Source organism: Zeugodacus cucurbitae, chromosome 4, assembly GCF_028554725.1.
Source record: "Zeugodacus cucurbitae isolate PBARC_wt_2022May chromosome 4, idZeuCucr1.2, whole genome shotgun sequence".
Taxonomy (NCBI): domain Eukaryota; kingdom Metazoa; phylum Arthropoda; class Insecta; order Diptera; family Tephritidae; genus Zeugodacus; species Zeugodacus cucurbitae.
Window position 1 is genome coordinate 48,133,784 of NC_071669.1, and position 121,896 is coordinate 48,255,679.

The 121,896-nt window shown below is 36.2% G+C and overlaps 1 protein-coding gene across 2 annotated transcripts; it reads right to left on the minus strand.

Annotated features, from left to right (window-relative positions):
• Positions 1-19,826: 19,826 nt before the first annotated feature.
• On the minus strand, positions 19,827-110,787 carry LOC105220977 (uncharacterized). 2 transcript variants are annotated; one of them, XM_011197575.3, is made up of 4 exons: positions 110,395-110,787; positions 107,615-108,711; positions 52,348-52,412; positions 19,827-24,632 (listed from the first exon to the last, which is right to left on the minus strand). In XM_011197575.3, exon 4 carries the CDS (start codon positions 24,467-24,469, stop codon positions 22,106-22,108), a length of 2,364 nt encoding a protein of 787 aa, XP_011195877.2. In that variant the 5' UTR covers positions 24,470-24,632; positions 52,348-52,412; positions 107,615-108,711; positions 110,395-110,787; the 3' UTR covers positions 19,827-22,105. The 2 variants fall into 2 exon arrangements, with proteins under 2 accessions (XP_011195877.2, XP_054084859.1); XM_054228884.1 differs by having other exon boundaries at positions 107,615-108,984.
• Between the last annotated feature and the right edge of the window lie 11,109 nt (positions 110,788-121,896).

Consider the following 121,896-nt stretch of genomic DNA (forward strand, 5'->3'; position numbering starts at 1 on the left):
AATATGAACGATGATTAATCAAGCGCACTTGAAGCATTCGAGAGAACTGTTCTCTGCAAATCTTTGGAGTCGTCCGCGTAAGCGAGGAGTCCCAAAGAAGATGGAACCATGAACTGTATGAGTTCTACGGCGAATGCTCTGGTTGGGTCATGTCGTACGCATGGAAGTCGATTCTCTAGTGTAAAGCTTCTTCGTTGCGAGACCCTTGGGTGGATAACGGAAGCAAGAGCGCCTTCAATGAAAGAATCAAAAACCAATAGGGACCTATCTACACTTGGAATGTATAACTGACCACTAGTTGGTCAGCCAAAGAAATCACAAGAAACATCCAATTATTCTGTTCAGCTGAAACCACGTTCATTATTTTAAATATTTAAACTTCTTTAGTGGTATGTTTGAAATGTTCTTCAGCATACAATATACTACTCGGAATTTCTTTAAATATAATTTCATTTTATAACTCAATTAATGTAATGATCGTAAACGTTGCCAATTAGTTGGTTGGCTTCATCATAGTGAAAGAACACCTGAAATGAAGCGATCGGAAAGTCATTGAGATCAATGTGGTTCCAAGTTCCATTCAACAACTTGTCTTAAACAAAATATAAGTTTGATTGTTATTGTTGTAAATGCATAATTTGGTTTAGATTGGAGAATCCGTGTTTCAGTATACCGAAGGCTAGACATTTGCTAAGGTGATATTCTCATCATCCTCCCTTAGCACTACCAAATATCTGGAGGTAAGATCTCAAGGAAAAGACTCTGTAATAACATCTAATATATTAATCAAATCCTTCTCTTCTAATTCCTTCATTTCTGACCACATTAAAGTAGTCCAACTCGTCCGTTTTTCGGTTTTTTCTATATTATTAATGACTATTCGTAAATCCTTCGGCTGTTTGGTTTATAAATTGAGCTTTTCGTGGCTTTTAATCCTATACCACATGATTGTTTTACAGATCTATAAGTAAGTTCTGAATAGGTCCTTCTTCCATGCTAAATATTTGTGTAATACTTTTAGGTTTTGGATCAGTCGAACTATGACAAACACAATGACAAGCCTGTTTTTCGAAGTTCCGGTCTAAAGGAGTTTCATTTTTATTACGTATGCTGAAATTGACGATATATTTTCATTGTTGGTAGAGAATATTATTCGATAATACTCGGGTCTGTAGCTTGAACTGAGTTCCCATGAAGCGTTTCTGTATTTCATAGCCATGAATAAGTACACCACTCACACCGTCGTACAAACTTCTTTGAGTTCGCACAGCCCTTTCTGTAAATCATGGCACCATATTAGTTAACAGAGATCTGTGATCCAACTGAGGAATCTGACAGTCAAAATTGTTTTGTAAATTAGTAATTCTCCTTCAACTTCATTTAAATTAAATAATGTTGAGATAATTATAATTTGACTAATCCATATCTTATTTTACATCAATTAACCTAACTCGTGTTTTTCTAATGGTCACCGCCTCACCTTCATTTCATCTGAAAGTGAAAAAAAACGCTTCTCTAAAAAACTTGCCACAAGTAGCTGGCAACAAGTGGCAAACTGTTGTACTTATTTTTACTGCACACAGTGGATAACCTTGAGTGACCTCCACAGCAGCTACTAACGCCTGCAACTAACGATAAGCGCTAAACAGCAATCGCCGATGGCTGCCACAACCACCGGAATGGCGATTATAAGATTTCATTCATAAAATTATCAGCGGGCAGCATGAAAAAATAACATGACCCAAACAACAACAACAAAAATAACGCAAGCAAGAAGATCACAAGAAACAAAAACAATAAGAACTCATTTAACAACTACAACAACAATCGAAATAACTAACATTCAATCGAGCTGCAACAAGCAACAACAACAACAACAAGAAAAAAATATCGAATTTCTGCCGATCGGCAAGCACTTTACGAACATGCAGTCGCCGCCGAGCACAGATCACAGATTGCAGATTGCATGTTTGCAGGCCGTTCATTTGAACCGCCCGCGCGCCGCGCCATTTGCTCCATTTTTTCCTGCCGCTGCTGCTGCTGTTGCCTCCTTGCTGCTGAGGGTAACGTGCCGCTGATGAGCCTGTGGACACACTGTTGCAAGTTGCCAACACATGCAACATGCCTCCTGCCGCTACTGCAATGCCGCAAAACAATTTAAAATTACCGCTGTTGTTGTTGTTGTTGCTGCTTTTATTATTACTTGTTTTTTGTTGTTGCATGTCGACGGTGGCAGCGGGTGGCGCATCTGCGCACATTTATTGTGCTGCATCTGTGCATCTCGCCAGATCTGGAGCTGTGCAATTATAACGATCAGATGTGGAATGCGGCGAAGATGCCAGCCGAGGCAAGTGGTGCGTCTGTAGCGCTTGTGCTGCATGTGGCAGCGTCGGTGGCGAAGACCCTTTTGGCCGACACGCACACTTTCTCCTTGAAAACGTGGCAGACATGGCTGGCGAACTGGCGGCTGGTAAATGGCTACTGCCACAGGTCGCTTGGTCGACAGGTAGCTGGCAGTTTTTCTGCTGCTGCCTCGTAATTTTAGTGCAATCATCATTATCGCTGCAACTTGCAACAGGCAATAAGCGAACGCACACACACACTCAGAGTTAACGAAAAAAGCGCCAAATCAAAATCGTAGCGGGCGCACACTTGCCGCTGATCGACTGCCAGCGTGACATGAAGTAGCTGCAACGAAAAACAGCACTTTTGTATGGTTGTTGCAACAACACAGCTTACAATCGGAGCACGCCCGCGCTCATCTTCTGCTGTCAGTTTTTCACTTCATACAAATTTTTACTGCTTGCCGCGCGCATTGCACACATGTTGAGACCAAGAACAACAACAGCACATTTTGTTGTAGCTGCAAGTGCAGCAGTAGCAAAAAGCAGCGGCAAGGTTGCAATCACTGCCGCAATATTAACAGCAATTTAGCAAAGTTGGAAAAAAAACGCAAATTGCCAGCATGGCATCCATGTTGATCCGTGTTGTGCCGGTCAACTGTAGGGGGGAATTACGCCTGTGGCATTCTCCATTCGCGTTCGCGTTCACTTTTCTTGTTCTTTGCTGCCATCTAAATAGAATTTGCTATATAATTTGAGGCGATTGTAATGTTTATACTTAATTCGGTGGCGTCCAAGTGCTGCGCTCCCCAATTCATTTGGAGCACTTTGCTTTAGGACTTCGTTGGTGTAATTATAGGTTTAAGAAACTTACACGCATACCTAGGAGCTGTGTTTGAGACTTGAGCAAGTGTCTTGCATTCACTGGGAGTAAAAATCTACAAACGGATGTTCTCTGCTAATGGTTGTTAAAAGACTTCTTTCCAAATTCTTCCCATAATCCCTAAAGAATTATCCATCGAACCATTTTCTCTGCGACTTTTAGGACGCTTGTTGTAACCCTATCAAGTGACCAATACATCCAATCCAATATATCAAGAATCCAGCAAGTCTCAAGTGGAAGCTGATATTGTTAATCCGTTTGGGCTCGGTCTGATCCTTTGACTCTATGGGCAGCAGCGAAGTAAAAGAAATAAAACAAAAATAAAAAAACCTCTAGGGATGCTTTGTAGTTCCATGATCAGAAGCAATAGCCATCCTGAAGTTACCATGAGCGAACGAGGTACACTAACTGGCGCGAACAGATTGAGTAGATCAGATTGCCTTCCATTATCGACAGTACAAGGCATCCTGGGGTCATCAGGATGGTGACCTCTACGTGTTTTTCGTCTTCCTCTAAACTTTTGCATATTTCATTCTAATTCGATTGTAGCTGAATTTGGTTCCGAGCTCGGAACCAATTCTGGAGCTGTTTGAACGAATTTGTTTTATTTTTGTAAAGTCCTTTTCACCGGTTCACCAAAAAAAAACGAGTACACAATAAGATATTTGAAAACCGATAACAAAACATGTTATGATGATTTTTTAACCACCCAGCCAGATTTGCCGATAAGTAGCTTTGCTATATTTTGACAGCAGCACCCCCTACCACGTAAATTTTTAATCTAACTATTTCATATGGTACATACATATGTGGCTAACTCAATTCAAAATACTATTGAACACAAGGTCTTTATTTAATATAAATAATAGGTCGAAATTAAAAAATGATACAGGAAATGCAACGATTTGTTAAGGGGTTATATACAGATAGGAGGTCGAAAAAGGGCATTTTTCAAAAAAATTTTCTTAGCTAACTATTTGGTTTACTGATTTGAAACTTGGCAGGTATATTATGACAACCTTAAACTATATTCACATATTTTTTATTGCCAAAATAATTATCGGGAACGTTGATATTGCCAATTTTGAAGAGGTCCGCAAAAAAGGCCTCTTGCGGTGAACACGATATCTTTGGACTGGATCATCTAAAATGCAAAAACCAAATAAATTTCATTAATATAATAAATAATCAAGTGATTGATCGAAGGAATTAGCAAAAAAAAAAATTGTTGTCAAAATGGCGGCTACTCAAAGCAAAAGGTTAGATTTTCGACCAAAATTCGGGTCTTTAAATGTTTGTGAAAATTATAAGTTTTGATCAGATGGGGTAATCCTTCGATTAACTACTAAAGAATATAGTTAAGAAGCTTGTGTAAAAATTTCAGACCGATTGGTTCAGCCGTTCCTGAGAAATGTTGCTCACCGACTTTGAAAACTTCGTTTCGAGAAATGTGTTTAAAACGAGTTTAATGTGTCTATAACTTCAAAAATATTCGTCGGATCGACTTGAAATTTTGTGTGTGTATGCTCAGATATACATATATATTAAGAAAATGTAAAAAAAAAATCGATTCTTTGAAAATCCTAACTGTATATAACCGCTTAATTGTTTACTAAAGTCCGTATAGATTATAACAGCACTTGAAACTAAGAATGGATCACAATAATCACAAAATGGTTTTGAATAATCATCAAATAACAATGATCGAAATAGCCGATAATCTCAAGATACCGAAGGAACAGGAGAAGTTGCTGCCCGCGAACACAAAATGTACCAAAACAACAAAGAATTGACTATTATATATGCTTACGCTGATTTATATTTTCGACTATTCGATAGTAATAAAGCCTAAATTTTACCTTGATATGTGGCAATCGATGAAATATATTTCCCTCATTTCACTCCGTAGTCCTATCGACAGTCGGCTGTCAAAGTTATGGCGTCTCAATTTCGGGATGCGCATGGAATAATTTTTAGAGACTATCCTGAATTAGTCAGAAGAACTCAGAATCAAATGACTGATACTGTTTGTCTTAAAAAATCGAAATTTGTTCATGCAAATTTATTTATTTTACTTTACCTCCTTCTGGAACTTCAGTTCTCTAGTTTTTATTGACAAAATCCAATCTATCACTTAAATTTTTACATTTATATAGTAAGTGTAACTCTGCCAAAACCTAATTAATAATAAATATAATATTTTTTTGAAATTTGTTCCGAACCTAACCTTACTCCTGACCAGCATTAGGTCATGGTAAATCACTGTAACAAATGAAACCACATATTATTTATTTATATTATTTTAAATAATTTTATTTAGCCTTATTTATTTTCATAGCGTCATTTATAATTTTTCACATTATCTACTATTATTTAATGCTTTATTAATAATATCATTTATTTATTATTATTTCTTGGGATTAATGCTATGAATTCATTTAATAACCTGGAAAATGTATAAGGAAGAACGTTATCGTTTAAATTATTTTAGAGTATATACATAATACTAGATTAGATAAAATTTTGTTTAATTTATTACAAGATTTTAATATATTTCGTTTTCTTTGATTTCATTATCTATTAGATTATCATATTGCTTAGCATTTGATTGGAAGGATGAAATTCAATTTTATTCGTAATTTTTTACAGTATTTTTTTTATACTAATTAAGTAGTTTGAAATGTTTTTTTTCCAGCGCTAACTACGGCTGCAGTAATATGGGAAGTAATCAATAGGTGAAATTATTGTGATTTTACTAATTGTTACTCACTGAACAATTGAAATTGTCTTTAAAGAATTTTTTTATGTTTTTCTGCTCTGAGACGCGATTCTAACTTATATTCAATAACAAGAGATACCAACAAAATATTAATTTAATACAATTCTATCTAGTTCGCTGAATTCGAAAAAACTAGGTTTGAGCTGGCATTGCTCTTTTTCATATATTTTGATATTTAAGCGGGTGTTCTTTTGGTACTCGCTTACAAGAAAAAGTTAAGGGGCTATACCAGTGTGACATTTTCAAAAATTCGATTTTTTTATAGTTTATGTATACTTTCAAAAATATTCTGTGAGTCGTATCTTGAGTAGTATTTGAATGGCAGTCGAAATGTTTTTCTCGAAACGACATTTCTTAATATTGCTGACATCATAACTCAAAGAGAAATTGACCGATGATCGACTTCAAATATTAACTAAGTATTCTTGAAAATATTTACTATACAATGACCTACGATCTTTTTGATTTGTTGAAAATGGTCAATTTGGCATTAGAAAAACAACAATGTTTTTACCTAAAAAATGAAATTTTTTTCAGAACTTCTCAATTTTATTAATTTTTTATATTTTTCTTTTCTTCTTCTTTTTGCATTTTTTGTTTCAGCTACTCTTTCGGCCGAAATCATGTCAGCAGTTGGGGAGCTTTTTGGCATCTCATAAGCACATAACTCCACTCCGTTATTTTTCAATATTTTTGTAAAAAAAAATCTTAAAATATAGCTGAAAATATACCGTATTATGTCCAAAAAAACTTCGAAACATTGGACCGAGTACTTTCTTAAAAAAAATCACGAAAATCGCCTTATATTTTATGGGTTAAACTGGTATAGCCCCTAAATACTGTCAAAACGACGCAATGTTTTAAGTGAAGCTATCCTATTACATTAAACTCATCCTGCTACAGGTTTTTTATGTGTTCAAAAATAGTACTATAAATATTAACATAATAGGTAATTTATCTAAATAAAATTTTCTATAAAATCAATTCATGATTGTACTTAGAGCAAACGGTAATAAAATAAATTGCATTCCATTCAAAATTCATACTATATCTAGTATTACAACAAACATATTCTATATATAACAATAACGTGCTTAAAAATTAAAAAAAAAGTATATTATGTATGTACAAAGAATTATTACAATATATATATTTCCAACAAAGTGCTAAACTAAATTTTCATAATTAATATCACATTTTAAATTGCTTAAATTAGTTTTTTTAATTATTTTATTATTATAAAAAATATTTTTTTCTTAGTTTTATTTGAATATTGCTTGCCGCTGGCTTTATTATTGTTTCTATTGCTTGTTTTCTATTTGGGTTTATTGCTTTAATTAATTTTATAAATATTGTTTAAAACTCTAAAAGGCAAAGTTCAGCATTTAAATATTTTATGGCTTATGCGTATATATGTACATATTTTTTTGTTAAAGTCAAAAACCTTTAAAGGCAAATATATATTTACAACATATTTATTTAATATTTTTTTTTTGTTAAAATTTTATTTTTTATCTATTTATTTATTAATAATACAATATTTGAATTGTAGAAAAGCGTTATAAAAATATTTTTGATTTTATTCTGGAAGCGATATTTTGCGAGTAGTTTGAGATTGTAAAAGTTCATGCCTCAGCACAACAACACCTTCGACTTATTTTAATATTTAATTATTTTCAATCATTTATAGCACAAATGGCATATTTCATATATATATCTAATATATTTTAAAAGCGTAAGTTTGAAAATTTTTAGTAGTAAGTAGTAAAAAAGTTTTTTATTTCATTTTAATAACATTTTTCTGTTTCTTTCTAGTGTATTTACAATAAGTCTTGCGATTGCTGAAGTAAAGTGTTGCCATAATTATTATAATACTTGCTATAATATTAATTGGCCAAATTAAAAATTGACTTTTCTTTATGCACATTTGATGTTGCATTCTTAAAATTATTTAAGGCACTTCCGTGTGACGGAAATTTAATTGGCTTTTGCTTTTTAGCTTCTCATCCATCCATTTGAGTGTTTCTATAATTAAATTTTATGAGACACTTGACAATTAACGCTGATTAACGCTTTAAAAACTTTATCACTTCGATCAGAATTCAACAATATCATCAATTCAAATTCTTCAAGCGCATTGTGAGAAAGTAGCTAAGTCGTGAAGAAAGTCGTAAAAATTTAATCCAAATGGTTTTCTGCGCCTCGTCTCGTTTTAAAATAAACCCTTACTAATTATGTCATGTTTTTTAAGAATAAATAAATAAATAATTTAAGATAAAATATATTTGAGTATTCGTTTGAAATTTTATTGACATATGTGACATAGGTTCGAGCCTTTACTCAATTTACCCAATATATTCTTTCAGAATATTTTTCGTGTGGCTTTTTTAATAGATTTATATTTATGGCATATATTTTGTTATAGTCGATGAAATGATTTTATTAAATTAAGTTCGGTATGTGAAAACAAAATCTTTTTGTAGCTACAAGAGGAATATTTAGTTTATAGTTTTAAATATACTATAATTCCACCGAGGGATTAAACCTTTAGTCTTTAAAGAAATAAAATTCAGTAATGTATCCAACCTGGTTAAATATTTTCCAATTTGAAGAACGGAAAACAAAAGAGATCATTATATGATGGATTGTACTAAAGTTCAAGTGTTCTGAAGTGAGTACTAGTCACAGGGCCCTAACATAGATTATTCAACCAAAACAGTAAGCAACTTTCAAACTTTTTATCACTCCTCGCTTTTAAAAGCAATAACAGAGAGTATATGTATTAAGAGAAAGGGCAAAGAACACTTGGTTAGAAAGAAATCAAGACCGAAACAGAAAGAAAAATTCGGACGCAACCGGAACGCTTATGGTCAACATTCGATGAAAATATTAGAATACAAAGCTCTGTTCTGCATGCAGTATGGATAATTATGTTGAGACTAGTCGGAACAGAATGACTTCCATCGTCTATTTATGGACTTCAGCACATATGCCTTGGATATTTTTATTCAGTATACTTGTAAATTACCTTGAATGAACTTAAACCAGATTAACCCTGAAATTTTCGGGAATTGGTTTCAAAAATTCTAGTTTCCGGCGACAAACGAATATTGCATCTTATTTATTCAGCAAATCCTAAATAGGCACTACAGGCTTGGATGAATACTCGATAATAAGAATTAGAGGATTTAATAAGCTGATGTTAGACTCAGCGCGACCTAAGTGTGAACCAAGGTCTATTTATTTTAGGTCAAGGAATGAGTGAATTGACTGACATGACTCATGAATAATTTTGGCATAAATATGTAAGATCTTTGGTCTTTGCTGGCAAATCAGCTCCGATAACCAGTTAATAAAGAAAATGCAGTAGAACTTCTCTAACTCGAATTAAAAATCTTCGTGTTAGAGAGACTTCGAGTTATAGAATTTTCATTAAAACATAATTTTTTCAAAAAGCTGTAAAATATAGATATAGAAAAAAGATTTATTTAAATGCATTAAAACATGTATTCTGTAATTTTTCTTGTTGCACTTTGCTATTGTTTGGCTCTTGACATCTGTATCTCATTCCTTTGTTACACGATTTATGAAATCGAAAAGTGTAAACCGATCGACTTCAAATTTAAACTGAATGTTTTTGATTGGTTGAAAATTGTCAATTTGACATTTAAAAAAAGACAATTTTTTACCTAAAAAAAACGATTTTTTTTCAGAACTAGTCCATTTTCTCAATTTTTAATATTTTTCAAAAATCGTAGGTCATTGTATAGGAAATACATATATCTAACTTTAATATCCCTTTTGAATTTTTTTGTTTCAGGAACTCATTCGGCCGGAATCATGTCAGCAGTTGGGGAACTTTTGGCACCTACGAAGATAGCATATAACTCCGTTATTTTTCAATATTTTTGTAAAAAGAAATTTGAAGCAAAAAACTTCGAAACAATCGATCGAATACTTTTTTTTTTTTAATTCACCATCATTGCATGATGATTTAAGGCTGGCTACGGTGGAATAGATGGTGCGAAATTCGACCTCTAGGATGAATGCATACGGAGTTAACCAACGACTATACCATGCTTCAGATGGAGTTGTTGACTGGGAAAAACCATAAAATTCCCCAACTCAAGCCAAAAAATCGGCCTATTCATTTTTATTTCATACCTCTTAAAAGGCACCCTTTCTAATCTCATCAAATTTTCCGTATTCAATCAAATATTTAATTTAAAAGTTCTTATCAGCAACAAGCAAATAAGCTTCCAAAGAGCTGTCAGCATCTCCATCTAAAGCATTTCAATCTAAATTCAACATTAAGCGAATATGCTAAATAACGGACACTCATTCACCATGCAATAGAAACTGAAAGCATAAAAATCCAATAAAGCGGACAATCCGCCATAGAAAAAATAAGAATGAAAATAATAATAACCGTAAACAACAACACTCTAAAAGCTAAACTTCAGCACAGCAAAAAATCCGACCGGCGTATGAGACTTTCGACGTCGGGTGATAAAAATCTACAGCGTTCATACGCCCGAAATGACCAAGAAGGATCTAAACATGCCGTTAACTAAACATCCTGTTAGACAGCGTGTTGCACGTAGTGTCTTAAAGCAGCAAGGGATTTATGGCCGCACACACACTCAAACAACTAACGCGCTCCGTGCATGCACCTGTCTGCAATGGTGGCAGCGCATGATTGCGTCGACGTGCCACACGGTGTAACAATAACCACTTTGCCACATGCATTTCATGATACTCACACTCTTATGCTCAACTTTTGTTATTGTTTGGCTTTTGGTGTTTGGCCCTTTCAAAAATAACAACAACAACTGGTCCTTGACTTCCGCAGACAGTCATAGTGGAAGTTTTATGCCTTGTCCAATTTGCTGTCCATTGAAATTGCCAACTTGAGTGGATTTTGGAGACATAAACACACAGCTCATACTCACTCGAACACTCTCTCACACAAACATGAGTGTAAGATTTCTATTGCGAAAAAAGCGTAGTCGAGTTTTACGACGACACGACGATGACACGCCGCGTACAAATTGCGTTTGTTGCCACACCTCTCAGCTCTCTTAGCCACACTTGTCTTCATACTCAGCAGTTCGCTCCAACATTCACACGAGTTTCATCGAGCGAGCATCCGTGTTGCAATTTGCCAGGAAGCTGTGTAGTTTCCCATTTCATCTTCGCTGAAACCTCTTACCTCTTGCAATATGAACAACTCAGAGTTTGGCTTGTAGGTCCAGTGCACGGGCTTGCATGCCAAGCGTGGTCGCTTTAGTTAAAGAAAATTCCTCAGGAAATGTCTCTAATAAAGTGGATGTGATGAATTTGCTGGAATTTCCGGTTTTATTCTAACAACATATAATTTTTTATCTTCAGCCTAAGTGTCTTCATTTTGAGCGTATGACTAATTTGTTTAACGACGTTGTAAACAGGAGTGTTAGTGGAAGCAATAAGAAAGGTATTACTCCTTCATTTACGAACTTCTAATGTTTAAATATTTAAAAAAATTTACAACAATATCATTTGGAGTTGATTGAGAGAACTATGATATCAGTTGAGTTAGTTTCGTAGGCTCAGTTTACCAGCTGACTATGGAAAACAAGTTCTATAGGCTCTGTCATAGTTATCTTAGTGAAATTAAATTTAAAGTATAGCTTAAGATCTGCTCGAAACTGTCCAACGACTACTCTACATCTCTCTACGTCCATTTTCAACCAACGAAGATCTGCATGGTAATTAGGGAGATAGATGATAGATAATTGGACGATGTATCGTTCTTGAAAGTTTATGCTATTGAGTCATCGTCTCCCTAATCCAATCTCTCTGAAGGTAACGATTTTGAAAATACTGAGTATTATTGCTCACACAATTGAGTAAAAATCTGACCCAATCCGACAAAAGCAGATCTCAGTAATCTGTGATCAGTGTGCCTAGTTATCTCTTCCAATCTGCAAGCCAGTTCTGCACATTGTTAACCACTCTCTATGAGTGTTGCTCGTTGACTCTTTATAAACAGTATCATGGGCAGTTACAATGGTTGGGCATCTCATTTCTGTTTAGCGAGTTGTGCTATCTATGAGTGCACGTTCTCAGCAATAAGTGGGATAGTATTCCGAAAACATTATCTGAATGACTTCAATTAACGACTCTAAGCAATCAAGCGATATCACATACTAAGAATACTAGCTATGGAAGTACATCTTATCAATTTTTAGTAACACACCATAACTCTGATTTTTTTGCCCATCTCTACATGTCTCTAAGTATAAATTGTTGAAAAGAAATATTCCCCAAATTGTGGTGAAGACTATAATGTGGATCGACCTGTATTATATCTATTTTGAATGAATGATATTATATAATAGATCATAATTATATCACAGAGCCTTTCAAACTTTCCTGTTCAAATGTTGTACATATAATGAATATATATACGAACGAAGAGATCAGCATTTCCATTTGCAAATAGTCTGACAGCAGGAAGGAAGGAAAAGATAGTAGGATGAAAGGTGGAACCATAATTTGTCTTTAAAAACAATACCACTACTATAATACGATTAGTCAAAACGCCTTTTGTTGTCTGATACGACAACATCTCATAGCTTAATATGTGACAACCCACTCCGAACAAGACGAGACAAAAACGCATATTCGCTTGGTTTGGGTTAGAACAAAATACGTTTTTGACTAACACGGTGTGGGTTGAGCCTTAAGGGCTTATCTGACTATATGTACAATATATCCAAGTACCCAGACCCACACTTAATATACCAATCGTATATTACAACAAATAAAGGGTGATTTTTTAAGAGCTTGATAACTTTTTTTAAAAAAAAAACGCATAAAATTCGGAAAGTCCAATTTTGGGCAACTTTTTCGAGCATTTCGGCCGGAATAGCCCGAATTTCTTCGGAAATGTTGTCTTCCAAAGCTGGAATAGTTGCTGGCTTATTTCTGTAGACTTTAGACTTGACGTAGCCCCACAAAAAATAGTCTAAAGGCGTTAAATCGCATGATCTTGGTGGCCAACTTACGGGTCCATTTCTTGAGATGAATTGTTCTCCGAAGTTTTCCCTCAAAATGGCCATAGAATCGCGAGCTGTGTGGCATGTAGCGCCATCTTGTTGAAACCACATGTCAACCAAGTTCAGTTCTTCCATTTTTGGCAACAAAAAGTTTGTTAGCATCGAACGATAGCGATCGCCATTCACCGTAACGTTGCGTCCAACAGCATCTTTGAAAAAATACGGTCCAATGATTCCACCAGCGTACAAACCACACCAAACAGTGCATTTTTCGGGATGCATGGGCAGTTCTTGAACGGCTTCTGGTTGCTCTTCACCCCAAATGCGGCAATTTTGCTTATTTACGTAGCCATTCAACCAGAAATGAGCCTCATCGCTGAACAAAATTTGTCGATAAAAAAGCGGATTTTCTGCCAACTTTTCTAGGGCCCATTCACTGAAAATTCGACGTTGTGGCAGATCGTTCGGCTTCAGTTCTTGCACGAGCTGTATTTTATACGGTTTTACACCAAGATCTTTGCGTAAAATCTTCCATGTGGTCGAATAACACAAACCCAATTGCTGCGAACGGCGACGAATCGACATTTCACGGTCTTCAGCCACACTCTCAGAAACAGACGCAATAGTACGCACTGTACGCATTCGTGTGGTTGGTTTAATGTCCAATAAAGTAAACTGAGTGCGAAACTTGGTCACAATCGCATTAATTGTTTGCTCACTTGGTCGATTATGTAGACCATAAATCGGACGTAAAGCGCGAAACACATTTCGAACCGAACACTGATTTTGGTAATAAAATTCAATGATTTGCAAGCGTTGCTCGTTAGTAAGTCTATTCATGATGAAATGTCGAAGCATACTGAGCATCTTTCTCTTTGACACCATGTCTGAAATCCCACGTGATCTGTCAAATACTAATGCATGAAAATCCTAACCTCAAAAAAATCACCCGTTACATTCTGTAGATCTTTCCGATAAGAGTGTATACCTTCAAGTTGAACACTTTAAAAACATGCACTGAGAAGATTTATACCCTACCTTCTTTCAAGTTTTGGCAGCAACATTGCATGTTTCACCGAAAGAAAACGACTAAAACTCAGGAACAAACAGATGTATGCCAACTTTGAAATAATCCAAAGTCGCGCAACAAACACGAACAATTACAGCGAACTAATAATGCTTACAACTAACTGCCTTCGAGACTTGCAATTGTGGCACAAGCAGGCGCCCCCAAAGGCTTAAAGAAACTTACCCACCTTTAAGGAGAGTGAGTAAGTAAGCAAGTGCAATGGAAGAGAGTAAGCAGCGTATTGAGGCAGGAAATCGTTAAGCAACGACAAGTGACTGCGGCAAATGGTGAAAAGCGAAAGTAAATTCCCACGCCTGAGCCCAAGAGCCCACACACACACACACAAACATACGCATCGGTGTACGTTGGAATGCAGCGGCAACAATGCGGCACTGTGAGGCTTTGGACTTTCAGTTTGGTTTGGTGGGTGGGTGGTTGACTGGTTAGTTAAGTCGACGAGCTTGATGGCAGCGGCGTTGGCGCATATGCGAGGCAAAGTTGAGGGTGAATCCTTAATTACGCTGTGACACGGCATGCGCGATTGCGGTCGCCTACTTAGTTGATGGCGGTGACGACTGCCACTGCCACTGTTTGTGTTTATAATTACTTGTTGGCCTGTGGGGGCGGGTGCGGGTTGACATGGCGTAAAAGCTGCATTGCAGAGATTTGCGGTACATTTTTGACCCTGTTCACGAACTTGATGCATTAAATGAGCTAATTTGAGTATGAGTGTTTGTGTAACGGGTTTAATGTAAATTAATGTTTTCAAAGTTTAGGAATACAAAGAAGGAAATACGGAAGCAATGCTTTGTAGGTAGGGGAAGTATTGTTTATTTTTTAAATTCATGCAAACTGAACTCAACTTTTAGAAATAAATTTAAGAGGGCGCTATAAGCTTTTGCAAATGCTAAGGAGTGCAGTTTACATAGGTCGGACCGGTATCCCGGATGAGTAAAAGAAATAATTATGATGTTAAAATGGCACATATGGCTATTTTCCATGGTTGACCCAAACATTTTTTCTTGGAAAGATCTTCAGATCCCAAAATTTTAAATGGGCGTAGTTCCGCCCAGTTATGTGTCAAAAACCATATCTCCGAAACTACTCGACCCATTTCAATGAAATTCGGTTAATAATATCTTCCTAGCTTCCCAATGATATGATGTGAAAATAGTCTAAATCGGTTCACAACCACGCCTACTTCCCATATACCAGAACTTTGAAGTCGATCTGAATCGTTTACTTTACAATATATAAAGTAAGCACTGGTGAAGATATCGGAACAGAATCTTGAAAAAACTGCATTTAAAGATTGGCATCGCCCTTCTAAAAATCGCAGACATCGGTCCATAAGTTTTCAAGACCCTATATATCGAATATGAGGACCTCAGTGCTTCTAACAAATTTTTTACCGAAAATATAGGTAAGTCTCTCAGATATTTTGAAGAAATTCAGAGGGAATATGTTTCTTCTAATAATAAGTCTCCGTGCCAAAAATAAGTGAGTTATAACTTCCCCTATCTCCCATATACTTAATATTAGGGTTTTAAATTTTTCAATGGTCTTTATACTATATATATGCCGAATATGTGGGTCAAATTGTGTGTTATATTAATAAAATTAAATAAAAAAATTGGAAGAGTATAAAATGTTGTTTCTAGTTAGTTTCCTCGGATCTCACTTTTAAATAGAAAGTCGAAAAGAGACAACAGGTCTCTTCCCAACATTAATATTTTATGAATAAATACAATATTAGATTTATTTAGATCGAGGTTCAGTCGGAATGTCGAAATCTCTTCGGTATCATTAAGCATTCTTAACTTTCGAAAAACTAACTAACTAACTGAGGCTCATTATATAGTCCAAAAAGCCTATATTTACTTAACAGAACTGCAAGTGTTCCATCATATCTATATTTATATAAGACCTGATTGGTTGGTTAAAAACGGACGACGCGAGAACACCTGACCGTAAGATTATCGCACATAAGCCATCACTAGGCTGATTGTGAATCTACTATAAGTATCAAACTTGAGAGAACTGTAGGTAAGCTGGATATCATTTAAAGACGACGGTAGATATCGAAGGAGTTATTATGACGAATGAGCTCTCTTTTACATCAACAAAAACATAGTGTTGACTATAATTGCTAAAAGTGGTGAATTTATAGATGAAGACATTTAAAATACAAGAACCTATCCGCTAAGACACTGAAGAATGTAAGATTGGTTTTCGAAAATAAGTTTTTATAAGGATATGACCGATTGTCTTCTTCAGTAAGCTTCTAAAAAAGACAAAAATCTAATTTTATAAATATATTATAATTAATGTTCAACATAGGAGAACCTAGTATTCACATCAAGCAGGACTACCCTGTTAAAAGTGACTCAATCAAGATGTCTGTTTCTATATACTCTTATATAGTACATACATGTCCATGAATGTAAACCAATTTAGTACTCTTCCCATCATTATGCGATAATGAATGCTCTCCAACCAACGAACGTTTAGCCGCCTAACCGGGTGACCGAGCAAACAAACTGCCGCAGCACTTGTTTAGGGCATTTGGGAACAGGGCTTTTAGGCGCTTAAGCGCGAAATTAGTCAATTGTGTAGTACAATGATTGAATGCCGTTAGAACACACACATACACGTGGAATAAGCCACATAAAATCAAAACAATAAAGTGGGATGCATTTGCAACACGCGTAGCGCAACGCTATAGCTCTACCATCTATTGTGTCTAAAACTAAAACTTCCATATGCTTTTTGTTGTTTTTAGCAAATGCAGTTGCAGATTGTCGCGTGTCCGCGAGTGTCTATTGCGACTAAAGTGTTGTTGCAACGTCCACAGTAGTATAACTCTTGCTTTTGCTCCACACATATCTATCATTTGTTGCAACTGCGCACAATGGCGCGTCGCGGCAACACATGCATCATTCTGAGTGCCATATCAACACCAGCTACAACCACAAGCCAACAACATGCGTTATGTGACTTCCTAGCAACATAAAGTACCGGTATCATAGCGTCTAGTTGGCTTCGCCACCATCGCCTCTCGGCTGTTGCAAGGTTTACTGTTGCAGCGTCGACAATTTGACATAAATCTAAACGCATGCTACGTCCGCTATGCTTATGCACCTTATCACTTTTCGCTTTTTCTGCATAGAACTCGTCCTTCTCGTCCTTTTAATAATGGGTATTATTTTTGAACTTGTTTGTCGTTATTTATTTGAGTTTATCTTTTTGTTGTCGAAATTGGGTTCTGTCGAAGGGCGTAACTAGATAAATTCTAGATCAGCAATTGATAGATTTCTACGAAACCTTGCCTTTTGCGTCTGATAAACAGACTTAGATCAGCTTCCTAAGCAGAATAAACACTATTTATACTGTATGGAAGCTTCTACATCTTTAGTCTGGGTCTTAAGTTTTTACCTGTGCAACGTTTTATATTAATCAATCTCTGCATGTCTCCACAGAGAACTCAAGATGAGATGAGATGAATGAGTTTTTTAATGCAGATGGATCTAAGACTATATCGCGATCAATAAATTTGTAATTTTTGCTGCTGCTAAGTAAAATCTGCAATTGATTAGCTAAGCCTTCTCTATATAAGTTACTTCAAGATGTATAATATATACAATGATTCCGAATGCACTGCTCTGTAATCTATCGTTCTCAAAATCGTATGTTGGAGCAAAAATCTCTTCGATTTACAAAATACTAATAATAATTACTGGTCCCTAATGATTTGGAAAAGCTTTGAAAATAATCAAGGTTGTTGTGGAATCTGACAGTTGTCGGAATCAGAATTCAAAACGACATAAAATTCTAGTTCGTGTCATGAATTCAGATATTATTGGTTTGATGTTCGAATCAGAAATTCTATTGGTTTTAGGTATCATGGAAACCTATTTTATCGGTTTAACTATCAGAAACAAACCAAGAGCTTCAGGGCTGACAGATTTGAGACATTTTGTTTAAATTTATTTTGATTTGCCGTTAAAACGCTTTGGAGAAAATATAATTATTATTAAAAAATAAGATAAGAACAAAATAAAATATTCTAAGAATTTTACAAAATAAGTAATTCAGATTAGATCATGGAAATATCTAACTTTTTATATAAAAGTTAAACAATATACAGTGGAACTTCCATAACTCGAAGATCTCCATTACTTGAACTTTTAAATTGGCAAAAGCGTTTAAAAATCAAATTTCATACAAATTTCCTTCCATAACTCGAACTCTTGAAGTGGCATTGAAAGGCAATTCCATACAAATTTCCTCAAATTTTTTTTGTGGATTATGGTGATTCGAGTTAGAGAAGTTTCACACTTACATAAAAATAATTACTATTTTTGACTTCCTTTGAGCATAAAGCGAATTACTGTGATTCTTTAAAACTTTCATTTTTTTGCGCTACTTTCATTGCCAAATAAAATAAAAGCTGAAATAATTTCTCATTTTAATTATATTTTTTGGGTTTAGTGAATATTTTGAACTAATTATATGATTACAATTCCAAAAACATGTCTTGCTAATTTTTCCCCATGAATAAGTAGCAGAACAGCTGATTCGAATATTGGTTTGCTTATATTCGAAAAGTCGAAAATCCAATCAGATTCTGTGACACCAATGAAAATCAGAATTGGTTTGCCATTCTGACAAACATCCATAACACTGGAAAAGTACAGCTGTAACACCTTAAAACATTTTATAATAAATGGCAAGCTCCGTGTTTATCAGAAGTGTCTAATGATCAATATCAAAACCGCTTCAAGTAAAGTTTGAATTTCGTTAGAAAGTTTAAATATCTTTCCGAAACAGGTAAATAATTATACACATTGCAGACTGTCAGATTTTCCTTTTCCTTATACAATTTGTTTTCTAAAGGGACAATTAAGAGGAATTTTGCTATGACTAATTGATCCCAATCTGAACTAATGAATCAGTTATCTAATTAAGCAATTACCTTTAAATTTACACTAAGTTGATCACAGAATCGTTTTGCAACCCTGTGAGATGTGTTCGATAAAAGAAACGACAGCTGTTTTAAATTAAACTGAAATGTTGATAAACAGTGTTGAAAATCAAACCAAAATAGACAAATCGATTTTAAATTTACATATTACATGAGTAAGAATGAACAACGAATTTCTTGAGATTATTTAGGTCTTAATTGTCTTAGGTAATTGACCTGACTCAGCAAGATGAGAGGAGATATCGGTTCCTGATACCAAATCGGACCTGTGAAAGCTATGAGTAATGGAACTGGACGACTCGAAAAGAATTGCTAAAATAGTCCATTGTATGAATAAGCCCTGATTGGTGATTATTATAAAAGAGGAGAGAAGTTGTTAGTAGTCTTTTCAAAACTCTTAATTATTGCCTTTTGTTATGAGTATCGAAGCTATGAAACAACAAAGAGCGTAGATGCTCGAGCCAAAGTGGATTATGAATAAAAAACGCAACACGTTAGGTGGTGCGTCGGCGAATTTCTCCACAATCTATTATGAAATTCAACACGTTCAAAATCATATTTATTAGTCTCCTATGGTCTTCTTCTTCTGCAAAAGATCTGCTGTCAATCAAAACCAAAAATATGCAACCAATAAAATCTGAAAAAGTAAACAATAATCGAAAAACCTAACAGCAACCGAAAAATTATTTCAAATAAAAAGAAATGTTTGTGTTTTCAGTTTTTTCTTCAATGCAAGAATTGATTTCTCATTTTATTTATTTAAAAAACAAAAGCATATTACAAAATAATCATAACCAAGTTGTTTTACGCTACATACAAATATAAATTATTAAAAGCAAAACTTAACGCTAAAATTTAAATTCAATTTTTTTAATAAATAACAGCTTAAACAAACTAGAATTAATTCAATGAAATTAACATAAACTAACAGGTAGGTAAGCAATGATATATTACTAAATATAAAATGTATGTGTGTGTATGTGCTACAGCTTATATAATAATATAAATGTATGTGGTGTGGAAAAACTTAAACAAAACGCCTAACTGTACGCGACTAAAGTACAGTGCAATACAGATTTAACAGATTTCATAGAAAACATTTGTGTTATAGTTAAGATAATAGAAACAGTAAAAAATAACTAAAATTAAGATAAACATTTTTTGGTGCAACAAAATAAATAATAATTAAATAGTGTTTAAATATAAAGTTTTAAATTTAATTTAATTTTTTTATTTTTGGAAAAGAATTCAATAAGCATAAACAATGAAAAGTTCGAAACTGGGTGTGTGTGTGTTTGTGTCTTTTTTGCCGCTTAACAACACTGGCCTGCAACATTTGGTTTGTGTAACAAAATAAACAAACAACAACAACAACTGCAAGGCTATTAGGCCTTCAAAAAGTAGTTAGAAAATCAAAGAAAAAGTTTTTTTTTATTTCATTAAATGAACCGAACGAAAATTTTAAATTATTTTTTTTTTAGCAATAAATTAAACAAAACGTGAAAAGATTAATTAATTTAATTAAATTTAGGAATTTTTGTTGTACGCCGATTTCCATTTTCACGCCGTCATTGGTCTTTCACACGCCGTAATCCTAGTTGCTCGATTGTCTTTTGACGCTTCATCTGCCATCGCGCTTGATAATAATACAAATTTGTTTGTGTGTGTGTTTGTGTACACTCATTTAACACTAGCAATAAATAATAATTAAATATATGTTGTAACTTAAACGTAAGCAGCTTAAAAATTAGAATAAATTACTACAATGCAGTTGGGAATTTTCAAAATGAAATTATGCTTAAAAATTAATTTGTGTGATTTGCTTTTCAATTTTTCGTTTTTCTCACATACAAACTACGAATTCATTAAATCAAATTATAAAACTAATGAAATCCAATTATCCGCTTTTAACTATAAACTAAGTGATTATTTAACTTAAAATTATAACAGTAACTATATATCAATAATCTCTTAATTGTCTAGCTTGTTTGTTTTGCGATGAATGTATTAATGAGAGGGAGTGAGAGAGAGAGAGATAAAATGAGTTATCATTGAAAGAAATGCTTGTGCTCAGAAAATAACTAACAATGCTGAATTGCTGTTCACAACCATTTGTCTTAAAGGTTACATTTTGTAAACATATTTATTGAATTGAAATATAAAATTTGGCCGCAGAAAGCTGATAATTGCTTGAGCGAGTACAAAAAACGAGAAAGTGAAAGCTCGGAGCTTTCATCGAAAAAACTCTGTGAAAGCTCTATAAGTGAAAGCGCCAGTAAAGAGCTTTTATAATAAAAAACTATAAAAAAATAAAAAATTCTTGCGAGAAATCAGTGAAAAGCAAGAAGCTTTCATTGATTTAAATTTTTAATTCTAATGCATCGAAGCGAAAGTTATAAACGTAAATCGTATTTCCAGCGAAGCTTACACCGCAGTATTTTTTGTCAGTAATATAGCAAGCAATTAAACAGCGATCTAGAAAACTTTCAGCAAAAAGCTCGCTAAGCAATAGTGAAAGCTTTTTCACGTATGTGTGAAAAATAGTCAGTGTTTGCTAAAACAAATCTCAGTATTCACTTAAGCAAGCTCATCAAACAATTATCAACATTTCTTACACAAGTTAGACAAATTTTGTCGGCCAGCACCCGTAAGAAGCAACTCTTACATACAATTCTAAATATCTTTTCTTAAAAATGAAAATTAGCTTTAAATTCATTTTGTTACGCTTAAATTAGTCTCAGTCTTCACAAAGAGATTTCCGAAAAAAATAAAATATAAATTTTATCTCTTTTTGTAGTTTACGGCTTCTTACTCACACGTTAATGTTAATTAGCTACTCTCTATGCGCTTAGTCTATATAGTTTGTCATTTCATATCTTACGTTTATGTCTGCTTGATGCATACATGTGTCTTTTTTTGTTAGTCTCCGCCAAGCAGCAGCCCTCCATGGGAGAGCCAACTGCGCGCTTCTACGCTTTGCAGCCTCTATATGCGCGTCGTACTTGCCACTAAGCGCTCTCCGTCTTTACCACGATCGGCATGGAACCGCCAATACCGCTGTGCATTGGTGATTTACCCGCCAACTCTTCGCTCTTCAACAGCATTGGCAAGTTCATCTTCATGTCGGCGAGTAGTGGCAGCGGTGACTTGGAGGGGCCACCGAGCTCACCACCACCACCGCCAGCTGCGCCACCACGCTGCTGAGTCTCGTAACGCGTGTGTGTGCGCATGTGACGAGTGATCATGTCCCGACGGCACGCGGCGTATGGACACTGTGGACACTTGTACGGCTTCTCGCCGGTGTGTGTGCGCTGATGCGTGGACAGATGATCGGAACGTGAGAAGACTTGACCGCACACTTTGCATGTGTACGGTTTGACACCGGTATGTAGACGCATGTGACGTGTCAGCATGTCGGAGCGTGCGAAGGAGCGCGCACACACCTCGCATGAGTAGGCTTTGGTGATGTCATTGGCAGGATTACGCGATTTGTGACGCGACGCCATATGTTTGGCAAGACGATCGTGCAGCGAGAACATCTGCCCGCAAACGGGACAGACGTAAGCCACATCCGAACCGGGTGGCATCTCCTCAACAACCGGAGAGACGTCGAGATTGTAACGCCATGCAACGGATTCCTTTGTGGTAGGTGATGCTACGTCACCCTTGATCACGGGTACGCCCACTGTGGTTGTGGGCGCATGTGGATGCAATGGATGCATTGGCATTTCGAGTTTGATCATAGCAGCGGCAGCGGCGGCGGCGGCATGTGCAGCAGCTGCGGCTGCAGCGTAGGGCGAAACGGGTGAAGGGGAACTGGCTAGAGGTGCATGATTGGCGCTGTTGTTGCCACTGTTGGCTGTGGTCGATTTCTGTGTGCTTTGGCTTGGCGACATCGAAGCGGCGCTGACAGTAGCCGAAACGGGTTGCTGTGCTGGTGGCAGCATGAGTGTGGTCGCCGGTAGTGGCGATGGTGATTTGTACTTTTTGCCACCCATCAACTCATAGGTGGGTGTGCTGCCACCACTGCGTACCGACAAATCCAAAGGACGCTCTTGTGGGGGTGGCATAATGGCCGGATCTGAGGTGTTGGCCTGTGTAGCCGGAGAAGGGCTGCAACGCGTGTTAGCTGTGGCAGCAGCAGTGATCGACGAATCGCTACGTGGCGGCGAGGGTATTGCGACGGTGACGGCTGGCGGTGGTGAACGTCCCGGACCACCGACTGCAACACGTGCTGTAGCTGTGGAGGTCGGTGGAAACGGTGCCGGATGATCGAGATGAGCAACGGAGTTCGGCAAACTTGTTGGCGAAGTCTCATCCGCAATGGACGAGGCGATCGACGAAGGTGTATGCTGCATTGGTGATGTGTAGAGATCCTGCCGACGGCGAAAGACTTCATTCAAATACTTGGTATGTAGGTAGTAGCCGAAGAGCGGCGATGGTATGGGAAAGTAGCGGTCATAGGGATTATGCATGTGCTCAGTCTTGATGTCGACATGCAGCGGATTGGCGCTGGGTGTCGATGTTGCGGCGGCAGCCGAGGGATGTGACGCACTGGATGGACTATCGTGAGTCGAGACCAATTGCAGTGGGCTCATGCTGATGTGAGGACTATCATTTTCAACTGATAAATCTTCAGACACCGCATCGACATCGGCTTCCATCTCCGCCTCGACGTCAGCCTCATCGCCGCTAACTTCGCTAAAAGAGCGCTTATTACGCATTAACGCTTTCCCACTTTCCAAGTTGCCGCAGTTTTGACGTTTCGTACTCACATTGTTGTTGCTATTGTTGTTGTTCTTATAATTAGCCTCATTCTCGACATCCTCATCGCCGTCCAATGGGTCGCCGTGACTCTGCTTGTGATCGCTCACATTATTGTTGTTGTTGCTGTTATTGTTATTGCTATGGCCGCCGCCATCAGCATGCATGCTGCTATTGCTGTTGTTGTTGTTATTACTATTGTTATTGTTATTGTTGTGATTATGCAATTTATCCAACACGGCCGACAAACGTTTCCGCTTGCGCTGCTTCCACGGCACATTGTTGTTGGCCACGAATGGCTGATTGTTATTCACATGCTCAGCGGCCACCGCCGCGGCAGCCGCTGCGGCAGCAGCCTGCTGTTGTAAACTGAGCGCCAAAGGCAAATGCTGTGGTAACGGATACTGTTGCATGTGTGCCGCAGCAGCGGCAGCGGCGGCAGCGTAAGGTGCATAATGAGGATGTGACTGTGATTGGCGCTGGTGCGGATGCGGATGCCCGTGCTGGTGGCTGTGCTGGTTGTGCTGGTTGTGCTGATGATGGGTGTGATGGCTGTGATGGGTGCCCGCCTGATGCCCCATGGGGTCGGTGCCTTCTGCCATAGTCATCAGGTCGCCGCGTTTTCGGGGAATTTATGTTAATTAAAATGCGCGCACTGTGTCTCGCACGTAAACCTGGTGTCTACACCGCTACGGCAGTGTATGTACTGCTGCTCAAATGTTGTTGTTGGTAATACGGCAAGTCTGTGGCATTTGTTGCACGCGGCGAGATCTGTAAAGAATCGAAGCAAGAAAATGAGTTGTCAGTATGTTGTGGTTAAATGAAAAAATTATTTAAGCTTAAAGTTAGTTAGATTTAAGACTATGCCAGCGCTATATGGACCAAGTAATATACATAAAGTGCAATAGGAATCATTGATGCATCAAAAAAGTCGAAATAATAAAGTTTAGTGCCAGCAGAAATTTTTTTTTCGCTTCATTTTGTGGCAATTTGCTGCGCGTTGACGTTGGCATGCCCCCAAAAGGCCCTCCTGACCCCAAGGGCGCATACACACTTATGCATGTAGCAAGCGAATCAGCGTGTACACCATAAATCCTCTGCGAACATCACTTACTTTTGCTTCAGTTTACGCTGCGTTGAGTCGGCGACAAACTATTTTTTTGCTTGCCACCGCTACCACACACATACGCGCGCTGTGCCATTGTAGTCAAAGTAGCCATTGGATGGTTGGCTGCCTGGTCGCCGGGCTGCCTGCCCCGACTGACTGGCTGGATACTTTATTTTTCCGCAAAGATTTTATGGTGCGCAAATTTATTACACTTGCCTGACCAGCGCCAACACCGCCTGTCACCTCAACCACAACCACAACCAATTGTGTTGGTCCACAGTGCGCTGCGCTGGTGACCGAAGCTTACATTCTGGTTCGAGTTGATTTTGGGCACTCAGCCGTGTGACAATAGTTTGGGCTCTACGCCAAACGCAAGCAACCAAATCAAGCCGGACGATGCTCGGACCCAAATCAATGGACTTGTGGACTTGAGATTTGCTGTGATGCGGCATATTTATCGGCGCTTGTTGTTGCACAGATGAGTGCAACCGATATACCGGCAGGTTGGACAGAAGTAATCAACAAGCACGAAATTTAAGGTGTCTATGGTCGAAAACAGTTACAAAAACTAAACAAAAAATTACAACAACAAGCAGCTAGTAAGGCATAAAATAGCTGCTGCTGCGTGCCATGCCACAAGCCAAGCTGAAGGAGGAGTAGGCGTTTGCGAAATTGCTTGCCCGTTGAAAGATGGTGCAAGTACAGGTGTTGTTGTTGTTGTTGTTTGCGTTTGTGTTAGCCATGACGACGTTTGCTGCAATGCGCTTATCCTTGTGATATATGGATATTGTGTATATTTGTTCAGGCGCCCGCAAGCGCCGCAAGCACCAGCTTGCCACCGAATATTGCTCTAAATAGCATTTGTGGCAACAACGCCCGCAATTGACTTTGCAACACACACATATATATGTATAACATACTCTTATTTGCGCTTGTGTTGCACGATGTGCGCTCACTTGCAACACGGTGCGCCGGTTATGCCTGCTAGCCATTTGGTCCTTGTGCCAAACTTCTTGCCACATTTCTTTGCATTTTTTTTCACTCTCAACGCTTTCATTGCAACTCATGCCAGCTGAAAAGTAAACTCTCTGTGGCTAAAGGTCTACTAACGGTAAACAATTGCTTGAATGCCTCGTGCCACACGAAGGTGAAAGGACATATGGACGTTGAAAGGACCTTGCCGCACTCGTTGCAGGGCTTACCGAAAGCGATGAAGGTGAAATAAAATATTAACAACAACAACAACCACAACAAGGAGTGTAGCAAGTGTTGACAAAAGCAACAACAACAAAAATAACTACAACACGTGCGCCATATGACTGCCCACCAACAAGGCACCGAGTCCATAAGCCACATTGTGTGCGGGTGTTTGTGGGCCATGTGTTGATGTGGCAAATTGTTGACTGCAGCTTTTGTTCTTTCGACCTTTTGTTGCCACACCCGCTTGTGTGCCGTGTGTTGATTGTATTCTGTCGTGTTGTTGATGAGGTTTAATGGACTCGATGAAGTGCACAGGTGTTGCAGCTTCAACTAAGCGGAAAACAAAAAAAGATGAAATTAAAACAACAACAAAATGTTGTATTCGCTAGCTTTCAATGTCTGTATGATTTTTGTTTTCAATTCATTTGTTGTTTGCTGTACAATCGCCAGGATTATCAGTGATAGCGCCAAAGTTTTTTATGAAATTAATGCGGTTGAATGGATAAACTTTGCTTTGAGCGTTTGCGGGAACTTAATATGCTGGCTAATAAAGGAAATGATATCCGCAATGTGATTTGAAGACACAGTATATATAGTAAGTTAGTGGGTGCCTGCGGTAGCAGAGAAATGAATACAACTTATTTGTTTAAAATTTTTAAGCCTCAAAGCACTAAGTCGGTCTTTATTCGTTCTTTAATTCATATTTTTTCTGTTATTTTATAGGTTTTTTTCATAAAAAGTCAACTGTAATCATTCTGCAGCAATTATTTTTCCCTTGCCACCTTTCAACTCCTCTTGATGTCCAGAAATTCACTATCCACCTGGTTCTACTGGTGAATCCACATTGTGTGGCAGCCACAAGCGTGTAAAATTTACGATTTTCAACAAAAACTTTTATTGTGTAACCAAAATATGTGGGACTGCTGTAACATTGCCGCAGCTTTGGTTCGAATAGCCCGCCAGTGTGGCAATTAATGTAGCATGTTAGCAAAAAAGGTATAAAATATTTCTATTCGTGGAACAATTGTTTGGCCAAACAGCAATAATTTGTTCTAAATGCAATTTTCCATTTAAATTTCATGATAAAAGAAACAAACAAGCATTATATAGATGTCTGTTGAGGGTGCCTTAGTTAAAATTATTTTGAACTTTTTAAATGAAACCTTTCGGCAGAGGTAATTTCTTGCAATGGAAACGTTAGTTTTTGCAGAACTTTTAAGTTTAAATAGTTTAAATATGCTTAGAAATATTTTTACGTAACTCGAGTTTATTGGTGATTTTAGTGTTAAACATTAAACTCGAGTTTATTGCCGATTTTAGAGTTTAACATTAAACTCGAGTTTGCTGATAAGAGTTAATCAACTAGGATAACTAATAAACAAGGATTTTGTGTTAAGCCCTCCAGTTTATTGATAATTTAAAAGTTAAGCAGTAATCACCAGTGTTTAAAACACAGTGTTTGAATGAAACTCGAGCTAAATAATTATTTAGTGTTCTGAGCAACATGTACTATTTACAAACACCGAAGTTGTACAAAACACTAGCTCGAGTTTATTCACAAGTTTAGAATTAATTTATAAATACTTTAAATACTACACACAGAGTTTGTATAAAAAATGTCTTTAACTCGTCTTAAACACCTATTTTAAGTTTATGGACAGTTTGATACATAATGAATATAACATAATACTCAGAATTGTTTTCACAACGATAAGAACTTGACTTGATTTTCATAAACACAAAGCCTTAAACACGAGTTTGTGCAAAAACGTGGATCTATAGAAAAGCCTTACCTTACATTTTTTTCTCTAAACAATTTTGCAATCTTTCGTTTATGATGCTCTCTCTTTCGTTCTCTATTCACTATAAAAATATTTTTCTATTATATAGGAAAAAAAATAAAAATTCCATAGCGCCTCATTGGCGACGCTGAACTTCAAAATGTGCAAAATTAACTGCCACAAGCGCAATTATTTTTTATTTCACTTAACTTTTCAGCTATTTTTTATTTTATTTTATTTTTTACATTTTTTTTTTTTAATTTTTTCTATTTAAAACATTTTTTATTGTTTTCACCCCAAACTATTGTGCAGCGTTGACTTGCCGAAAGCGCCAGAAAAGCGTCAAATAAACAACGGTGCAATTAATAATCATAATTAGGGTAATTATAAAACAACGTGCTGACAATCATGCCAAAAACTTTTGCCTTGTGAACGCCCGCGTGGCCGCCAACGAACAAAAAAAAAAACAAAAATAATAAATGAAATGGGTGAAAAAATACAAAAACAACAAACTGCATAAAGGCGCAAATGAAGAACTTTTGCGAAACAATAAATTTCACACTTCGTGCAACAGAAACAAAAACAACAATAAAAATTAAAAAAAAATATTGAAAAATCCAAGCAATTGTAATAAAGTATTTTCTCTCTCATTTATTTGCGCATTGCAAGCTGCATTTTTAATATTTTTTGTTGTTTTTGTTGCACTGCCGCTTGTCCGCCTTCGAGCGTCTCACACCATTTCAATGTCATTAAGGAAGCTCGCCGCGCTTCCGTTTCATTTTTTCTTTGGCGTCTAGTGGCACTTGGCGCTCGCTCGCTCGTGTTTGTTGTTGTTGTTGCTGCAGCAGCTTACAATAAATTACAAGGCTACTTTTACTTTATTTTTGAATATTTTTTTCCAGCACTTTTTTATTGCTCCACATCGCATAATTTTTCATAATTATGTTCGGAAATGTTGCAAGGACCTCGCAAACCGAAAAAAACAACAACAATAACAATATGCATGGAAAAAATGTAGTAGCAACAGCGGATATCAGCGCATCGCGTGATTTTTTACATGCCAACAATGCATGTGTGTGTGTGTCTTGCCGATTCCCTTTTCAATTCTTTTTTGTTTCCTTTTCTGCATTGCTTTTTCTGTGTGGCCATTTTTTTCTGCGCCATAATTTTTTTCCTTCAGCTACTTTATTAACCGGCAATCCAGTGGATGTGGACTGCAGGCGTGTCTGTCTACTTTGCCAAATTGCTCTCAAGCGCACATACATATATAAATTCACATATGTATAAAAACATTTTATATATGTATATCAACATTTCAGCTCACATATGACCGAGTATTTGTCGAGTTAAGTGGATAATGTGTAATGTGTCATAAAGCGTTTACGCTTAAATCTACTTAATTTTCGTCTTGCCTTTGCATGCCTTCACACACACACCCTCATACATGTATACACTCATATATACATACATATGTTTATAAACATGTAAACATTATATGGCCTGTATGTGTTAGCTTTGAGCAAATTGCAAGGCTTTTTTTGTGCAAATTTTATAGGCTTGCTTGGCAGCTGGTGTTTTCGGCGACACTATAATTAAAGAAAATATTAAGAATGCCACTGTCATATTACTGTTGACCCAGGCGCAGTTGTTGCGCGGCTTAAGCTTTTTTATTAAAACGTGCAAAAATTGAAGTTTAAGGCGAGTAAATAGGTAGTGCGCGCATAATTATGGCTAAAATATTATATACATATATATTTATGTATAGAAATATGGTTTTGTAAATAATTGTAATGGCGCTTAATGACAACTTTTGGGTTTAAATAATTATTAGTTTAGGTGTGACCGCAACTTTTTTAATATTTTTTTTTTTTTTTTGATTTTCAAAAATATTCAGCTGACATTGACTTTTATGAGCACGTTATGTATGTATATTAAAAAAATATTCAATATTAAAAGCGTAAATTATAAAAATATACTTTTTTTCAATTTGAAAGAAATTTTAGCCATTTAATTTTATTTTCAAAAAGTGAAATTTAAAATTGAAAAAAATATTTTTGAAGTAAGACATTTTTTTAATTTAATACTGATAAAAATTTTTTTATACATTTTTTCAAAAATAATTTCGAATATTTTTTTTTTTTTTTTGATTTTTCCGCAAACCTGAAAATTTCTATTTTTTTAATTTTTTTAAGCTTTAACTTTGCCTTAATGCAATTAATTTTTTTGCAGAAAATTTTATTTTTGAAGTTTTTATTTTTTAAACAAATATTCAGAGAATATAGCATAATAATATAATAATAATAATAGCATATTACTCATGAATACATAATACTGCTATAAATTTAGGTTTTAAAGAGTTTTCGTAACTAGTAATTTTAGTAAATTCTTAAATGTATTGAAAATATTTTTTTAGAGTCTTTCTTTTTTAATAAAATACATATTTTATAAAATCAAAGAATATTTATTTAAAAACAAATTTCAGATTTTATATTTTTAAAGACGCCGAGTATGATAAAAATAAGAAATTCAATTTTTTTTTCCAATTTCAAAAAAAAAATTTCGAATTTAAAAAAAAAAGTTTAAAAATTTTAATTTTGGATAAAATTTAAAAAAAAAAACCTAAGCACAAGGAATTTGAAAAAATATGTAAGTTTAAGTAGTTGAAATTTTGAGGAATTGGGTAGAGACTTAAAATTTTTATGATTTTTATATTTTTAATTACAAATAAAAAAGAAATATTTTTTTTTTAATTTTTAAATTTCAAAATTTTTTAAATAAAATTTGAGTCTAAAAAGTTCAATAAATCTAATTTAAATTGAAAATCGAGATCATTTTCGTATTAAACATCATTTGCTCAGCTATTTGAGACATAACAAGGAACCAAATCGATATGAGTATGACTGGTGAAGTGTTTGAGCTAATAATATACATATGTAAATATATGAGCAAGCAAACGTAAGTAAATATAATATGCCTAAGTATGTATATATATATACCATAAGTATGTGCGCATGACTGTACGTGTGATATTTAAAGCGATTTCAGTGTTATTTTCAGCATCAAATGTTTAAAAATAATTCCTGACAAATTCACAGCCGCCAAAGAGACAAGAAAACAACAATTTGTATTTGCATACAAGTTCAAGCACACACCGACACAAACACACAACCATTTAAGCGTTTGCAGCGCGTTCTAAAAGCGGCACGGCAGCGCCCTTGAATTGCCCGCCCAAATTTGCACCGATTATAAGCAGCGTAACGGTAGAAAGACAACAAAGCTAACTTGTGCTATTTGCATAAGCAATGTCTGCGAGCAACAACAACAACAATAACTACAACAAAAGACAGCAAAAGACAACAAATACAAGCGAATATTAACACATTTTTGGCTGACCAGCACAAAGGATGAGTCTCGCTAACTGATCAGTTCGGATAAGTATTTGCAAACACACATAACTACACTCGCGTGCAAAAAGCGCATAAGCGCATATCGTATAAATTGTAACGCAAATAAGTGTGCAACATGAAAAAGGAGCTAATAAATTCGACAAATAAACAGTGAGTGCGAGAAATGTGTGACAAAGCAACGGCAACAACAACAGCAATAACAGCAGCAGCAATACAAGATAGCAGCACAACAACAAGAAACAACTCAAGTGCATACCACGGCTGATGGTTCGACTGGTGTTGGTGTTGATGACGTTGTTTGTATTCTTGTTGCTGTTGATGGCGAAATACTCGTGTGGGCGCTGCTGGACAACCAAGCATACATACATATACATATAATACTCAACAAATATCGCTAAAATGCACGATATTTGCCAACAACACAAACAAATTGTTGACATTTTCATTCGCTGCAATGCCAACGGACAGACGAACCGCCTGCTTGCCGGTCAACACTTTGTGTGCGATTGCAGTTTAAAATGCGATTGCAAATATGTTTGTTGATACGTGTGTATGAATGTATGTCGGCCTTCGGTACATAATCGCTAAGCATATTTGCTTGCGGGTCATTTGAGTGACAAAACAGCCTTTACTGTTGCCGATTGTCCAGTGTTGGTTGTACGTTACGCTTTTGCTGCGAGTAGTTGTTGCTGCTGGAGGTGTCTCAAACCGTTGGCTGTGGGCGCACTCTTATCGCAAGTGAATGCATATTTAGTTTTTTATTTTTGAAAGCAAAAAAAAAAATGAAAAAGTCTGCGCATATTTGAAAAAAATTGCAAGTGTTTATCGCCATACATGTTTATAAACATGTAGGGTAATAAATGATTATTGAAAATATGTATATAATACAGTTCAGTGTTAATTAAAACTGCAGAATTACACGTTTTAAGTTTATATTATTCATTAAAAAGATAATAAACAAAAAGTAAAGCAATTTTTTGTACCCTTTTCGAAAAATTATATATACAGCAACATGTTGCTAATAATGTTTCTTCAGCTTTAACTGCGAAATTAGTTGACTATAAAGAATTAAAGTATTTTTCACGAATTTTCAAGTTAGTTAAGCAAAATATATAAAAAAATCTTTAGCAACATTTGTGTCTGAAGTGTTGCAACATGTTGCATATAATGTTGCGAAACATTTTAGAATATTTAAAATGTTTTTTTTTTAATAATAACATATAACTCACTGCTTTCTATTAATTAAGTGACGACAGCTTTGCAACATGTTGCTTAGAGTTGTATACACTACACACAATGTGTCTACGCTACGTTGTTAACTCATTTTACAGTCTTGATTGCTTTTACAATGCACCGTTGAGTAAGCTTGCTAATTTGCATTTATTTTATAAATAAACACACCATATTAATAAAAAAAATATATTAATAAAAAAATATAATGCAATAAATCATTCAATTTATTCACACAGCTCCACAACACTACCCTCCCCATGCTAGCAACAACATAAGATGAACAAATGCAAATTTTTTAAATGTTGCGAAACACAAAGCGGCGCTTTTTATGCGCTTTTATATATAATTTTTTTTTTATTGTTCATATTTTACTGCTGCTCTCAACTGCTGTACAACTTCATCATAATTTTCCTTGCTTGTGCAACATTCTCTTGTTGCGAGTTTTACGCGAAAAATGATGAATGGCTTTATTTTGTCGCAGTCACCGCTACTTTGCATTAAATGTCAATGCGACACAACTGCAACGTGCTTACATACGTGCCACAGGTATATGCCACATCTTAAGAAGCGCGCAATAATGCTACTGTTGCGCACCAAATTTGCAAGGCGGCGAAGTTTTTGAGTGTAGATGCAAACAAATATACATATTTAGCTATTTTTATAATGTATATTGTTGATAAACTCATGCAACACACTTGTTATACCCTTATTTAGTATATTTTATTTTTATTTTTTATTTTTGTTGTTGTTTTTATGCAAATTTGTATCTGATTTATAGTTGTGAATGAATATTGAATGGGAAAAAATTATATAAGATTCTACTTGCCTTCCACTGGCATAGATAGAAATTATTTATTTATTAAAACACCAATAGAGTGTTGCTAATACAAAAAAATTATAAATAAAAATATAGAAAATTAAATATTTTTTTTATAAATGAAATTTATATTTCATTTTTCATACTTCCATTCACGTCGGCTACCATTTGTTTACAAAAATATGCATATATACAATTGCATATATACCTTAAGTGCCAATTACGGAAGTACTTGCAACAACAGCAACAACTTCGCAACCACAACACTGATCCGCACACAATACGCGCCCACTTGATAGCCCATTAAAATGGTGATCCCTCACAAATCCGCGAAGACGCCATCGAGACACTTCAAAATGCCAATCGCGTTGACGAGCGAGCCACAACAAACAACAAGTACAAACAAAGCACGGCAGGCGAGTACAACGAAATATGTATGTATACATATATATAAACATAAATGTTGTGCGATTAGTTGGGTACACATGGAGTAGTGCAAATAGATTTATGACTGCAGGCAACACAGCGCTTAACATACATTGTTGTTGCTTTAAAGACACATAAACACAGAAATATGTTTATATGTGAGTATCATTGTTGTTGTTGTGTTGATAGCGTCGTATAAAATTCAACAAGTCAACGAAGCGCGCAAGGAAAGAAAAGAAAATAAAATAAAAGAAATGCAAAGTAAATATGGTGGTGGCGAAAAAAGCAAAAACAAAAATAAATACTCACTTTTTTTATTAAATCAACACCAAGAAAGAGCAAATGAAGAAGTCAAAGCAGCGCGTTTAAAGACGCACTGTAGCATAACGCAAAATATGGCTAATAAAATATGTGAGCAACCTAGCTGCGCACAACCGCCCTGATAAGTTGAAAGTTAAACAGCAACAACAACAACAATATAACAATCAGCGTTAACTCCTACGCTCATTGCTAATTCAAGTGTTGAACGGCGCGCGCGTTGGCGACGCAAACAGCCAATGAGCGTGCGTGCCGCTCAGCGTTCGCTACACGAATCGTCGTAGTTGTAATGAGCAGCCGAGCGCTGGAGCTAGGCGGCAATAGCAAGCAAAGCACAAACAACACGACGGCATGTTGATTGTAGCTTAACATTTCGAGTGAGTGTGTGTGTGCTTGTGCGCGCTTTGTTGACACGCCCCCACACAGTGGCAACAAACTAGTCGTCGCGTTTTTATTTGTTTGCTCACGCGCGTGCTTTGCTGCTCATTCGCGAGAGCGCGATAGCGGTGCGCTCATGTGTAACAGTAAATTTATGAAAAATTTACAGCAACAGCGAAAGCTAACCAACACAACGGCACTTTGTGTATGATAAATTAACAGCAACAACAAAAGGCATAGGTGCGCGACATTCAGGAGAGCGAAGAGCTTTTTGAAATATTTTTTTTTATTATTTTTGGGTGGCAGAGCTTTTAGATATTTATACAAATATATGACTGAAAATGTTATGTTTATTAGTTCACTACCAGTGTAAGCGCTGGCATTTGTTGTTGTGCGCTTCGCTTCCAATAACCGATCGTTAGTTTGCTGCAGCCAAACAGGCGCACTGTAATTAAAGCTCGAGCGCCGCAATATCATTTAATTGAATTGATTTTTAAGTGCGCTACATATGCATGTATATAAAAACTAAGCGGCGCATTCCATAGAACTCACTTAAATACCTAGAATCATATTTGTTAGCTTTGCTTTTGTTTTTGTCAGCGCGTCGCCACATGTTGACCCTTTGATCTCTCTCACCAAACTTGTCAACGAACCCCCAAGCGTTTATTCGATCCAATGTTCGATCGTTCGTGCGTTCATTGCCTGGTTCATTCATTCATAGCCGCGTTCATTGTACATTCGGACTCATATTATACATTCGGAGCCAATGTGCTAGCCGTTTAACGTTCTATTACATGCAAAGTCTGTATGTAGCGCCTGCGTTTATCGACATTAGCTGGCGTTTGGCGACTTTGTTGCCTTAATTTATTTATTTATTTATTTATTTACAATTCGTCGGTAATATAGTCAGTGCGTATGCGCCATAAAGCTGGTCACAGGGTGGAGTCAATGTAATTGGAAATTTTTTTCTTTGCAGTGTGAACTGGTGAATTAGCAAATCAATAGATATATATGTATATATTAAAGTATGTTTGTATGTACAACGGTTTAACAATTATTGTTAACATTGTTAATAACAGCCAAGTTGGCTAATGGATTTATTTTATTGTTTTGCGATTTTTCATTAATTGAATTGCTGTTGTTTTATGATTTTATTGTTGAGTTGGCAACGTTTTTCTTTTATTACTTTGATTTTTTTTTATTTAATTCGTTTGTCTACCATGAAACTTCTTCGCCTTCAGGCAATAAGCCATGTGTGCGATTGATTGATTGGGTTCAGTCTGGGTTAGGTATTATTTTTTTATAATTTTTTTTAATTTAAAAGCTTTTTGCTAAAATCGTTTGCAACAATGAATGAAAATAATTGAAGGAAACTGTAAAAAAAGGTTAAGGGCTTTACAACATGTCAAACTTGTATACAGTGATATTTATTTGTGTATGATTGTTGTTTATATGTGGCTTATAATAATTTAAGGTCAAAGTGGTGTTATTGAATTATTTGTTTGACGCTTCAGTAGCGCTAGTAGCCTCATTACAAAATATTGATGACGGAAAATAAATTTATTTTTATTTTTAAATTAATTTATAGAATTTTTATAATATTGATACTAAAAAAATGAAGGAAATAATTTGTATAATACATACAAAAATATATATGCAATTTTTTTTGCTGTAAAAATATTTTTTCCTCACATTTGTTATACTTAGGGCTATATAATGTTAGGGTTTTATAATATTAGTAATTAAATTTTTTATAGCTGTTGATTATTATACTATATTGAAACCCAATCTGTTTATAATTATAAAATTTTCCTATTCAATATTATTATGACAATATAGCCCTTGTTTGTCCATAAAAAATAATGTTTTGTGTTAAAGTTCAAATAATTTCCGTTTCAAATATATGATTCTGAGTGCTTGTTGAGGTTTAATAATTACTGAACGTGATATTTCAAAGAAAGCTAATGTATATAGAAATTTTAAATTCTTTAACATTTGTCAAAAAATTTACTTTCTACAATTTTGAAATATTTGGAAAAATACAAAAACAATTAAAAAATACATATGAATTCTATAGATAAATGTAATTTTAAATCGATTTCTAACTTTTACTTATTTTTTTTTAATTATTTTAAAAATTTCCAAAATTATTTTTTCACTGTTTTTTTTCCTTATAAACTTTTCTTCATTTTTTTATAGTTTCAAGACAAAAAAAAATTTTTTAATGTAAAATATTTTTTTTATAATTTTTTTTTTTTAATTTTTTAATTTAATTTACTTTCCACATTTAACGAATTTAAAATAATTATGAATTATATATATATTATCTTATATATTTTTTATTAATAATTTAAATTATTTTTATTTCTATATAAAAACATATTTTATAAATCACAATTTAAGCCATATAGTTCTAAGAAATATATTAAGTGAAAAATCCCCTGCAAAAAAAAGTAGGAAACCCACTTGCTTCCGCATTTACACAGATTAGCACTAGTGCGATTTTCTAAAGCGTTTTTTCCATTTTTTATCAATTACAATGCATTCAGCAATTTAGCATACGAGAAGCGGTGTGACGCACTAAAAGCGCCATAATTTGCCTAACAATTATTGTAAATTAACATATTTACTCTACCCGCTGTTACACTTTAATATAATTTTCCACTATTAGCGCATAGAATCGTGGAAACATTTTTCGCAATAATTTTTTTTTTTTTTTCATAAATGCAAGCCGCCGCGCATTTGCCACAGTAGCTACAATTGCTATCAAATGGCCATAAACATGAGATTTTTATGCGCGACCAACGCGCAGGCGATAAATTCATGAGCATTACTTAAGTATTGTCTAATAGTAATGAATGCGCGTAGAGGGCCACGCTGCGACGGCGGGCGCTAATGCTGAAAAAGCAGGCAATTGCCGTGAAATTAACGCACTGGCGCCGCGCTAATCCTAAGCGCTGCGCTTTAATCAATATTAGCCGGTGTGGCGAGCAGCGCTTATTGCCGCAAGCAGTTCAAGTACTTTGCTAACTATTTTGTTGCAATTGTAGGGCAGCAGTTATGAGAATGTTGCAGCATGCGCGCGCACTTTACACCCTTGCAACTTGCAAGTTGAGCGCGGCATGGCGACCCAGTTGCACGCAAACACCGGCCAGAGCACAAATAAATGCAGTAAAATTAATAAAAGCCACTAGTTGAAGCCATGGGAGCAACGTCTAGCTGCGCCACTACCTCGGCTATGGCCGCCGGCCAGCTGCGCTTGATCCTGCCACGGCTTATTTAATTTAGTCGGTATTGCGCCACCACCAACACCAACCAGATAGTGCATGCTACACCAGTTGCCGTTTGCACTTTGTGCGCGCTGCGTTTGTGGCACGTACACTGGCGGCGCCTGCAACATGCTAATCTCGTCGGCTCGCGCTTAATAACAGCATTGCAATGGTTTAATTTAGCAGAAAACTATCGCTGCCAACACAAAGCGGCTACCGAATAGTGGCAGCAACAACAATAACAAAAATGGCTAGTAAAGTGGCATGAAAATGCTTGAGTGGCAGTAGCTGTGTGGCAAGTGTGGCATCTTGTGCTCCAATTGAATGAATGCCGGCACAGTTGGTCAGTCGGTTGGTTGGTTGGCGTGATCACTACCGTAAGGCCTAGCTAAATGTGCAACAACAACAAGGTCGATATTAAGTGCGGCATTGCAACAGATGACGACAGGATCATTTCGAAGTCGCCTGCGTACGCATGTTGGGGCGCTGTTGCATGCATGTAATAACAATCGTATGCAAACAACAACAATAAGAACAACAGCGATAGCAGTAGCACAACTGTTGCAACAAGCCAGCCAGTAATGGCTGGCACGTTAAATTTTCGCTTGCTAAATTGACTTTGATCACGCAATGCTTTTTGCTACCGGCGGCAAATGCGGTTGTGGCAAGCAAGAAAATGATGCCGTACGGTGTTGGCGGCGACGGTGGCACGTCGCATAGGCCGGCATACAGTACACGCCACCACGCTGCGACGGACCAATTGCAGCACAAAAAACAAAAAAAAATGGTGCCTCACAGTAGTTGCTGTTGTTGTTGTGGTGCAGCGCAATTTGCGAACGGAAGTTGGTTGTGACTCTTGTTGCCCATTTTGGTATATTCGTTTTTATTTCGTTTTTTTCCGCTGTGTGCCTTTTCTTACGCGCTTGCCACTTATTGTTTTTGTTTGTGTTATTGCCTTTGTTGTTGTTGCTGCTGTTGTATCTGTTGACCAAGTTGCAGCCACCGCATTGCAACAGGCCATACGGCTATATTGCGAAAATAATTACAATCGACTGCCGCACACACAAAAAAGTATGCATTGAAATGTATACAACAACAAAAGCAGCAACAACTGGAACATACAAACTACTTGAAAGAAAAAAATACAAAAAACAGTAAATGAGTATAAAAAGTGGCAGCAAGTGGCTGCAGAAAAATGTGCAACATGATTGCAGTTAAAACAGCGGCACCAATAACAACAGCAACAGGAGCAACGCATTTTCGTGTTGCTGCTGCCACTGATCCGCCTCTATGGCAGCAGAGATAAACTGCATTTACAATTGAATTTGGTTGTAATTTCTGCACATATACAGTTCACTTGCCACAAAGGCAACAATGGAGAAAAACAGCAACAACAACAACAACATTAAATAATAAAAAGTGCACAAATAGCGCTCAACAGTAGCAGCAGCAGCGCTGCAGCGGCCACAACTGCAACATGCAGTCAAGTTATTTACAACAACACGCAAAAAGTAGGCGGCGATTGCGTTGCTGCGTCAGTTGCAACAACAATGTCCAACAATAATCAGCAACGTCGTTTGGCGAAAAAAGTTGCAGGAAATTGATATTATATGAAATTATCCACTTGCAAGCTGTTGTTGTTGTGGTGTTATCTGTTTTTTCTTTATTGTTGTATATGTAGTTATTTAAAAAGCTTAACTGTAGTTGGCAGCTAGTGTTACTGAAAAATGCAAGTGTTGCATGGCAAGCGGCAATTGCGGAGTTGTAGTTGAAATAACCACAACAAAGCACTATTTTTTTGTTATTTATTTTTAAGAAATTTTAGATTTAAGAATTTCTATGGTTATGGTTTGGTTTAAATAAAAATTATATGTTTTTCTGTTTTATTTTATTTTATTTTATTTTATTTTATTTTATTTTATTTTATTTTATTTTATTTTATTTTATTTTATTTTATTTTATTTTATTTTATTTTATTTTATTTTATTTTATTTTATTTTATTTTAATTTATTTTATTTTATTTTATTATATTTTTATTTTTATATATTTTTTTAATTCTTTTAATTTATTTATAACTTTATTACTGTATATTATATATTCTCCTTCTTAAAATAATTAAAAATAACGATATCTAAATCTAATCAGTTCTACCACTCAAAATATCTCAGCCTCAAACCTCAAATACTCAGCACAATATTATTTAAATTACAAATTTACCAGCAAACAACAACAACAAATTACCAACTTTGTCTCGAACAACGTGCAACATTAATTAAAAATCTTTATTAATTGCCACAACGATTACAGTTGACGGCAATTTGTGTGCCTAATTGCCGCATTTAGGCAATGTAAAATAAATAAAACCCAAAAGCAACAAAAAAAACCGAAAAATAATGCGAGACATAGGTAGAAAAAAAGAACGAACACACTTTGTTGAGCATTAGCACAGTTTTGTATTTTTTCTCAAATGAATATCAATTTAATCTTTGTTGTTGTTTTTTTTTTTAAATTCGCACATTTTTTGACTTGACTCTAAAATAGTCCCCTCTAAAAACACTGTTTCGCCGCTTACTCACAGCAATATTAAGCAACAGTGCCAGCTTAAGCCTCAGCTAAGCTCCTCATTTTATGCTAATTATATGTCTGGTCTAGCTGTTAGTCGCTCTCAGACATTCGATCACCGATTACCCCGACGTCGTCCACCGTTCGTCGACCGTTGACCGCCACCTACCAACGTACTGTCCGCCTTCCGAAGGCTTTACGCAAGTGCGTTCATTTGCTACTAAAACTCTTTTTTTGTTGCTAACTAAGTTGTTGTTGTGCTTAAGTATATGTATACTAGTGTGTTGTTGTGTCTTTGACTTTCTGGCTGCTGGTGCTTTAGGGCGAATTACTTAAAATGTTAACCTTTGGGGGCTCTGGCAATCATCATTAGGCAAAACGCGTCGAACATTCAAAAAACAACAACAAATGTTTCAAAATATATTTTATTACGCGAGTTGCTTTAGTCACAAATGCGTAGAAGAGTTGCGGTTAAATTTTAATTTTTCGCGTTTTTTTGCTTGCAAGTTGAGCGCTCAGTCCACAAATTTTTAACCTAAGCTGCGCCTTGAGCGTTCAAAATGTGATTTTGGCCTTTCTAATTTTTGCAGCAATTGTTTTTGTTGTAATTTTTGAAAATTTAGCAGCTCTTAATTTATATGTAATTTTTATTTTGTTTTCTCCTTTTAGTTGCTTTAAAGTATATCTGAGTCTCTTTGAGGTCCTCTTCTTATCTTATTGACAAGTACAACATGCACCGTTTGCCGTTGCATTGAACTGTTCGCTTTTAATGAGTCGCAGCATAATTTCTTTTACTTAAATTACGCCGCTGCCACTGCCCATTTGCGTAAATTACGCGTACGCCCCCAATGCTTGCATCCACCAAAGGCAGTCAGGTTGTGAAGCATTTAAAAAGCTGACTGGCTGGCTTATCAAGCGGCACAAATCAACCGCCTCCGTCGTTGGGCAAGAACTTTCTTTCACTGCTTACACAAACGGTATGCATAACCAGGCACATATTCATATATTATTTTATATAACATTAGGGTGGTACTTAAAATTAATAAAATTGTGATTAACAATCAGTTTCGCTCTCTTAATCAAATATATAATAGACGAATAGATTACATATAAGTTTTAGTTTTAGTCTCGATTTATGTTGCAAGTTGGTAAAAATTCAAAAATATTTTTTTGGACCGAAGGGATCGATATATTTTTTAACTTTAATACGAAATTGACATCATTATTGTCGAATTTATCACACACCGTTTATAAAATTATGAGCTCGAATGAAAAATGTTGGATTAATTTGACCTTTGACCCAATTTAATAATTTTTGACTGTTTGCAATTATATACAAAATTGAAAGTTGTTTTTGTTTTCATAAATATATCGATTATAACTGTTAAATTAAAATTTAAAAAAGTTAAAAAAATACAAAAGTTGTATCCCGCATTTAAGACCCACCCTAATGTCGCTATATTTATTTTCAGATATTTATGTGCTAATAATTCATATCTCATGCTTTTCACTGCGCCGCATGACGCCCCCAAACACCCGCTGCCAACGATTTGACTCTTTTGATGTTCACCTTCATTTGCTTTGCAGTCTTCTCTTTCTGCTGCTTCTTCTTCCTACCCAATTATTGTAAATGAAATACTTAAATTTCATTTATTTTCGCATGGGCAAAAGCAGGTGAAATGGCTTGTCTTGCAACGTTTTGATGCAAGCAAAAATTGCAATTTAGATTATGAAATTTTGATAAGTTGTTGTTGTTGCTGTTCGTGCATGTTGTTGCATTTTTGGCAACGTTCGAAAATTGCGAATTCTTGCATTTTGAAATTTAAAAATGAAATGTGCAGCAAAAATAAAAACAAAAACAAAAAAATAATTGTATTAAAGAAATGTTGAATGTGCCACAGCGCAGTGAAAGCGGCAACGGAATATTTTTCATGTAAAAATCCGAAAATGAAAGAATGAAATTTGTTGTTTTGTTTTTGCAACGCACAAACACATGCGGCAGGCAAATGACGCGCCAGCAGCAGCAACACCAACACCGCCAACGCCGCCAACAACTGACACTGGTGGACATGTGCATGAAGAGCAGCACCTACAGCAATACAACAACAACAACTTATGGCTACTTATATGAAAAAAATCACAAGCATGCAAGCGTTTGCTCACATGCAGTTATAGTATGTGTCTGCAGTTGGCAACACTTCACAACCGCGCCGCCGCCGCCGCCGCTTGGCATGTGGAATGCGCCGAAGGGTGATCCTTATCAGCATGTGGTGCCGTGTCGTTTTCATGTTGTTCAAATTGCTATTGCTCTTGTTGTTGTTAGTGTTGTTGTTGTTCTACTTTACAAATTGCTGGCATTACATAAAAGCTCATTTAAGCAAGTGTTGCAAGCAAAAAAAATCGTTGGCGTAGGAAATCAATGTGACAGCGCGCGGTTGTGGTGAAGGGAAATATGTGTGAGGTTGCTTATATGAGTGTGTTTTTGTGAAGGACATCATGTGATGGGCATTATTGTAAATTCAGAATGGCAGAAAATTAACTTTCAAAATTTAAAGAATTAAACACGATGTTTTTTAATATATAATTCATCCAGCCGCGGTAGTCGTGGTTCCACCATTCATTGGAACTGAGAAGTTCTTGCTCGTAAGGAATTCCCTTACTCTGAACCTACATCATTATTCTAATGCTTTTTCCATACATTGACCTCAGCGCCTTCTAGTGAAATAATTTTTTTGGAAGTTTAGTTCCCTTTCTCTATCAATATATATATCAAAAATGAGCCAAATTGAGTCATAAATAAGATTTTACTAAGAATTTGACGCTCGCGCCACCTAGCGGCATAATTTTTCGCTTGCAAATTGCCGTCAAATGCATCGAAAATGGCTTTTATATAACATATAAACCTCTAAAACAGCTAAATAAATATTATTTACTTTAAATACATGCATTTTTAAGCATAAATTCTTTTGCAACACGGAAATCTGAGTATTTCAAGGAAAGCGCGTAAAAAAAGAAATAAAATTTTATTTAAAAAAATTTAAATTTGCTACTTTTGGCAATTGAGCAGTGAAAATATATTGTTGCAACGTGTTATGTACCGCGCAGTTGTCAGCTCCCGCCATCGCGATGCTAATCAAGATGTTGCACTCTGTTTGTCACCGCCACATATTAGCGCGGCAGCAAAACAACAACACTTCCGCGCGGGCCAGTGATCAACGAGTGCGCTGAATATATATATATACGAGACATAACTATATATTTTTGTATATATATATTATAGATATGTAAACACTGTCAGCGCATTGCACTGTCTGCGCTCAGTGATAAGGATCTGCCTTTGGCATGCTGACTATTCCTTGAACTCCTACAAAGACACATATTTGAATATGCCTACAAATATACAGCATTCATATAGCCTTATTGTTGTTGTTTTTGTTGTTATTTAAATGAATTTATGACTGCACAAGTGTGCGCCAGTGCTGCTATTTTGCGGTTTTCCTGTTTATTTAGCGAATGTTGCAAGCGCGCTTAAGCGTCTCAGCTGCCGCGCGCACCACCGCTCTACTGGGATATGCATTTATATATATTTACATATAAGTAGAGTTGCTTGTGCGCGCTGTCCTCCTTTGCGTGTGTGCTTGCGTCCTGCTTTCGACCGCTGTGGCATATTAAATCACTTGACAGACGCACCTTGCGGTCGCGGTGCATTTTCCCACACTCTCACATGCCGCCGCCCATGCGCTGCCGTCCTTGGTATGGTGGCTACTTGTTGCCCGCGTTTATTGTTGTTGTTGTGCACTAACATGCAACCAACAGCGTTTCAAATGCAAAACCGCAAAGCAATAAAATGGAATTTTATTTGCTAAGCGAAATCTTATGTTGCGGCCATAATTTCGCAAAACCCAGACAGCTGCAAGAGCACACAACGCATAGCTCCCGCATTAATTATCGGGTTCGAAGCGTACGCGTTGGCGCGGACCGAGTGTGTGTGTGTGTGTGAGTGTAAACGACAAGCCAGGCAACTGTCAAACAAAGTGGTGGAGTGGGGTCTGTGTGGCAGCTTGCGTACGATTAGAGGGTTTATAGTGGCCACAGCAACAGCAGCAGCAGCAGCAGCGGCGGCCAAGTGACAACTGGTTGGCCGCAAGCAAAGCGAAAGGCAAATAATGTCAACTCAGCTGCAAAACACCCGCATTAAAACAAAAGCCACAAGCCAACGTGCGTCTCGACTGCAATGTGGTGTGCGTTCGTGCAACTTGCACTCAACCAACAAGTGGCAAATTCAAATGCAAGCTGTAACTGTAGACGACGGCAATCAGCAGCTCAGACAACAACAACAGATATATAGTATGTGGCATGCAACAAGGTTATACCTGTCTCGCTGCTGCCGTTGCGGTTGCTGTCACCCCATTCAAATGGCAATAAAATCAATAGTTTCTGACTGAAATCAAGATTTTGCACCGCAACATTGTCTTTAAATAGATTATTAAGCACAACGCTTTAACAGATTTGTTTGTGGCAGCTATGCTGTGGCAGTGTGTCGCCAGTGGAAGACAATAACGCTAATGGTACAAGTGATTTCAATGTCCGCTTTGCGTCTATCAGCGTCGAGTGTATGTGTTCGAGTGAATTTAGCGATTTTTTATTGTTGTTGTATGTATATATATATGTGTGCGTTTTCCCGTCGCTATAATTGTTGTTCTAGCACTTTCGTTATTTTTGCGTAATTTTTGCATTTGCTTGTTTATATACTTATATACATATATGTTATATAGTCATCTATGTACATGGAAATGGTGAAATGGCATTACAAAGTATTTGACCGCAAAATTTGATTTGTTTAAGTGCAAGTTGTCACTCAACCTAAGTGCGTATGCACATATTTACTTACTTATAGCTATGTACATGCATATGTATATACTTGGTACATATATTATATGAGTATATATAGCATTTCCCTAGTCGGTTGTCGACCGCAAAAATCTATTTGAAATTTAAATGAAGTCGCAAATGTTTATTAGCCAGCGGAAGGTAGACATTAAATTGCGAAATGTAAGTGAAAAAAAAAATAAAAACATTTAATTTTTTTTTTTAATAAATTGCGCCTTAAGTACCACAAAAATAAAATAAAATAAAATAAAATAAAATAATATAAAATAAAATAAAATAAAATAAAATAAAATAAAATAAAATAAAATAAAATAAAATAAAATAAAATAAAATAAAATAAAATAAAATAAAATAAAATAAAATAAAATAATATAAAATAAAATAAAATAAAATAAAATAAAATAAAATAAAATAAAATAAAATAAAATAAAATAAAATAAAATAAAATAAAATAAAATAAAATAAAATAAAATAAAATAAAATAAAGTAAAATAAAATAAAATAAAATAAAATAAAATAAATAAAATAAAATAATATAAAATAAAATAAAATAAAATAAAATAAAATAAAATAAAATAAAATAAAATAAAATAAAATAAAATAAAATAAAATAAAAAATAAAATAAACTAAAATATGAGTAGAAATAATATGAAAAAATTAAAAAACTTAAAAACTTTGAATAGAAATTATTTCTGAATAAATATGAATAAAAATATATATTTCTCCAACTAAATAAACAAAAAATAAATTACTTGCCACCTCAAATCCAAATTATTTCAGCCAACACAGAATAGGTGTAAAATTACAAGTCAATTAACACTTGTAGTGATTGGCTGACAAATCAAAACGCACACATAAACATAGACATGGCAACATACAACCACACACAAGCACCACAAAACGAAATACCCTAATGACAAAACCAAGATCAAACAAAATGTTGTGGCGATAAGCAAATTTGGATATGCAAATGCCTGCGTTGCAAATGGGTGCGAAAAAAAAATAAAATATAAAAAATTACAAAAACACCAACACCGCCAGCCATAGCTAAAGCGATAAATAACGAATGCGAAACAGCAAATCACAGCGCCAAATCCCGATTGCATAAATTAAAATGTTTAATTCGCCTAAATGAACTGCCACAAAGCCACAGCGAAAGCAATAAAAATCGCAACAAAGTAAATTATTTTCGGCTACTTGCCGCCAAAAAATGTCATTATCCATAAAGAGCGAACACGAAATGCGGCAACGAGCAACAACAAAAGCCATGCAAACAAGCAGCGTATTGACAGTGCGCGCCTGCGCGCCGAGGCATCTCTGTGTTGCATAGACGTCGCCATAGTAGACGGGCGCTTTGCGCAAAATTAATTAGCATATCAAATACAACATAATTGCGATAATCGCAAGTTAGCTGCCGCAGCGGCAAATTTGGTGAATTCGCTAAATTTGCTTACCGGCGACAGTTGCAGCCGATCAAGCGGTCATTGAGGCAGGCAGCACGCCAGCCAACCTGCCGTACAATCGCCAATTTCGTAGCCTGCCAGTCTGCCGCCTGCCACTGGCTGCAATACTATATTTGTATGTGTGTGTTGATTATGGCTTTGTGAGCCACTTGTTTACGGTCCATTTATAGCGTATTGGCTGGCTGTGGCATGCTGAACTGCCGCTGCCGCTGCCGCTGCGCGCTTGTTGCTGGCCAGCGATGACCGCACGCCGATAATGTACTAGCACAATAAGCGTGCCATTTAAACACAATAATTAATATATAGACAGTTGTTATGAGTTAGTAGCTGTTGGCCAGTGTAGGCCTTAGTAGGGGAAGTGCATAATTTGGTGTTATTGCGCTTTATGGCAAGAGTGTCTTAAGAGTAATTGCCGCAGAACGTTATGCTTTTAAGGTATAAAACAGCAAACGGATATTGTAATTGAATGTTGCAATGTATAAAATTGTTATTGTTATATGATCTATTGCAAAATTTATAATCAGTAGTAGGTTAACAGTGTAAGAATGTTTCCCCTCTATAATCTACATTGCAAGCCCGTAATCCAAATTTTATTCATTTGCATCCTAGAGGTAGGCAACCCTTCATTTTTTTACGGTAAATTATATTCTCCATGACTTAAGCAACTTTATATGAAGAAATAATTTTAATAATGCTATGTATATTTGATTTTGATTGCTAAGTTGGTCCTGTTTCCATTATCCAGTAAATATCATCCTAAATGTAGGCAACACATAATTTTTGTTCGGTAAATTAACAGTTATCCGTGTATTATTTAACTGTATATGTTCAAAATATTTGTAGAATTCCTTGTTTCTTCGCTGTATTTTCTTTCGTTCGCTTCTATATTTCTGTTTTTACCCGATATATATCCAATCTCTTCCTAAATGTAGGCAATACTCAATTTTTTTGTCTTAAAAGGCGCAGATAGATAAACTCTCTGTTGCGTTCACCGAAAACCTATTTATTTTATCTATCCCTCACTGATTAACTCTCTTTGTTATGTTCTTCAAACCGTATATATTTTCTGAGTATTATTTTAATTTAATTAAAATTAGTCTATAATTAGACGCATATTTGCATGTAGCCTAAATGTATGCTTCACATTCCAGTGAGCAGGATTAGTATAATAAGAAACGTAATCCTTTTTAAAGGTCTCAAACTGTTATGAGATTTTTCTTTTCGAGTTTTTTCACTAACGTCCTAATTTATTTCTTAGACCCCCCATCGAGCTTTAACTCACTCACCCATTAATATTTCGTCATTACATATGTACCAGAGTCCAACATTTCTGCCAAGGTTGCAGTAACGCATATAAACAGATCGTGAAATTCAATACCACATTTACAGTTATTTAAAATCGATTCACAAAAATTTCATAATTGCCAACAGAGCGCCGCCTTATTAATAAATCTACTTCTCGCTGCAGCGTCATCATTCAAATGTATCAATCAAAGCAGGCAAATCATTAATAAAATGAAGCGTTGCAGTCGGCAAAAGCCAGCGCTATGTGGCGCCACCAACAAAAAACCGTCACATCAGCATAAGCGCCGCTTTAATGAGGGCATTTGCACGCAGTGTTGTTGCTTATACTCTGCGCGCCTGTTGACGCCAAAGTGAAATGTAAATTGTCTGCACACAAGAACGAAAAAAAAATTGCGACAACAAAAACAGCAATTAAACGTTGTACTTACAATTTAATTTATGTGTGAATGAAAATTGTAATGTTTTTGGCGACTGGTTGTTGTTGCTATTGTTCGTGTTGTTATGGGGTTGTTTGCTGTTGGTTGGTGTTTCTGGTGACGCTGTTAAAAAGTAAGTAAACTACTCATGTTCACGTTGCTGCTGTTATTGTTGCCGCAGGGCTAAGCAACTGTCAACTGTCAGACGTCAGCAGTTTTGGTGTTGTTGTTTGTTAAATTTGTTGTTACGCGTCAGTGGCAAGTAAAAACATTTAAATAAAATAATTTTATTAACAAAAGTGAGGAAAAAAAGAGGAAGCGGGCGCAAGGAGCTTTAGCGCTGTGCTACTTAAAAATGTAACATTAATGAAATTAAGTCTCAAAAAAAAAAGCTAAACTGAGTACGTACATATAAAAAAAGTAAATTCAAGAAATAATTTGTTAAACAACAAAAAGTTGTTGTTCACTTTTTTAAATGTGTGTGTTTGTCTCTTGCATGCTCCAAAGTTGTTAAATGTTGTTGTCAAGTTGTTGCGCCGAAGTTGGTATTGCTATTGTTTTTATGTGTTCACATTGTATTCTTTTTGTTGTTGTTGCTGCCAGTCAAATTACACACATTTGACCTTAATCGCTGCTCGCTACTTTGTCGACACTAAACATTTTTATTAGCAGCGTTGCTATTTCACTTTTATTTAATTTTTATTTTTTATTTTTTTTTTTTTGTCTGTGGTGAGAAGGCTTTGAAACGCAAAACAGCAAAAGTGCTGAACAAAAAATAAAAAAAAAGTTTAAAATTGCTTAAACGCACTTTAACACCAAAAATGGTGAAATTAAAGTCATGCGAGTATTTTTTTAATTTTTTTTTAATGTTCAAAATTTTTTTTATATTTTATAATGTTTGTAGTATTTTTTTTAATGTACTTGGGAACTCGATGACAAATTATTATTCACATCCAGAAAGTATATGGCCAAAATATTACATTTGAGTTATGCGTAAGTGGAGTATAAGCTAATCTTAACCTCAAATATTCCTATTAAACACGCCTAAAGTCTTATGTAAGTATAGAAATCTATTAATTTGTTAAACAGCTATTTGTTTTAGAAGTCATATAAAATATATTTGATATTTAATTAATTATAATTTTTAATTATGAGCATCACAGCAATTAATTAACACCAATTGCAAACAAAACACGCTAATTACAATTTTTACCTAAATCATTAATAATTTGTTAATTTTAGATGCTTAAATTATGATTGAAAATATTTTTTATAAACACCCTCTTGATGTTTGCACTTTCAACGAATATGTAAATTGAAGTTTTAAATAAGTTTTAACGAGTTAAACTTAACAACAGCAGTAGTATCATAAATAAATTATGAAACCATCAATAAGATCGCATAATTAACATTTTAAGTGAAATATGTTTAATATGTTTAATAAATATTCATGTGATATTTATTATTATTGATGATAAGAAGGTTCAATATTTATTATAATGCATACTCAAGTTTAAAATTGGCTTGAAGCCACAAATCCAGTTTTGACAATTTTCGCCTAAAACCTTAACAAACTATGAGATAATTAATTATAGCTAACTATAAAAATATTTAAAATAAATTATAGTCACATTGGAAAATCACATGCGATAATCAGTCAAAGTTGAAAGCAAACAAGATGTTTGTAATGAAAATTAACGCACCTAAATTGTAGCTTAACTTCAAGATGACGTTTTAAAATATACGTTTCCATACAGAAAAGTCAAATTGTCTACAAATAAAAACCAAATTTCGATGCTCTCAACATATACAGCTAACTGAGCGCGCTATAATAAAGAGCGCACTGGCGATTGTGAGAGAGAGAGACAGAGAGTGAGGGAGAGAGAGCGCGAAAGAGACAGCTAGCGTGTAGGAGTGCAGCGCGCGAGAGGCTGCCACAACAGCGTTGCATGGAAAATTAGAAACTGTCACAAGCAATCAATCTCGTTTGCGATTGTCTGAAGTCATCAAAATCAATGCGACAAAATGTCAAGTGCTTTAAAGTATACATATTTGCAGTAAGCAACATAAAATGGCAAAAAATAATGCTAAAATATATACATTGAGTGCTATAGTTATCTATTTATATGTACAACATATCGTCGCATTACTACACCGCAACGCGGTTCGATCATAACAGCGACTAGTTGTTGTTTGACAAAACTGGCAATCTGTCCAAAACATTGTGGCAGCAGCGTATTTTTCAATGGCAAGTCATGTCAACAGTGCAACTTTTTCAATGTGAATGCATTTTGTTGATTTTATTTCAACTTTTTCAATGTGCGCGTTGCAAGCGCGCAACTGTAAGGTCAAGCGGCAAATATGCCAATTCCAGCACATATGACTACATTTATAGTTGGGTCGTTGTAGATAAGATGCACTAGGTGCATGGTGTTCCGAGCGCTACGGATGACAGCTACTTGCCACAATTCCATAAATTCATGATTTTTCGATAGCTGCATTTAGCGCGGCAATTTGTTGTTGACTACAATGCGCCGCTCGCGAACACCGATAGTCACAAGTGATTTTCACAGTTTTTTGCAGTTTTGCAAATATTTGCAATTAGTTGAAAATTAAACAGTAAAATTTTGATGTCACTAATCTGTGCATAGCATCAACGAGTATAGAAGCAGTGCTGAGCAAAAACAAAACACATGCCTGCCGCTTATGGCATGCCATGAGTTACAAACATGTAAAAATCGACATGCCACAACAGCAACGGCGCGCGCTACACACACCAGAGCTACTGGGTGTGTGTGTGTGAGTGCTTGAAAATGACATAGTCAGCGATTAGAATCAACTGTCCAAACGAGGAAAGGTGCGTCGCAGCGTTAATAGCAGCAAAAGCAACGTGGCGGCGGGCGGACAGCATAGAAAAGTGGCAGCAGTTGAGCGCTGCAAGCCCATGTTGTACGCCTGTATTTGGTGTGGACTATGGAATTTTTCGCCTTTTCGCAGCACAGCGCAATTTGATTGTTGCATTCGTCGAGACGAGGCAAAACAATCAGTGAAGCGTTGATGCGCTTACCTGTCGCCGGTTGGCCTCGCCTGCTCCTACTTGGCAGCAGTCTAAGCAGGAGGTTATAGCGATGCTGTTTGTTTGCAGTTATTTAAACTTTTATTTACAACAGCAGCACTACTTGGTCAAGCGTCGCGACGCGCTGTGACGCGAGTGTTATGAGCTGTCACAGTGACAAGCGCTCACTGCACTTGTTCGCACTGAAAACATATGTTGTGTGCGGAGAGTCTCTAGCTGCTAGCTGCTTGATTGTCAGCGTAAAGTGGAAGAAAGATTTATGAAGCCCGACGCATTTATGGTCATGACATTGCCTGCCAGGTAGTGCGTAAGCAGCGCGATTAACTGCCAAAGCTTAGACAAACAACTCTGTGTATGTGCTGATAACGCGCGCAGTGGCAGCGGTGTTAGTGGCATGCGTGCGCGCATATTTGGCACGCAGCTGAGTGATGCCGGAAAATAGACGCGTTGCATATTACACAAATTTGTGTGTGAGACGAATGAGCACGCGCGCGCACACATGCGGGCGACGCGTCAAAATTGGGCGCGTCATTTATGATAAAGCCAACGATGCGCGCAACGTGCTAATAAGTCGAAGTGCGCTTAAAATATTTTAATGATGGAGGTGTTCGCGTTGCCTTATCGCTGCTACGGTACACATTAATCGCGCGTTTGTTACACTTTAGGCCGGCGTAGTAGGTTGTTTGGCATGCGTCAGCCATTTTTGGCAAGCGCGCATGGAATTTGCCAAGAGTTGCCTTTTAAAGTGTGGTTTTTTGTATTTGTGGGTAGACTGTGCGCTGATTAAAATTATATTATACAAATATTTCTAAGTTAGCAATTTTAGTTTACTTACCACAATTATTTGCAGTTTGCTTAAATTTGTGCTGCTTACAGCATTTTCAGCACGCGCTGCGTTGGCTGCAAGTAGAGGAGAAAAATAAATAAGTTAGTAATTGCAAGAGTCAGTTTATTAATATAAAAGAAGTGGAGTATATAAAGTAAATTATGGTCGGTGCAGTGATTTATGTAGTATTTAAGTATTTTTTTTTAGTTAAAATTTGTTTTGTTGATTTTTCTTATTATTGTAGTATGCGCCAAAATGTAGGCAAAACTTGTTACTAAGGATTTTATTATAAAGACAATATACTGAGTGAGAAGTATGCACTATATATAATGAGATGAGAGCGCTGAATATGTAAAAAATATAAAATAATTTGTTTTTGGCAAAACAAAAAAAAAACTGAATTCATCAGCCAAAATGTAGGCAACACTCTTTGTCATAATAATTGATATGGATCATTTATACTGCTTAAAGTTATTTACTTTAGTATGAGGTGAGAGCTCTTTAGCTATGTCTATTAGCTCGTTATTTAAATTAGCATTTAGTTTAAAGCAACTATTGGCAAATAAAAGTACTAAAAATCACTCAAGAGTCTTTACAAACTCTGTATACACGAACATGCTTAAAATAATCCCAAAATCTGTTGCTCCACACATTTCTAAGAAAACTAAAAAAAAAAAAAATATTGGCGTTTAACAAACAATTTAAGAAAATCACAAAATAAACCAAGCAAAATCTACTCGTGTGGGCATTGCACGCGAGCGCAAGTCATTAATCATTAGCGCTAAACGCTTTAATTTTCTTAATTAGCTAACAAACGAACGAACAAGCGAAATACAAATGCTTTTTTTGGAGCGCTGATCTGCATAGGCCAACCAGCGCGCTGAAGAATGTAAGCCAAAAGAGGCGTAAAATACGCATGAAAAGCAAGAAAGCAAAAACCAAAATACAAATTGGTAGAAATGGGCTGAACGCTGGTGTTAGAAAGACACATACATATGTAGTAGAGCGGCAGGCATTAGTGTGGGTGTGCATTAGCATAGCGAAAAGCAACAAGCGAGTATGCACGCCTACAACGCCCCGCAGCAATGAGCGCTTACAAATAGCTCCAAAGTTTTAATAAAAAATATGAAAATCTATGTTCAAATTAGTTTGAGTGTTTCCCCAACAGCTTGTTGCATGTTAGCCGCCGAAAAAAAAAACAACAAAACAAAAAACACGCACATGTAGACACGCCCACCAAAATTGTTTGCCGCTTAGCGCTATACACCAGTAACCAACCAACAAACGCTAATTAGAAATTAGAAATATTAATGAATGCCTGAAAGAGCGTGTGTGCAACGTGTTTGTTTGTGTTTGTGCAACTCGATATTTTGAGGGTGGCAGCATTGAATTTCTTACAGCTATTTCAGAATATACGAAACAACGCGCTTGAGCGAAAGACTTAAGAAACAAACGCGTTGCTGAGCATGTGTTTGTATGTAAAAATAAAAAAAAAAATATTGAATAAACATTTTAAATAAAAAAGTTTCATAAATTAAAAAAATACTAATAATATTGAATGAAAACTTATATATATTTTATCAACAAATAAATGATACTCATGAAAAATATTGTAATTATTAAATTTTCACATTTTGAATTTTATCTAATTATAAAGACAGCGTAATATAGGCTCAAATCGCTGAAAAATATTTATATTATACATTGCAAGCTCTGACATTCTCTGAACACATTAGAAGTCTCAATAAAAATATTCAAAAACATTAAGTTCAGCTCGAATATGTGAAAAATATAAAAAAAAGAAGATTTAAAAAAGTAAGAAAATATATTAAAAAGCAACTCAACTCTATATAAATAAAATTAATTGCCAATTCAATTTCATACAACAGACAACGCGACCTGCCTGACCTCGCCTAATTTGTCACAACAATGGCATCGTTCAAAGTTTTTTACGTCAACAACAATGCAGCGCATTTAATGTAGAGCTTAAAAGCAGGGAAATTATAAAAAATAATTATTATTATTTTATTTAACTTAAAGTAGACACAAATTTTAGGATTTTTTATGATCCTAAAATTATGTAGGCTTTTGCTTGGACTACACTTTAGAGAAATTTGTGTAGGCCTAGTAGAGCTTTCGTTATTTAAATAGTAAAAGTTTATGTAAACCAACAAGCTAATGAAAAATGGTAATAAAAAATTATAAAATTTCAAAATTATGTCGAAATGTCCAAGCTGGTTTTGTACGGTTAAAAAGTGAGTGCCACAAATTATAAGCACATTAATACATATATTGTTGTACTATATCTCAAGTAAGTACTCACTCATAATAATTTTGTTTCCCTCATTTCTATTTCACTTAATTACACGCGTGTGTGTTCTCATTTTCAAGTTTCATTTTCAATAAAAAAAATGTGAAGAAAAATTGTAGCAATTGTCACACTCAAAAAAAGTGGCTGAAATCGAAAGCCATTTTTGGTAGCTTGGCGTCAAATGTTTTTAAAGGCAATAAAAGCTGTATGCGGCTGTTTATTAAATATAGTACATATATATGTACATACATATGTCTGATACTAGAAATTAGGCGCACAAAAACTTAGTTTCCTTACAACCAATTTAAGTGATTTATTAAAGGTGTGAAAAAAGTGGCAACTGCTCGCCATATTTGTTAGTGTTGCTACTACTTTTGAGCTCATTAAATAAAGTACACAAACAGCAATAACAAATATAATTGTAGCATAATGTCGATTGAAACTACACTGTGACATTTGCGTGACATTTCGTGCCATTTAAGGTGCGAGCGAATTAAGATGAAGGCGAAGTGAAAAAAGTTGAAGAAAAAAATTAAAAAAAAAAAAATTATATCCTAAAACTTCATAAACAGAAAAAGCGAATAAAAAATATTAAGTAAATATTAAAAAAATAAAAAAAATATATAAATAAAATATTAATGAACAAATTAAAAAATAATAATAAACATTAAATAAATATTTAAAAAAAAATATATAAAAAATATAAAGGATTTAAAAAAATAAAATGCAGAAATAATAAAAAATATGAAAAAAAATTACTTTAATATTAAAAAAAAATTAAAAAAATATTTAAATTATATAAAAAAAAATATTTAAAAAAAATTTATAAAAAATATAAAGGATTTAAAAAAATAAAATGCAGAAATAATAAAAAATATGAAAAAAATTACTTTAATATTAAAAAATTTGAAAAATATTTTAATTAAATAAATTAAAAAAATGTCAGTTCATTTAATTACCGTGCCACAAAGACATATATGTACATTTAAATAAATAAATAAATAATTTAAATTAAATTCTAATGATCAGCGCATGCAATAATTCATCGCATCAAAAGCATTTGCTACTCAAATATTCTCATAGGCACACATTCATACAATTTTCTACATATACACATACATACATATAGGCATACAGTCATCTAAGAAGCTTATGTATGTGCCGTGACATTTGCACAGATGACTGCGCTTAATTTGCACTTTGGCTAATAAATTCATTTTAATGATTCTAATGGCACAGTTTGCATTTCATTAGTTATAAATCAGCGGTTAACACAAATAAGTGCGCGGCGAGCACCGGGTAGCGCTTAGTTGCAGATACTTCACATATGTGTGACTGTGTGTGGCGCGAATCCACACAACCGATTGTGGTTGGCAAACAGTAGAGACACTGTCAAGTGTTTTAATTATAAGCAACAACAACAAAAAAAAAAAAAAAAAAAAATTACAAAAAAAATAAAAAATTAAAAATAATAACAACAACAAAAAAAATATACAAAAAATTAAACAACAACAAAAACAACAACAAACCGAATACTACACTCCCACTCCAACATATAACATTCCGCGCTTCTTTCCTTCCTCTCTCCCTCCTTCAACACTTTCGCTTGCACAATCATTACCACAGCATCGTTTATCATTCACAACCCGCGCTCCGCATCATTTGCAAAACTCATCACTGTTGACTTACGACTTTTTAATGACAATAAGCGTTGACAGTGTCAAGCACTGCTGACAGACAGCACGACTAAACGCTGCAATTGTCATTTGTTTATTGCAATACGATCGCATGTGACAGGGCGCCTGTGTTCGTGCCACAACCATTTTTGGTCAAGCCGGTAATTTGCGGTTTGCCATTTGTTTAAATTTATTTCGCAATAATATTCAACTTAGCTACATTTTCGTTCACTATTATTCTGCAAATGGCATGCATTTATGCAAATTATTGCATCTCGTTGCAGGTGAGCAGATGCTGCCTCAGTGCATCATTAGCGCTGCGACAAAAATGGTAAATTAATGCAAACAAACAATTAACAGTTGACATTTGTTAAATATTATTGCCACTGTTTGCTTAAATTTGCTTACATTATGCATTACTCATTTTGTTGAATAGTTGGTGTGGTTGTTGTTGTTGCGGATTTTTCTATTTTTTTTTGTTGTTATTGTTTTCTTTGATAATATGCAAATTTAGTTAGCTTAACTATGGACCGTAACAGCTGTTGTACGATCGTAGGTGAGTCAGGACTAATATACTAGAGATAGGTGCCATGGCGTATACGCAACATTTTGAAAACAAAAAATTAGTTTTATATAAATATATTTTTTATTAAATAAAATTTCTAAATAGCGCCAGACTTAGGATGACAAATTTGTATTAAGAATGTGATATGTTTTTTATAAAATTATTGAAATAAAAATTTATTCTAAAAATATATAAATATGGCAACTCTACATCAAAATATTTTTGATTTTCCAAAAATTATACATACGTTAGTAACAGAGACCATTCATTATTTATAACCAATTAACTTTTTTAATGATTTTTTTCATGAAGGTGGTAACTCTATTTAATAATTTTTTCGAATTAGAATTATTAGAATAAGTGTTTTCGAAAGTTATTTTATACTAATGCAATTTTCTATTATTTTTTTTTAATTACAACCAGAAAAAATATTTTTTTGTTAACAGACAAATTTTTTTTTTTATATTTATCTTTTATTTTTTAACATCACAACTCTTTTACTACACATTTGCTACTTAGCAATTCATAGCTATTTTCTTAAATAATTAATTTTTATTTTTCACCACAATTCTCGAGAATTTATTTAATTTTTAATTTCTTTTTTGATGTGGCAACCCACTTAACTTAGCCGACAAATCGCTTGTCGCCCGCCAATACGATCACCTGGCTTGTTGTCGTAATTATAATGTCGAACATTGATTTGAACGCTTTGGCTGGAGAATGTGGCAAACACGCAAACGTGCCACATGCCACATACACACACACAACAACAACAATAACAAAAAAGCGTGTAACAATCTCCAACTAACAAATGTACATGTGTAAACAAAGTAACAAAAATAGCAACAACCACTAAAGCATATTTTAAAAGCACTTACATGCCACAAAAAAAGTTGAATGTTGCAGTGTTAAAATAACTGCATTGCAACAACTTGTGTTGCATTATCTCTGACAACGGCGACATTATAGCAACAACAACTAACAAAAACACAAGTGACAATGCCGAGTGCCAAAAGTACAAAATACATGCAACAATAACAACAAGCGCTTGCATGCCGGTATTTGCATGCCACACTTGCAACAACACCACAACTAAGGCGGGAAACAACAATTTCGCAAATGACCGACAAACTAACTGACCACACGACTAAACGTCTCTGCCAGGCAACTTGCTTTATTAGCCTTTTCCGCTATTATGGAGCTGATGCGGGAGGCTGCATGCCCGGCAAATGGCTGTGCTGATTGCCACACTACGAAGCACAGCTATGTTGCCATTTACGTGTGTGCGTGTGTTTGCTTGTTCGTTTGGTGTGTCAAGCATGGCTTTGCGTATGTACAGCTACATAAATGCTTTGGCTTTGGCGAGCGGCGACCACACTGCGTGCCACACAAACACAAACGGACAACTTGCCACAGACTGCAGACTGCCTCCTACAAGCACCACCACGCCAATCGCACGGTCACTTAGCAATAACTGTAGCTGCATGTGGCACAAACATTCGCACCGCATTGGCAACGAAACGGCATTGCATTGCATTGCACTTGCGGCTGCCACCTGTTGCCAATTATTTGTGCATTACACATTTGTTGCCACAAAGCCAAAAGCACCAGCCAGCATTGGCTGTCTGACGGACTAACTGTCTATCTAGCTGTTAAGCTGTACGTACAACACATATTTGTGGCCGGGCAGCATGGCACTCAACTCGCATGTGAACTAACATTTGTGGCAATTTGGTTGTCCGTTCGTTTGCGCCTTGGTGTGCGTTTGTGGCAGGAAGAGGAAATATGCCGGCACTTTCGGATTGTTTGCTGCCGCCAGAAGCGCTGCGTGCGGGTGACGCGGCAACAGTCGCATAATTTGTTGTTGCCACAAATGAAGTGGCAACTTTATTGACTACCTCGCAGCTAAATTGGCTAAAGTAGAGGCTAACTCATGGCGGAAGCTGCAATGCGGTAGGCTGTGCGCGCCCAGCTGCAAATATACGCGCTGCTAAAGTGACTTAGCCAAACTTAAATTTAAAATATAACTAGAATTTAGCGTCAAGCGGCAAATTAATTTGAAAAGCACAATTGTTAAATGTTCAATATCGATTCGTTGCTGCGATTAGCTATGCAGCGGCCAAAGTGCGAATTAATTTGCCAACTCATAGCCAGTGATACGGGCGTCAATGCCTATGGGATACCGCCGTTCACTTCATGCAACAACAACATAGCAAAATAGTATGAAAGCGATAAAGTGGTTAAAATAAACAACAACAACAACAAGAAAACGCACGCAAAAATTGTTAACCTTAAGCTTTGAACGCAGCTGCAGTGCCAATAAGCCGCCAATTTAGTCAGCTTAGCCAGCCAGCGAACGCCGCGCCGCCACCGCAGCAGTGCATACGAGTAATTTGGTATGCTGTTGCAACCGCGCTGTTAAGAAAAACACTAAAATAAATAAAGAATTCAAGTAAAAATACCTTACTTGTATATGTTGCATGAACATATCAATATGCATCAATACCGCGCGCGGACCACAACAGTTGCGCGCTGGCTATGAGGTATTGGTGTATGGAGCGCTAAGCTAAAAAATAAAAAAAGCAACAACAAATTCAAAACATGCAATAAGACAAAATTATTGTGATACATTTTTTGACTTGCAAGTCACATGCCGCGCATACAGAGCAACAAACGAGTAAACGCGCCAACATATGTATGCGCATGCCACCAACAGTTGCGCGCGCATAGCCGACGCACACCCGCAGACTGCGGCCAGTAAATGTAGCCTGGAGTTGCCGCGCAATTGTTGTTGTATAAACTTTTGTGGCGGCCTTAAGACACAATTTAATAAATTTAATGTGCAACGCGCATGCCAATCAAAACAATAACAACAATAACAAAACTACTAGCAAATAACAAGAACACAAGCTGCCAAGTAAATAACATAAACTGCCAGTAAGCGGCGCAAAATCATAGTAGCCGCTGTCGAATCGCGCGCGCGTTGTTCTGTGAAGTAAGCAGAGCGCGCAGGTGTTGGCGGCACATACATGCATGCACACAAGAGTTTTGCACTTGCGTTTGTATGGCGCTGCAATAATATTCCCAAGCCGCAGATACATGCCCAACGGCCTCAAATCGGCCTGCACGTGTACCAGCTGAACGACCTTAAGAAAAATGCGCTTGCGCATGCGCAAGTGTGCAAATTAGCGCAACGAATGCGGGAGTTGTGAGCGCTTATTGACCAACAGGTAACAAGTAACTACAGCAGCAGCAGGGCGGTGAACTATCGACAATTGTAGCGCGCCGGCCGGAAAGGCCATTGTTTGTTGTTGGGTTATTTGATAAACTATATAGACTTATAGACATGTGTGTATGAATTTATAGAACGCGATTGTAAAGTGACTGCCATGATCGACAACCAGTGTGTGGGGCTTGTAAGCCAATGTAAGCCACAGTGCAATTGTCAATTGATTTTGTTTTAGCAAGGCATATTGCCAGATTAGCTGAAACTAAATTAAATTTTGGCTGCAATATCGCGCTTGTGTCATGCAATTTAAGCGATTTAGATATTTCGTGCTACAATAAAAAAAAACCGTTTTTAGAGACTTATTGTCAATTATTTTTCTATATTTTAGCCCAACAAAGCCAACAGCTGGCAAATTTAATTGCATTTAACCTCTTTCTTTGCGCTCATAATCAATTCAAAAAACTACTCTGCAATCTAAATTCAAAATTTTCTTCAGACATGCATACGCGTTGCATGCCACAAATGGCTAGCGCGCGTTGCTCATATGATAACCTATGACTTACACACCAGCAAAGCATACAATTTATGCACGCTTAAATATAGTAGGCACTTGATAAACTGTGACCTCAGCGCACTTACATGCGCGTATGCATTTGCATAAGTGAGTGCGTGCGCGCCGCTTTACAAGTGTGCGTGCGCCTGTGTGCCGCGCGGCTTATCAGTGGCGCGCAATTGCGTGTCGCGCACCCACAATACACCAAGCAGCGCAAAGCACTTATGGCAGCGCTACATGTAAATTGAGTAATATTTATATGCGCCACTCTGCGCAAGCCTTTCGAAAGGCGCGCTCTTATCAGCGTCTTGCGTGTAGAGGCGGTAATTGTGTTGTGTGAGAAACTATGCTATACTTGTTATGCTTTTTGTTGTTCACTTTACTTACACGCGCATGTTGTTCGTTTTTTCTATATTTTTTTATATTTTTTTGTTCTCCCATTTTATATTAATACTGCTGTTACTTTAATAGCTGCTACTTTCGATTATTCTAATGAGGCGTACGCGCACGGCCTTCTAGTTGTTCTGCCGGTGCCGCTTATGTGTTGCTTGGAAAACGCCTACTCATTTTTGTTGCGAGCGCACACAATCCATTGCGGTTGGCTGGTGTGCTTTATGCTTTGGCCAGTCGCACATGATTAGCTAGTTTTTGGTGTGCGTTTTTTATGCGCGCCGCGCTGTTGCCTTTCACATGTGTTTTATGCTTCGTTTTTTTTCATGTTATTTATTTCTTTGTGAATTAATGTTGCTGCGGTTTTCCGTTGCGCGACGTTGAAAATTTATGGGAAACCTGCTAAAGAAGCGAAAACAGCTAGAGAAAAAAATGTGTAAAGTTGTATATGAGTATGCGGCTTTCGGAGTTGTGCTGCGGATTGCGCGTTGGTTCCCACCCTCAATTTTATTGGTTTTCTTTTCTATAAATATGAGGCGCTGCATAAATTTAAGTTTAAGATATTTAGTAGTAAAGTAATATTTTTGAATTTCTGAATATATTATTTTATTTTCAATTTTTTTTTAATCCCTCCCTCTTAGTCCTCCACCGCGTTCCTTCATACCTCTAAAAGTGCAACCGCGTCATTTAACTCCAATTAGACGCCTACTGCAGCACAAAAAATAACTCAAGAAACAAAAGCATTAAATACACTAACGAAATAGCGCAAAATTGCTACAACAACAAAAGCAAAAACCGTATTTTTCTTACATACAACAACACACTAAAACAAAATGAAATCCAACTTTAGGCATAGCTAAAGCGCAGAAATTGCAGTAGTTTAGTTTCGGTATGCAAACTCACACCTTCATATCTCCCCAGCATTCATTTTATAGGCTGCATGTTGCAACCTTTCCGTTGTTTTTTTCTTGTTTTTATTTGCTTTGTTGCATGGCGAATTCCCAAATGCGCGCATCAAGCGCATGAAATAATGAAAGGAACAACAAAAGGGCACTTAAGTTGCTTACTTACAAACCCAAGAGCACATATATACATGACGCTGTGTTGTAAAGTATCTGCGCCCATATACAAGCCAACGTGCAACAAGAGGTGGCAAGCGAATTGTAGGAGTCAGTGGCAAAAAAGCGGCAGACCATGTAATGATTGCAATTACTAGGGTTACCAGCCAAACGGGGAAACAACAACAAAAAAGAATACAAACAACAACAAAAACAAATACATACAACAACAATAACTGCAACAAACACCACCTTTCAAGCGTTTGCCTTACCAGCAATTTTACCAGCTTTTGCCTTGACTAACCATTTTAGTTGAACAAAGTTAAAGCGCTTGCCACCACCACGGCCGCCAATTGTGGCAAATACACATTTAACGCTATTTATAGGGCGCGCACAAAACACCAGCTACATGCTGCAAGCGGGTGGTCGATTATCAACGCTCTGCCGCTTTCGGTGTTAGATTTCAAATGCGCTGCTAACGCGACAGCGCATACAAGAGCTAGTTGCTGGCGCAAGCGTTGACGCGTGCGCGTTGCATGCCGCGCACATGCCAAAGTTGTTGTTCTTGGCCATTTCCCATTGCTTGTTACCTTTATTCTATTATGTTTATTTTTACCTTTTTTTCAATTACAAACTGTAGCAAGTGTTTGTGGCAATAGGATGCAAGCAATTTGAGGAAAGTGAGCACGCGCGGCTAATGCTTGTTTACAAAATGTGTGCGCTGCGCGGCGTAAATAAGAAAATAGCTTACTGCTGGCAAGTAAAATAGAAACAAGAGAAGAATGCAACTTGGCAGCTTGCAACAAATAGTAATTTCACTGTACTTGCAACTTGCCTGGAGATTGGCGTAGCTGCAACATTTGCGATTGGGGGCGTTTTTTGCGCGCACACGGAGCCACAGCTTTGCCTGTTAGGCGCGGTAAGAGAAGCGCGACGCGGTAATAAGCCTAATGATATGGCTACTTGCGCAACCGACAGCATGCCTGCCTAGTGCGCTCGCCCGCTTCCGCTCCAAGTTAGGTGTATAGCTTTTTTTTGTATAGACGAGGCAACCAACCAACAAGTAGCAGCACAATGCGCCTTCAGCTTAAAACAAAGAAGTTTGTGGCAACAACAAAGCACTCAAACACAGCAGCAAAGTTGTAATTTAAGCCGTCCACCCTCGTAATTGTGGTGTTTGGTGTGCTGAAAATGGCAGTGTGCGCGTTCCTCACTGCTCGCTCCCCGCGCTTGTGGTCGTGCACTTGCTACATCTATGCTGCCTTGGAATGCCTTTTATTTGAGTGGTCAGCAGTGTTATTACGCTAGTAAATACTTCCGCCGTCTGCCCTCATTTGTGGGTTCTTCTCTGTTTAGTCTCCACTTCTGCTGCCTTCTACCTACTGGCTGTTGGTGCGCTTGTAGGCCGCGCTCAATTGCAAGTTTTCTTGCTAATTTTCCACACTTTGTGGCACTTTGCGTCGCGTCGATTTGCTTTTGTTGCATATTTTTGTTGATATTTCGTTTTCTTTTCATTTTTGTTGGCCTGTTGCTTGGTGTGCGGTCCTCGCGCATCATTTGGCCAGCATTTTACCTGTTAAAAGCTATAAATCAGCAACTTATGGTCGGGAAATTCTTTACGATTTGGCTGCGGTTTTGCTTGTGACTTTTTGGTGGCAAGTTGTGGGGCGTTTTGTTGACGCTGCTATTGGAATTTTTTAATGAATTTTTTGTTGTGGGTTCGGTTTTAGAATTTTTTAGGTAAGACAATGATATTTTTTAGGATTTTTAAATTAAAATTTTGTTTCAAGTTTTTGAAATTTTGTTATAAATTTTTAATCAATTTAATTTTTATTTATTTTCTATGTTTTTTTGTTTTAATTTGTTCCTGTTTTATTTATTTTTTATTATTTTTTTAATTTAATTTTTTTATATTTATTATATTATTAATTTTTTGTCTTTATTTTTTTTTTTGTTTATTTTTTATCTTATGTTTTTTTTTTTTCAAATGTTTTATTATAAATTAATTTTAATTGTTTTCTATTTCTTTTTACCTCCACCTTTCTTCCATTTGACACAAATGACTCCCGCATTGTGGTTGCTGTTGTTGTTGACTTTTTTGCGAAAATTTACATAACTCACGCTCTTTCTCATTCTTCATCGCTATGCATATAACGGTTAAACACATCGTTCACATTTTTTCTCATTTCACTTGTTTGCCATTAATATATTTCTATGAGATTTTTCAAATATCTTTCACTATTTTTTATTTATTATTCCATGTTATTCAATGCTTTGTTGCCGCCAACTAACGTTACTTTTATGTCCCGCCGAACGCATATTTAACACTTATTTACATATTTTATGAGTTGTCTAATACAAAATAGAAGTCCATTTCTCGGATTGCGTAGGTGTGGTTTGTTGTAATGATTTATCTAAATTAGTTTCATGGGAATCTCAAAGGTGTGTGCTGACATCCTTATATATTTACATATATTAGTTGGAAATGAAATTTGATACATTTGAAATTTTTTTATTTATTTGTTTCTGCTATGCAGAATGTCTTCAAAGACTTTGTGGGAATTCCCATATAGAAAATTTAAAATAATATTCAAACAAAAATAATTTGTTGAACAACTTGGTGTCATTGACTCAAATACCACAATTTCCATTTGTTTCAAGTCTTACTTTATTCACTTATTGCCTTCTTAGACAAAAATAAATTAGTAAAAACACATTTCCCCACCAAAGATCACACATTGCAGCAGTCAATGGAGCACATCTCCGGCTATTCAATCAACTACACCTCTAGCCCTTGCCCCGCCATGCACTTTCTGCATGCCAAATTTCACACTTAACGATTTGCAATTAATATTTTTTAATATTTTCATGATTGCATAATTTATTTGTCTCTTCGCAAATCGAAATATTAATTCAAATGACATCCGGTAGCCGGACAGTGAGCGTGCAGCAAGCAGCAAGCAGCAAAATGCAAATGAATTGATGAATGAAATGAGATAAACGAAAACAAAGAATAAAAGAAAGTAAAGAAGACAAGTCAAAACAAACAACAACAACAAACTACTGTAGCTGCAATAACGCCACTCATTGTTGTTGTAGCAGCATCAACAACAGCATATGTCAACGCCATTCATTGATGATTCTGTCCGTGATGCTGCGCAACGGTAAACAGTTTTCATTCAATTTAATGGCGCGACGGCGCACCATCGCACGCCCAGACTCCGCTCTCGCAACACACGATTGCTCATCGCCACTAAACGCTTGCAATTCACTCTTGTGTGTGCACAATCAATGGGTCTCCGGGTCGTGTCGGTGCTGTTGTGGTTGATATCTCGATTTGCTCTTTAGTGGTTGAAGTGCCAAAAGTTGGCGAGAACTTCCGCCGTTAATCGCGTTTCATAATTTAGTTATTAATTCAGCACTTTTTCTGAGTATTTTTGTTGTTGTTACTGGGATCTGCACTATTCTTTATTCACTATTTTCTTAAATGTGAATTTTTGTTGTAATTGTTTTTGTTGTTTTATGTCTATATTAATCGTTGTGAAATTAATCCGTATTTTTATCTTCGATTTTCCGCTTAATTCGTCAAATGACCGTAGAAAAGATCATCAACGATCATCCGGTCGAACTGTGATTATGACTTGGGTGATAAACTTGTAAGCCAAAAGGCAGCAAATGTCGATTTATTTATGTATATAGATGTGCTGGTAATAAATACTATTAATTTGGAAAAGCTTTAAAGGTTTTCCAATTTTTTTAAACTTATTAAAAAAAAAATATTAAAAGCTTCTTAAAATCAGTTCTAAAGCTTTCAAATTTGAAATCTTTGATATAAGGTTATTCGTAAAATTATAGTATATAATTCGGAAATATATATTTTTGCCGAAAGGACTTAAAAACTTTGAAAGCTTTCATTTTGTTCCCTAAAGCTTTCAGAAAGTTTCGAAAGTTAACAAAAATCAAGCAAAAGCTTCTAAAAACCAACCGGGGAGCTGTCGAGCTTTTAAAATTAAGCTGCAAAGCTTAACAGAAATTCATAAAAAAAAAATATTTTAAATGCTAGGAAATTATATAAATTTTTCTCATGAACTTTTGATAAAAAACTTGAAGCTTGAAAAAATAGCAACAATTTAAAAAAAGTCCACCAAAAAATACAGAACGGATGTGGTATAGCTGAAGTATAGTAGAGTATGTTGTTATTGTAGTTAACACAAAATATGTTGTTGTTGTAGTTAGCAACAATATATTGTTGTTGTTGTTATTAGCAAACACAAACCTCCACCATGCTACTATTATTGCTGTGGTTTAACAATTTATATGAGCTCCTTTATAATTGCTGTTGTTGTTGTAGACAGAGCCGCCTAAAAGCTTGTAGCTTTCGATCAAAGTCAAATAAATTTTTTATGACACAGAGCCGAAAATGAAAAACAATTTTTTTTTTTTTCAGAAAACAACAACAATAACTATTTAAGCAACAACAAAATGGCAATGTCTAAAGATTGTTGAAAGAAACCGGCAAATCGAAGAAAAATCCTCAAAAGTTTTAGCTTCGCCCGCACACCACAGTTCATTTGCCAATTTTCGGTCTAGACCACCCGCTTTTGGTTTGCTCTTGTGTTATTTTTGTTGTTGGTATATTATTATCCGGGCATAATGCACCTGCTATTTGTTATTTACTTTATTTAATTTTACCGATTTTCATTGCAATTTCCTTCATTTCCACTGCTTGCCGCAAGTGTTTGTTGTTGTAGTCGCCAAAAATGTCTAACTGTTGCAACAATAATATTCTCTGTCATACATACACATACATACACCGCCAATTGAAGCATCAAGTGTTGCGGTCATTTTTATGGTGAATTCTATAAACTTTATTGTTGCTTTTGTTGCGGTTATCAGGCCATTGTTGCAGTTGCCACCGCTGTTCGCCAACCGTGGGAGCAAAATCGATGCATCAGCTTGGAGCGGCGAAAATTACTGTCGGCTGTCACTCGCATTTGTGGCTTGCTGGTGGTTTTTGCTGTTGTTGTTGTTGTTACTTTTGTTGTAGTTGTAGTTGATATGATTGCTTTTATCGTTTTTTGGCGACATACAACATGTTGTGTTTGTTGTTGTTGTGTCTTTTCTTGGCGTCATACACGTTCGAGGTTACGCTGCATACAACAACTAAGTGTGGTTGTTGTTGTTATTATTATTCTTGTTGCGGTCGCTTGCGGCTTTTTTGCACTTCCTGCTGCTGTGGCAAGCCAATGTGTGCGCATACACTCATTATATATGTAAGTATGTTGATAGTAGTTGTTGTTGTAAAGCAATCGTATTTGTTTATATTGTTGTTGTTGCTGTTGTTTTTATTTTTTGTTATAATCCATTGGTGAATGTCATTTACATTCATTTTCTTGCTTGCTACGTTTGACGTATATTTGTTGTTGTTGTAGTTTGTTGTTTTACCTTTTTTTCTTTTAGTTATTGTTGTTGTTGTGTTTCATTTTTGCTGCAGTTCTTTTGTGGTTAACACAGTGCACCACAAAAAGGAAGCGACATTGACACGCTTAACTTGCAACGCCGACAAAAAGGGCAGACAACTTGACACAGGACGTTGCATATTTCACATGCCACACAACACAATACTTACTTTAGGCGGGGGAAGAAGCATGGTCGATCGAAAAAGTAACAGAAAATCACAAGCAAGCCAGCCAAGGCGATGGCGAAGGAGTAGCGCAACTTGCAAAAAGAGAGAATGATGCATCGAATTTGTAATCAAACTGATGCAACGCAATGAAATGTTCGAATTTATTAAGCCAAATGGACGCCGAGACGCCTGCACTTGCGCGAATACACAAGCTTGTGTGTGTGTTGCGGTCTTTTTCGCTGCTTCTCACTCGGCTTAGCCTGTTATGTGGCCCTTGAAATGCGTCAAGAAGCTTAAATTAGCTGCAGAGATGCTGAGGAAGGCTTTTGAGAATAAGAAATAAAAGCAACGCATGCGCACGCCCGCACAAAGGAATCAAGTGTTCACTATGGTGGTATTAAGTTACACTGGAAGAGTGACACTTTCAAAAATAGAGTTTTAAGAACAAATAAGGTACAACTAATATAACATGAGGGCTTTTTAATGATTTTAGACACATCACTCCAAGCAGAATGCAGCTGATCTTAGTTCAATCGGTAAGTCACAAAAACTTATGAATCATTTCATAGTATTCACTACAAATATTTATATTCATACTCATACTCATACTCAGTACTAAAAGTACTCATACTCATACTCATACTCAGTATGAGTACTCTTCGAGTAACAGATGTCAATTAACAGACCTTATTAGATGCAATCCTTTTAGTTAAATATATTAAAAGTACTCATAATTTCGAATATAGAGAATAAGAATACATATTTTCGATTAGAGTTACTCTGATTGGTATCAGGAATACGGCGTATCGATATGTAGTAAAAAGTCATTAGAAATTAATTACAATTGTGTATATAAATGAATTCAGTAACATCATTTTTCACGGTGCAGACCAAAGTACTCGACTTAGTGAGTATATTCGAGTATACTCTGTGGACACTCAGTCCCCCTTTCTTTCGAAAAATCACTGATATACACATTAAGATTCCAAAGCCAGTCAACGGATGCGCTTTCAACGTTGAATGTATACAAAATAACTGCGTACACGAAGTCCAGTCGTCTGCACAATCGCCACAGTGAAGACACCAAATGATGGATCACCGTAGATAAGCGCTTTTTTCGCGTAAACCGTATCTTGAGCGTACATAATCGCATCAGTCAGTTTTGCGATGCGTTAAGTTGCAATATAGGTATGCTGTGACAACAACAACAAAAACAATCACAAAAACTACAACAACAACCGAAAGATGCGCACATAAAAAGACAATCAACGCGCGCGCACACACAAAACGCGGCAGCGGCGAATTGAATTATGTGCAGCGGAGAAAGGATATGTGGCAAGCATGCGGCTGACATTCGATGCGAGCAGGCGGACAGCCAGCAAGTTGTGGGTTGCACGCGGCTAAGCGCTTTCAAATGTAGGAATATATGCAAATATGTGTGTGTAAGCGTTTGGGCTTAGCCAACACAGCTCGCAGCCAGTCTCCCACCTGTTGCACGGGCACTTTGTTGTGCCATCGTTTGTCCGCTACGCGGCTGCTAACGGCTTGATGGCCTGTCTGTCTGCCCATTTGAATTTAACGCGCACGTCATCATCATCATCAGCGGCAGCCCAACTGGCTAGCTATCTGGCCTAATGCCTTACAACAGCATGCGTACGCTTATGTGGCAAGCTTGAATGCTGCACACTGTCATCTGACGGCTGCCATTTACCGGCTGTTTGTCCATTTAGCTGGCTGGCTGGCTGGCTGCCACATGCAAGAATGGCATTAAGCAGCGCTGCAGGCATTCAGCACTCGCGCCCTCAACCGCCGCGTTCGCCGCATCTACAGCGTATTTAACTGCTAATCGCCGGAATTTTAATCAGCCGTGGGTGCCGACGAAAGACTGCCACGCCAACGCCACCGCTAGAGCTGCATTAGTTGCCCGCTCAAATGTTGGTTGCATGCATGTGCTGTTGCTGCTGGCTGGTCGCATGCGCAAATTGAATTTTCCATATGAGCGCATCGTAATCGTATGTTGCACGGGTAATATGAGACGCAGAGTGGCTCATAACAGCTGTGTTGTTGCAAGTTAAAATTAGTTATAATAAAGAAAATATTTTTTATTTAATTTTGAACGTGCCACAAATATGTTGCATGCCACAAATTTTTTTTTTAGTTTTTTTTCTACAGTATATAACACCGTTAATGTGGCAGCAACGCATTTATTCGCGCTATTATATTTTTAAATGTTGTTGTTATTGTTTGTTGCTAGTTTTGTGATTTTATGACACCACCAATGACAGTCTCTGACTTTCTGTTTTATTTTCATTTGAAAGGTTTTTTGTTGCAAGCTGCTCGCTGCTTCCACGCGGTTCATAACACGCTCGAGCTGCCATGCGAAGTCATTTCGCTGTTGTTTAACGCATAAAAGCCATAACGAAAGCTTAAATGATTTCCTTCCAAATGTGCTGCTGCCAGTGTGGCAAGCTACGTGTTGTTGTTGTTGTTGCATATTGCCGTTGACGCTGAATGTCACTGTGCGCCGCCTATGTTGAGATGGCGTTGCCGCTGTCATTGTTCCTTTGCTTTTCGCACACACTCTTTGTTGTATTCTATGGTGTTGTTGTTTCTGTTTGTGCTGCCAGACAGCAAGCCCCAAGTGCTGCCAAGGTCCAAAAAATTTCAATTAAATTTCATAGCTAATCGATTCTTATATGCTCATAAATAGCAACAAAAACAAAAACAACAACATCAAGGTAGCTAATAATAACAGCATCACTTGCAATTATACGACATTACAACAATGCGAAATGCAACAACGACAGTAGTGCACCACAGCAGTAAACAGTAAATGTGGTAGAAATGGCGCTCAGCCTATGAGCCGAGCCTAGCAGACAGACAGCCCTGGCAGTCAGTTAGTTAAACAGTCGCTGAATTCGTCAAGATCGCACCTCCTAGCAGCCTTGTTGCTTGACAAGGGGCGTGGCGGGTTAATGCATGTGTGCGTGTGAGTGTGTGTGATGGAAGCTGCTAAAAGGAAACAAATTGAAAATTCCTGACTTCGCGGAGACCTCGTGGAGACCCCACAATGTGACCTTTATTTTGCTTGGCTTTTTTGTATTTGTTGTTGTTGTTATCTGTGTGTTTGTAGGTATGACTCAGACTATCAACTGAAATACGAATATAATGCGGGCAAAATGCAGTGCAAGCAGCGAAAAAGTCTAAAAAGTTCGAGTATGTTGGTGAAAGACACTTGAAGAAGTGTAGACTTTACGAGCCTGTAAAAGGTGTGAAGGAGTTTTTTAATTACACTGCCACACGGTTTAACAGCACACTGTTGTACACACTGCCACACAGAGTTAGTGTGGGACAGATAGGAAAATTAAAATTAAAATTAAAATTAAAATTAAAATTAAAATTAAAATTAAAATTAAAATTAAAATTAAAATTAAAATTAAAATTAAAATTAAAATTAAAATTAAAATTAAAATTAAAATTAAAATTAAAATTAAAATTAAAATTAAAATTAAAATTAAAATTAAAATTAAAATTAAAATTAAAATTAAAATTAAAATTAAAATTAAAATTAAAATTAAAATTAAAATTAAAATTAAAATTAAAATTAAAATTAAAATTAAAATTAAAATTAAAATCAAAAAAACGTTCCTACAAACCCCATTGAATGAAACACACACATATTCACTTCAACTCTTCCCCACCGCAGTGCCTGAAATCGAAGTTAAAGTCACCCAAACACTGTGCGCTGCAAATTGGAATTGGTAAGTAAATTTTGGGGCTTCCCAGCAAGCTGCCACCTCACTCCAACGCCACAAATACGACGCAAATATGTGGCAAATGTGCATGAAATGAGCATTTAAGTGCTCCCATTAAACAAACGCTCAGCCACAAATGCTGACCAGTCAACACCGGAGTGCACTCAAGCGATTGGCTGAATGACCAACAGAATGTCGGTCGACTGGACAAGTGCCAGGCAGACAAAGAGTAAGTTGACATGAAGTGCACACAAACAAATGTGTATTTATGTATGATTGTGTGTGTGTGTGACTGCCGACAGCAGCATTTCATTTGAATATCGATAAGCTGTCACATATTTCGTTAGTGGTATGCATATTTAAATTCTCTTTCATATAATATTTGATTTTTCTGCTGCTTCTTGTTCTGTTTCTTCTTCTGCTATACCACACACTTAGTCTGTTATTGTGATGCTACTCTTAGCCGTTGCACCTGATTGTGTACACTCAACACTGGCGCCAACAAATGTTTAACGACTTTTTCGTCGTCTATTTTGATTTGTGGCACGCATGACTGATACCGTTGGCGGCGGCTGACGCTTTCGCTGACAATAGATTGTTATCATTAGTGAAGTCAAATAGAGGCTGTAAACTGGTGTGTGATGTTGTGGAGGAGGCATGAGATGGGAAAAAATCAATAATATTGAATATATATACATATGTGGAAGACGATATGTATGAACATAAAATTTGGCGGTCATAAAAATGTACACTGATTGCTGCCGCCAATGTGACATAGTTTTATGGTGATTATCCAACACTCTTTAACGACGCGCATTAGCAGCATCTGTTTAACTACTTTTCTCTAACTCAGCGCCTAGCATTCAACGCGTCTCTCCTCTGACAAAAACTCTATCCACAAACAACTTCATTGCGCATGCGCGCCCATTTCATCGATACTCACTTGTACGCCTCAAACAAATAATCAACTTTTCAACACCTCATTTGTTGCAAGCAATTTGTGCGCGCTTTGTTGCATGCAAGAAAATATGTAAAAGCAAAGCAAGAAAATTCACAGAAAATAAATTTGCAATACAAAACGGCAAATTAATTGAAACAGCATTCAAGTGCACACATACATATACAACAACAAACTCAACAGACATGCCGCGCGTGAAGCGCCCGTTACTCATACAAACGTCAAACTCATTGGCAATTGTATGGCTGCCGCTGTTGAGTGCGCGCATGCGCTTGGTCTAACGCGCGCATATGTGATAATTAATAAGTTTATGCGCACTGACAGCGCCACTAACATTCACACCGCATGCGCGCGTTTTCAATTTAGTAGCAGCGAACAATTTTTAATTGCAATGCGGCAGCTCATCTTGTGCGCCACTTAATTAATATAACAAATTTGTGTTGCATGTCTGTGGCGCATTTGATGCCGTGCGCCAAACAGCGTTCGATGCTGCACGATTTGTTTATTTTTTGCTTTTGCGCGCTTCGCGTTTCTCCAGCGCTGCGTTGTAAATTATTTTCACAGCCATAAAACTAAGTGAAGCGCGGCATGTATATGTATGATAATATGTTTGTATAAATTACAGGCGTTGCTTCATATTTTTTTTTTTTGCTGTTAATACATTTTCTTTAATTGTTTTCTGTGACGCGTTTATTATGCTTGCGCAAATGATTTTGCTCATTAACACCTCGGCGAACACTTTGAAATCAAATTTGAAATTCAACACCGCGCTTCGACGGGCGATCAACACGCGCGCATGCTGATAACGATCAACAAGTGAGGCAGCGCGTCGCATCGCGCGTTCATCCACTGCCACTGTAGAAGCCAGTCACACAGCGATGCTTATCACAGCGCATCATTTGCAATACAATTTGTGTGGTTGCAAGCGCGCCTGACAATGTGGTTGGTGGCATTTGCTGTGCGGCGCGGCAGGAGTTGTGAAGTGCATAAAAACGCCAAACAGGATATTGCATTAAAATACTAAGCCCCAAGGAAGCGCGCGCGCTGTGCCATAGTGAATGAATAGCAGCGGGCGGAACGCGAACGCGCTGGCCAGCTATTTGATGGCCAAAGTGAAAAAACCCGTTTAATTATTGGCTAAAACCGCATTTCATTACTTTGCAACAAAAAGGCACAAAGAACAAATCGCGCATCTACATGCTTGCAACAAACACACACAATGCTGCGCGTTGCGTAGCGCCCACAACTACGCACTGACAACTAAGTATATGCAACATTCTTCTACGACAAACCAGCATCAGCATAAAATAGCAGCTGGACAGTGAAACAATAAACAGCGCGTCATCAACATGTGCAACATATACAAGAACAACAACAACAAGCCTCGCAGCATCAAATATGCAGCAGACGCAAAAGAAAATAGAAAATAAAGCGTCTTATCGCAACGCTAACGCGAAATTGTAACTATATGTTGTCGGCTACCATGCACTTGTTGCATGCCACACTTTTGCGCTTGTCTACGCGGACAGCGCTTGTATGTAAGTTATGTAAGTAAGTGCGCTGGTGCAACATGTCTGCCGGCAGCAAGCACTTTTTCATCAAGACATTTAGACAAGTAGACACTGACGCGGCTACCACATGCGCCTGGCTGACCGGTTGGCAAGCCTAGCTGGCCGGCTGTTTAGACTAGCTGCTGCCTGTTTTTCAATGCTTGCAACGGCTGCTTTTGTCTAGTTTGTAGACAGTTAATGTTGCTTGGTATGCTTCTGCGGCGGTGAAAAACGCATTGGGGCGTAGACACAAACAGACATCCACCCACTGCTGGTAAAACTAGAAATGTTGCAGAGTGCTTACAAAAGGGATGTTGCCAGCAATTTTGTTGGAGTTAAAGGAGTTGTTTGACTAACCTGAGGACCCTTTCAATAACAATTACAATAACAACTTCTTCAACAATTCATTAATTTGTTGTTTCTACTATAAAAAAGACTGTATTTGAGCTTGTCTTCCAACTTCAAGTGCCTCTAATGTATGATGGCTAAATACATTAGAGGCAAAAGAAAGTTTTCTATTTACTAATTTTGGTCTAATATAAAATATACTCAGTGAAAAATGCAATGTTGCAAGTACGAAAATCGTTGTTGCATTGTATTCTAACGGTATTTTCACTTGTATTAGCTTGAAGACTCTTTCTCAACTCATTTTCAATACATTTTATTCTTATTCTAGCAGTCCAAAGTCGGATATTTGCTCTTAAACGGTTCGTGCCACATCTAAAGCACTGTTGAATATTGTGAAAATGTGGTTATTTTCTTACAACTTCGCGACTGCAGCATCCCTCAATGGCGATCAGAGATTGACTCTCGAACTCCCTTAGCGAATTTTACGCCACCTACTCCCCAACTGATCATCAAGTTACGAGCACTTAAACCACACCAACCTTAAGTACAACGCGTAAAACAACAACAACAGCATGCAATAAAAACGCAGCACAACAGAGGCAATGCCTTCTTAAACGACGGACAGTAGCGACGCTGCACAGATGCTTGCAGCAATAATGATAACTCAAAGGCAAACGAGCGCGCACAGCAGCAGTTCAAATGCGAAGAAGGTGCAAGGAGCGAGGAACGCGGAGCGCGGTTGTGGCATTTATAATTATCGCCAATTGCTAGCGAAGAAGTGCAGGCCATAAAATGGTAGTAGGCAGGTGCAATGGCAACCCACAACCAGCAGTTGGTGCAGCAGCAGCAGCAGCAAAGTGGCAGCCGCGTCATCACTTTGGCTACTTTATACACAGTGTTGATATTGCGGCGCGCGTTTTGCGCTTTCTTGCAATCATAATTCTGCGCATTTTAGCACCAGCAGGCTTGAGTGCTGAAAAACAAAAGACTGTTGCAACGAACTTGCCACGCTCGTACGCTCGCATGCATACACACACAATTCATGATGGCAAATAAACTAGTTACCACTTGCAACTAGCTGATTGCTGTTGTTGTATTTGTTGTTGTTGCTTATTATAATAACGCTGCTTAACACTAATTAGCTAAAAGGATAAGGTTGAGACCTGTTAAAAAGCGAACGCATTACAAAAGTGTGCGTGGATGCGGCATGCCACACACCTTACAGCAATGGCTGCTCCTATGCAACAGCAGCAACAAATAAACAAGTGATGCGCCATAATTGCTGTCATGCAGGGCGCTACAACTATGCTGCGTGGGGAGTTTCCGGCTACTGCTACTTGCAACAACACTCAAACAGGCGTTGCAAATAACCTTCTGTTAATATTTAAAGGTATGTATGTTGCATGTATGTACATGTTAACTTGCTGGTTTAAATGCTCCGCACAAACTATGGGTGTCGTCGTCATCGTCGGCGCTGGTCATCAGCCAAACCGCGCCTGCTTTTAATGTTGCAACTATTATGAGCATGCTATGCCATGCCAGGCTGGCTGTCAGTGCTCTGTAAAGGCTATGTAAACACACATAAATATTTATTACTGAATCTGGTTAAGTTTAATTAGTGCTAAAGTGTTAATTTCGGTAGTGGCACAAAGCGCAGTAGCTGTGTGGCATGTGCAGCTGTTGGCGCAAACAAACTCATAAACATATAAAAGTAAATACAAAAGTAGCAACAACAACACAGTATATGCGCTTAGAACAGCTGCAGCGGTTGTAGAATTAATTAAATTATAGTAAGTGGCAAGGCAGAAGTGCAAAATGTGTGGCATAAACGTGTGCTGCATGCGGCGGCCACAGCTGTGCGCGATTGAGTTGTGCATTTTTTTGCTTATAGCAGTACTTATGTTATATTTTTCGGTGTTATTAAGCGCTGATAGCCAGTGTTTGCTTTGAACAGAGTTGCCACATTAGCAACTTGTCAATAAAAACGAATTTATTTTTGTGTGAAAATTATACCAAATATCTCTTTACTACATAAAAAGCTTGCAATTTCAAAAAAAAAAAAAAATATTATGGGATTGTTCACTGTTTTCGGGATCCATCCCGAAATTTCGGGACTGCATTCAGAAATATCAAATGTCAAAATTTATTCAGACAAGATTTTCTTATATAATAGCCTTTTCACACAGGAGCTAATTGTTCAATTATTCGGCCTTTGCTCGATTAAAACGTTGATTTAGATCGATTTACCATACAAAATAAAAACATACTTTAATTTTGAATTAAATTTTAATCGATTTGAAAATGAAATGACTAATTGATTATCGGGTAGCCGGCAGTATGAAGGGCAAAAGCTGGTTTCTCAATAAAAATTTTAATTGATCAATTAATTTGGCTGTGTGAAAAGGCTATAAAACAGTTATGAACTATATTTAAGCATAATTTCTGTTAAATATATTTTAGAATACGATTATAAATCATAGTAACGCAAAAATTTGGGTTCGGGTTCAATCCAGAAAAAACGGGATTTTCAAAAAATATATCTAAATTGTATTATTATCATTTTAATAAAATCTTATAAATAATCTAAAAGTGAGCATAATAATTCATGCACTAATTTCTTTCTAAGCTCTTAAGACATCTATAGTAATAATAGTTGCTTTCCTTTCCTTTGTAAGCATTAAGCATTTAAAATAAATACATAAAATTCAATATGCTGCCGTAAAATGATTTACTTTAAGCGCTTGGCAATGAACTGCTCTCCACAATCGTCACCCTCCAACTTAGTGCTCTACATAAATCAGCATACTTAAGTAAACCCTCTCAAAACGATACACAAACTCATGAAAAGAAAACATTGCGCTGCGAACTGTCACGCAACACCCTCACATTGCTGGCAGCTACTGTTGCCGCATACGCATTTGCATTTAATGCATTGTTGTCGCACTTCCTGCCAACGAAGACTGCAATGGAGGAGGAGGAGGAGGACGACCAGCTCAACAACTAGTGCAACTTAATACTGAAGCAACAACATTGCAACACGCATGCACGTTTACAACAACAACGCGCTGAAACACACCTGCAACACGCGCGCACAACGCCCCCCACCAACCGTCGCTGCGGCAAGCTAGTAAGCCGCCAACGACACCCGTAATTTCCGATTTTTCTTTTGCAGAATTGGCATAAAGTTTTGCCACAGCAACAACAAACAAATACAACTTGTTGTTGCAAGTATGCTTTTTGTGTGCGTGTGTGTGTGTTGGCGCGCAAACATGCCGTGCACAAAATATTCCTTAAATCGTGTTTAATGGCATGAAAACATTTCGCCGCAAGACGCAAGCAAAGCAAAAAAACAGCTACAAAAACAACAAGCGCTATGCTCTGCGTGTTCGCCGACTTTTTGCACGCACTGCGGAGAAATTGAAAAAGCACAACCAACTATGAGTGCCACATTGGCAGCCATTGGCAGGTGGTGGGTGTAGCGATTGTTGCAAAAAACTTTTCGCTAAAGTTAAAACACTGCCAACAACAACAACAACAGCAAGTGAATGAGCACAAGAAAATTGTAGGAAAACTGTGACGTCAAAGTGTTTGGCTTGCTGGTGAATGTGTGAAAAGTTGGTTGCTGGCGTTGCATGTAGCCGCGGTACGTGTTGCAGGTGAATAATGGGCGACGGCGGCGATGTTTGCGTGCGCTGCGGTGAATGAGGGTGGTTGGAAAAGTGACACCGTTAGGAATTTAAAATATTTCTAGACAAATTATTTTTTATAAAAATATGTTTAATAATTTTTCGAGCTATAAACTCCAGTTTATTGTACACTTTGGTGTTCAAAATTAAATACAACTCATAAGCACAGAGTTTTATACAATGAGTTTGTGATTATAGGTATATAATCCAAGATATGCTATAAACTCGTGTTTATAACTTTAAACACTGATCATAAACACGGTGTTAAACAAAAGTTTTCTTCATTGATTTGGTGGTTACAGATATGCAATCAACATCATGTGTAAACTCGAGTTTATTAACTAATTCGGAGTTTAACCTTAAACACTGATTGTAAACACGAGTTAAATACTCAAAAATTTATCTCCAATGAGTTTTTAATCATAGAAATACAATCAATATCCCACATAAACTCGAGTTTAATGACAATTTTGGTGTTTAGCACTGAACACCATTAACAAAGACAGAGATTTTCATTCAAAATTTGTACTGGAATTCACTTTAAATTCATAACATTCTTAAACTCAAATCCTTAAACTCGAATTTGAGAATAATCGTTTCAAAAACAAGGTTCCTTCTTGACCACGCGCAACTTCAATTTTTTCCATGTTGCACATAAATACACAACACTACTCGGTGTAATGACGCAATCGTGCGGCAAGCAGTGGCACTATTTTACCACCACCATCCCAGCAGTGCGGGCGGCTCAATTGTAAATTGCGGCACATACTTCAACACGTCACGCCATGCTAAATACAGTATATTGGAAAAGTACATACGCCTGCATATATGTAAAGCCACTTGTCGACCGTTGAGGCAGGAAAATGTTGATTTTCAGGATTATTTGGCAGGCGATTAAGCGACTGAACATTGATTGCGCCACAGACGTGTAGAGTGTAAAATTATTTGTAGATGTCTTCAGCGATTACAAGCAAAGGAGGCGAGCACACATAAATATGTATTGTTGCAACAGAACTTACCCAGCAATTGAAGTGCAACATGTAGACAGAGCAATGTATTTGCAATTATTCCTTAGAGATTGCTACGGATTTTCTGAGAGAGTTTGTGGGAGTTTAGAACTAAAGTGGCGAATACGTACCTGCAATTAAAGAAAATGAAAAAAATGAAATTAATAAAAAATTTATAAATTGTTGCAAGAAAAATGTTGTAAGATATCTAGAATATTTTTTTTGTTCTATGAAAATTATTTTTAAATCATTCATAATTGTATAAACATAAGAAATATATTTCTTTGCTTTCTTTTGCTGACTGTTGCCCATTGTGGCATGTTCGACCATGCATGCGTCTAATTATTTGTTAATCGCTAGTAGAATAATTTCAAATAGCGTAGCAGACGCTGTTGAGACCGCGGAAAACGGCTTGCAACTTCTAAAAAAAGTACCTTAGTATGTGCAACCATATGTGGCAAGGTGCTAGAGAGCAATGTGGCAAGCAATTTTTGGAATTTTTATTTTATTTTTCATATTTATATATACAACTGAATGGACATATTTTATTTCTAGCAATTTACAACAACAAACATCACTATTTTACTATGAAAAAGTGGAACTGGAGTCGCCTGCCACCATTAACGTGGCTGAAATAATTTCAACGAGATTTATGTTTGCTTTGTAGAATTTTTCATTTCAGCTTCATAAAATAATTGCAGCCTGTATTAATATATATGTACATATACATATGTATACAAATATTAAAAATAATAATTTTGTTGTTGTACACTTTTTTAAGAAACGCTCCGCTTTTTGTTTCGCCTTTTTGTGCGGGTCAAGGATTAAAAATGTTGCGATAATTTAAATAATTTGCACCAATTTTGCCGCCGTCGCCACCATCGCCACCGCCGCCACCACTACTGACTTTTTTCCGCTACAACTCGTGTTAACCTTTGCCGCTGACTAACATATTTAATTGCTGACGATTATGAAATCGCGTTTTTGTTGTTGCAGCCTCATTTTCGCGATCCGCCTGTCGGTTGTTGCTTGTTTTTCCACTTCTTCTTGCTGGCTGGCTTGCTTTGTGCAGCTAATCTTGTTATTGTCGGCGTGTAATTACAATTGCAGCAATATTTTAATAGTCAGTTTATGAATTTTTTTCATAGAATTTACAACGCCGAAATTCCACAGTAAATATTGCCGTAATGAAGCAATTAAATATGTGGTGTTTCATAGTGGTAGGCAATTGCAGTGCGGGTGTTGCAACAGTGTGGAGTGGTGTTCTACTGTGAGTGTTGTGAGTTGGTGGGAAATTTTGCAATAAAGCATGAATCACAGAAGTCACTCGACGATTTGATAGAACCAAATGATGATTTTGAAATCACTCGATTATTCGATGATTTTATTGAAATTACTCGATGGTTCCATAATTTGATATAAATCACTTGTCGATTTCATACATGTAGTTTTGTGATGAATACGTAGAGATCACAAGATTATTCCAAATTGTTTAGAAATCAATCGATGTTCTCATAAAATTTAGTAGAAATTACTTGATGATTTTATATAAATCGCTCAATAATTTATTACAAATCATTTCATTATTCCATTATTGATGATTTCATAGAAGTCACGCGGTAATTAGATTGTTGAAAATCACTCGATTGTTTTATATTATTCTCTCAATATTTTCCCTCATAATTTTTTTTTCTTGTTGTTGTAAAAATTTAAAATATGATTTTTATCAAATTATTTTCATATTAAATAGTTCTATTATTACAACCAAATCGTTTTCAATTCCAAAACAAAGCGTATCGAAAAATTCCAAACATTTTTTTCAACTTTAAAATAATTTCATTAATATACGCATATTTAAAAATCAATACGCATAAATAACAAATAAAATGCGACTAACCGTTTTTGGCATTTTTGACAACCCCATAACAACAACAGTCACAACAACAACAAACAGTAGCCAACACAAAAGCAATCGTGCGCGTGTTAGCAACAAAGTTGCAGACAAAATTCACATATTAACTCACACGACAGACAACAGCAGCAACAGGCAGTTAGTCAAGCCGACTGCGTAAATTCAATGACCAAAAATGGGCAAAAACCGTTTATGACTCCATTTTCGGCTGCAGCGCAACAGAAATTTAGGTGTGTATATATGTATGTACAATATAACTATGGTTATGCTGACAAAGCAACAATAACATAGCTGAGGCACAATAAAGTCGAAAAAAATATGAGAAAAATTATTTTTTCAATAACAAATTTATAGCGCAGAAACTTTTCGGCGAGCGCGGCCACGGCTCCTTTCTAGGCTATTGTTGCTTTGTTGCTGCTACTGCTGCAAAGCACGCACCTGTTCAATTGTTGCCACCGACACAATATGTGTCGCCAAGTTAAGCAGCAATAGCAACAATAACAATAGCAACAACAACAACAACAAGCGGTGTTGCTGGAGAAAAAGCGAGCGAGTGTGGCGGTGGCTGCCGCTGGCTATTCAAAACAACAACAAGCTTGCAGGCATTTAAATATATATTTATATATGAGAGTATATGTGTATGTGCGTTCAACTTTGTATCGGCCAATTTGCATATAAATACAACATTTCAACGAAATTCTCGTTCCGCCGCGCAGCTGAAAGCTCGGATTTCGAGCTCATAAATTACAATATCTGTAAATTTGTTAGCCTATTAAAATTCCAGTGATTTAAGCCAAAACATATGTTAATTTTACGAATTAAATTATCAAAAAAAAAGCGAAGCATATGAGCATAAGCAAGTCTAATCTCAACTCGCTGACTAAGCAGAGGGAAGAACAAAACGCTTACAACAAAGTAGTCAATGCAACAAAAGCGCTTTGTATGAGCGTAGTCAAAGCGTTGAAGATGCATAAAAGACGCTTTGCGCTCGAAACTGTAAAATAATTTCAATAATGCAGCGGGCGTACTTTAAAGGCAGCCACGAAAAAAAATTCCAAAAAAAAAAATTTCAAAAAAAAAATCCAAAAAATATTTCATTGAAAATTATGCCGCGGCAGCCAAACGACATTCCATATGAAATTTATGATTAACGTTGTTAGTTGGTACAATAGCAGACAGCAACAACAACAACAATAGCGCACAAATTTACATGTAGTTGAGTTGTTGTTGTTGTTATTGCCACTCGCTCTCTGCCGTTGCCACTCTCTGCTCTGCCACAGCCGCCACATACATATCATTATTATTGTTACGATTATCAACATTCTAATTGGCATTTTTGTTGTTGTATTGTGTTGTAGCATTTAATTGTTGCGCTCGTTATTATAATAAGCATTTGTTTGCCGCATAAGCAGCTTAACGTGAAGTTGTCGTTGTCCATCCATTTCATTTTGATAACTAAGTAAGTATTGATTATTGTTTGTTGTGTTGTAAAGGCGCATGCTTGAGTTGCAACAACAACAACACACATACTCACATATATCGATTATTTTCACCATTGTTTGTCGCTTTGGCAGAATTTGTTTGCTTTTATTGCCGCTTTCAACTGGCTTTTTATTGCTTTGTTTGCCGGCTAAGCTCGGCTCAGCGCTGCGTGCCGCCATTTCTGCTTCAACTGCAGCGCTCGGTGTTATTGTTTGGCTTGTTGCAAAGCGCTCAGCTCATTTTAATTTGCTTTTTTGTTGTTGTTGTTTTCTTCATTTGCTTAAGCTTCAATTTCGTTGCTTTAGTTTGTCAATATTGAAAATAAATAACGGCTTAATGTGAGAGTATCATCGGGAAAAGAGTAGGAGCGTAAGTTGGAATATTAGGGTGGATCAATTTTTGGAATAGATCACTTCAGTGAGCTATTAACGTTATAGAAAAATTGTGGAAAAGAAAGGGGAGAATAAAGGTTGCTCCCTAAGCTGTTATTAAAAGTTAGTTAGAACATTAGGGTGGGTTACTTTGTAATCTAATGAAAAATATTTGTTTTTAAAACATAACTTTTGATAAAATTTACTGCACAAAATAAAGTTTTTATCAGTTTTAAGTAAAAAATAGTGTCTACTTAATTTAAAAAAAAAAAACACGAATTTTTAAACACTTTTGCATTTCAATTTCATTTAGTCTCAAAACTGTTAATCCACCACAGAATGCCACACAACTATTAATTTTCTGAATCTATAATGCGTCCAAAATACAACAAAATTCCCTTTTTGTAGACACCGAAGTATTATTGTTGTTATTGTATTGCTTTTGTTTAAGTCGCATAAGTGTCAATCACTGTGAGCTTAAATAAACATGTATATACGTATTTCGAAGTTGACAGATGCACAGACTCCAAAGAAAGTACAAGAAGAAGACGAAAAAATGCTGCATAACATAAAATAAAAGAAATACAAAACACTACCACAGAACTGCAACAACATTATTTGCCGTACTTTTTACTTAAGCCTTTCAAGCTTCACAAACACACCTGTCAAACGCAACAACAACGCCAACAACTTCATTAAAGTGCCAACATTTGCAGATAATCGCGTCAACCGACCCAACACCGCTTGTTGTTGCAAACTTTTTTCTTTGTGCCTGCCACCTTCGACGCACGCAATAGCTGGCCTCCATTAACGCGCCTTCAGCTGAGATGCTGGCTGTGAAGTGTCAACTCTAATTGCCACAAGTCATTGGCTTTATTGACTTTTACCACTTTCCACACGGACGATAAACGCATGGGTCTTGTAGAAGTGCGGCTCTGAGCTCTGAACTGAAGATTGTACGCGCTTCTTTTGTTGACACAAGCAGAAGAGAACTTGCCGGCTCTCAGACTCTTCAAATCTGTAGCAAGCAATGGCGTGAAGTGCAGTTTAAAGTTCTCAAGACAAATTACTCTCGCTTATGGATTTCGCTTTTAAGTTAGACTTCCACAACACTCCACTTCCAACCCACTAAGTGGAAGAGGCTAAGTGAAAGCGTGTTGCCAATCATTATTTGCTCTTCAATTAATTGCACTTTGTCTTATCCAATAGCCGAACAGGTGTTAGTTGCCACACCCACCCGAGCAGCGCAGTTGCCACAGCCAACAAATACACTTAATCAATGGCAGACGCATAAGCAACTATTTAAAGGGATCGCTTCATTTTTCAAATCTTTTTTTATTTTTTTTTTGTAATTTTATTTTCTTATTGTTGTTTTTTTTTTTTTTTTGCTATAGTTGTTGATGTTCATTTTTTAACCGTTTGTTTATTTGTCTTCACCGCTTCATATTGTTTGGCATCGGCTTGTGATGGCTGCCGCTTTGTTTGTTGTTGCTGGTGTGGCTATTGTTGTTGTTGTTATTGTCGCCTTTGTATTGACACACATTACAAATATTTAATTTCATCTTAACTCAATAAATACCAATAAAATTTCGGTTAATTTTTAAGTTAATACGCTTGTCGCGACGCGCACTTCTCGGCCATTTGTTTTCTTTAGACACACAGGCACACACACACACATGCCACCACCCGCACACACCACTGTCGCCAAGTGGACACACACACAGATACACAAACACCTGTTTAACTTAAGCATCTCCGGGCATCGTCGAAACACTCGCCGTGAAGTGCTTGTGAACCGCTTGAAAGCTCATGCGCAACGAGTTTGCTGGACCACAGCGTGCACAGTTAACTACACACAACAACAACATGTGCGCAGGCGGTCGGCCGCTTTGCTCCTCTAATGGATTTGTTAACAAGAAAATATTTATGCGTCGATTTTTTTCGCTTTGTTTTAAAAACATGCAAGCTTATACAGTTGTTGTTGTTGTTATTGCTATTATTTTTTATTTGCGGCATTTGCTTGCTTGGCTTGTGCATTGATTTTGTTGTTTTTTTAATGTGTATATGCATGCCCATTGTTGTTGTTGTTTTGTTGTGGCTTTAGCGTTATTTTATTTATTTGCTTGACGATTTTTGTTGAAACGAAAACAAATACGAAATTACATAAATTAAGTGAATTTAGTGCTTGTTTAATGTGTTTGTTATTGTTGTTGTTTGTGTCTTCGCCTCTCTCTCTATCTATGTCTTATTAGCCGTAGCAGCGCATTCGGCTTTTGCTTTGGTGTTTTTGAGCGATTTTTTATTTATGCTGCTGTCACAAGTTATTGTTGTTATTGTTATTGCTTTTATAGATTGCTTATTTATATTTCGTAGGTGGTTTGAAGGGAATTATGTTTATTGGTTAAGTTTAATAAGTTTTTTTTTGAAATTAAATCAAAAATTAAAAAAAAATAGAAATTGTTAACCGTTATTTTTATAAAAAGACATATGTTACGTTAAGTTAAGTTATGTTATGTGAAGTTTTTTTTATTAATTTTTTTTATTTATATAAAATTATTCAAATTAATTTTTTTTTATATTTTATATGATTTTAAGTTATGTTACGTTAAGTTATTAAGTCATGTTAAGTATTTCTATTCAATTTTTTTTTATTTCTAGAAAATTGTTTAAAGTAAAAATGGTATATTTCATATGATTTCAAGTTACGCTATGTTAAGTTGTGTTACCTTTAAGTTATTACGTTACGTTAAGTTTTTCTACTCTTTTTTTTAGTTATAGAAAATTTTAAAATTTAAAATTAGTATATATCATATGAGTTTAAGTCTTGTATGTATATAAACTTAACATAGTTACGTTAAGTTATGCTACGTTACGTTAAGTTTACCGATTATTCCTTTTATTTATAGAAAATTATTTAAATAAAAATTATCATGTTTCATATGATTTTAAGTTTTGTTAATTTAAGCTGTGTTACGTTAAGTTATTATGTTATGTTAAGTTTTCCATTATATTTTTTGAATTTATGTAAAATTATTTAAATTAAAATTACTATATTTCATATGATTTTAAGTCTTGCTATGTTAAGTTACGTTACGATAAGTTTGCCAATTAATTTTTTTTTTGTTTATAGAAAATTTCTTAAATTAAAAATATCATGTTCCATATGATTTTATGTTTTTTCCGTAACCTTAAACTTAATTCCTTAACATAATAAACTTAAACTTCTGTTATTTATCTTTAAATTATTTTTAAACTAAACTGTAGCTGGCATATTAACCTATAAAAAAAGAAATGCTAAATTTTCTAAGGTTAAGTTTCGTTGGATAAGTTATGTTCACATAACTTTGACCAAATTTTTAAATAGCACTATCAGAAGCAATAACAAAAAAGCCACACAAAGTGAGCGCAACAAAAAAAATCTGTACAACAAATGATTTTTAAAACAATGCAACAAATATGTATATAAACAACAAAAACAAATTGCAACAACAAAAATTGAACAAAAAAAAAATACCAGAGCAGCAGAAAAAAGCTGCAAAATGAAAAACGAAAAGTGCGGCAAACGCATAAGAATGCACGTTGCATGGACTGGCATGCAGTAAGCAGCGACAAAAAGTGCAACAACAACAACAAAACATAATGGTAATGCCATAACAGAAGTGCCAAAATCACGAAGTCACTGCAATGTGTCCCAGCGGAGGCAAACAATGCGCGTTGCATACCTGTCGTCGCTATTGTGCCTGTGGCACGTTGGGCAGCACAGAAACAATGCCAACAACGAAGACAAAAACAACAACAACAACCCGCACATTGACGTCGCACAGGAATGACAACAGGAAAAGGGAAGCCTGTTGAGTGGCCCAAACTTATTTCCGTTGCCAGTTTATAAAGTCAAGGGAAAGGACCGCAGCGACAACTGGGGCACACACTGACTTAATGCATAATATATATATTGTATATATGTATATGTATGTATGTGGCTTTGTTTGCGCAAAGTTTGACAACAAGCGTCTCCATTTGGCTTATATTGCCGCAAATGCCAAGGCGATTTTTTTTCGTTTAACAATTTTTCGCTGCTTGCCACAGCTGAGTGCAACGTCTTGCTGGAGAATTTTTATTACTCCCTTTTCTGCGATTTTTTTTTTTTTTGTCATACGTTTGACGCAAATGGCATTTCGAACTGGCAACATGCAACACAACAAATAAGCTTGTCTTTTTGAGTGAATTTATTTATTTTTTTTTATTTTATTTTTTTATTTGAAGGGAGTTTCGCCGTTGCCCACACTCACTGACAGCTGGAAATTGAAATCGTTCCGCGCAACAGCGACAACAACAACAACATAAGGAGCGCGGCCTGATCGTATTAACGAATTGACAAGGCTTGCAAAAATAAATCTAACACGTTGCCGCACAAAAAAATAAGACGGCAGCGCAACAACAATAAAAACGCCAACAAACCTGACATGCATCTGTGTGTGTGTGTTTCGGTGTAATTGCATATGTATGCATGTGCGCTGTTGTGTTGTTGTTGGAGAGTAAATTGATACTTTGAAAGCTGCGCTCGGTTCCCACGTTTCAATTTGGCATTGCATACGACGGCGCGCCGCTGACCGCCAACACCGCACTGGCCGCCAGCTTGCGCGCCGCCGGTTCGCATGTCCGGTGTGTTACAGTGACACCGAACATATTCTGAATATGCGCCAACAACAACAATTACAGCAACATCAACAAAAAAGTAGTATTAAACATGCCGTAAGGGTTTGCGCGCTTGCCACAAGCAGCCAAGTTATGTACGTTATGTTATGTAGCAATCGAACGAAGACGGATGACATGCTGCGGTTTGTGCAACGCTACAGGATCAAGTGAACCACGCCACATACAGGCGTATAAAAGCAGCGCTCCAACAACAGCAACAACGCGCTCAATGTAATCAATGCGCTGATTACAAAAAACATCAGAAAAGTGGAAAAAATAAAATAAAATAAAGCGTTGAGGAATTTATGTGATTCGCAGTACGCCCACAAGTCGTGGGATCAACAATGAAGATCACGACGAAGTTCATGCGTTGCGCTTAACTCTCAGCGCTTGCGTGTTTATGTGGCGCATATGTTTGGCATCGGTATCGAAGAACGCACTTCATTTTATTACACAGCGCTTATCTTAAAATATTCAAATCAGCGCAACAAGCAGGCGATCACATTTCAAGCGTGTACGATTGATCGCGCAGCGAAAGTGGTGGTGATCAGTTTCCAACGCGCTACGCCACGCGCACAAACACACAGATATATTTTGAATATATATATATGTATGATATTGTGGCTAGTGGCAGCGCGCCGCTGTGCACTTGTCGTTGGCTAGTGGTGCTGTGTTTCAAGCGGCGCTTATGCGCTCATTAATCCAGTTCCCAAGCCAAAGCGACATACGAAATCGTTAAGTTCGTTAAATTCATAGCCGCGACGTTATTTGAGTCAACGTCAAACGTTGCCGATAAGTCATAATTTAAGAAATGTAGTAGATAAACGCGCATAAAAAATTACCGAAAAATATATGAAGCGTAGACAAAAGGGAATTGAAAACAAAAACAATAAAGAAATTTCAAAAAGCAACAACAGAGATGAACTGGTATGTAAACGAGTCGCATGCAATGCCGCGCGTCTCAAATGCACATTAAACTAAAAAAAATCACATAACTCAGACAATAAAATCACAACGACACAAAATAATCAACAGATGAAAGAATGAAATTTAAATAAAAGATCAAAATAACGAGGCGAAGAACAGACGTAGAACGCATACTAGCGCAGTGGAAGTAGAAGAAGAAGAGTAAGAAATACATGGTTTGTCAGTAAGCGAGCACGATGAACAGGTTGAAAAGCGCAGCGCAGTGGAGTAGGTTATGAAAGCCCGAAACTTTTTGATAATACCGAAATTTCGAGAATGCAAAATTTTAATTTCGGGATCAAAAAAAAATTTTTTATTTAATAGAAGTGAAGCAGGCTATAACAATCCGAAATTTTTTGAAAATCCCAAAATTTCGGAACCTAAAAAAAAATTTTTTTTTATTATAATACAATGAAGCGGGATCTAAAAACCCGAAAAAATTTGATAATACCGAAATTTCGGGACTTCAAAATCTTAATTTCGGGATTATAAATATTAAAAATTTTAATTATTATTATGATGTTTTATAAAAGTTTCAGATTTTTTATTACTAATAAAATATATAATAAATGTCGGGATCCCGAAAAAATCACCACTGCTTTCAAAGCACAAAAACGCAGCGCATTTCGAAGGAGGCTGGCAAACGTATTTTATACAGCTTTTTAAGCAGCAAAAGCGAGCGCGCAGTGCGCGGCGCATGCGCGACGCGTAGAAACACCTGTCAAACCGGCCAGCCACATGAGTGCGCACACCCGCGTTTCCAAGTAATACTGGACCGGAGTAGACGGACAGCGCATGCAAGCAAGTTGATGTCGTGGAAAGCACAGACAGGCTTAAATATATGCACATACCAACAAACAGTAGTGCGGCGGTGCACCGCCAAGCGTTCGTTTGTCACTTTGTTGCGCTGATTGTATTTATAACGCTGGGTCTGATGCAGACGGCAAACAGCGCGCAATCCTATCAACTCACTTGCCATGCAACACCAACAACAACAACAATAAAAGCAACATGGCAATAACATTAGCGTTAACATATTGATAACAACAACAACGAAGACATGGGGGAACAAGTAAAAGAAATAACAAAAACAAAATCAGCATCTTTAATGCCGCCGACGCCGCCAACGACAACGTCAACGATTGGTGCAGTGACAGAGCTGGACAAGCACCACGCACAACAGGCAAACTGAGAAATCAACGAAAAACCAAAAACAACAACAACAAGGTAAGGTAGACAAATCAAAAAGACACTAAAAGTACAAAGAGAAAAGAGAAATAAAGTTCAAAACAAAAAGCAGCTACGAAGCAGCCGAAAACCGAAACAAGTTGCGGTTGCTGTTGCGCTGCAGCGGGTGGATGGCATAGCGCGTTGGCTGCGCGTACGTGTGTTCGAAAGTGTGTGGCAGACACTACGCATGCGTCGTATACCACTACTTGCCAGCGCAAAATGACAAGTGAGTTCGACGCGTACAACGCGCATGCAAGCAGGCGGCACTAGGCAGAGCGCGCGCGGCAGACGGTTGAAACAACGCGCATGACAATAAGAAGGATACGAAAATACACCAACAACATTTTGTGGCGAGTATTTGACTGCTACGCTATGGTTTTTTGAGCATGCCACAATGCGTTGACGCAGGTAATGCTAATGCGCGTTGCATGCAACATAACAACTTAAATGCCACAAACATGATTTGCTTGTAATCAATAGAAAATGCTGGCTACAGCGTAGAGGTAAATTCAGTAAAATAAACTTGTTTTTGTTTCGTCTTTAAGCCTTTAAGCTGCCACAATCGGCTGCATACATACATATGTATGTGTGTTCGTTTCAATTATTATTTAATAGCATTATTAGCTGCTGTTGCTGTTGTCATTAGCAGCGCATTGTTGTTGTTGCTGTTGCTGTTGCTGTAATTATTTTCTGTAATGCCCGTAATTGTTATTTATTGTTTGTTGTCGGCCTGATTACGCGCAACGCGTTCGCTGTAAAGACGTGATTAGTGCACTGGCTGCCGTTTGATGATGCAACAAAATTGTGGCGTGTCGCATTTTTTGTTTTTTTTTTTCTGTTTGTGCTGGAAAATCAATTAGAAGTGTTCAGCAGCCGGAAGTTTTCTTCAATAACTTGGATTTTTCTTGCATTTTATTGTGTTCATGTTTTCATTTGTTGGCGTTATTAGGCTGCATGGTTTTGATTTGATTAGTGCGGTTGCTGTGTTTTTGTTGTTTTCACTTTGATGTTGTGGCAAATGATGCAGCATGATTTGTTGTTAGTGGGGAGGAGGGTATATTTGTGTAAGAATAAAGAATTTTTCAATGAAGACTTTCTAGAACGTGAAAAGTGAAACATTCTTGAAAAAAAGTATATAAAAAATACATGTTGTTGTTGTGAAAATTATTATTTTTTACTATTTTTTTGTATTAACAAAATTTGTTTAAAATTAAAAAAAAAACTTTTTTAGTACAAAAAATTCAAAAACATGAAAAAAAAATAAAAAATATATTTTAAATCAAAAAATATTATTGAAAATTGAAAAATTAGAAAAAAATTTTTAATACTAAATATTTTTTTTTTATAAAAAAATTTATAGATTTTAGATTATTTTTAATAAGATTTTATTTTTTTTATTATTATTTATTTTTTTTTTTGTTACCGCCACAATTATTCTCAAGAAGTATGAAAAAATCTCAGCTTCGATAAATGAATCATTTTTCCACATAACCATCCAGCAAGTGACCCATAATCCACTCGTCTACGTACACACTCGCCGCAGCTTCGTTTCGTTGGCCGTGTGCCGTATTAACACTCAATTTGAAATTGCAAATAAAATAATTAATTGCGTTTACGATGCGAAATGAAGTGACGTGCATGAGCAACAAATAAATAAACAACAACAACACCAGTAAAAATCAAATAGCAAATCACAAACAACAACGCTCACAACGTGTGATAATAAGACGAGTTGAGCTCTAGCATGCAATCAACCAACTAACATACAAAAAGTAACAATAACAATAACAACACATATGAAACACTCAAGCGCCTGCAACAATCAGCATGTATCGGCGCATGCAACGCGTGCAACAAATTGCCGCTGCTGCTGCGACGCAAACTGGCAATATGCGAACAGCACATTCAAATTTGCCTAAATCAAATGCTAATCAGATATGTTAGGCGCGCCGTCGTCATGCCACATCGCCACACAGCAGCAACAGCAACAGCAACAGCCACATGCCACGTATTAATAATGTGTGCCAGCGATGAATGTGTTGTTCTTGTTGTTGCATATGGTACATAAGTATGTATGCAGCTGTTTTTTGGTGCGACCACCGACTTGCTGTTTTGACAAATGTGCCACTGTGCGCAAGTGCACCAGCAGCAGCAGCCGGCAGTCGGCAATAAATGCTCGTAAATAAATGTTCTAAATTAGACATTTTATCAGGCCACATTATGGCAGCCGCAAATGGAGTCACTGGAGCAACTAGTTGTAGTGGTAGAATGTTGCCACCTTCGAGTTGCGTTTAGCCAGTGCGTTGTTGCTCAGCAATAACAGCAATAGTAGTGCGTTAACGGTGCATTAAATGCTATGGTTTTATTGTTGCTGCACTTGGGGGATATATCTAAGTATTAAATGGAACGATTTGTTGGAGTAAATGATATTATTGAATTTTCAAATGAAATTCGACTAAAATTACAGTACCTCACAAAATATATATGTAATGTACTGTTCTAAAAATACATTTAAAAAATCAACGAAAATGCTTAAAAAATAATAAAATTGGAAAAAATACAAATAAATTTTTTTAATACAAAAAAATTTCAAATGAGAGAAAATTATTAAATTAAAATCGAAATAAGTAGAAAAATATAATAAATAAATTACAAAAAAGTTAGAAAAATAAAAAAAAATTATAAATTAAAATGTTTAAAACTTAATAAATATTTTTTAATTAAATAAAAAAATTAAAAAAAAAAATTAAAATTTTTAAAGTATTTAAATTTTTACATTTATATTTAAAATTACATACAGAGCGATAGCCTAAATCAAATGCTAATCAGATATTCCAACCACAAAATATTCCAACCCTTAATAGATAAGTACTTCCTAAAATAGTCTCTAGACTTAAGTAAACAAATAATGGGATTTCCCAACAAAATTGTGAAATAGCTGCGGTCACTTTTATGGTGAAATTACAAGTATTATGATTATTACTAGTTAGGCTTTATCACTTTTTTGTCAGCTAGACCACTAAGCAAGCGAAACCCATACAATGCGCTGATAAGACACTTGCTTATTAGTTGGGCAAGTATTTCACACGCTGATTTGGTCATGGGTTTACATATCACTGTATAAAAATATCATTTTTTTTAATTTTTAATTTTAAATTTAGAATTATATCAGAAAAAATACAAAATTAAAAAAAAAATTCCAGATCTCGAGTATGAAATTTCAAGAGCTTGCAACAATCCAACAAAATATATGCACTCAAAAATAAAATTTTAGCAAATTTATAAATATATATATATTTTTTGTACGTACGTATGTACGTATGCACATTTCCAGCTGGCTCTGTAGTGCCACTCATAAATTCATTCATACGAAGACGTACGTGGCTCATCCACAAGTGTCAGGTGCCTGCGCCTATCAGCAAATCATTGATTTCTCAAAGACAAGTGCGATTACGAGTACTTTATTTTTCCAACCAAACATACAGACACCCTGACAAACACCTATATATGTTTATGCGATAATCTATATATGTGCTGACATAACGGCAATTTATAGCTTTATTTTTGTTTTCCTACCAAAAGTATTTTTATAATTTTTCTACTTTAATTATGTAGTGTGCGCTTATTATTCTCTATTTCCTTTTTATACCATTTGTACTCGAGTGCTCCACATTTTTACAAAACAAAATAAAAACAAAATGAAACAACAACAACAAAAAGCAACACAAACAACAAGCGCGCTTAATCGCGCTTAATTGCTATAATATTGTGACGTAAATGGAGGCGCTCTTCTTAAACGAGCAGCAATAAAAATTATTGGCCACTGATAAAGTTCAATGAAAATGTATATTTGTATACATGTATGTAGAAAAGTAATAAATGAAAATAAAAAAAATGGAAAACTAAAAAATAAATAAAAAATAGAAAAAAAAAATTGAAAAAAATGTCATTAAATTTTGTATTAACTAACAGCCGCAGTAGCGTACACTTGAGCAATACAAACACGAGTTTAGAATATTTTTCTTGATTTCCTATCAGCTGATAAGCTGCGCGCAAACGCTCACGATTAGCTATCGCACACCAACGAACGCGTATGAATTTAGTTTGTTATGACTATAAAAAACAACTGCCAAGTGGTTCAGCAGTGCGCACTTGTTGTGGTGGGTGGCGCGGTCGAGTCGATTTGGGGTCCGCGCGAAGCGATCGATAGGCGAATCAGTAGATCGTTAATAACACAAATATTTATAGAGGTACATATGTATGTGTATGTTTGTATGTTTGTGATAGCTGCTGAACTAGTTTGATAAGCACGCCCGCGCAATCTTAGCGGTTGTAGGCAAGGCGCACTCTTGGAGGCTTTTATGCCGTTAATTAGTGGTATTTGGCATGATTAGAGAGGTAGGTGACCATACACGATGGCTGGTTACAAATGTACATACCTAAATAATCTTATAAGTGTTCTGAAATGTTAGGAAAGATCCACTATTTTTTTTTTTTTTTGATTTTTTCGTAGAAAATTTTATCGAAGGCAATCTTTTTTTAATATTAAGAATTATGTCTATTTGGCTTTATTTGTTCATGGGTTGCCTAGCTCAAGTATAAATATTTATTTAACAAATTTTATTTTGCTTTTTTATATAAAATTTCGAAAATATTTTTAATTTGGTCTGTCTTTAAAATTTTTATCGAATATCGAATTTATAATAGACCTCATAACTACTCCTAAGCAAAATTAAATTCTTACTTACCATTTAATTCTAAGTTTAAACAACACACAGAACATCTCGGAAAGAGTAGCCTACCTTTCAGCGCTTAGCTACAATTTAAATAATTTTTTCGCGCCCAATAGTAGGCAACATTTTATTTTATATTTTATTATATTTATTTTCTATTAAAACGAAATTAAGCTACAAAATATTTGAGTGATTTTTATATATCCACATTAATAAAATAAACAGTATTTCACTATAGAGACATAATAGAACGAGAATTCGAAGATATGTTGCCTACATTTCAGCGCTAACAAGAATTTCCGGGTGTTGATAACTGAGGAATAGAACAAGGTTCAGCGGAAGTAGACTACTTTATACCCAAAAATTGTTCAAATTTGAGCAATAAAACCCATAGACCTTCTGAGAATTTTCTTGGCAAAATTTTTGGGTAAAACTGCAAAAATATTTATTTAAAAAATAATTGTAGCTGGCAACCAAAAGTCAAACAATAAAAAATTTCGGACCGACAAAACAAGTAATCTAAATGCAGTTACATATTGTGGTCAGCGCATGCGAACTAGCTGATAACAACTATGAGCTGCTTAGGCAAACCGCAAACCCGCGAACGACGCTATCTTATTTTGAGTGCCCAAGCAGAGCTTCTGGTTAAGCAAAATAAAAACAATTTAATACTAATAAGTAAATAAAAACTATAACGCGACATTTATTGTTTCCTCTTTAAGCAGAAATAAAAATTAAAAAAAAAAATGTTTTTAAATTACTAAACTTTTTTTCCTGCGTTCCGTGAACACTAAAACCACAAATTAAGTGATTAAAAATTAAATATTTGAAAATTTTTATCAACGTACAAGTGCTGGAAATTCACACTCAAAAATCCACAACCCTAGAATCGAAAGATTTCCAATGAATTCAAACAAAATGGTCGAACACGCTCAATTCACAGCTTCATCTCGGTAATAATTGTATTAAAATGGACGAAATGATTTTTACGATTTTATTGTTTAGTTTCTGTTACTGTTGCTGTTTTTCATATTTGTTGTTGAGCTACCGTTTTAATTGATATCAATTCGCCACACATTGTTAATTGAAAGGGTGTGATCAGTCGCAGTTCATCGACAAAAAACAACAATAATTTTCATTAGAAGCGCCGCGCTACCACATACGCCTGCGCACCTGTCAAATAGTCGCGCTCTCACTTCGTGGCTGCTGCCTACATTTCACACTCCCAACTCAAAACCGTTTATAACGCTCACTGCAGAGTCCGTTGCTACAACTATTGTTTATTATTATTTTTGCTTTTTTTGTTTTTCCTCGCACTTGTTTGTCAATGAAATTAACACTTTTATAGTGATTTTTATCACCAGCATGATGATTATTTCAATTTATCTGTTTATTTGTTTTAATTTTTTTTTTAATTTTTTGTTTTAAATTCTTTGTTTTTTCAGCGCTTTTAATGAACTATCTCTGTTTTTGTTGTGCGCTGTTAAAAAGCAAAACCGTTTCGCCGTTTTAACAGCAACGAATGGCGTGCGGTACACTTTTAACGGTAACAGACCTTTGTAAATTGATTAGTTTTTGATGATCTATGCAATTAACGTGTAGGTGGGAAACGCGCTCGTCATAAAGTTGACGAGTTCGTGCATAAGGAAATTATGGAGTTGAAACGAAGAATTAGAAGAATTTAAAACAATTATAAAAGTGTGGTAAAACTCAAAGAATTTTATGCAGAATATTAATTTTCTTAGAAATTATGCACTAGATATTCATTAAAATTCATAAAACGTTCTTAATAATTCGTAATAAGAAAGAGAGTCAAAAGTTCAAACTAGTTGAGAATTAGTAAATTCACGAACGAAATGTGTCTGTATACTAGTATTTATTGCTGCAATTGTAGCATACATGCAGGCAGGAAACTCATTACCATTAGTGTAGTATGAGTGTAATGGGAAGAGTAGTTAAGATATTTTTTAAATTATATTAATTGAGAGTGAGGGTAAGAAAGAGAGCATATTGAGTTAGCGCTACATTAAAGTGATTATTAAATAAAAAGCTGCATTTTATACACAAGATATCAAAGAATTTCCTAATTACACTCCATTCATCAACCACCTATATACAGAAATATTCTAAAACTCAAACGATCTACCCATAAATCATTTCAATTTCCAGCTAAATAAAATTATGTATAATAAAACTTGTTGTCCAACACATTTTCTGAATATTATATTAAAGAAATATATCTATATTTTCACACAAACAGTGACTATAAAGTTTAATAAAATGAATAAACTTCTCATGAATTAACACTATTTATGATAAGCTAATAAATTTATAGCAAAGCAAAATTTCTGTGCCATAAAATAACTCGCTACACCACCCAACGGGTTTTCTGTTGGATTTGTATGCAAACATAGATATAAATATTCAAGCAAGCATACATATTTATTGGTGTTAGAAACGTGTTAATTGTTGAAGATTTGCTATACCCAAGTGACGTCATTTATTATGAAAATAAAAATGCACGAAAATAATCATTTTATTTATACAGAAATATGACTTTTTTTATAAATAAAATACACGAAAATCATTATATTTGGTTTCAAATATTTAAATTTTAATTATAAAATGCCAAAATTTGAAGTTCTGTTCTACGAAACTGAATATAGTGAGAGTGAAAGAGACAGCTAAATATTATATATAAGTTGGAACAGAAGGTAATAGGTCATAAAGTTCGAATAGAGAGAACTAGAATAGAGGGAGAGCTAGAAAAGCATATCTTTACTATAGGTGATATTTTTTAGGTTAAAGGTTATTCATTCGAGATTATATGCGTAAGGGTTATGAAATTTTATGGTATTCCCTCATTTTTGAAATTTACAAAAAATTAGAATTTTGAATTTTTCTTTGGTAAAAAATATGACGAAATCAACTTTGATTCCAACTTTAAACATTTTCCGTTCCAACAACAACACTATATATTTAAGTATAAGCAACAATTGCGATAATTTTAAGTGGAGAAACTCATTTTCTTCCCCAAAACCTGCACTCATTTACCACTACATAACCTTAACCTACAGTTACAACACAACGTCATGACGTTGCAAGCAACAACACACACACAGTCACAATGAGGCATCGATAGCCATCTATAATTATCGACACTATCGCATAGCGAGCGAATACGAGTCGCCGCCAACAACACTGGTGGCATGAAAAACGTAGTTGCAACTGTCGCCGCGTATTGTCGCCGCATATAACCATAAATTAACGTACGTACGGTGCCGCACAAAGGACGAATGGCAACAACAGAAGGAGCAATGAAGTAAATGGTAGCGACAATATTTAAAGCATTTTAAACATTTCAATGGTCAGCACTTACAAATGGCAACGCTCAATTACAAGTGTAGCGTGCAACAAAAAGCGGCACATATGCATATTGTGGCATGTATGCGTGAGCCATGGATGTGTGTGGCAAGTCGAAGGCCACACAACATAACAACGCATCGGTAGTCAACGTTGGTGGGTGTGTTGGCTGTTGAAGGCGGCAATTTACGGCATTGCAACCAACGTTTAAGCTGCCGATACGGTGGCAAGCACTGACATACGGTATGCATATAGATGTGTGTGCGTCAAGTTAATATTCTGCTGGTATGCATAACATATGCGGTATGTTGCAATTTAATAAACGTTAATTATGTCGTGTTGCATGGTGGTGCGGCAAGTGGCAATAAGCCAAAGTGGCTGACAATGCCGGCCCTAGCACTCAAGGCTTGCAAATACGCACAGTCAAGAGGATATATGTGTGTGCAACATTACAAACTTGTATGTTGCAAGTACATGTATGTGTGTATGATGCACTTGCTGCATGTCGCTTGCTATTCGTGCGATTAAATTGTGCGTGGCAATGAATTTATGTGTACACCCTTCCTTGCACTTGACTTGCAACCGAATTTGCCGTTATGTTGTTGAAGCCTCATTTTGCTTGCAGTTCTGTTTCCATGGTGTTTACTGGGGCAAGCGGAAGTAAATCTGTGCAAATTCTCGGTCATTTTATGCAATTTTGTTTGGATACGCACTTGCAACATCGTCGCAGCCAACAGCTGGTGGCGTGGCTCAAGGCGTTGCAAATAACAACTTTGACTGCTCTTTGTTGCTAGTAACAACTTGTCAAACTGTTTTTTCGCAACTTACTGTGGTTGAGTAAGTGTTGCAAGTATATTGCTGAGCGATTGTCATTTGCCAATTTCATTTAATCCCACATTGCATGACTCTAAGTGCGTTTTTGTTATTATTTTATATTGAAACAGCACACAATAACCGCAAACGACTGTGAGAGCGACAGTATAATCGGCTCACTTGTCACATGCCGCTAGCGGTGTTGAGAGACAATTATTCTTAACAGAGCAACAGCCGCAGCGCCATACTTTTACATGCATGTGGCACACATTTAAGATAGTTGAAGGCAAAAATAAAATTTTAAAATCATCAGTTCGAAAACAACAACAATAACAATTATATAATATAAGTAAACTCAAAAACTTTAAACGTATCTCATCTTAATTCAAATGCGCAACAGCGCACCATCAGCTTGCTATTTGTAGTTAGCTACTTGTGGCATTTTGCAACAACATTCACCGCGTTCGCGACATATTCAGTGCACTTGAGCTGTGTTTGTCATTGCTTTTTCGGTAGCCTACTTATACACCACCCGCCATAGCGGCGCTCACGGCGTGCGCGATCGCCACAGCGTTGCCAGTCATTCGACAACTGACACTCGTCTATCACTCTCAGATTTGGACGCTGCTTTAGGCGCTGCGCGTATAAGTCAGCAGTGACAGTGAAAAACAAAAGCAATAGCAAATAGCGCTACTGCACGGCAAGGCAACATGGCATCGCGGCCAGCCAAATAGCAATAAAAAGCACTTGTACGCGCGCGACATATTGAGAAATGTGCAACAGTTTAATGACCATATTTGGTATATTTTTATGGCAAGTTGCATTTATCAGATGCGTCGCGCAGCGCGCGCGTAATAAAAACAAACAAGAACATAACAAAAAATAGCAAGAGAATTAACAAAAGCTACCACTGCTGCAGTGGCAATAAAAATATGGTAGGCGCAAACATAACTGCAAGCGTTTGTATATATGCAACAGTTTGTGGTGGGGCTCTAGTAGCAAGCGTTAGAAAAAACAGGCGACGCAGTTACGCGCGCGCCCTCTGTGCCGCGCGACGTCTAGCTGGTTGCACAGTTGTCGCGGCAGCAGCAGCCGATCGACGCAACGCATCGATGAATTGAAATGTGGCAATTTTGCTGCCATGCGCCTTCTGGTCATCTTGCGCGCGTTCATTGCTAGTCTATAATTTGCAGTTGTCTACGTAGTCTAGACAGTGGACGCGCAAATCTATAGGCACATAAGCAAGCGCTTGTAAAATGAATAGCCAAAATAAATAAATAAATTTGAAGGCTATTGTTTTGGGTGCTGCGCGTGCCACAAATATAAGCAACAGTTTGTTGCAAACATAAGCCACAGACTTATGAACTCAATTCAGTTCTATGTAACCCTTTTTTACCAGCGATATACTGAACATGCAACGCGCGCTGGCATTTGCGGCTGTTAATTAATTGCTGCGCATGCGCGCATCCCCACCGCAAAACAAGATATTTTACACCTGTTTGTCGCATATGTTCGTTGCGCGCAGAACGCGTATTTAAAGTGGAGTGCAAAAATAAAAAAGCAGCGCGCCACTTTGTTGCTGTAAAAGCAACGTTGGGGCCACCAGCGCCGCTGACAAATGAGGAGCGCGCTGCATGTCAATGCTTTGTGGCAGCTTAAAAAGGTATAAATTACTAATGAATGACGTACAATTTAATTGCGAGTAACAGCTACAATAACAACAACAATAGCAGCAGCAAGTGCACTTAGTCAAGTGCTAAGTTGCTACATGCATATGTAGAATGTGGCAATGTCCAACGCATGCATACACCCATGTTGCACGAGTTCTAGACACTTAACCCTGTTGACAATATACACTCCTCCTACCACCACTTCTATGTGGCAAGCATATTGCGACATACAGTTGTTGTAGCAGTTGCAACTGTTGTTGCCATACTCCATCATCTCTGCGAGCGTATTTCTTGTTGTTGTTCTTGCCACATGTCGTCAGCATGTGCGCTCCGCTATTTGAAGTGCATGCATACAAATTTGTCATTCTCATTGGTATTATAAAGTAGACTGAGTGAAATTAATTGAAAAACGTGGCCGCCTCGCGCTCTTATGTATTCCCCACACTCAAAGATGTGGCGAGCGTATGAGTGAGTGTCTTAGCCAAGGCACATCGACACACAAGTTGAATGAATGAGCTTAAGGCCTGGCTGGCATTTGCTGACAAGTCAACGCAAATGGCCGTGACAGCTTCGCGGGCGTAAACGGCGACCAACAGCCAACTGTCCGCATCTGTTGCATCAAGAGTGCTCGGGCAATTAAAAGGGCTAAATTAAATCTACAGCAACTTTTATTGGCGACAACCATTTCGTTTCACTTGCTGCGCCTATTCCGGCTGATGAAAGTGGAATATTTAAGGGGAAATGAGTTGCCGGAAAAGGCTGGCAAGTCAATTGTCTTACCTTAAAAGCGCACACTCATCAGCCATTGTGATGAATATTTAATTAGGTGTGCATTTTAATGCTACCATACGCCAGGGTTTTATTGGCAGTCGTCGCATTGAAGTGAGAATATGGCGATGCTTGTAAAATTTGTCTAATTGTTATTGGAAAAGTGCGCTTTTTTAGTAATAAAGGCTTGGCTAAGAATGTGCGTGCAGCCATTTAAGTTGTTATATAAGTTCGTGTATATATGTATTAAAGTATCTAGCGCCTGAAATATTTCACATCTTAGTAAGATGTTTTATTAGTAAGTGAGTGAAAGCTTGTCATACTTAGAGCTTTTGTGGATGTTAACGAGAAAGCTTATCACCTTCCTCATGAGCTTTCTAGCCTATTTGATTAAAAGCTTATAATTCTTAAACTTAAATTTTATTTGGCAAAAGCTTTCATCAGTGAAAGCTTACTTTTACGCGCATAATATTGCAAAGCAATAACACAGTAGATATATTTTCGTTATTATTCAGACTGAGAATGATATTTATTTAAAAAATTAAAGCGATATGCGAAAGCTTTTAGAGCTTTCACATATGTATTGCCGATATAATATAAGAAGTTTCTAAAAGTGAACATTATTTTGTTTTTAAATCTCTTTTTCGCTGAAAAACATCAATTGGGTGAAAGCTTCTAGGAAGAGCTTTCGACTAAAAATACGCAAAACTAATTATTATCATTAATTATAGTAAATTATCATTAATTATAGAAAATATATATTTTATTTAATTTTATTACAATTATGCTGTTTTTTAAATTGCTATTATTTTTACTCGTTTCTAATTAAATTTGTTCTTCCTCAAAAATATTACCAAATATAATTCTAAAATCCGAAAATAACTTCGTGTTTCATTTCATATTTTCTACCATCATTTTCTTTTCAAAATCGTGCTTTAATTGTACCAAAAGTGAAATAAATTCAATTTAATTTATTTATAGGCGACACTACTTTACAAAGCAATGCTAAGAATTTGCAGTGAAATGCGGCAATACACAAGTTCAACTCAGCCATTTGGCATTTGCGAAAGCATTTCAAGAATTTGAATGCACCGACTAGGAAATTGCCGGAGAGAGTGCGCGAATAAAATTAATTTGATTTAATTATTATTTTGTTTTGGTTATTGGATGCAATTAATTAATTTTAATGTTGATTTTATTTAATATATTTTACGCCTTTTCATGAACATATTCTCCAACGCTTCCTTACTTAAATAGCTGCACATAACATTCATGGCAACTCCTCCAATTGCCTCCACAGTCGCTCGACAGAGCACAGCCACAGTGCGGCGGGCCTAGTGCAGCAGTATTTGATTGGCTGGTGAATTCTTAATTTATTGTGCGTCAATTTGCGAGCGCGTCTTCGCGCGGTGTCATTGCGGTGATTGACGTCAAACTTGGTAATCAACTCGGAAACAACACGCGATCGCCCGCAACTCAGCAACATCGATACAAAAATATTTTTATATTTTTTAATATATACGAGTCCAAGAAACGCCAACGCCGCCGCCGACGCCACAGTCCAAGTGATAACCGCGCACCAACGCGTCTCGACACACAGCGTCAGCAAAACACACCCCTGGCGGGCGCAATCAGAACAGATGCACGATGTACTGACGCGCATGACCAGGCCAGTTAGACAGTCCGTAGGGGAGCGTCCACTCAGCGGAAGCAGGCGCGATAGCAGCGCGACGTGTGAGGCGGTAGCGACGCGGCGACTCATGGCGATAACGACAAGCGCGTCAGCGATCTGCTGTTGATTTGCAATGTTTCTTCTGCTTTGTTTTTGTTATTGTTTTGATAGCGTTAGCAATAACAAAAATAAACACATGCATTGGACGCAAGTAAAAAACCAAAACAACAACAACAGCAATACAGAATTGAATTGGGACGCCAAAATGTTGTTAAGCGTTAACTGTTTGTTGTTGTTGTTGCAAATAAATTCGCAGAAATATGTTTGTTACTTTTTATAGTATATTTGTGTTCGGCGTTGTAGGCGGCTCAAGCGCGTAGGACCACTTCTTGGCCATAGCTTTCAGTATACATACAATATATCAATAAATATATGTATTTGCTGCTTAAATATAAATTGAAATAAATTGCTGATAATTTCTCAATGATGATGATTATTGATTTATTGCACGCCACCGCATCTGCCACATTATTGGCCAACGACCAAACAACGGCAGCAGCGCCATTTCGCCAGCAACTTCCAATGAGCAGCGCAACCAGCCGATTGCTGCACCAACGCCGGCAGCGCGCAATGGCGACTGGCAAACGAGCAATGAATTAAACAGATGCGACAATATAATTTGTAATTGCTGACCGCTGCTGATTAATGTTATTGTTAGTTTAACTACTTTTTTGGTTTTTGTTTTATTAGATACCACTTCAATTGCTGCTAAAACCGCTTCAGTTGTTTTAAGCAAGACACTTAAGTACTGTTACTTACGTTTTTTCACTTTTTTCTATGTTATCAAGCACATACAAGCTCTTACTTTCAGCAGATAACGGCAACAGCATAGTAATCATATTTACAGTTATTTAGCGAAAAATCTAATCAGTGAAATTTGCCGAATAAACGATAATAAATGAAAGCAATAGTCATTTGCAAAAAGTACCAAAACGAATTGTGCTGATTATGAAAGACCTCCAAATGTGCTGATATCTCAAAATTGCGACACACCTCCAGCTAGACCAGCTGAGTGGGCATAACTTTGTATGCAAGTATATAAAATTATTAGAGTGGACTAACAAAAAAGCTGTTAACAACATTAGACTGTTAAATATGATATGTTATGTGTAGAATATTTTGAGTTGGTGATTTTTGTTAGGGTGGTAGTGGTGACTTAAGTGGTGTATAATTTGAAAGAAATTGTAAAATTCACGCGCTCGAGTATTATTTTGCATGAAATAAAAGAGCATATGCATTTTATAGCTTTAGAAGAGCTTTCACACATAAGAGAAAACTTTCACACAAAAAAGAGCTTTCACATTAATATGAAATTTTACATAGAATGCTGGTGAAGAAAATATATTTCTAGTGTTAAGAGAAAGCTTTCGCACAAAAAAGAGCTTTCACCAAAAAAGCTTTCACAAAATGAGCTTTCACATTAATATGAAATTTTACATAAAATGCTAGTTAACAAAATAGATTTTTAGTGTTTAGATTAGCTTTCAGCCATAAATGAGCTTTCGGAAAAAGCTTTGAAGTTGAAATGTTGTATGTTTTATTTATTTTTTGTGATTAAATGAAATATTTTTAAGGTAAGAGAGTAAGCAGGAGTGTTTAAAACTTAACTTAACTTAACTTAACTTTTACATTAAATAATAACCATAGGGCAAATTGTGTTGAAAAGCTCACAGTATTTGAAAAAATTTGTTTTCCTTTTTTGTTAACATATGTTTAACAGAACGGGTAAGTAATTTATACATAGAATTTTTTATCATTCTACCGCATGCTCATCACTTTAGTACCACCCTGAAACAATCTCGCTGCTACCGCAAGCCTTCTACATACAACTTTCCCATACTATTGACACTGTTATGCATATTTTTATATTGTTTTGCACACGTGTATATTTGTAAATATGTACATACACATGTTATATTTATTGCGCAATCTTACATTGCCGGCGTCCTAAAAACAATACCAACCAGCCGCCCAATGGCTAAAACAAAAACGTGTAAAAGTGAAGTTAAATACATATATATTTGTTATAAAAAAATATTATTTTTAATGTCATTTTGCATAACAACAATAGCAACAACAGCATTTTCAACAATTTTATCAAAATATTGTATTCAAATTTCAACAAACTGCCACAGTGCGCTGTCGTTGCTGGCGTCAAATTTCGACGAAATTTAATTTTTTTTAATTAGCATACCGCATTACTCACTGCATTTGGACCGACAACGAGTGAAAACGACAAACAGGTGAATTGCCGAAATGTCAAGCGGTTGGTTCGACAAAAAGTCGAATTTGTTTGATAGCCGGCACTTTGTTAGCTGCAATCGACGATGGGTTTCCAACGCCATAACGGAACAGGTCTAACCGCCGCACTAACTGTGTAGGGTGGCATAATATTTCACAGCGCGAAATGCATTAGTAGCCGAGCGCAAGCAATTTGCGCTAATAAAAATCGGTTAATTTTGATTTGAATATTTTTTTACGATTTTTTGTGAACGCAAACACCCGCTGTTTGATTAAAAAATATTTATTTTTATTTTATTTTATTTTTTCTGGTTTTTGAGTTTGTAATTTGATTGCAATTTCTTCTGCTCCTTCTTCTCTTTAGAGAATATCACATATGTTCGTTTGACCGCTCAATATCCACAAAAATTTTGCTTTGGTTTCACATAAAATGCATTTCAAAGTATTTTGTTTGTGGTAATAACAGCAACAACAATATCAACGGAAAGGCGCTTGCCAGCCTTTGCTTCGAATAACCAAAAAGCGACTTTCTAAGTAACGCTCTAATGAAGAAAGTAGTGTAAAGAAATAACTGTAGTTAATGCACGCTTAAATATGGTTGCTTGAAAGGCAGCGACTAGAAAATTATATAAAAAGGTTAAAAAAAAATTCCAAAAAAATTTTCCCAAACTGCCAACCGAACTATTGACCCAAAATTAAGTTGGAAAAAATTTTCACCATAAATAAACAATTTGCACTGACAGTGAGATTGCCGCACAACAACAAGAATTTTGCAATAGCAAATCGCACATTGCCGCAAAAAAAAAAACAAAAACAAATAAAGCAAATCGATTTTGTGCCGAAAGCAAGGAATATTGAAATATCTACAATAAGTTTAAGTACACTTGTGTGCATATTTGAAAGCACTACGACTAGCCAATCGAATTTAAAATAAAGAAAGATGGGAAGAAGCCGCCTATCACTAATTAACATTCTGCTGCTTTCAAAGAGATGCAGAACATTATTGCTTATACACACACACATGCACATAATTAGATATATATTAGAAAGCAAAGCAAAGAAAAGAAGGTATTTTGTAATTAGACAATAATTTGCTAGACTCTTGCAAATATGCAAGTCGGAGGTATGTGGTGGAAGTTGCACTGTTAAACAGCTGTTAGGGCCAGCAGCGCAGTATTATTATAATTTTCTAAATATTATTATTAAATTAGCTTATTTGAGTTAAAAATGTTTGCAAAATTACTTCAAATGATTGAAATTGCAAAAAAAAATTATATAAATAGGGTGTAGGCTTCAACAGAGGCATAACAGCACATTAACAGAGATTGTACAGAGCAGTTTTTAGGTTGAAAATTAATAATATTTTGATTATTTGGTCAAATAGATGTAAATGAAATTGAATAATATATATAGCTGAGTAGATTTTGTTAACAGTGAGTTAACATTGCATTAACAGTTGCCTTACAAATTAAATCCTATGCTATAAATAGTGATACGACTTCATATTTTGTAATCTATTTGAAATTGTTAGCATGTTAAACTTATTTAATTGGTCTTGAGAAATTATGTCGAGCGATTTTGGCAAGCTTACATATTACTAAAGCTATGGAATTAAGATTTTATATATATATTTGGCGTAGGAACCGCTTTAAGCGATTATAGACGAATTAAGATTTTATATATATATTATAGGAAATTCGTTATAAAAAATGTTAATTTTAGACTAACATGGGACTCCATAGTCATATTTACAAACGCCGTGAATAACTAATTGAAATATATGGAGCAATCAATGACTTATTGCTTCGAGTCTCGAAGCTTCGAGTCAGAAAATTTACCTAGTATTATATTAAGCGCAGACATCTTAGAACACGACGTTAGAAATGAAATGACAAGTATGAAAATATATTTTTACCAGCAAAAGAATAGAAGAAAGAATATTATCAGTGTTTTAAACAACGGATCAGGAATAAAATCATTCTAATTTGGGTATTCTTCAAAAAAAATATTTTTGTTACATAAATTATAATTTTCTAAGAAAAGGTATACAAAAAATAACGAAAAAATAAAAACACTAAAGTAGATATCGCGCTAAACCAACAACATCCGCGTAAGAAGCATGCCATTGGTCAACCAACAACATTAATGCCATTCCCATTGGCTCATATTGAAAACTACAAAAAGATTATGCTAAGAATTGCTTGACAACAAACGTAAATGTTCTGAAATGAGCAGCTTCAATTTGCAAAGAACTTAGGAAATTTCCGTTTTAGCGTCGGCAAAATGGAATGTGGCCGAAGAGACCGACGTGATTTGTGTATGATGCTGCTGGAGCAAAAGCGATTAGTGGTGTTTATTTTCAATGGACTGAGACATGTTCATGACTGCATTAGACGTGTAAAAAAATTATTTATTTTTTTTTTAAATATTTTTTCTTTAAATTTTAAGAAAAAAATAAAAATAAAAAATATAGTAAAGAATTTTTAAATTCAAAAATAAAATGTATAAAAATATTTTCGAAACACTGTTATTTGAAAATATTCTTTTATAAATATTATAATTAAAAAAAATAAAATAATGCCACATACCTTAATTTTGATGCTTTTAATCTCACTTTCTGCGTTAATCCAAGATTATTAAGCGTGTGTTGATTTTGTTGCTTGAGAATTTTTTATTTACTTTGATTAACTTTTTTTTGTTTATTGCCAAATTTTTCACAATTTATTTATTTCAACAAACATTCAGCTGTTCTATATTTTTTCTTAACTTTCAGCCAGTTATCTCAATTTTCCATCATTTTATAAAGACAATTTCAATTTAATTTTCACCAAAGCGTTTCAGCACTTTTTCTTCAACACACTGTTTTTTCGATTTGGAACTGCAATTATTTTTTGTTGTAGCGTATGGATTCTTGAAAATATCACAAAATGTATGCGTTGTTCATTTAATTATTTATATACAGATGTAGTTAGAAATATTTTTCTTTATACACTTCTAATGCTAATTTGGCAAGCATTTCAGCATTTCAGCAATTCAGTTTCAAGTTTTATTTGGATTTCATATATATATTATATAATAATAGTAATATTAATAGTAAAAAACTGGCAAGCTTTTAGTTGACTTCGTTGTATGTGTAGTAAGTAGCGTGTTGTATTTGTTGTTGTTTTTTTTTTTTTTTTTGCTTAAAAAATGTTAAAAATTGTTAATATGAAAATTTACGTGACGGCGCTGATTTATTATTGCTATTGTAAATTTTTTGTGTTGTTTTTTATTATTGAGTTTAATTGTTAAGACACTTTAATTGCTTTTCATGCACTTTGTTCTGATTTTTTTTTTAACTTTTATTTTTTTGGAACTATAATTTTTTATTTCTGCATTAAAAGTGGCAAAAAAGTCATTAGTTGAATTGTAATAGTTTTTTAGGCTTTGTCACTGCACACTTCAAATTTGAGGAATTTAGTTTGGCAAGATTTTGTAAATTTTTTTTCACTGTTGTTTTTGTTATTATTTAATTTAATTTTTTTTTTTCAAATTTTATGCGATAATTTCACTATTTTGTGCAAATTCCAAATTTTATGAGTTGTTGTTGTTTTCCTTCTGACTTATATTTATTACTTTACATTAAATATGTAAGCGTCTCCACTGTTGTTTATTGTTGTTGTTGTTGTTGTTGTAAGTAATTATGCTGTATTAAGAAGGTACCTTTTAGTTGCTTATCAAATAGTAGTATAATTTCTTGTTGTGAAATTTTAAGTTCATAGGCGTAAGCATTAGCATTGATAGTAGTTGTTGTAGTTGTAAATGTAATTGTTGTAGTATTTAGTTGTAGCTTGTAAAAAATTTTATTTAGTATTTTCTAAGCTAAAAAGTAATAATTTCCATTTTTAGTAACTAGCTAGTGAGTTGTTATAGTAGTTTTTTAGGTTAAAATCTTAAAGTGTTTGTTGTTGTAACTTTTCTGCAAAAATTTTTCATATTTAAGTAAAAAGGCAGCGAGCATTAGAGTTTTTATTATTATTATTATTAGTTTGAATAGTAAAAATATTTATTTTTCATTTATGCTGTTGGCAGGAAGCGCCTACAGCTTTTTGTTGTTTTTGTATTTAATATATAACTCATAAGTTGCTTGTTGCCACAAGTGTAGCGTTAAGTGTTTATGTTGTTTGCTTAGCTAATTTCGTTGCACATGTTGTTGTAGTTGTTAAGAAATTTAGAAAGGCATAACAAATTATGTTTGTTGTTGTATTTTTCAACTTTAATGTGGAAATTCTTTGCAATATCGCTTTTTTAGCACCAAATAGCCAGCGGAACTGCCGCGCTGTTTTCACCAAATATGCATAAAGAGCTCTTTAAACATAAGTAGGGCTTCTTTTGAGTACTTTTTTAAACACTATTAGTTAGATTTTATGTACTTTTTTTTTAAACAAATATTTTTTTACTAGCGCAAATTGCTTTTTACTATGCCACATAGCGCATTAAACTGTACAGTAGCACAAAAAATAAAAAAAAATTTATTATTTTTTAAATTTTTTTTAGGTTTTCGACACAAACTCACACTGTCCAGCTACACTCTTAAGCCGCTTTTGCTACTATTTGTTGTTAATCTTACACTACTGTTGTTGTTGCTGTTGTCATTGGCACTGGAATAATTTATTGCGCTCATAATTCGAGCGTGACAAGTTTTGCAACACAATTTTTTCTTATTTGTTGTTGTTGTTTTCTACTTAACACATTGCTGTTGCACGCACCATTGTTGCTGACTTTTGCATATGCCGCACCGCCGACGCTATGTTGTTGACGTACCGTTACTTTAATATCGCATAGACTTAATATGCAGATTTGTACGATAATATATGCAATTGTTGTTATTGTTTTGTTAATTTTTCGTTATTGACCGCGGTTCAAAGTGGCAAGTCAGCGAGCGTGCAAGCGACCAACACCGTCAACTTGTGAATGACAAATAACAGGCAGCAAACGGCAGCAGCAGCAACACTATGGATGCTGTGGCATGCCACAGCTGCAACGACGGCGGCGGCGGCAATGCACAGTGGCTGGCTGACTCGTTGTTGTTGTTTTATTGCTGTCATGCAGTTGCTGAAGGTTTGGCAGCGCCAGCAGCAGGCAATAGCAATAGCAGCAGCAGCAGCAATAATGTTGCAGCACGACAATTAGAATGTTGCAAGTGCAGCAATGACAACAACAACAACACAGCAAACAGTAAATATTCAAAAGCGCCAATAGCAAAAGCGACAGCTAAGTAAATAATATTATTGTTTTTTTTTTATTGTGATTGTTGTTGTAAATGCTTGGAAAACACAGCTTATATAAATAAATAACTATTTCTTGTTGTTGTTGTTGCACAAATTACCGTTGGCAGAACACACTGTTGTATTGTCTGAAGCTTCTTTTTTATCACACTTCACAGCTTCAACTTCTGATTTTATTATTCATAATTAATTTTTTTTTACTTTGTTTGTTGTTGCACTTGCGTTGTTGTAATTTAATTAGTTTCAACGGCAAACACGCGTTTAAATCATATACTAATAAATATTTGTGGCGCGTTAGAGTCGCCGTTTTTGTGACGTGCGAAACGTATTTTTATTTCGTTATTGTTGTTGTTGTGAGACGACACAACAAACACCGCTTCAAAAATAATATCTACGAAATAAGACGCGTATGGTTCTGACGTTGAACCGATACTGGCGCGTCGCTATAAGCCAACCAATGTATCTCAGCGGTGCGATACTGCGCTGCGCGCTGCTTACTCCCCATACAAATGCTAGCTAGCAGCCTTTCTAAATAGAATGAATGCTACACACGCATACAGCCTACACACAGCGCGCTCACACGCGCTCGCAGTCTCAACAAGCGCAAGGCGGCGCGCGCTTGTATGTGTGTGTGCGCTGGCTGAGCGCGCGCTCCTTTGCTGAGTGCAGATCGGCACGCATGTATGTGTGTTAAACACACACACACACATATATTCCAATGGTGAATGGGCACCCGCGCATGTTCATGCATGCCCGCAACACGCACACACTTGCAAGGCAGACGGCATAACTGCACAGCGCGCAAGAAGTGAGCGCCACACACACACACGCGCAGCGAGCGCGCTCTGGCGCTCTCACTAGAAATGCCTGTGCTGCAGCAGCGCTCTCATTGCAGTAGAGTCTGGCGCTTGTATTGGTGCAGCAGTCACACACAGATACTTACAGTTATACGGATAAAATTATTTGTTGTTGTTTGATTGCCGCATATTGCTCACCATTGCGCGCTTGTTGTTGCATTTGTTTTTGTGTTGTTTTGTTTTTTTCGTGTTTTTGCTGTTGTTGCTACTCTTGTGTGTTGCATGCAAAAACACGTGCAAAGCGAGCAACTGCAACGGATTTGTCACTGTTGCAACCTCCTACTCAACGCAGCTGGTTTTGCGCGGCGCTGCCACCTCTTCGCTGCGCTGCCATCCGTCTACTCACAACTCTATTTGTCGCTATTCCCACTCCATTTCGCTGTTGCTCTGCTTTGTTTTCATGTTTTATTTTTGCCATATTTTTGTTTGTTCGACTTTTTGTTGTGTTTATTTGCACGGCTTTGGTGTTGGTGTTGGTGCGCGTCAGTTGTTGTTGTTGTTGCTTTCATTGCAATCGCCACTGCGCGCTGTTGGCGTGACTCTTTGTTGCTTTTCTTCGCTTTATTTGCTTGCTGTTGTTGACTGCTTTTGTTGTCATTGTTTTTATTGTTGTTGTTGTTGTTGTTGTTGTTACAACTGCGTGGGCCTCTTCTAATTGCAAAAGATATGCCAATGAGAACGAGACTTGCCAGTCGCGCATTTTATTCGCTTGCGTCTTGTTTGTGTTTTATATAATTTTGTTATTGTTGTTTTAGCATCGGTGTGTGTGTGTACAGCAAAGCACCTCCCACTTCCAGTTGCTGCAAAGCTTTCGCGTTCACGATTTCTTCTACATGCAAAAACACTTGTCACTTGTTGTTGGTGGCGTTTTTTCTGTTGCTTTAATTAGCTAATGCAAATGGTACATTTAATCATATGCAAATTAGATTTTTATATGAGTGTGTATAGTATGTAAACTTGTACTTAGTTAAGCCCTGTAAGTGAACTTATTTAAATGTATATTTCATAATTTTTTTGTAGAATTGTCACTTTCAGGAACTTCAGCGGTGGTGACTCTTTTTTATGGACTTAAAGTTAGTTCCATTTAAAGTTACGTTAATTGATACCTAAAGTGGTCGCAAGAAGTTAAAAATAGTGGTAAGCTAGTTAATCATTAAGTGTGATCTATATATAATATTAATTGCAAAGCATTCATTCATATGTAATTTGATGATACGAGTATTATGTTGGATAATATAGTGTGTCCGTGTTCACTGAGAGATTCGGTGATTGAAAATTATAAATGTTTAGAAAAAAGATTTAAATTTCACTTTAGAGAAAACATACCATACAAGATGAGGTCATGAGTGGCCTGATATAACGACGGACAAATAAGTGAAGTCACAATATAACACCGAATAGGAATCTTCTTTAGTAAGCGGATGGCAAAAGAACACGCAACTCCTATAAAATTGCTATGGTGGCATTCGATATAAAAGCCATAACCATTTTATATGTTGATGGTGTTTTGAGAAATTATTTGAAAATCACTCAATAAATAAATTCTTTTCCTTTCAAATCATAGACAGTTATCACTACAAATAACGGAATTTGTATTGCATCCCTATTCATAGTTTTAGCGAGCATTCTTTTGCTACTCTCTTAGAAGAGATTGACAATAATAGCTGTCATCGATTGGCTAAGCGTTATAGCGAAGCCAATAGAACGCACTATCCTGTAATTCAAACTGACAGGCAGCACTTATGGTGCAAGCCTGCGCTAAAATGTCATCTTAATCATGCACCATTTTCTTAGGTGGAGAAATACTTAAATCTGCACAAAAATATTTTTTTATCCCTTCGTTTCGAGCAACGGCTATGACTTACGTTTTATAAAATTAATTAAAATGTATTTTCAAAGTAAAAACAACAAAAATATATATATATTTGTATTGCATTTTTATACTCTCGCAACAAATGTTGCTAAAGAGAGTATTATAGTTTTGTTCACATAACGGTTGTTTGTAACACCCAAAACTAAACGAGTTAGATATAGGGTTATATATACCAAAGTGATCAGGGTGAAGAGTGGAGTTCAAATCCGAATGTCTGTCTGTCCGTCCGTCTGTGCAAGCTGTAACTTGAGTAAAAATTAAGATATCTTGATGAAACTTGGCACACTTATTTCTTGGCACCATAGGAAGGTTGCTTTCGAAAATGAGCAAAATCGGACCACTGCCACGCCCACAAAATGGTGAAAACCGAAAACACATAAAGTGCCATAACTAAGCCATTAATAAAGCTATGGAAATAAAATTTAGGATCGCACTATGAAGGGGCATATTTGGATGTAATTTTTTTGGGGAAGTGGGCATGGCCCCGCCCCCTACTAAGTTTTTTGTACATATCTCGCAAACCAATAGAGCTATATAAACCAAAATTTCTGCAGTCGTTTTTTTTTAGTTACTTCCTAATACAGTCCAAAAATGAAAGAAATCGGATAATAACCACGCCCACCTCCCATACAAAAGTTAGGTTGAAAATTACTAAAAGTGGGTTAACTCACTAACAAAAAACGTCAGAAACACTAAATTTTACATAAGAAATGGCAGATGAAAGCTGCACTGAGATTTTTTTACAAAATGGAAAATGGGCGTGGCGTCGCCCAGTTTCCTTACATCCCAATGATATGTTGTGAAAATAGGCCAAATCGCTTCACAACCACGCCTACTTCCTACTTCTGGAATCGTTTACATTACAAATATATAAAGTAAGAACTAGTGAAGATATCGGTGCAGAACTTTGCACAAATACTATGTTAATAGTGTGGCAGCCCCATTCTAAAAATCGCCGAAATCGGACCATTGGTTTTTAAGGCCCCATATATCGACCTCGGTGCTTCTAACCTAATATTATGGTTTCCAACTTTCAATGGACTTTATACAATATATATGACGAATATGTGGGTCAAATTGTGTATTATATCCGCATATCCGCATATTCTCCTGTACCAATTCAACTAAACTTTGTTGTTGCTTTCACATGTAAAATTGTTTACAGACGAGCAGCGCCCAAGAATAGCAAGCAAATAAGTGACCAATTGACTACAGCTAATACACGGACTGAAACTACAAACAGTACAATAACAGAAATGATTTAAAGGTATTAAGGAACGAATAGTTACTAAGCCTTACTCAACGGTGATATGATCAGAAACGATGGTAATATATGTATAGTCCCGGGTTAATAATAATTATTTTTAAAATTTAAGGTCTCTTTATATCCAGATTATTTCTCAATAATCGCTTGATTCTATCTAAACATCTTTATATTTAAAAGAAACAAAAATGCATAATGGGTCCATAAATGTTGGATAATTATAGGTTAATGTATAAAACAAAAAAAAATAAAAAAATAGAAAAAGTTTTATAAAAATTAATAAAAACCTTTTTTTACATCTCAGTACAGAAAATCTTCTCCTTCTTTGCATACTTACAAACCTATGCACACCTTTAATCAAAAAACAAGTAAGAAAGGGCTAAGTTCGGTTGTGACCTAACATTTTATACTTTCGCAATTTATTTATTTAATTTTATTAATACAGTGGAACTTCCATAAGTCGAACTTATAGAACATCAAGAAGATCTCTATAACTCGGCCTTTTGTATAGGCAATAGCGTTTGGAAATCAAATTTCATACAAATTTCCTTCCATAACTCAAACTTCCTTAACTCGAAGTTCTCCATAACTCGAACTCTTGAAGAGGCAATAGAAGCCAAATTCATAAAAATTTCTTTCCATAAATCGAACTTTTCCACAAGGGTATAATACAAAATTTAAAAGTTTACTATCGAGGCATAATTTTAAAAGAGTCCCTCTATATTGTAAGGAGGAGAACAAAAAATATGATATTACTCTAATGGATTTCATAAATCATGTAACAAAAGCATGGGATACAGACGTCGAGAGCCAAACAATAGCCAAGTGCAACAAAATTAAAGAATACATGTTTTAGCGTATTTAAATAAAACGTTATGCGAAGTAAATAATTAAAAATGTATATAAATCTATATTTTACAGTTTTTTGAAAAAAAAAAATTGTGTATTAATGAAAATTCTATAACTCGAAGTCTCTCTAACTCGAAGTTTTTTTGTGGATTATGGTGACCAATATCATAAAAAGTTTGTTTTGGAAGCAACGCTCTTTTTCGACGTTTAAAGCGTTTATGACCGTCGCAATATTATACCAAATATCCCGAAATATTGTATTAATATCAATATTTAATCATTTATTTCGCACTAATCCATGGTACAACCTAATTTATTTATGAAAATAATTGGAAAACCCAAATTTCCCTCCTGAAACACAATCAGAATTTCATGTCATCAAATATAAAGCTTGTTTTAAGTATGTGGTCTCGAATAAATTCCAGCTAAAGTCCAATTTTCAATCACTTTTTGCACCAATATGACAGCAAAAAACTTTGTTCCGAAATATGCCTGCCCATTATGACATGTCAAACCAAACCAATCCTGGCAGGCTTCCGAATTTTCCAAAGTCCTTCCCTATTAAGTTTAATAATCTAATATTAAACGATACAATTTTCAAATGAAAAGCTCTTCTTCTTCTATTTCTCTCTCAGTTTTTTTAATATTTTGTAAAAATAATTTTATTATTATTTATTGTTGAAAAGCTCTTCTTCTTCTATTTCTCTCTCAGTTTTTTTAATATTTTGTAAAAATAATTTTATTATTATTTATTGTTGTTTTTATATTTTTATATTTTTTTCATTACCAACAACCGATCTTTGATCAACCATCAGATTACTCAGCCCACTTCATACAAATTTTTAGCCCACAAATATTCGTAGCAAAATATTATCCGCTTGTCAGATAAATCCAACGGATAATCAACTAAAATTATCTGAGCAACACAAATACAGTTGCACACAACATTAATGAAATTCTAATAGGTATGCGTCCAAGTTACGCTCTCGGAGTTCTATAAAACGCTGCACGAGCGCCAGAGAGCCAGTGGAAGAGCGAGCAAACATTTACGAATGGTGAGCGAGTGTGTGTATGTGTGTGAAGGCAGTCGGCGGCACAGTTGTGTTGGAATGTTTACAAAAGCACGTGCGATTCATGCCACCAACTGGACGAAGTTGAATGAAGTGGCAGCTAACATGCCACGCCGTGCAGCACTCACACAAGCAAACATTTGTAAATTTCGACGCATGAACAGCTAGGCGGCTGGGCTTCTGTGATGGTGTTGGCGTTGTTGCCGTTTGTTTACTGCTCTCACACGCTTTCGTGCTCGTCGCGCTCAGCGGCAAATGCGCCCTCACCGCTACACAAATTGGTTGTGTTGTTTATAAATTCCCTCGTTGTTGTTGTATGTGTGTGCGCCAGTATTGGTGAATTGTGGGCAGGGAAAAATAAACGAAACGAAAAAACGCGAATACGCGATTCGTACAAAATTTTCAAGCGCTGTTGTTGTTCGTGCAGCGCATGTGGTTGTTGCTGTTGCGAACATACAAGCGAACGCGACTACAATAACAACAAATCCGCCAACACGTTGCGGCTAAGCGAATGCGCGCAAAGACGAAAGCATGAAAAATGAAACAAAAAAACACAGAAAGGAAATGAGTGTGTGGCTGAAGAAACGTACAACAACAAAAACATAAAATGAAGTTGAAACACAAAAAAGGCAGTAAGAGGAAAAATGAAAAAAGAGGTGAAAAGCTGAAAGCGTACACCGTTAAAAATGGTGTAGCATAGCGTGGGGTGCCGCCAACCGCCAACCAACAAACGCCAAAGCCGCCGGAGTTTCAATGCCTGTATAACCACACACACTTATATACATATGTATGTATGAATATTTATGTAATCAGCAGCAACGCGTTAATTTCCACCGTTCACTGTTTCGCAATGCAAGAGTTATGTGTTTGTTGTTGTTTTCATTTTAATCTATCATATTGTTGTTGTTGTTGTTGCTGCTGCTAACACTCCCCTTCAACTGATTTTCTATTGCTTTGATTTGTTCACACATTTTTAGCTCGTAGCTTTCGTGCTCTTCGTGGCCTTTGCCGACGCTTTTGCTTGCCATTGCCATTCGCTTCGTTCGAATCGTTTCAGCGTAGCGTTGCCGATTTGCCAGCGAACGAGCCAACGCGCTTGGCACCGATTCGCGTGTAGGTGGCACCAATTCAATAACAACTCCTAAACACACACACACGCACATTCATATGAAACACACAAACGCAGCAAATGGCAAGCAATGAGATGCAACAATTTGTAGGGAACTCGAACTGATTGACTTTCAAATGCGTTGGATTGGTTAATCTCAGCTAATTGCCGAAAGTTGTGAAATGTGTACAACAAACATTTATTGAAATATGTTTGTATATATGTATGTACGTATAAACATATATCTGAGTAAATAGGTCCTTTCTTACGTATATTTAAGAAATCATAGAGATTTGGACAGCATTATTTTAATTAGAAATATTCGTTTGACAAGTTTTAGATATATTCGTCACGATTTCGATGTTTGAAGTATGTAAATAAATAATTAAACAAATAAAGAGAAAAAGGGGGAAATGGTGGCGTTAGTTTGAATTGTTCTTTAATAAAATATCGTATATACATTTGTACATTGTTTCTAGTAACCATTGTATCTTCCAACAATAGGAAAATAGGAGGAATCGGGTCCGAAATTTTACACTTAACGGTTGTTTTTTTTCGACGTGGTTCGATTTTTTTGAAAGTGTTCGCTGATAGAAAACTTTTTTCGGAGCTAGCTTCTTTGACAGCTGCTATTGGATTTAATTATAGTTTAGTGTGCCATTTTATAGTGAACAGACTCCGGAACAACGTTTATTGCTGATATACGGCCCCAATTGCTACAAAAAGTGGGTGATAATTGGGTCTCATCACTGGAAATTATTCGAGCCAGCCACGGCAGTCTGAAATCTTTTTTTAAACATAATTGCAAACATTTATCTTTATAATAAAGCAAATTTCCTTAATTTTTCTTGAAAACCTCATGTCTAAAAAAACCTGTACCCCATCACCGTAACCGTAACTATTCGATCGCTTTCTTTCTCGCTGATTGATTATATAACAATACAGTAGAATCCCGATTATCCGGATCAAATGTCTTTCAAACCACTTTAAATCAAAATCGAGAGCTTCAAGGGCTTCTGGGTGGGATGGTACTTGACATACATCCCTAGTTACATTATCTACTCTCTTCTTACTGTTAAAAACATCAATGATTTATTTATCAGTTATTATTTGAAATCCAGGGTCTTCATTAACGCTGTTCAGCCACTTCATCAATAATGAAGAATTCTCATTGCTTCTGTTATTTCTTCCAAATCGTCTTTCGTCCAATTGAGAATTAGATAAATTTAGTTTTAATAATTTATTCCATGCCATTTGTGATGTTTGCGATTCCATAAAATTCCACGCATCCAACAGTTCGAATAGTATAGTAATTAAAATCAAAAGAAAAAGTATCTTCAAAAATTTTCATATCATGTTTGGAGCGCTGTTAAACCCTCATTACACACGTAGTTCATATATTGGATTCTATTCACCAACAAATGGTAAATCGATTGACTTAAAATACATTTTTTAGAAGTAAAAATTTAATTTTAATTTTTGAGATCAAAACGAGCTACCATTTACTCAGTAAGATTTTGAAGGAAACCGCAACTTCGTTTGAAATTTCACTGAAAAATTTGCAATATGTTAGAAATTCGCAAGCGGAAATAACTGTAAATAAATTTAAATAAGTTAAAGTCTGCTACAGCAATAACAAAAATAAAAACTATATTGGTTAATATTCGAACAACGAATTGATTACTTTAAAAAAATAATAAATTACTGAAGACCGATATTGTTGAAAAATTTTATGCATTTTCTATAAAATATTTTAGACAAACTATCAGAGATAAGCGGTATATTCTAAAAAAACTTAATTTGGTTACTTCAGTTTATATATAATTGTATAATTGATTATATTGAAATCATAGGCTGATTCTGAAATTGAATTTTTTTAGTATCGTTTAAGTATACAAATTCATAAGAACATCAGGTATTGCGGCAACAAATTTAAAATATATAATGAAGATAATCTTCACTATCTTTTAAAATGGCTAGAACAGTACGTTTATTTATTATATTATTGTCACAATAAGATTTTCTAGACGGTACTGAGGATATTGCTGGCGACAAACGATAGCTACAGGTTCTAAGATTATGTGAATTATTTATACAATTAATTTTTTAAGAATACAATAATATATTTTGTGTTTATTTTAGTGGATTGAAAATAGTGTAGAAAAAATCAAACCAACTCAAATTATAATTTTATTATGCAAAAACTTCAGAATTAATTCCGATAATTCGGTATTTAACAGAACTGTCATATACTATATGGTTTTTGTACCAAATTATATTATATATATTTTTGTTTGAGAAAGAATATAAAATAATTATAAAACGGAAATGCATTTATTATAAATATAGAGAAATGCATATGAAGAAATAAAACTGGCAACCATCTACGCATTAACTTACTTACAATAAAAAATCAAACTAAAGACAACAAAGGAATCGAGCAGTCATTCAACTCGCTTAGCCACCACCAACAACCAACACCCCACTACCAGTTTTGGAACGTCAAAAAGCGCAGATGTCCGCAAAAGACGTAAATACCAACGCAACAAACTCAAAGAATACCGTTGCATACCAACTACTACCGCCTGCCTGCGCTGTCCGCCCCTCAGCGCGCAACAGCAACAAGGCGTCAAGAGAAATCTTCCCACGGTCGCGAAACGCGTATGCTTTCCGCCCAACAACACAACAGAACAGCAAGCAACAATGAATAGCGGCAAGGTAACGCGCAGAAAAAGTAAAAAACGAAAATCACTGCACACAAATCACACGAATAACAAATCACCCTCTCTGCCTGCGTGCGAACAAATCGGTACACGAAACAGTTTGGCGAACGCAAAGGTAAGCGCTACCCACCCCGGCCAACGCCAGGCCAAAGGAACAGTGCGCGCATGTGCAACCCCCTAACTTTTGGCGGGAAACGTAAAATCAAGAAGACGACAAGACGTCATAGCGACTCGTTGTATTGTTGCCACTGCGTCTGCGCGAACAGCAGCGCGGCGCAAATGAATGACGAACTGTGCGCAGGACAGCAGCGGCGCTCGCAGTGGTGGCTGTGTAGGTAAGGAGGGAAGAGGCGGTGAATAATAAACATAATAATAATAATAACGGTGTGTGGTGCGCATTTGCCACTTCTGCGTCTTGCGCCCATTTAGGGGTGGTACTTAATGCCGTTACTTTTGAAGTGCGCAAGCGAACTTTCTCAACGTCAACAGGCGCAATAAGCGGCAATCAACAATCTGAAAGCGGCAATGTCAAGAAGTAAATGCATAACAACAGCGCGCCGCGAACAAAAGTCAAGAAACAAGCGGCTTTTATGCGCAAACATACAAGCGGTGCGGCAACAAAGCGCCTGCGCACACCGAAGCCTGCAAGCGGTTGTGGGTCGCTGCGCTTCTTTCCATTCCTTACCTGAATGCGTTGGGCGGCTGCGCAGTGCGCTTCAGAATGTTGGTGGCTGCTTATATTGCGTATTACTCAACAATGCAACAACAACAACAATTCCTGTCACATCAGCCTAATAAATCGCTTTTGACACGGCTGACTACCGGAATCTTTAATTTCGTGCAATGCCGCTAGCGCAGAAGACTCTCGCATCCCTGCTGCAAGTAGCGCTTGCGCAGTTGAGCTCTGCGCCTTTCTTATTCTTGACTGCCTTCCGCTCGCTTGCGCTGTCTTCACTTGAAACTGCACTTCCGCACCCCAGCGCGTTGGGGGATGTGTTTCGCCAGCCGAGCGCGTTAGTCCTTGCACCTTTTGTTTACGAAAATTGCTCAAGGCAATTGTATGCGCGCCGCAAAGGGCATTTACCTTCGCCTCAGACATGGCTAAGAGTTGAGATTTTATTGAAAGTACGTATGTATGTACAAATGTTTGTGTGAGGCAGCGCTAATGCCCATTTGTGTATTTCTTAATTTCGATTATTGTTTGCGTCGCCCGCTGGCGCTTCCAGCTCTTTGCTTCTAGCTGCTTGCTTTGTAAGCCTTTCCACCCGCTGCGTAATGGGTTCACTCGACCGGAATAAAAGCTGAGCGAACTGCTTTGTGCGTGGTTTGCAATTATGAAGGCATTTAGTTGTAGAAATCTGTCGAAATTTGAGCACACATTTTTGTTGTGATCGTGGGAAGCAATTTGGCGCACAGCTGCTATAAACTTCTAGTGATGTAAAGGCACGATTTGGAACGATTTCATCTGAATATTCTTTCTACCGATGAAAAAATCGTTTTTTGAAACAATTCGTTTATAAACAAGAAAGTCTACTCTTATACACTTCCATAGTAACTATGCGATGTTTCGATGAGTCCATGGTATGTTCCAAACTACTGTATCGTTGAGCAAACGGTAGAAGTTAATGGAATAACATTTAGTTTGTTAGATCAAAGGTCATTTCCACATATTGAAAGATAAGACTCGGTATATAAGACTTTCATGTATTCAAAATACCCTGCAAAAGTATTATATTAAGGATTTCTGGAAACGGAATTCGATTAAAGAACTATCTGTAGAATAGAATTTCATTTCAAGATGGAATTCGATGGACCGGCGACGATGGCCAAACGCTACTGGAAATGCGGGCATTCCTGGG

Coding starts and splice junctions, on each gene's coding strand:
- LOC105220977 (XM_011197575.3), bottom strand. CDS start 24,469: ATGACTATGGCAGAAGGCACCGACCCCATGGGGCATCAGGCGGGCACC.